General features: G+C 40.6%; 3 protein-coding genes across 6 annotated transcripts in view; 1 reads left to right on the top strand and 2 right to left on the bottom strand.

Moving 5' to 3' along the window:
• Positions 1–15,451, bottom strand: part of N4BP2 (NEDD4 binding protein 2) — an 87,269-nt gene extending 71,818 nt beyond the window's left edge. For both annotated transcript variants that reach the window (XM_075194810.1, XM_075194811.1), the window contains exons 1-6: positions 15,299–15,451; positions 12,052–12,330; positions 9,632–10,613; positions 7,225–7,349; positions 5,070–5,158; positions 993–1,069 (exon numbers count right to left, since the gene is read on the bottom strand). In XM_075194810.1, the coding sequence (XP_075050911.1) occupies positions 993–1,069; positions 5,070–5,158; positions 7,225–7,349; positions 9,632–10,613; positions 12,052–12,259 (1,481 nt within the window). In that variant the 5' untranslated portion in view covers positions 12,260–12,330; positions 15,299–15,451. The remainder of the gene's footprint in view (positions 1–992; positions 1,070–5,069; positions 5,159–7,224; positions 7,350–9,631; positions 10,614–12,051; positions 12,331–15,298) is intronic.
• Positions 15,452–32,105: 16,654 nt separating this feature from the next.
• On the top strand, positions 32,106–84,879 carry PDS5A (PDS5 cohesin associated factor A). Of its 3 annotated transcripts, none has more exons than XM_075194808.1 (34): positions 32,106–32,386; positions 32,762–32,910; positions 48,521–48,724; positions 50,102–50,188; positions 50,868–50,965; positions 51,655–51,781; positions 52,850–52,930; positions 56,522–56,662; positions 59,098–59,213; positions 64,681–64,775; positions 65,584–65,729; positions 66,543–66,694; positions 66,974–67,087; positions 67,505–67,586; positions 67,937–67,985; positions 68,354–68,493; positions 69,401–69,516; positions 69,880–69,985; positions 70,191–70,351; positions 71,703–71,826; positions 72,453–72,611; positions 72,714–72,782; positions 73,179–73,315; positions 73,470–73,593; positions 73,809–74,013; positions 75,113–75,227; positions 75,589–75,721; positions 76,730–76,849; positions 77,475–77,537; positions 77,665–77,810; positions 79,846–79,951; positions 80,113–80,465; positions 81,277–81,421; positions 83,684–84,879. In XM_075194808.1, the coding sequence occupies exons 2-34, from the start codon at positions 32,800–32,802 to the stop codon at positions 83,717–83,719; spliced, it is 4,161 nt and encodes a 1,386-aa protein (XP_075050909.1). In that variant the 5' UTR covers positions 32,106–32,386; positions 32,762–32,799; the 3' UTR covers positions 83,720–84,879. The 3 variants fall into 3 exon arrangements, with proteins under 3 accessions (XP_075050909.1, XP_075050908.1, XP_075050910.1); XM_075194807.1 differs by having other exon boundaries at positions 81,274–81,421; XM_075194809.1 differs by lacking the exon at positions 81,277–81,421 and having other exon boundaries at positions 32,107–32,386.
• A 24,408-nt stretch (positions 84,880–109,287) lies between these two features.
• On the bottom strand, positions 109,288–136,903 carry UBE2K (ubiquitin conjugating enzyme E2 K). Its single transcript, XM_075194806.1, has 7 exons — positions 136,612–136,903; positions 121,590–121,683; positions 115,839–115,897; positions 115,382–115,464; positions 114,428–114,527; positions 111,968–112,096; positions 109,288–111,413 (listed from the first exon to the last, which is right to left on the bottom strand). The coding sequence occupies exons 1-7, from the start codon at positions 136,672–136,674 to the stop codon at positions 111,339–111,341; spliced, it is 603 nt and encodes a 200-aa protein (XP_075050907.1). The 5' UTR covers positions 136,675–136,903; the 3' UTR covers positions 109,288–111,338.
• Between the last annotated feature and the right edge of the window lie 7,276 nt (positions 136,904–144,179).

The following is a 144,179-nucleotide window of genomic DNA, read 5'->3' as shown; positions in this document are numbered from 1 at the left end:
ACAGCGTGTAACGCTAGATTAAAATTCTTGCTATGTTATTACAGACAGGTGTCTTTCTTTGATTAAATGTATTGTCTTAACTTGTTACATTAAGGGTAACGTGTGGCCCTTTTGAAGCGTATCAGCTGCCTATCACCGAGCTACAGTATAAGACATTCCAGCTGTAATTATTCCTGCATTAGCCTGGGTACTCAGAAAAAATCAGCTGGACCTTCAGCTTCAAATTCATGCCGATACAAAGCAAAGTTACGAGTCAATCTGCACCAATTAAAACAAATAGATTTTACCTTGAGTTAAGTTAGAACATTGGGGTAATATCATAACATCACTTATCACTAACAATACAAAGTATGACAGATGCAGATATTAAGGGGATTTTATGAAATTATATTTTGCATAACTTTTCTCCACGTTAACCAAGGCACTTTCTGACGCTCAGCTTTGCTTACTTCAATAATGATTGCCTGGTAATTATTCCATTATTCATGATAACGCGGTCAATGGATGCACTATTACAATAGAGTCTACTAATGATATTTAAAGCTGCATTATCACCTACTAAAAGATTTTAGTAAAGCGCCCCTATCAGGAGCCCTGGGGGCTGCTCTGTGCAGCCGTTTCCTGGGTACTCCTTTATTGCACGCTAAGGAAAGGGACATCCTTATTAAAATCTTCTTATAAGAGGTACTGCAGCTTTATGGTTACCTTGACTAATAAAAGTTGTATAATCGGTTTCTGTGATATTTATAAATAGAAATATACAGACAAATATAGTTTCACCGAACATTTAAATAAGTGTAGACATTACTAATAATATGACCTACTTCTTACCAATATGCTATACATTGCTCCCTCCTTATAAAACTATAAATAGTGTTACTCACTTTTGTGCAGAGATAATATCTGGTGCTCAGCAAAGAGGGTGGTGGGGGTGTAGGGTATTAAGGTGGAACACTGAATTAAAGGTACAACAAATAAATTTTGAATAATACCTTTCAAGTTCTTTAGGTTTATATTTCCACCAAGTGTCGGGTTCACGAAATGTTACTTTGTATTTGTATTTCATAGCCTAGATATAAACACAAAATATTATTAGATATATTTTTTCTTTAACTGCAAACATGACATATACATAAAAGTCCTGTTCTAATTAACCCATCATTCACAACAGTTCTCTTAATTTGCAAGTTTTACTCCATGAAGCAAGATACTAACATTTAACCCTGTCACTGCCTAAAGTCTGTGCAATTTTTCATCAAATTGCTAGACCACGTCACTCACTTTAAAGTAATGTCAAATAGGTGTTCTGCATTGGATATTTGGTCTACATGGGTGGGCCAAAGCATATTATATATGCATTTTCTGTTTTATTTTTGTTTTGACTTTGGCAAGGAAAATTGTTAATTGAATGACATCAGTATTGCCATGTTGTAATGCTAAGGTGCTGTTAGAAAGCTGCTGTGAGCATTGTACGGTCTAGAGCCTTTCCCCCTTCAGACAATCTGGGAGGTGGTCTTTACAGTAAAGCACAGAGTAACCACTGTCAATGTGTGTGTCAATCCCAAGTATGTAACCCCCATGGCTCTATTAAACTGTAGGGCAATCCAGGCAGACAAACAAATTACATTCTCCTGCAGGCCCACTAAATGGGGCAACTGTGAATCATGGAGGAGAGTCGAATGATAGATAAGACGACAAAAACATTATATAGAATTTATTTTATTTTTTTACCTTCACTATCAACATTCAATTTCAAATATTTATTTCATCATAGTATGGGAACATTTATCTGTTTGTAAACATTCCAAAAACTTTTAAGGCCAACTTGTTTATTTGGGTCCCTGACCCGTCCCTGCAGTCGGACCAGTTTTTGTTATCTACTTTCGTTTTTACTTCCATTAAAAGATATGATAAATGACTTTGGGTTAAATGTATACATACGAGATGTACATATTGTGCAATAACTCTGGAAGTTGAAAATGTAAAACAAAATCAGATTAACACAATATTAATATTTCCCCGAGACTGCAAATCCTCACAGCAGGATGTTAAACACTTCACACTTACGCTGACAAGGCGCCATCACAGCTGCCAGTCAATATATTTCCTATTAAACTGTGCAGTTCCCTGGACAACCCTGGCCTCTCAACAGTGCAAAGTGGTAGCAGCAGACTGAGCCGTATAAGTCTGAAGTGGTGGGAAACAGAAAACCTGCCAAGAAATTGTAGATCTACGGTTGAAGTGAAACTAAAAGCCTGAAAGCTCAAGGTCAAGTGGGACGTTATAAGTAAACATATTTTGCTCCCTGGCTGCAATGTGCCTGTGCATATATACTATTGCTCTCACACCCCAATATAAAGTATGTGCATATTAATTAATTAATTTGGTAGTAAATATGTCAAAAATGATGGCATGAAAATTAATTTGCTCTGCAACACAAAGAGATAATTCTTAATGTTCACTGTAGAAAAAGGTTAATGTCAGACTCAGCAGAATCACTCTTGTGACTTGTGAAACAATGTTTATTATTGAAAGGTGTGAATAAGAGCAGCGGCTTCAAACAAAGAACCCATAAGCACCAGACTGACGGCAGCCAAGTGTGGAAAGGCATAATGCCTCCTGCCAAGGGTCTGGAAGCAAGCAGGGAACGTTAACATTGGACTAGTGGATAATATATGCTATCAAGGTGCCACATTGCATATGGTTTTTTAGCAGGCTCAGCGGGCCAGACCGTTATGCCAGGACTTTGAAACTTATCCATTTCCTGATCTGCACTCACACTGTTTTCTATGTGCATATGTATGCTTTAACCATATTCCGGCCGGAATGTGTTTTATACAGTTTGTTGCACAATACATTTTATGCATTTATACTCTACATTCATTAGCGCCGAGAACCTGTGTATATATATATATATATATATATATATATCCAGTCTCTATCTGGGAGGGTAGCGATTCCCTCCTATACATCTTCAGGTTCACCATTTGGCTGCTTTACATATTCAGAGGAAGCGCAACCTATTCCACCTTTGCCTATCTCTATAATGAACGGGTACATATATCTTTCCTCTCTGTTAAAATTGTTACCAGATTATAACAGGGGCTGATGGTGGAGCTTTAAAAACAGGAAAAGGTTCATTGCCAACAAAACAGTATAACAGCAGTGAAAAGCACACAACCAAACATATGTCGTTATACTGCAATTAACGACCTTCTCACGTTCCAAACTCTGCCCCCCATCGCTGTCTAAAGCAGGGGTAAGATTTAACACAGCATAAGTGTGTAAGTTACCTTTAAAAACTAAAAAAAAAATCTACCAAGAAATTTCCAGTAGGGGCTATGCACTTAAATGTCCGCCAGGATCTGATCAATGGTTAGATCAATGGGAATAAGAGAATTGTAAAATGCCAAACACCTCAAGTAGGAGCATATATTGTCCAAACGCAGAAGAAAACAATAAGGAGTACAAGTTACAGGAATCCATTGAATAAATCTGATTTAATCTTTTAACACCTCCTACTTCAAGCAGCCTTATGGAGTAGTGAAGAATTTAAACTATATGCTATAATGCTCTTTTCTCATCCGTTCTCTGCGGTCATCCCACATTTAGCTGCAAACTAGTTCAACTCTTCTTGCCTTAAGCAGAAAGGTGTAATTGCAGAACAATGGCTCAGAGTAAGACTTGCTCCTTATGATAGCAGGAGTGAAATTAATGCAATGGGAGGATTTAAAGCTGTTGCAAAGATGATGAAATTACCTAAATAGATTTTCACACATGTTCTGTACTTTTGTACACATTAAATAGATGAAATGAAAAGCAACATTATTTTTACACGCACAATTCTACATTTAGTGGACAAAAAAATGGAAACACCTTCGTAAATGAGCGACACAAAGTATACGGAAAGCAAGGACAAGGACACGTCTTAAGCAAATAACACTACAGCATGGTCAGAGGTATGTAAATAAATGCTGCATTGCCCTGGACGCCTGTCAATAGCCTAGTCTGGCTTTAGGGAGACCTCAGCGACTTTGAAAGAGAGATTATTGTTGGAGCATGTTTGGCAGGACCAAGACAGCTCAACTTGCCAATGTCTCACAGGCAACCATGTCTAAAGTGATGTTCGCACCAAACTCTGGGAAAGAGAAACCATCAAAGGACAATGGAGAGCAGAAGCGCATACTCCAGTTCCACAATAGATGTTCATTAATTTGAAGTGCAGGTCAGTAACTGCAGATTAATTAACAGGAAATTTCCACCTGTGTCACAAGCAGCCAGTTTCATCAGTAACAGTAAGACAGAGCAGAATTGTATAGTCTGGTTGCAGTACATAAGCAGCTCATCACACCTGGCAATGCATGTTTGTGAGCTCAGTGCTGTAAACAGCAAAGCCAATGGACTACCAAGCATTGGAGGTAGGTTAGATGGTCGGATCCAGTATCCTTCGCCACGTTCTCAACAAACTGATGCATGCTTGTGGGTCACTACTTAAAGAACTCAGAGTTCTTGTTTCCTACAGAGAAGGATTCTGATTACCTCAACGTTGTGGCTGCATTTTCCCACCATGGTTTAGGTGCAGTCATTCCCTTAAAAGTCAAGACTAAAGGCTTAATTGTGCTGAATGATAATTTCCATTGTCATCTTGAAAGACACCCCTCCTAACGGGATCAAGATGACAATGTCCTCATCAACAGAGCATGTGCAGTTGCCCCAATGATTAGATTAGCATGACACTGGTGTTGCCCATATACCACGACATTCTCAGTCACCAGATAGAACCAAGCATTTATGGGACACTCTACAATGACACCCCAAAACACATGTTGCACAATACTCCACCAGGATCCAGTTGAGTGGAATGGTGAAGGAGAGATGCACCACAAGAAGTCAGACATTTGTAGACTCAATGCCACAGCGCATACAGGAAGTAGTGACCACATGTGTGGTTCTATTAAATGACTGTATATTGGCATTTTCATTTCTTGTCCACTACCTATATATTACAAACACATTACATATAACACACATTATAAACAACTTGTACATGACTATTAAATAATTCTGACCATAGAGACATATGGCTTCATTTCCCATCCTTGCAAGTTGGTATTGTCTATTATGATAGGGGAGACAGTCTTTTCAAAGGCGCCTTTGGCTGAAATACAAGAGCATACATTATTGTAAATTTCTGCCTTCATATTAATGGTATTTTACATTTAATTCAGAATATGAGTAGAAATTACTCCCAATGAGCATAACAATTTGCCACTGATTAATATTTTCATTATTATAAGAACCTACTTAGATGGGAACAAAAAAAACAAAGAGATGGATTTAAAAACTAATCGAACTAAATTGATGGCTACACGAAACAGAAATGTAGACAAAACAATTTCAGAACAAATATGACTATGCAAACATTCCATCTTTTCCGTGTATTAATCTAGGCCACAGCCATATTTCAATACAGGACAGATTCACACGGTGAGGGTAAGCTCAGTCCAAGAAGTATTCATATAAAGTTTTTGTTTGCTATCATTTATTCTATTCTAAAAAATTAATAAGCAAGACACACTTCCCCAAAAGGTAAAGTGAGGGCACAAGTTTTACAAAGCTTGGTCCTGCTTCAGGTGACACAAACGGTTTTGTTCTAGCACTGAAATACATCATTATTACAATAATAAGAACACATCCTCACAAACTGATAATACCATCATAAACTGAAAGTATTAAAAGGAAAACAACCCAAAAAACAAAACCCACTTACATGCCCTCGCCTGATCTGGCGAGTCCCATGATGCCTCCAATGGTTTGAAAAAAAGAGATTATGTGTCCAGCACGGGGGAAGCTTCTCTCAAGCTCCTGCCATGGCTAGCAGCACTAGACAATGCAGAAGCAGTGTGAGAAAAGCCCACCCTGAGGAGAATCATGGGAGACATCGCAGGATGTGCCTGTTCTGGGCAACATAGGCAAGTGAGCTTTTGTTGTATTAGGTGGAGTCACCCTTTAATAGGAATCACTGTATTATTTATTTTTTAATAAAACTAAGTGAAATTATAAAAATGCATTGAGGAAAGGAATTAAAATCTTTTATTTGTATTCTATATTTATTATTAACACAGTAGTAGCCACCGCTGCTGTTATATGAATAATGGGGAAGCTTCATATAGCAAACCCTGTACTGTCTCTGTAGCATCTGCTAGAGGCAACTCTGTCAATCAGCTGATAGCAGTGCAGAGGTTATCCTTTACTACAATGAGAAACACCACTGAACAACAATTCTTCCTCATAGTAGCCCTGTATAGCGTTAAAAAACAAAAACAAAACCACAACCCAAGGCCTACGCCTGCCACAGCCAGCCCCATAAAAACAACTATGGGAACATGATGTCTCTTGCAGACTAACATAGATTCCTCCTCTGACCTCCAATCACACACTGTCAGTAAAGAAGTGATAAGGACTGCACAGGAGAGAATCAGAGGAGAGTTGTTGTCAGTGGGATCCTTTGTTAGCTGGAGAAGTCTTGCTGCTGGGTGTCTGAGAGGAGGGACAGAGACTGCATGCCATGTTTGTAAGACTGGCAACATTATACCCTGGTGACATTCAGGGTTTTAAAATTAGACATTAGAAGTCACAACGTGCAAGTTCTTTTCCTATCCACAGCATTTCTATTTTATTACGCGTAATTACCATGCTAAACACGTATATATATATATAAATGGAGTTGTATTCAACATAAGAAATTACTTGAATACAGGAATGACCGACATTAAACATAAAATCATGTAAACTGCCAGGAATATTCTTTGTACGAAAGAATACAATAAAAATAAAGAAACCCATCAAGAGAAAAGCAATGTTTTTCTATGGGTTGCAATTATTATTAGCATAACTGTGTATACTAATGCAGCATTACCATTGCTTCCACATTTACATCATAATGTAAAAGCCAATTGTTCCTGTTCCTCTGACGTGTAAGAAGAAATTATGTTTATCATGCCAGAGAAGTAATGCAGCAAACTGAACTCATTCATAAATGTGAATATGCAAAGAGGTAAGATACAGTGTGCAGAGCAATGCTCTGATGCTACACTCCTCACATAGGGAAAATAAAGTGAACATAAACCCTACTTAGCAGACAGTATATTCATGTCAATAAGTGACCCATGCTAAGCAGAGAAGGATTCTGTTGAAGCTACAGCCAAATGCAAATTTCCATACCTCGCTTATGATTCCATTCATGGGCGTCCCCTAGACAGGACACATCATACTGGTATTGGCCATTTTGGGAAAAGTAATCATCAGTACTTAGAATAACCCCTGCTGGGTTCTGCTCTAGTAACAACCTAAAACAGAAGGGCATGGTGTAATTAGTGAAAGGCATATTCTGTGCATACAATCATAACACATGGGACTAGTGTAGCAGAAAAAAACATCCATTGTGAATATATGTCAATTACTTTATTCAAATTTAAAGCCTGTGTAAAGGAAAGTTATAGCTCATTAAATAAGATCGAGGTTCCCTTTTCATTATATATACACACACAATGGGAGGTAAAAGCACATATGATTTTGCTGTAAAGCTGCACTAACACTTAAAGATACTTATGACACCTGTTCCCCCTAGTGACGCCTCAGGGGCTGCTCTGTGCAGCCGTTTTAACTAGGGTTCCCCCATTCCTCTAACAATCTGGCCAAAAACTGAGATCAAGAGATGGCGGCTAATAATTGGTCCTATGGCTTGCTCTCCTTCTACAGATGGGTGGCTTAATGGATAAGCCGGTTCGGTATTAGGGTCCTGAGAGAAGCGGCTACATGTCTACAGCTAGAGGGATGGGCAGCTTAGTCAAATATTTTGCTGGCTGCATACTTCCCTACAGTCCCAATTTGGGGACCTTTGAAGGGGCGAGACCGACATGAAAGTGAGGGGAGTTTTGCTCTAAAGTGGGTAATTCTGTATGGACCAAGGCAGGGTGTAGGTGGATAAGGGGAGAGGCTTATTTATATGTCATTGAGTTCCTAAGCCCCTCTGCTCACTACCATCATGTCATATAATTTATGGTAATCGCACGACACTTAGAAAATTAAATCACAGATAGCAGCTTGATTCAAACTCCGAAATAATTATCAACTCCCTGTGCCTTCTTATAGGAACCCAGAGTGATTATGTTACAGAGACACATTTTTACAAGGGATTGCATCACTAATTGTGCTACTTACAGTGTTATGCATATGCCAGACAGTGTTATGTTATTTCCCAGTTCAGGCCATGAGCAAACATAGGAGGTTGGGATTGTCTCCCTTTCACCTGCTCTCCAAAGTTTTCCCTGACACACATTCTCCTTTTCCATTGGGGAAAACATTTATTAAAATAACTCAACTAAAATTCAATTTTAGAATGAAGAATCAAGTTTTTCCTTGCTCATGCTTAATGGTCTTTACACATCTAACACAATAATACTGAAAAATGTGCTTACTTCTAATTCAGTGATGTAGGCTTATCTCATATTTTTGCAATGTGTTTAACAAAGAACTGCAGGTATCTATGTACATTTCTGGTCATGCCTTTAGGTGCCCTCTTGTTATAAGAGGGCACCTTGTTATAAGAGGGCATGTTATAAAGGAAAAATGAAAATGGTCAGAGAGTGGTGGAAATTCAATGTCATTTGAAGACTGCATTATTTGTGTTCAAAAACCATTAGCATATTTTAGCAAAAAATTAACCAAATCTCTAGACATCAGGTTTGAAAATACAAGTTTTGTACTTTGAATGACATTCTTTTTCTTCTACTTCATTAGGGGACATACGAATAGTGTAGTTATTGGCCCTGCAACCAGGAGGTTTAACAGTATCTAGGCTCCTCCCCCTGCGGGGCAGGACTCTAGCCGGCTCTCTCTCCCCCCCCCCCCCTCCCCCTGCGGGGCAGGACTCTAGCTGGCTCTCTCTCCCCCCCCCCCCTCCCCCTGCGGGGCAGGACTCTAGCTATCCAGGCAAAACGAGAAGATCACATATAATATCAACAGCAACCACAGGAGAACCGACCAAAGAAAAGTGGGTGGATCAACTTTTCCTTACTCAGGGTGTCCAACCTTCTTGAGACCGGACCTACCTCCACCATTCCTATGCCCTCCATTGGAACAAATGAGAAAGAGTTTTATGAAAAATAGACAAAATATTACTTACATATAATTAGTGATGCTTACTCTACATTTTTCAATGAAATCCCCCCCCCCCCCCTCACTCGCTACAGAGCCCACCTCATCAGCAAACTCACACTATGGAAGGACCACATGCTCACAAGTAGTTTTAGACAATGCTAGCTTTCCATTTGATGTGCCAATTAATGACCATTTATTTTGAAACAATTACTAATGAGAAATATCCTGCATGACAGATGATTTATAGGATAGCAGAAGCAGTATTCTCAGAGGTTAAATAGAACTGAATTGAGTTGAAAGTCAAATATAAACATAAGTTCTGTAGGGCCTCTTCTATATTTGGTATATGACGGGAAAAAAATTGACATTATTTTGAGGTTATACAGTACGTTGCAATTACACAATTCACAGTATTTAAATGACAAATCTTATATATTTTTTTTAATAAGTGAGAAAATACATTCCTTACCTTCCTAATGTAGATTTTCCAGATCCAGGGGCACCCCTCAGTAAAATGAGCACTTTTCCTACAAAATGTGTAACTTTTTTAGAGACCTGAGGACCAACCTGAATGCCAGGTTCACACCGACTTATAGGTTTTATTTTGTCAGGACTCAAATGGGTTTGAGGGAAGCGGTTAAAATTCCAGACCTGTGAAGGACGCACCTGTGGAGTATAATGGATTCCTCTAAAAGGTTCTCTTGCACCTGCAACATACATCCATGTTGCTGGAATAGCAGCTACCGGTGCACAGAATGAACTTTGTGGGTTAGATGCTGGATAAAAAGAGGATGCCATAGGATTCCACTTAGTCTGTAATGGCACACTAGAATGTGTTGTTTTTAATATTGACCCAGTGCCCTGCTGGTTGACTGGCTTTTCACTTGTCTCAAAATTGAAAATCATGTCAGGTGTTGTGCTAAAGTCAGTCTCTAATTTTGTCAACTTCGTTTTTTTAGGGGCATCAATTGATGAAGTAGAAAAGCTACCTGTATTATAGTCACAAGGTGTAACTTCCAAGTCCAAGGCATCTTGGCAGTCTTCTCTTTCCAGCTCTGTCTGTGATTGAGCAATTCTTTCCATATGGCCTGTTTGGAATGGTGTATTCTGAATGGAGGTAAACGGAGACAGCTCTGCCATCACTTTACTAGTAGACATGGTGGATGCTGACTCCTCACATTGATCTGTGCTTAAAAAGTTTTCTGCATTGTTTAAACCGTACTTATCAAGTGCCTCGTCTAACAATGTATCCAAGTCGTTGCACATAGTCCCATCCATATATAGGTCATCTTCTATCTGTTCAGAAACCAGATCCACATTCACTGAACTCTGTGTGTTAACGTGGAAGTCATCCAGACATGACGCTATCTTGTGAAAACCCGTGGACTCTGGCTGGGGCTCCCCTTTAGTGGCTGTTGAGAGCTCCAAGAGATAGTCCATCACAATCCCAACTAAAAACAAAAATAGAAGTATATAAGAACAACACAATAATATCATGCCCCCATAACCCTTCTTAGCCAGACAGGATTTACATGCTCACAATAAGAATTTTTACATAGGAAATGTGAGGATAAATCTACACCTGTGAAGAGCATTTTACTATTGACATTACATCTACTATGTCATTTATGTGCAGTAAATGTTGCTGGGTTATTTTCAAATCCACCATAAACTACTCTACTGTTCTATTCAGTAGTTAGAAATATAGCATCATTTCATTTTTAAAGAGGATTTCTAGAGAAGACAGCCTATCAATCCACTAAAAACATCAATGAGACAAGGGGCACTTTGTAGGAAACGAGTACATTTTAAATATATCTTCGTTTTATTAAAGATTACAGTGATTAAAAAGAAAGAAGAAGTATAGGGAAACATATTGTGGCAATAATCATTGTGATGAAATGCTGATTTAATGGTTTCTCTGTTCCCTTCCATCAGCTACAGGACATGATGAAAAGCACAAGTCCCTGCAAGATAAGGAGACCAACAATCACACAATTCAGGTGAATGTTTCTACAAGTACTGCCTAGACAATTAATGTGTGTCAATATCAACAGTTTAGGGTAGTGCTGACATACGACCGCTCGTTCAAAAGTCGGGTCAGTGTGTGCAGTGACACGATGGTCGAAAGTGTGCCCAAATGGACGATTGCTGCCTCATTTGGTTGGTCGTACCGTTTAATATTTTCATTCCAATCTCGTTTCCGTTGTGTAGTGTGTATAAACTTCCGACCGATCCACAACAGTGAGTACGAAATTCGAAAAGTCGCTAAAGGGACGTCCGCTCTTCCCTTTATCGTCCTAAACTAGGCTAGTGTGTATGCAGTCCATGGACCGAGCGATCGGAACATCGATCGCATGTAAAATCGATCGGCATAAAAAGTTGGTGGAAAATTCTGTATTGTGTACCCAGATTAATTACAGGTCCTCCCATTCAGACGTGAGTGGAGAAGTTTAAGTGGTATTTGGGAAGGGCTGAGTGGTATCTTGGGAGGTCTGAGGGGCATTTGCAAAAGTCTGGGTGGCATGTGGGGGGGGGGGGGGGCAAGTGGTGAGAGACATGTGGGGAGTTTTGAAATGCATGTAGGATCTGAGTACACGTGGGGACATTTTATGACAAGTGACGGTTTGAGTGCTTGCGGGGGCATCATGTGGCATGTGGTGAAAATTTGGAGCAGGCAAAGGGCATGTGGGGGTATTTTGGGATGAGTGATGGAGTGGCAAGGTTTATGTGCCACCCTTCTGAAAGTTGTAGGGCCACATATGCAGCCCTTGAGGCATGCCAGGTAGCCCATCACTGGTTTAGGGTCTATGGTGCAAAAGAAAACCGTTATCCAACAATTTATTTTAATTCACTTTAGTCTACATTCATATATCATATGATTTGTACCTTCTTTGTATTCAGAGAGCACCATCTCAACCAAGGAGGGATCCAGGTTGGGAAACATCTCACACATTCTGCAAAGCATTTCCTCCTTCTTGGTGCTCATTGCTGGTGGAAGGGGCAGTGAAGCAGAGAATGGTCGGGATAAAGAAGAGCTGGTGTTTGAACTGTTCCTTTGAGGACTGGCTGACAAACTCTTTCTTCTTCTGGGCATTTCAAATATAAATAATCTTCATAGTCCCTTCTTTGTATATAATTATTTCAATTCTTCATGTATAAGAGCACCTGGAATATAAAGTATTAGTAAAAAAATGGTGTTGTTGGAACCTTGGTGTACTATAAAAATATACAATCCAGGAAAATATTTGAAAAGTCAGATGTAAGATTTGAGAACAAAAACCATTTTCGGAACATCAGAAAAAAAAGAAAACATGAATATTCAACCTCCTACTCTGGAACATTTTTCTGCTGTCCGTAGAGGCATAAAATCCCCATTGTTTCATATCGCTCTTTTTAGGAAACGTTGACCTAGTCATGCCCAGAATCCTAGTAGCAAAGTATAAATAAAGTGTTCTAGAGGATCTACCTTTGTAAAAGCAGCTTAACTCTTCTTGATCTGTCTGCTGTCTTTCAGACAATAAAGCATAATCTTTATATCCAAATTCTGAGGGCCTTCGGTCTAATGGTCACTTTCTGATCTTGTATCTAAACGTACCACCTTTTAAACTGCTCTTTCATCATCTCCTTCAATTTATTTTCTGACACTGCACAAGGACCAGTGCTTTTCAATTACATTTTCTCATTTTATTTAAGTAATCAGCAGTTTTGGATATCGAACCACAACCATGCATCCTGAATGCACACATCTTCCATAAACGCTCACCCTCTCTCCTGACTACAACCACTAGTTTGATGGCTTCTCTCTGCTGAAACATTGGAACTAATTTCTATTAAGGCAAATGCATTTACATCTTCCATGGCTCTTGAATTCTAGGTTACTTTGTCCACTCCTGGGTTAAAAAAAACAACAAATACAACTGCAGTTTATTTACTTCTTAGGCCTCGTTCACACCAGTCTTTTACTTTTGTGTATGCCTTGTTCCAAGTCAGCCCATAGCACATACAGATCATACTTCAGTGTGCAACATCCCTGATTTCTATGTAATGAATTTTGGGATGTGGAATAATGTACCATTATTTTTTACATGGTCCATTTTTCCATATTTGTACATCCTAATGAGATAGGCTCTAAATGTTTCCCCTTTACAGTAATTCTATGACACATGTGTACACTGCATTACTTCCTAATTAACCGTGATTACCATGCAGCTTGTAAATAGCAGATAGTTTTATAAAGCTGAAGCAACATATCTATCCCCTTTATATAAGTATTCATATATTCTACTTTGCTGACCTAGAACAATGTGGCTCAGTTTTGCTTATTAATTAAATATAACCCTTGTTAGACGATGTGACAAAATAATATATTTCCATACAGTGCTTGCTAGACCAGTATTATACATGAACAAGCAAAAAAATACTAACCTTCCAATTTACACTGGATTCAAAACCAGCAATAATAGATCACTGTATTGTTAGGAAACCACATATAAGTGGTATATGAAGAATCCATTACTTCTCAGCTGCATACAGCTCTCTTGTAAACTGATATTTTCTTTCCTATCAGTCCACAGCAGCTAGCCAAGGTCTTCTGTGCAGATTATCAGTGAACTCCGCCCTACGCTGCTATTTAATGTGTTACAACTATGCAATTATGTTTTCAAACAAAACATTGCACACTTTATCATACTTACATGGTAGTCTATTGGATTGAATATATTTTTATTGTATATTTATATGTATTGTTTATTTGATAGGAGAAAAGAAATCCGCAGTTACTCTTAGCCCTGAAAGCTACCCATACATTTTATTGACTAGTTCTCCCCAGTATGTGGAAACGACATTTAAGAGTACTCTTTTCAAAGTTTGGGGTAGTTTTAGAGCGATGAACAAAAGTATGATTTTTCTTTTCTCCCCAATATATTTAGGTTATACTGCCAATGGCAGCAGAGGTCCAGGCTTACAGGCAGTCTCAGCAGTTTGTGACCAATATCTTGTAGTGTCATTCATAAAGAGTACCACATTTAAGGATAACTACCTGCCCTATACGTGTACAGGCGACTAGAATTATCCCTTGAAATTCAACCTTGTGCAAAAGTCTTTATTGTGGGAGTAATGGTAGACAGGGTGCCGAGTGGAATGGGAGTAGCTAATTTGTATCGGTTTTAGCAACATTTATTGTAGGACATGCACACATTTTTGTAGTTCTCTATACAGCACTGCGGAATTAGTGGTGGTATATAAATAGCTGATGATGATATCTGTGTGACACTCATACAAAAACACCCAAGAGTATGGGTTGTTAAAACCTTGAATTTTGTCTTGAAATTAGGTTAAAATTGCCTTCACTATATACTTTGTACTTAAATGTGTGTTCTATTTTACAAAGTATTTTCTGTAGACTTAAAACCCATTGACTTTGGGGGTAAGAAAGGTTTTGCTATAGTTTGGCTCTAGCAAAATAATGGGAACACTGTAGACTCCCCATGTTAATATGGCCAAACATAATGGCTGCCCAAGAGTGTTTGTGGTAGTTTGTTGTTAATGCCGGGCATAAGGCTCCTACAATGGTCAGGGTACTGCATGCAGTGCACATGTAACTATATATTATGCTGGGCAGATGGGTCTGCTGTGCATTAACTTTCTGCCATACTATGCACACAAAGGATTTAGTTTAACACACCAAGCAAAACCTTTGATGCCATAACATGTATTTACTAATTCACCTTACATGAATCATTTTTAATAAAAAAAATGTATCCTTATGTAACATACCTATGTGAACTGTGCTAGATTTGAACATAGGATTAAGCTGTTAAACAGGGTTCACGTTGTTGGCTCTAAGGTATTTTCATACCACCTAGGTTTGAAATGAACCATCATGGAAAGTCGTGAATAGAATAGAAACTTCTTCTACATTTCATTTCTGGTACTAAATACAATATTGACTCCTAAGTCTTCGAGTAAACGTGTCCACACAGCTGATACACAATGAGCACGTAAAGGCCCATAGGTGTTTACAAGGAAGTAACTCTTTCACTACCAGAACTACAAGTTCCAGAATCCTTTACAACCGCCGAGCTCCTGCCCGCACCCCTACAGCTCTCCGTACACTGCCCTGTGTCCCATTTACCTCGTGTAGCGACCTCTCCTCCCCCTCACACCCCGTGGCCTCCCGTTCCCGTGAATCCGTACACTCGCCCGACACTCTGGAACTTATACCACCGACAAATCAGCGCACCGACCTGAGCATCACGTGACCCTACCTCTAGGCACATAACAAGGTGAAAACGTGCCGTACAATAACAAATGCGTAAAATACGTAACCGCGGGCGCCCCCATATGGCTTGGAGGATTCCACACGCCTCAACCAATTCCCTGACTTTACAGCTCTCTACAGTACAGTTCTTGTACTTCAAAATAAAGGCAGTGAATGCATTCTTGCAAACTCTAACTTTTAATTTGACATTGTGTTACTACTAAAAATGTGATTTTTATTTTTTAATTTCATGCACTATCTTTCAGCATTGAAATGTTTTAAAATGACAAACATACTCATTTCTTTATTCAAGTCTATCAGTCCTCCTAACTTTCTTGTCCTGGCTCTCTCCCCTAGTTAGTACCACCCTTTATGTGTCTCCCCCTTCCCTTTAGGATGTTAGCTCTCATGAGCAGGGCCCTCTTTCTTTGTGTGCTACTTCTGTTCCTTCACCCTCTGTACCTCTTGGTCTGCTTCCCTAGCCCTGTTTTCCCTGTTTTATTAAGCTTCGGCCTTCTTCTTGCTGATTTCTACCATCCCTTTCACTATCTGTCAGATATAATCTGATTTGCTTTACCCTGTCACCTGTGTTTGTATATATTTGTGTATCATGTTGTGTCTTGGTTCTGTTTTCTGTATATGTAATGTACAGCGCTGCGGACCCTTTGTGGCGCCTTATAAGTCAATGATAATAATAAAATAATAATACTATGGGGCATATTCAATTAGCTGTGGAGCGCTTCTTGAACGGTCCTGAAGACACTCCGGGTCATATTCAATTGTCGGGAAATCCTGCCGCGGAAAAACTAATACAGATAATACGGTAATTTGTAGCGAGTAAATTACCGTATTAACTGTTTTTCCGCGCACGATTACCGTAACAATGGTAATCGTGCGCGGACCACGGGATTTTCGGCGATCCCGCCGACAATTGAATATGCCCCTCCAAGTTGAGGTTACCCCCATAGGGGTGCGAGGAGAAATCTGTGATATTGAGGTACCGTTGTACCTAAAAATATGCGCAGAAGCATTGTCCGGAGAAGCATCGTGATTGATGGAATATGTCCCATTGAGGTGGCTGCAGTACAATATACAGCACATTATAGCGACGGGACATTCTAGCTACTAGTATATAATACAAAGTGCATTTTAGTAATGTATAGAACATTGCAGTTAGTAGCATACAGTAATAAAATACAAAGGTAATTTTTTTGACAACTATATAGTTGTCAACTGTCCCTAATTTCCAGGGACAGTGCCAGGATTTAAGTATTTGCCCCTGATTATTAAGTGTGAAAAAGGGATTAATCTGAATACTTTTTCAGGCACCTTGCCCATTTACATACCAGGTGAAACACCTAGTAAGAAGCACAGTAGTAGCAATGCCCAGTATTATGTACAGCAGTTGTAATGCCCAATAATAGGTCAAGGATCAGAAATGTCCAATAATAAACCAATAGCCCAGTAATCTACCAACAGTAATTCCCAGTAATGCTAGTAGTAGTTTAGTACCCAATAAGAAAGCAACATTATTGACCAGAAACATTTCAGTAGTAGTTATGGTCAGTAATATGCTAACAGTAATGCCACTTGATGGGCAGCGTAATGCCCAATATTATACCAACATTCAAGTCTAGTAATCGGCCAACAATAGTGATGCCTTGTAATATGCCAGCAGCAGTAGTGCCCATTAAAAGATAAACAGGTATGCCTAGTAATATGCATAATAATAATCACAGCAGTACTAATGGTAAGTAATATGCCAACATTTATCCCTATTCATAAAGACATCAGTAATATGCCAGCAATAGAGAGGCCAGGTAAGTGGCTACCGGTAAAAATATTATTAGTTCAGGACATCCAATGGCAGAGAGACATTCAGTAATGTGGGCCCACACAGATAGTGAGAGATCCGGACAGGGTAGATAGATTTGGGTGTTATCCACATAGAGGTGATAATAACATACAAATAACCTAATTAGTTTTCTAGGAGCAGTTGTATAGATAGAGAATAGCAGAAGGCCTAGAAGTCAGAGCTGTGGTCCAACTGATAGAGAAAGTGAGCAGTGCATGCAGCAATGCAACAGTATTTTGAGGTGTGTGGTAGGGGTTGGCCTAGCACTTCAGATCCCCAGACACCCCCCATGGCATGCGTCCACGTGATGCAGCCATACACCCAATAAGACATGTCCATGTCCCCTTTTTGTGCCCTTGCTTTTAAGAGTCCAATATTCAAAATAGTAGTAACCATAGTTAAGGTTATGGTAGTGGAATAACCACTGCCTGCCAACATGACAGGACTCGGAACACATCACTTTAATCCCTGGTGAGAGGTATCTGCTTTCTATTAGGCTGAGCTGCATTATCTTGATTGGTTGCCTGCAGTATTTAAGGCCTGATCTGACACGCCATCTTTGCCAGTGACTTGCTGTAACATCCTGATTCCTGTGCTGTATTATCCTGAGTCTGCTTTCTGGTTCCGATCCACGGCCAAGTCTGACTACGATTCTGGTTCTGATCCCTGGCTATGCCTGACTATGATTCTGGTTCTGATCCCGGGCTATGCCTGACTACTATTCTGGTTCTGATCCCTGGCTATGCCTGACTATGATTCTGGTTCTGATCCCAGGCTATGCCTGACTACGATTCTGGTTCTGATCCTGGGCTACACCTATGATACTGGTTCTGATTAGTGGCTCTGTCTGACCGTTCATGTAGCGAGAGAATTTAGCTTTGTCAGCGATGCCAACTAAACCACTTTATTAGAGACTAGACTCAGGCACGCCCAACGTCTCCATGTAAAAGCTCCATCGTATAGAGATGGAAGTGTGAATGCCCTCTATGTTTGAGCTATGGAAGCTTGGGTGGCAAAAAGATGTGGCCAATCACATACTGGTCACAGAATGGATCAACATCTCAGTGTGGTTCAGGCAACGAGAGCTACGGTGGGCAGACAGAAATATGTACTCCCTTGAGTTATGGTAAATTCCTGACATAGATCACGTTCCCACTGGAGCTGAGAAGGGAATTTCAGGGGGTTGTCTATGAAAGCCAGGGCCTTGTGCCAAAAATTAAAGTACCTGCTCTGTTACCACCTGTCGTCAAATTAGCCAGTAGCATAGGGAAAGGGGTTGATGGAGATAGAGATGATGACGCAAGCCAATGCTTAACTTGGAGAAATGTATAAAAATCCCAGGCTGGAAAAAGGTACATATCCCTGACCTGTGCAAAAGACATAAGGCAGAGGGCATTATGTTTAAGAGTGGTGGCACTGTTAGTGGACCAGGAGGAGAGGTTGAGATCAGGGATAAGTGTGGCCAATGCTTACAGCGAGAGATTGGAGGTAGGGAGAGATACATCTCTACTAGTCACAGTAAATTTATCCCAAACAATTAGGAGTCTCTAGTATATTTGGGTAGAGCAGAGGAAAGGGGGCGCCAAGCCTTATGAATCCATAAGAGGTCCACAGTAAGGTAGGAAGGGTTAAGGGTCCTCTCTAAATCAGTGTTTCTGTCTAGTAGGAATAGACCAGTCTCTCAATTGAGATATAAGGCATGCTTCCTGGTATTTGGCTAAATCCAGGAGGGCAAGACCTCCCAACTTTTTCTCATGGGTCATACAAGTATAGGCCAAACGCAGGGGGTTGCTTTTCCAAACTTAGGAACACATGAGGATATAAAGCTTATCCAAATACAATTTAGGCAAAGAAAAAGAGTCCAAAATAAATACATAATTTTAAGGACACAGTCATTTTAAAATCGACTAACCTACCCAACCAGGAGACCTCGTAACCATTGCTTAGTAAGGTTGGAGAATTGCAACAGCATGGAGGAGTAGTTGGCATCTAGCATGGAGTCCAGGTCCTGGCATGTAGGAGAGATTCTAATTACTTCTACGAGGGGTTCGATAGCAGTGAGAAAAATAAGAGGAGAGAGAGGACACCCCTGACTAGTACCATTAGTAAGCAGAAACCTGTCAGACAAAAACCCGTTGCTTTAAACCCAGGCTGAAGGGCCAACATACAAATCTAGAATAGAGTCCAATATCTCTTTGTGAAAGCCAAAACGGACCAGGACATGACCCATATGCGAGCCTATCAAACACCATTTCGGCATCTAAAGAGAGCACCAGCAACTCCATATGATCTTTACTAATTTATTAATCATGCACCTTGTGTGTCGGACGTCTGGTAACCTAACACAAAGCCGGCTTGGTACAGATTAATGAGTTGCGAGATGATGGGGTAAAGCCTGCTTGCGATAAGCTTGGCATAGATCTTGATATCAGAGTTATTTTATAGACAATAAATACTAGGTATAATTCTGGCAAGATATATGGGGCCTGGTTCATTAAAGAAAGTAAAACAAAAAAAGAGTAACTTTGCACCTTGGCAAAACCATGCTGCATTGGAAGGGAAGGTAAATTTAAAATTTGGAGACAGGTATGTCCTAGATCAACTTTAAATTTCAGTGTAAAAATATAGCTATCAAGTGTTTGTGTGCTACATGAAAAACAGCCAGTATTTAGCTTATGTGCAAAGTAATAAAATCATTTGCACCCCTGGCATTGTAACATGGTATGTCCAGGAGAAAACTTGCTAATTTTTTTGCTTTGATCTCCTTATTGAACCAGGCCTAGGGTCTTTAATCACCTTTGGGGTAGTGACAAAACATGATTCTAACATTTACATCGGTAAGCTCCTCTTCTCCGTGCCGGCATTATACAACCATTCAAGGCTTGGATTAGTTCAACTTAGAAAGTGGAATGGAAATAATTAATATAGTTCTCGGGTCCAGGCCACTTATCTTTTGGAAGCAATTTGATGACATACTGGATCTCTAACTGTGTCCAAGGGGCGTTAAGGGCTCGATGGGTGGCTGGGTCCAAAGACGGCAGATGTAAGTCGTGCAGGAAAGCGTCAATGTCACTCGTCTGTGACATAATAAAATCTATACGTGAATACGAGTTATGCACCGAGGAGTAATACGTATAGTCTCACTCCTCAGGAGCATTGACCCTCTAGACATCATACAGACCATATTCTGCTAGAAGCTTCACAAATGCCGTGGAAGGGCCCACAAGACCTGAACTCAATCCGGAGCACGTGCGGAGGATCTATCCAATATGGTGTCCGCAACTATATTAAAATCACCCATGATGACGAGGCTATACTCCTTATGTTTTTAAATGTCCTGAAAGGTGCTCCTGAGGAACGGTATCTGCCGAGAATTTGAGGCATAAATGGAGAATATGGTGACTTAAAAGCCAGATAGGCAATAGTGGTGCTTCAGGAATGTAGCTATGTGCAAGAGTAATGCTTCACCCCCCCAAGTGGATGAGCTCTTAAAGTAGGCACATATCTTAAATAAAGCCAAATCAGCACTGCCTCACAATGGCATCACTGATGGAAATTCTTCCCTAAAAATTATTTCAAAGGATTTCCAATATTTATTCCCTCAATGGATCTCTCTGTTCATTTTTTCCAGGCTGACATTTGAAATACCAAGAAGTAAGCAGCTTAGTATGGATGCAAAGTTAAGTCTGCGGACAACCTGTGGTGCTTAAGCTGTTGTGGAACAAAATGTCATAGCATGCCTCACTAGCCTGTAACTGTTGGGGCATGCTGGGACATCTAGTTCCACATGGGCACTGGTTGCCTTTCTCTGATATGGGCGAGTAATTCCCAAACACTCTAATAAAACACTCCAGGTTTTGATATTCCCTCCCAGCTCTACATTATTAGAGCATACCCCTTGTGCTGAACGAACCCAGATCTGTACAGGCCAGTTAATCAAACTTCCCTCTGTTACTGACCCTGCCCATATAGCAGGGCCATCTTAACAGCATTATGGGCCCCCGGGCAGAGCAGTGCACTGGGGCCCCTACCTACACAACCAAAATCAGTGTTTAAACATTAAAAAACATGCTGTACAACTCTTACCTTGATGCTGTATCCAGTGGAGGAGGGTTCAAAGGGCTACATATAGTCTCTTCACAGTACTTCACAATTGCTGCGGAGAGAACTATTAAAGTCATAAATGGCCAACATACCCATAACACCATTCCACATGCCATAAAACCTAACTAAATGCCCCTTGCATGCCCATCAGATCTCTGCATATCCCCTTTACATCCACATCAGCAGCTTTTGTCCCCCTTGATGTCTCCCCTGTTTCAGACTCTGTGCCCTCCATTATACTGCTATTTGCCCCCCTTCACTTACTTTTCTATTGCCTTCTTCTCTTATTTTTCCTCTTTTCTGTTTTATTTCTTTATTCCTTTATGTCCGGCGCGACTCCTCTTGGTGCACTTCTCACTGAAAATGTCGAGCGTGATGACGTCCTGCCGACATTCAGTGCGAGCGCAGCAGGGAGTAGGGTAAGCTGGATGGAGCCGGATCACCGCAGCAAACAAATAAGATTTTTGTTTCTTAATTACTTCCGGGCTCTGCCTATGGGGCCCCTTTGCCTGTGAGGCCCCCGGGCAGTTGCCCAGCCTGCCCAATCGGAAAGATGGCCCTGCCATATAGTAGTAAGAGCCTATTGTAGTGCATAATGAAACTCACCCAAAGTGCAGAATCAGTTGTCCCATAGCAAAGCATGAAATCTGATTGGCTGGTAAATTTGATGACGTCATGTAATTATCTAAGAAGGTCTTGAAAAGCAGTTAGACATCATTTTTCATGGGTTCAACGTAATGTGTTGCTTTGAAACCAATAGGTATTTCACTGCACATTGCCCTAACAACAGAGCTGCTGACCGTTTATTTAATAACATCACATCCCATAGATTGTAAGCTTGCGAGCAGGGCCTTCTCACCTCTTTGTCTGTTTTACCCAGTTTGTTTATTAGTTTACTGTGTTTGTCCCCAATTGTAAAGCGCTATAATATATTGGCGCTATATAAATAAATGATGATGATGATGATTATGATGATCATATGCTGGTCCTGACTTATATTAGACTGTCATTTTGTGTATAGTATGATTGTGTAAACCTACAGCTGCAAAATTGTGGCACATACAAATGAAAGAAAAGTGTATATTCAAGGTTTGCAGTTGGACAAACATCCAATTCTAAATAAGGCTCTCTGGAAATAAGTGCAAGGAGAAGTGCGGTGATACCCCAAACACACCAAAGAACCGGTAATACTGGCTGTGTCGCTCTCTGTCCCGCGTAGGACAGTCTCATAGGCCCATCACACCCTGCACCCATTGTAGTGATAATAGTTGTTTGTATTATGATTTGTTTTGTCCTTCTGAAACACTGCGACTTCTGACTGATACTGACAGAGATCAGCTACTGACTATTTTCTGCACAGTGTCTTATTTGTTCCATGACTTTTTGCTGGATCTCTCAAGAGATGACGATTGTGTTGGGCTACTTACTCATACCATGCCAAGGGGATTATTATTATTATATTATTCATTTTGATTTGTAAGGCACCACAAGGTGTCAGCAGTGCCGTACAGGATAGGAGTTCTTATGCCAGTTTATATGCCAGGGGGTGAATTGATCCTAATGCTGAAAACAACTTTGCTAGAACCTCAGGCCAGAAAAAGATCCACTCCATATGCTAGGAATCCTGGGTGGAGATCTGGGGGTTAATTTATCAAGCTGCAGCTTTGAAAAGTGGAGATGTTGCCTATAGCAGCCTATATATCAGATTCTAGTTATAATTTATTTAGTACATTCTACAAAATGATTCTGATTGGTTGCTATAGACAATATCTCCACTTTTTCAAACCCGCAGCTTGATAAATTTACCTCTTGGTCATTGCTTATGGCAGTAATCTCTGAAATTAGGGTGTTCCTGATTATGAAATGTGTCATCAGAAGGGAGTCAAATACTTAAGTTAAATATTACAACCTGAGGTTTTTCTATTGTTCCAAAAATTGCAATAGCCATTTGCTCTGTCAAGCAGGCTATTTTTTTTTTAGATATTTACAGTTACGTCAGATGATTGCAACACAGGTTTGGCTGAGTATGATTACACTTCAGTATGACAGAGTAGAAGTGATACATTGGCAAAACAGTCTCAGCTCGCGATGCACTAACCCCACCTACAGATAGGACCTGTGCCAAAAGGGTGGGAGGTATTCCTGAACCAGATGATGACATATGGGATGGGATCACGCTGCCTTCAATTGAAAGAGCCAGTGGCAGGTTGACATAAGTAAAATGGATTCAAAGAATCTACTACACTTCAGTAAGACTAAGATGCTTTATTTGGTTTGGCTCATATTAGTTTAGTTCTCTCGACAGATCAATGTGAGCAATGTAAACTTGGCAACCCAAATATTGACTCTCCACTTGTGTGGTTATTAGAAAGTACCTGCTAAATATGAAGAACATTGCAGAGACTCCTGATGCCTGTAAAGGTGATAATGTTTACGTGGAAGAGTCACAAATCTCTACTCTGAATCAAAGGAATCAACCAAATGACTTGTTAGGTTTTTACAAGCTCACATAGATATACATACAAAGATGTCCTGAAAGGTTTCTTAAGATGTGGAGTATGTGGGTAAATATGCCAACAGCCACACATCAGCAACGCAAATATCTCTGCTGCCCCCTCCTTACATGTATTTTAGGGGTTGAACTCCTCACCAAGAGGAAGAATCAGTGAGGAGAGCGATGGCTGTCTTGGGTCTTCCTTTCTTACAATTACTGTCTCTGGTCGTATAAATATGTTTTATAGAAAATATGTACAATGCGAATTCATGTATATATTTCAGCCACACTACTTTTAAGATCAGTCTATTTCGGCAAGCAATACCTACTCTTCATCTTTCCAAGCCATCCAGTGTGTGTGTATATGTATATATATATAATCAACTAATTCCGCAGCGCTGTACAGAGAACTCATTCACATCAGTCCCTGCCCCATTGGAGTTTACAGTATAAATTCCCTAACATATACACACACACACATAAATTTTGATAGCAGCCAATTAACCTACTTGTGTGTATATATATATATATATATATATATAACGTCACCGCGCAGAGCGCTGCCAGCCTATCAGAGCCTGGGAGCGGAGCTGTCACCTTGAGAAGGGGTCTGGTCAGTCAGACTAAGGAGACAGGATAGTCCAGGGGGCCCGGACAGACCCCTTATAGCTTTACCGGCCCCACCCCCCATGATGGTGGTCCTGCGTGTTTGCTCCTCTAATGCAGGCAGACATTTCAAGTTTTTTTCTCCAAATATTTATAGCCACAATCCAATAACTCAAATAGTGATCAGATTTAATTTGGTTTTGCTCATATTGGTTTAGGCTGTTAATTATAGTTTTACAACAGGGTCTCTTTTGCTTGTATGCTTTTAAAATGACCACATATGGCCAGGTGATCATTTTTATTATCCTTTTCTTTATATAAACCGATTATGCAGCTCACTTCATTCAGACTGGATCATGTTACACACAAATTACATATAATTACTTAAAACAGAAGGCGCTTCCAGTGTAAGAGGTGTGGGTAACACCTGATACACAAGGTAGGAGAAATAACAGTGATAGTTGTGAGTGGGAGTGGCTAGTTTAATGAGATTATGGTGGAGAGGGATTCTACTGTACTTTTATACAATCATCCCATTGTAGAGCAGAACACATAACAAACCACTAAAGGTATATTCATACATTAACAGCTCATATATTTATGTAGCTATATAAGTGCAATGGGTAATCAGATGCATTGTATTATCCATGCCTCTATGGACAATGTAAAATTAAATACATTCTGAGCATGATTTACTTTGTATTTTCATTGAGAAGAGAAGTATTAAGCCTTTGGCAGGGTGCTATACTATAGAGCTGCAATTTGTGATTCCTTTTGGCCTAAATAATTATTAGTTTTATTTATTGTGTTCAACTTCAAAGCAGTCAGATATGGCTAAAGAAAATTGCTCTTAACATGGAAAAGGCTCATGCGTTCATTTTCCCAAATAGATTATATTTTTTTTTAACAAAGAAAACTTCTAAATTTGGGAAAAAATTGACTTTTCATTTCCAGTTCAGAATAAATCAAATTTAGAAGCAAATAGATGACAATGATCGTGCTATACAGAGGTTCTTGCCTTTGAATTTCCAGAAAGATGCAGTAGCCATTGTGGCATGAGACTGATGTTTTTTTTGGGAACATAATACTAATTTGACTCATCATCATCATCATCATCATCATCATTTATTTATATAGCGCCACTAATTCCGCAGCGCTGTACAGAGAACTCATTCACATCAGTCCCTGCCCCATTGGAGCTTACAGTCTAAATTCCCTAATATATACACACACTCACACAAAGACAGACAGAGAGGGAGACAGACAGAGACTAGGGTCAATTTTTTTTTTTTTGATTGCAGCCAATTAACCTACCAATATTGTCTGAGTTTCCTTTGTAATACACTTGACATAGATTTAGCTACTTCTTGGCACAACACCCTACACTTTCTTTCAATGCAAATGTAGGGTTGACTGTTGTGGATTAAAAGCAGCTTTTCTCTGGTCATCAGATTTCACAAACGACCCCACTGGTTTTAGTAAAGACTTGTAGAACCAAAATCAAAACATCATGACGACATTCCCTCAAGGAATAGAGTCAGTTTTATTTGAAGGCTGCTGTCCTCTTTCTTGACTCCTGAAGCAGTTGTTTCATCTTACTACCATAAGAGATGTGTTAAAGAAAGTTGTCATCAAAATACAGTGAGGGTCATTTTAAAATGTGAGTGAAATGAAGTAAATAAGCACAACATATGGTGTATACCAAATGCAACAAATTTCTACCTGAAAATGCAACTTGTTTTTGAATTTCGGTGGTAAAACACATTTATTTTAAAAAAATTGCACAAGTGAGGACAAGGCATTAGAGATTAGACAAAGGCTTCTTGTCCTCTGGTATTTTGTTTTTAATGCTGGCTTTGATGCATTTAATATAGATTTTGACAATTATAATGTGTAAAGTTAAATGTAATGCATTACATTACAAAATGTAGTTATTGGTACATATAGTGGGATTTTTTTCTGTTATTACTGCGTATTACTTGCTGTACAGTCATGGCCAAAAGTTTTGAGAGTGACACAAATATTATTTTTCACAAAGTCTGCTGCCTCAGTTTTTATTATGGCAATTTGCATATACTCCAGAATGTATTGAAGTGATCAGATGAATTGCAATTAATTTAAAAGTCCCTCTTTGCCATGACAATGAACTTTATCACAAAAGCAACATTTCCACTGCATTTCAGCCCTGCCACAAAAGGACCAGCAGACATCAGGGGGTAAATGTATCATACCCCGGTTTCTTAAACTCCCTCGAGTTCGCAGCTTAAATTTAAAGCGGCGCTGCCTTGTAAAGGGAAACTTCCCTTTACAAGGCAGCGCCGCTTTAAATTTAAGCTGCGAAGACGCCGAACTCGCGGGATTTGAAGAAACCGGGGTATGATACATTTACCCCCATGTCATCGATTCTCTCGTTAACACAGGTGAGAGTGTTGACGAGGACAAGGCTGGAGATCACTCTGTCATGCTAATTGAGTTAGAATAACAGACTGGAAGCTTTAAAAGGAGGGTGGTGATTGAAATCATTGTTTTTCCTCTGTTAACCATGGTTATTTGCAAGGAAACATGTGCAGTCATCATTGCTTTGCACAAAAAGGGCTTTACAGGCAAGTATATTGCTGCTAGTAAGATTGCACCTAAATTAACCATTTTTCGGATCATCAAGAACTTCAAGGAGAGAGAGGTTCAATAGTTGTGAATAAGGCTTCAGGGCGCCGAAGAATGTCCAGCAAGCACCAGGACCGTCGCCTAAAGTTAATTCAGCTGCGGGATCAGGGGCACCACCAGTGCAGAGCTTGTTCAGGAATGGCACTGTGCATCTGTATGCACAGTGTGGTGAAGAATTTTGGAGGATGGCCTGGTGTCAAGAATACCAGCAAAGAAGCCACTTCTCACCAGGAAAAACATCAAAGACAGACTTATAATCTGCAAAAGGTACAGGGTTTGGACTGTTGAGGACTGGGGTAAAGTTATTTTCTCTGATGAATCCCCTTTTAGATTGTTTGGGGCATCTAGAAAAACGCTTGTCCGGAGAAGGAAAGATGAACGCTACCATCAGTCCTGTGTCATGCCAACAGTAAAGCATCATGAAACCATTCATGTGTGGGGTTGCTTCTCAGGTCAGGGAGTGGGCTCACTCATAATTTTGCCTAAGAACACAGCCATGAATGAAGAATGGTACCAAAACATCCTACAAACGCAAATTCTCCCAACCATCTAAGAACAGTGCCTTATCCAGCATGATGGAGCACCTTGCCATAAGACAAAAGTGATAATTAAGTGGCTTGGAACCAAAATTTTGATGTTTTGATCCCCATGGCCAGGAAACTCCCCAGACCTTAATCCCATTAAGAACTTGTGGTCAATCCTCAAGAGGCGGGTGGACAAACAAAAACCCACAAATTCTGACAAACTCCAAGGGCTAGATTTACTAAGCTGCGGGTTTGAAAAAGTGGGGATGTTGCCTATAGCAACCATTCAGATTCTAGCTGTCATTTTGTAGAATGTACTAAATAAATGAAAGCTAGAATCTGATTGGTTGCTATAGGCAACATCCCCACTTTTTCAAACCCGCAGCTTGGTAAATCTAGCCCCAAGCATTGATTAGGCCCAGAAGTTGTGGGGTGAATTACAGACATCTTCAAAAAGAAGGGTCAACACTGGAAATATTGACTCTGCATAAACTTAATGTAATTGCCAATAAAAGCCTTTGACACTTATGAAATGCTTGTAAATTTACTTCAGTCTACTATAGCAACAACTGATAAACAGGTTTAAAAACACTGAAGCAGCAAACTGTGTGAAAACCAATATTTGTGTCATTCTCAAAACTTTTGGCCATGACTGTAGGAAGCTTTCAGCCAGAAGCTAAGTCTGTTCATTGACAGCAACATCAACTGTGACACCTCCAAGAATATACACAAAAATGTAAGCTCTTCCCTGCTTTATGCAACAGTGTATTATATACCCCCCCCCCCCCCACACACTTAAAAAACTTGGTAAAAGCATGAAAATAACGCAGAGAGTTGCTCTTATAATTGCGTGTCAGAGTATATTAGGCTTAGGTAACTTGTGGCGCTCCAGCTGTTGTGGGAACTACAAATCCTAGCATGCATTCCATGACAGCGAGATACCTACAGGTCGTTAATGCCTGGAGTAATGAATAATAACAATGTAGATGGGCATAAGGTGCTGTACAGTGTGTGAGAGGGACATTGTACAGTAAGTGACGGACATGGTGCAGTGTGTGAGAGGAACATAGTACAGTATGTGAATGGAACATTGTACAGTGTATGAGATGGACATAGTACAGAGTGTGAGAGGAACATTGTACAGTGTGTGAGAAGAACATTGTACAGTGTGTGAGAGGAACATTGTACAGTGTATGAGATGGACAAAGTACTTTGTGAGACGAACATTGTACAGTGTGTGAGCGGGACATAGTACTGTGTGTGAGAGGAACATTGTACAGTGTGTATTGTACAGTGTGTGAGAAGGACATAGGAACATTGTACAGTGTGTGAGAGAAACATTGTACAGTGTGTGAGCAGTATTGTCCAGTGTGTGAGAGGAACATTGTACAGTGTATGAGATGGACAAAGTACTGTGTGTGAGACGAACATTGTACAGTGTGTAAGAGGGACATAGTACTGTGTGAGTGTAGTATTGTCCAGTGTGTGAGGGACATAGTACTGTGTGTGTGAGGAACATAGTAGTGTGTGAGAGGAACATTGTACAGTGTATGAGATGGACATAGTACTGTGTGTGAGACGAACATTGTACAGTGTGTAAGAGGGACAGAGTACTGTGTGTAAGAGGGACATAGTACTGTGTGTGAGAGAAACATTGTACAGTGTGTGAGAGAGACATAGTACTGTGTGAGAGGATTGTACAGTGTGTGAGAGGGACATAGTACTGTGTGAGAGAGGATTGTACAGTGTGTGAGAGGGACAGAGTACTGTGTGAGAGTAGTATTGGCCAGTGTGTGAGGGACATAGTACTGTGTGTGAGAGGAACATTGTACAGTGTGTATTGTACAGTGTGTGAGAGGGACATAGTACTGTGTGTGAGAGGATTGTACAGTGTGTATTGTCCAGTGTGTGAGAGGGACATAGTAATGTGTGAGAGGAATATTGTACAGTGTGTATTGTCCAGTGTAGGAGAAGGACATAGTACTGTGTGTGAGAGGATTGTACAGTGTGTGAGAGGGATATTGTACAGTGTGTGAGAGGGACATAGTACTGTGTGTGAGAGGATTGTACAGTGTGTATTGTCCAGTGTGTGAGAGGAATATTGTACAGTGTGTATTGTCCAGTGTGTGAGAGGGACATAGTACTATGTGAGAGAGGATTGTCCAGTGTGTGAGAGGGACATAGTACTATGTGAGAGAGGATTGTCCAGTGTGTGAGAGGGACATAGTACTATGTGAGAGAGGATTGTCCAGTGTGTGAGAGGGACATAGTACTGTGTGAGAGAGGATTGTCCAGTGTGTGGGAGGGACATAGTACTATGTGAGAGAGGATTGTCCAGTGTGTGAGAGGGACATAGTACTGTGTGTGAGAGGATTGTCCAGTGTGTGCAAGGGACATAGTACTGTGTGTGCGAGGGACATAGTACTATGTGAGAGAGGATTGTCCAGTGTGTGAGAGGGACATAGTACTGTGTGAGAGAGGATTGTCCAGTGTGTGAGAGGGACATAGTACTATGTGAGAGAGGATTGTCCAGTGTGTGAGAGGGACATAGTACTATGTGAGAGAGGATTGTCCAGTGTGTGAGAGGGACATAGTACTATGTGAGAGAGGATTGTCCAGTGTGAGAGGGACATAGTACTGTGTGAGAGAGGATTGTCCAGTGTGTGAGAGGGACATAGTACTATGTGAGAGAGGATTGTCCAGTGTGTGAGAGGGACATAGTACTATGTGAGAGAGGATTGTCCAGTGTGTGAGAGGGACATAGTACTATGTGAGAGAGGATTGTCCAGTGTGTGAGAGGGACATAGTACTGTGTGTGAGAGGGACATAGTACTATGTGAGAGAGGATTGTCCAGTGTGTGAGAGGGACATAGTACTATGTGAGAGGGACATAGTATTGTGTGTGAGAGGATTGTCCAGTGTGTGAGAGGGACATAGTACTGTGTGTGAGAGGGACATAGTACTATGTGAGAGAGGATTGTCCAGTGTGTGAGAGGGACATAGTACTGTCTGAGAGAGGAGTGTACAGTGTGTGAGAGGGACATAGTACAGTGTGTGAGAGAGGAGTGTACAGTGTGTGAGAGGGACATAGTACAGTGTGTGAGAGAGGATTGTCCAGTGTGTGAGAGGGACATAGTACTGTCTGAGAGAGGAGTGTACAGTGTGTGAGAGGGACATAGTACAGTGTGTGAGAGAGAAGTGTACAGTGTGTGAGAGGGACATAGTACAGTGTGTGAGAGGGACATAGTACAGTGTGTGAGAGGGACATAGTAGTATGTGAGAGAGGATTGTCCAGTGTGTGCGAGGGACATAGTACTGTCTGAGAGGATTGTCCAGTGTGTGAGAGGGACATAGTACTGTCTGAGAGGATTGTCCAGTGTGTGAGAGGGACATAGTACTGTGTGAGAGAGGATTGTCCAGTGTGTGAGAGGGACATAGTACTGTCTGAGAGGATTGTCCAGTGTGTGAGAGGGACATAGTACTGTGTGAGAGAGGATTGTCCAGTGTGTGAGAGGGACATAGTACTGTCTGAGAGAGGAGTGTACAGTGTGTGAGAGGGACATAGTACAGTGTGTGACAGAGGAGTGTACAGTGTGTGAGAGGGACATAGTACAGTGTGTGAGAGGATTGTCCAGTGTGTGAGAGGGACATAGTAGTATGTGAGAGAGGAGTGTACAGTGTGTGAGAGGGACATAGTACAGTGTGTGAGAGAGGAGTGTACAGTGTGTGAGAGGGACATAGTACAGTGTGTGAGAGAGGATTGTCCAGTGTGTGAGAGGGACATAGTACTGTCTGAGAGAGGAGTGTACAGTGTGTGAGAGGGACATAGTACAGTGTGTGAGAGGAGTGTACAGTGTGTGAGAGGGACATAGTACAGTGTGTGAGAGAGGATTGTCCAGTGTGTGAGAGGGACATAGTACAGTGTGAGAGGGACATAGTACAGTGTGTGAGAGAGGATTGTCCAGTGTGTGCGAGGGACATAGTACTGTCTGAGAGGATTGTCCAATGTGTGAGAGGGACATAGTACTGTGTGAGAGAGGATTGTCCAGTGTGTGAGAGGGACATAGTACTGTCTGAGAGGATTGTCCAGTGTGTGAGAGGGACATAGTACTGTGTGAGAGAGGATTGTCCAGTGTGTGAGAGGGACATAGTACAGTGTGAGAGGAGTGTACAGTGTGTGTGAGGGACATAGTACTGTGTGAGAGAGGATTGACCAGTGTGTGAGAGGGACATAGTACAGTGTGAGAGGAGTGTACAGTGTGTGTGAGGGACATAGTACAGTGTGTGAATGGAACACTGTATAGTGTGTGAGAGGGACACTGGATAACACGTGACTACAGCCGGGAGGTGAGAGGTCTCAGCAGCGGTTTTGTTTTGCTTCCCGATTTCCAAGTACACGTCCAGCTTTTGGCGCCAACCGCCAGAGGTCGCTGTGCGCTCACTGGGACCCCGGTCTCGGCAGCAAACTCCAGGACAGGGACGCGTGAGGGAGCGTGGCGGCCGCGAGCCTGAGCGCGTGTCCGTAACAACACCCCCCCTTACCGAGCCCGGCGTCCCCGCAAGTGCCCAGAAACCCCGGTGTGGGGGTCACGTGTCCGGCGGCCATTGATCGGCGTCAGGCCGCACCGGCCGGGATAGCGAGGTGCACGCGGAGAGGCCTCAGACACTCCCCGACACACCGGATACATGCGGGGGGAGCTCGCCCTCCTCTGGAGGTAAGTGTGTATAACGTGCTGACAGGCCCCGGCCATGTCCCAGGTACAGCCTCCCGGCCCATGGCCTCTCCCAGCTCCGGAGTGTGAGGGCTGCACCCTAGGCCTCCTCTCCCCCGGAGCCTACCCTGCTGGCTGCCCCCTGTCCTCCCCCTGCTGGGGGCTGTGTTACAGTACGGAATACCCCCCACCCCGGTGCGGTTCTCACATCTCCGGCCGGGTCACAGCACCTCCGGCTTTATAGCTGTCCCCCTGCCGGCCGCACCCCGAGGCTCCCCCCGGACCCCGGGTCACTGGGTCCGTGCGGCCGATGAGGGGCTTTTACTGACTGTTTTTGTTCCATTCCCTGTATGTGACGTTTTGTTTTGTGACCGATAGAGGCCGCTAGAGGACTTGGGAAGGAAAGCTCGGGCAGAATGGAGTTCCCTACCCAGCAGAAGCCCGTGGACGGCAAAATTATCTACCCCCCCGGGGTGAAAGACATCACTGATAAAATAACTAACGATGAAGTGGTTAAGCGGCTTAAGGTGAGTAGTACCCCCATGTTATCCCTGTAGTTATTGTGCCCCGGAGGAGGGCTCCCACTCAGCTACCAGCTGCTGTCTTGTACTCAGCTATATGTCTGTGCACTTTGCATATAGCTGAGTAACAGGTGGGCAGCCCACAGCCCAAACAGTTGTGGAAGAAGCTGACAGACTATTGCTGGAACTTTTATTCTGCAAAAGCTGGAAAGCCACAGGTTGGGCAAGTTTTGTTCCAGCAATGTTGTGGTCTGCACAATAAGATATTTAGATGTGTGATTCCTAAGCTGCTGTGTGTACACAGGCATCATGATGGGCCTTGCCTTTGTGTTCCTTTTATGAAAGGTAAACGGGAAGACACATGTTCACGTAGACTGCGTTTATGTACACGGAGAGATGCTGGTGCATTGGGGCCACAGCTGATTTTTAGTAAAGTGGATGACAAGCAAAGTATAGCATGTCTTATTTCCCCCTCCCTTTCCATCCTCTCTGCTAAATTTGTTGTGTTCACTGTACCCACTTTGTCTCCATTATTCTGTCAAAAAACTGAGATAAGATGGTTTTGTGTACCCAAGGCTTTAAGGATTATGTAGGCTGTGGTTCAATAACTGCTGAATGCATGATTTCTAAACATGTACATCTATGTAAGATTTTTTGTCAAGTATCCATTGTGCTTTTGGAGTTTCACCTGTTGCTCTAAGTTTAAAAGATCAGTGTTTATTTTGTGTTCCTGTTTGAAATATTGGTTTTGTTTTTGGCATTGATGAAAATATTCTTGTGCCGTGCTATCAAGTGCTTGTGATTGTCTCAAATTATTGCATGAGTTTGCAACTTGACAAACTTCAGATTTCATGGCGAGCCAAAGACCAGTGGTTGGCATAGGATTATGTTTTTAGTTAGGTAATGGATGATTATAGTCATATGCATGTAATCGTAGAGGTATTTGGATAGAAACCTTTCATAAAGCGTTCGGAAATGATTTGCAGAAACTAGTACCAGTCTCTATCCAAGGGAATATTAAGCCTGTAACAATGTTATTAAATGCAATGGAACATCTAGTATTAAAGAATACTGGCAAAACATGGTAGTTTACTTGTCATAGATAAACAGGCCTGTTTGGATATATATAGACAATATAATTATATGGATAACTTATCAGTGATGCAAAAGAAAACTTGGAAAGGTTTTTGGAAAGCTTATTAACAGAGCAATAATATATGAATGTATTTTTGCAACTCTTGGTCAAAGATTTGGTCTTGCGTAAGAGGTTCAGCACATTTGTGACAATCTATTCAGGATCTAGTGTGGTAAGAAAATTATGTGAGTAACAATGGATGTGACATCTGTAGATTTTTCTTCATCACACCTTTTGGCGAATTACAGTAATTTAGGTATCACATTGATTTTATTATATAATGTATGTATTTTTTACTGAAACATAATTATTTTGCTAAATTATTTATTATTATTATTGTATATTTATAAGGCGCCACAAGATGTCCGCAGCGCTGTACACAATACAAGACAGTAGACCATATAGGGTAAAACAGAAGAGAACAATTAACGAGTATTACTAAGACTCCCGGGGCTCTAGGCATAGCACTTATAGTGAGGCTGGAGCAGAGGAATAGGTATGGAGACAGGAGGGAGAGGGCTCTGCTCGTAAGAGCTTACATCCTAAGGGGAGGGCAAACGGAGTCAAAAGGGATCAAGCGCTGGAGGAGGGAGAAGGGACAGGTAAGAGAGAGGTGGAAAGAATGAGTATGGTGAGAGGGTTAGGAGGATGGCTGGTAGGCTTTAAGGAAGAGGTGAGTTTTTAGTGCCTGTTTGAAGGAGCACAGATTAGGGAACAGTCAGATGGACCGTGGGAGGTCGTTCCAGTAAAAGGCGGCAGCTCGGGAAAAATCTTTGATTCGGGAATGTGAAGAAGTAATCGGTAGAGGAGAGGCAACGGTCTTTGGCCGAGCGCAGGGAGCGGGGGGCAGTGTGAATGGAGAGGAGGTTGGAGATGTATGGGGCAGTGAAGTGGGAGAGGGTCTTGTAGGGGAGGGTGAGGTGTTTGAACAGGATTCTGTAGGGGAAGGGGAGCCAGTGTAAGGAAAGGCAGAGATGGGAGGCAGAAGAAGAACGACTTGAAAGAACGATGAGTCTGGCAGTCATGTTAAGTAGAGAATGAAGGGGGGCAAGGTGAGAGTGTGGAAGGCCGGTGAGAAGGTTACAGTAATCATGATGAGAAATGATGAGTGCATGAATGATGGTTTTAGTGGCATCTTGAGATAGGAAGGGCCGGATGCAGGCGATGTTCCATAGTTGGAAGCGACAGGATTGGGTAAGGGATTGAATATGGGAGAAAAGAGGGAGGAGTCAAGGGTGACGCCCAGGCAGCAGAGTTGGGGGACAGAAGAGATGGTGGTGTTATTAACAGTGATGGAGAGATCGGGGGAGTCTAGAAGGAGGAAAGACCATGAGTTCTGGTTTAGCAATGTTACTTTTGAGGAAGTATGAGGACATCCAAGAGGAGATGGCGGAAAGGAAGTCAGAAACACGCTATGCTGTCCCTACAAGCTTGGGACAACAAAGGGGGTGAATCTTGCGCTCTCCTATGTGAATCTCTCTACGGGATGACGGGAATTGTGCCATGGTTTTGGGGATAGCAACTTTTACAGATAACATTGTCTCTTAGCTTAATTTTATAGACCACCACACATTTGTTTGAATAGGGTCACAAGAGGAATTCAGTATATTAGTGGATGGTTGAATAAATGGAAATAGATACATTTTACTTTGCTCACTATGTAATGTGAGGTATACAATGTGTACATACAATTATTGTAAGTCTGATAGTGGTAATAATTAAATTCCCATCCTGGGTCATTGATACATAATATGCCAGTTGGACAGTAGGGTTAGGAGGGGATATGACTCTGAGTACAGGAACTCTGACAGAGTTATGCTGAGAGGATATTTTGAACACATTTTTGGAACTGCATATGAGAGGGGGGAAAAAAATGGTGTCTGATCAGAATAGAACTAAACATAAGAGGGTTCAATCAATGAATAGTGTGTCCAGTTTATTACTGATTATTCTGTTGATTACAGTGATACCTGTAATATTGTGATAAAACATTACCCTGTGTTAAAAATGTATGCTATGTAAAGTATTTCCAGATAGATGATAATTTGTGCCATGAAAACCTGTATTGACAGACTATTCTAGAGCATGTAATGAATAAAGTAATTGATTAAATACTGGAGGAATGTATAAATGTCAAGTAAATAAATGTATTTGTCGCTTTTTTACCTACACAAATAAATTAGAGATAGGAGTAATATGGAGAAATAAAAGCCAAATAATTATATAAATTGTAAAACAATAATGTAACTTACCTTTTGAATTGCAATTGTGGTGTTCAATACATTATTAAGACTGCATGAAAATGAAAAGAACACATAAGTAATGAAAGGATCCTACATTCAGTTTCAAATTACTTTGCTAAAAACACATTGGATTTTTTTTCTGGTATTGATAAAACACTAAACCATTACAAATGGTAATCTAGAACATATATTAAATGAGTCGTGCTTTTGTTCATCAATTTTGAACTAGTAAATTGAAAGGTTTAAATAGTCATTGTGATAATGTGCAGTGTCTGTGTGGAACTATTTCAAGTTAGCATTTGCATTCTCATGCTTGGATTTAAGTTTAGTGATCTTTTTGTATACAGTGAGTAGAAGTTGTTGCTGATGTTTACTCGTGTATTACTACTAAATTGGCATAAAGATATATATACTCCAGTTTTCAGAAAAGATTGGCAGTTTACTATGTCTTATACTTGTATCTTGTTATAACAGTGGATCTGTAATGTTTTTGATTCACTCTTTTCAAGGAACACATTTTTTAATTAACACTGTTAAAATTTTAATGATTGTGGGTGGAGGGGGTGGATGTTCTAGAGGAAGCGCCAAGAGAGCAAAATATGTTGGACCGCCCCCTCCTGTTCTGTAAGTTGATCTGCTTGCTTTTTGTGGCAAGTATACAATCTATTTTTTTGTTTTTTGCACGTATCGTCTCTGGTGCTATAGCTTTTTTTTTTCTGGACAGTGTGAATTCAGTCGCTTAAGTACATATAATGTATTTTTGATCAGTCTTAAAGATTTCTCACTTGTGCTTTCTGATGATATTTGAATCTTATTGTGTCTATTTTTTTCATTTGCTGTTAGAGATGAAAGTACTGCAAAGTATTAATGTTTTGTTTTTTTATAACATAGTTTACTCAGGGAAATCATTAGTCCTTCTGATATTATCCTTTTTTATAAATCACCCATTATTATGCTGCACTGTACATGAAGGGGATCATAATATAAACAAATGACATTAAATGACATGAAACAGAAGGTAAAGTTTGCTCTGCCCAAAAGAGCTCACAATCAGATGTGTGGGGAACAATTGATACATAAGGCAGCGGAATAGCAAATGTAGCAGCTGCTGGAAAGTGCACGTGGCTACTGCAGGTAAGAAGCATTATTATTATTATTCATTATAAAGCGCCAACATATTATGCAGAACTAAGTTATCAGCAACCAATGTTACAGTAGCCTTTGGCATTTTTTATGTTGCTATTGAAGGTGTGGTACAGTTGGAATGTGACATCTTATGTCAGTGAAGCTGTTGGCAACTATGACTATACTTCACCATTTATATTATCTGAACCTCCTTCATGGTTCTTGCACCATTGTGGTTATCCACCAAGGAGACCACCAAAGGAGGAATGGCGATGGTAATCGTAATGACATTTGAACTAACTGGGTGAAGCAGCTGAACTGAGGTATTTCAGTAGACCTAGATACGTCCCTGTCCTTGGTGTGACGACTCCTCTGCACTAGTGTCATTTCCCGCTGCCTTCACAAATTTATAACTATTAATTTGTGAGACGATTATTATGTGGGAAGTGGGGTACAGAGCTGAGCGAAAATGCAGCCCCAGAATTGTTCACAATTCTATTTTGAAAGCTTCCATATTTGACATGTCCACCGTTCATCCCAATTTCATTGACAATGGTTGAAAATATAATAGGTTTGTAAATACTTCTAGCAAATGTCTAAACCACTGTCATACTTGTATCTACCGTTTAACAAAAGTGTGTATTTAACCCTCTCATTTCAGCTTGTCCATATCGGCACTGTTAGAAATCAGGGAGGCTAGCCAATTTAATGGGCAGTTGCTTTTACTTCCATTAAACAAGATCCAGTTAATAGCACTGACTAATGTTTTCTACCTCTGTTATATAACATGTACTGGTAGCAGCAGTGTATAACTTATATCACTATGTTTAACTAACATTTTTCAATTTCTTGAGGTCATGACAGCTCCTTCCTGGTGAAGAGATAGATTGCATAATTTAAATATTGCAACATATAAAAGAGTTATAACTGACTGTTATCACTGAATCTTCTATTTTGTTTGTCAGTAGTGGAAGATTTTTGTGTAAAATGTGTATTACTTTTTGTATTTGTCTGAAACTACTATATTTGTGCAGTTGTTTTTTTTTCCTAATCATGTTGTGATATAACTATCTTTAAAGGGGCATTATACTGTACACTAGTTGTTTAGGAAAAAACATTTTCAATGTCATGTATTGCTAAAAAAAAATAACAAAAAGCAACCTAGGGCATATCAGTAATTCAAAGATGCTCTGTTCAAATATTCTCCTTTTTATATCAAATTCTGTACGTTTTTCTCATAATATTGGCTCACTACTCCATTTTGGCATATGGCATGACTGGACAAAACCATTTCACCATGGCGACTACAAAATGCGCTTTTGTGCCCTGGCAACTGGATCATTCCTTGATGTCTACTGCCCGCAACTCCAGCTTCTCCACCACCATTTTAGTAGCGGGATGTCTGTCAGCTCATTGTTCATCGCATCAGCCGTTTGGCATTCAATCCCATGCCCAGTGTTTTAATGTGAACAGAGCCAGGCTTACTCTTTTGCTAGAAACCCCTGTAATCTTATGGTGTCCTGCGGAGAGGGCACATGCTGGATTATGATGTTGGGTCCTATAAAACATGATATGCTGTATAATTGAGGTGCTTTATATAGCCCCAACCCTGAAATTTAATTTTTTGCGTTTTGTCGCTCACATTTTACATTAAAAATGACTGTCCCTTAACATTTATCTAGTCTCAGGATATGAAGAATTAAAGAGTTGGCTACAGTCTCCGCTCCTTCGGTCTGACAAGTCCTGTGATGCCTCTAACAGTCTGAGCAAGAAATCCTCTCCCCTGTTAGGGGTGGCTTTTTGTATTTCATTTTCTTTTAAAGCTGTTAACAGGCTTCTCCACTATTTTAAGGCTTATTTAAATTACCAGATGCTTCTTGTTCTTTTGACAAAGAACAAGTTTAGTTATTTCCTAGGAGGGCATGGAAACCACTAATCATTGACAGGCTGCCTTGGTTTCCTGGGTGGAAGACAAGCAATTATAAATATATATCACAGGTGAGCATAGGGTAGTAAGACATTGGCAGGACAGGAAGTTGCACAACTGTTTGAGCAGCATTTGTGGTAAAAATGAACAAAGCCAGGGCTTTGTGTAATCAGCACCTGGGTCAGAAACAAACACATCCTCATGTACGTGTATTGATGTGAGGAGAGTATCTGGTGCACCAGAAGTGAACATATGTACTCCAGAATTACAAGTGCCCCTGGTATGGGACCTGAAAAGTTACGTGATAGATGCTAATAGGTAGAAATTAATTTATGATGATCATATCCTTTAAAATGTTTGACCGTGCAGCTCTGTGCAGGGTTCATAGCAGAAATGCTGCCATGCACAATAGGGAAGGCACCATCACATATCTATCCTAAATATCAGCTGTTATGATAAACTTCTGAACTAACTATATATAAATATTTATAAATGTTAGTTGGGCTTTTCACATATAAAGTTCTCTTAATTCTGGGCCTCTAATTAGTGACCACTGAAACAGCATGAAAACAGTTGTATCAAATTGTGTTTTCCTCATAGTAAAGTTTAGGGTCTTTATCTCATAAAAACATAATTGTTTGAGGCAGAGCTGGATAAATCCCTGACATCAGTTAGCCCAGTATGCCTTAAAAATCAAGTTGGCACCTAACATTTTGAGTGTAAATTCTATTGATGGCGTTGCATGTACCTCGCTCCCAGCTCCCTCCTAGATTAGACTTCTAAATAAGTTATATAAGTGAGATGATGATGATGATGATGGATTATATTCATGTCCCCCACTTGTGAATTATTACATTTCCAACACTCATATCACTGATTGTGACATTGGCAACGATAACAACTGTTCATTGGTATAACGAAATGCCAATAAAAACATTGATGGAGTTTCTGGTGAACATGGGAATGCTGCCTTGACGTAGTAATAGAACATCTATTACTCTGTGTCTGTGTGAGACCGTCACTGGGAGTTGGTACAAGTGGTTTCCGGCTGAGAATCTGTGTGTGTACAGAGGGATAGAGAGGATAGTTATATTGTGTGTGGGGGAGGGGAGCACAAGGTAGCGTACAGAGTGTGTGGCATCAGGCTGGCACCTTCAGTTTGTGTGTGGCGCTCATATACCAACCCCCCACCCCCATTGGTAACAGACTCACTTTTTTACATTGAAAATCTCCATTCATTATACTATTTTTGCCCACTAATGTGAATAAATCATCATAGTGTAATAGTGCACAATGAAGCCCATGTCGTCATCAGCTATTTACTTGTAAAACTACTATCAAATAATTTAAGTATTTTGTATTTGTTATCCTTCATAAATCTGTAATGTAATTGCCATTTGTGAGACATGTCATGAAGAGCGTGTACAAAAATGATAAATTCAGCTTTCAGGATTAACTCCTATATTTGCACTATTTTATAGCATGATGGTGTCATTTGGGGGATACATATATATACTATTGGTAAATGGATGGCAACTTGTCTAACATGGACACATTTTATAATAAGAATCATAAAGTTGGTATCAGAGTAAAGTGTATTGATTAACAGTTACTTTTCTGTTAAAAAATAGTTGAGAACAAATTTACAAAAGTTTTTGAACTAGTAAACATATGCTTGTAACAGTACAATAAAAATGATATTTAATAGAATAGAATGGATTTAGATAATTATATACAAAGTCCAAAGCAATAATACTCCGAAGCATACTCAAAAGAAAATCTGGAGTAATCAAGAAGGCTTAATTCATGAAATGTAGTTTTACTGAGCCTCTGTAATGGTAGGACAACAGTAATGTTTCATCCATCCAACATTTGTCCTCTTTGTGGAAAATAAACACAATTCCTCCAGTATTTGCCTTCTAAGGAATAAAACTTCAAGTTCTAACTCATTCACTGTATGCACCTGAGCTACAAATTTTCTCACAGATCGTTTGCTACATACTCAATCCAAACAGAATCACCTGGGCTCTTGTTATCAGATTTCCTTTCTTTCTGTTCTCCTCGTTTGTCCATAGTTCCACTATTTTTGTCCAGAAATGAGTGTATTTTCACAGCAAGTGATGAGTTCTGTATTCTAGTAAACCTTTTCCTACTCCTAGTTAGTGTGATGTTTGTGACAAGGAAGATATTCCTTCTCATCTCTCATCCAACATGGCATGGTTTTCATAAATCTGTTCCCTACGAACATAGTATTTTAACATGTTGAACTTTTTATATGGCATCTTGGTAGACTTCTTTGGCACTCTTATTTACTGTTCCTCCTAGGCATGACCTTCATACAGCTCTTTTGATTGTATCTTTCCATGACTTGTGTTACTGTTACCAGCATACAATGATTCCGTTACCACAAATTATTACAGTCTAGGAAAAAATCTTAATGCCATCTCCTTTTTAAAAATGAGTTTGCATTTAGAAATCTTATTATAAAACTTAATTTCAAGGCAATATCGCAAAATTCGAATAAGTAATAAAACTCTTGTATCTTTTTGGTAACTGAATCCATTTTATTGTTGTATGTTTATCTAACCACATCATGCAAAGCAAATTATTTATGGCTGCTAACTTGCCTCATTTTCATTATATTAATAACCCTTATATTGAAGTCTAAGGTGTTTAATTTAATCAATTGTCTATATTCTCATTGCTTTATATGCAAATAAGCAATGTGTATCTCTCTGTCTCTGCCCCTTCCTACCATACACAAATCAAAATGATTTTTCCTCCACTAGCAAAATATAGCACTTCATTTTTTTTTTATCAGGCCAAAATCTTTGTGCCTTTTTGTTTTATTAATTTATAGACTTTGCATGTTTTCATGGCATTTCCTTACTTTATATCTGGTATACCTGTGTAACTTTTGGTTTGTTTCCGCAACATCCTGTATCTAATTTTGTTACATTTTTAAGTTGATCACTGCCCTTTTTTTCATTTGCACAAAGTCCATGACAACCTGACCTACAGGGCCCTCCTCTCCAAGGTGCCTTTCACACCCAGTGAGCCTAACATGAGGAATGGTGGAGCGGTAGGAGAGGAAGTTCGCTTTTGCTGCAGCGTTTAAGATGGATTGAAGCAGAGAAAAGTGGGTGAGGGGAATGCCAGATAGAAGGAGGTTACAGTAGTCAAAGCTGGAGATGATCAGAGAATGGATTTTTTGTTGCATCTTAGGTTTGTAATAGAACTGTCACAGAGGCCAGTTGAGTGAAGGGTGTTCAGGACTGGAGAAGAGGGTGTCATAAGCATTAGGTAGGATTGAAGAGGTTCAGGTGGATGAGTATAGAGAAATGAGCCTTCGACTTTACTGTAAGTAGATCATTCATCACTTTTGTGATGGCAATCTCAGTTGGAAATTTGGGGGTGGGGGGCTGCGACGACCATTTGAAGACAGTTGAGATTGGAGTGAGGATAAAAAGTGACCAATGGGGTTGTGCACAAGTCGCTTATGTAGTTTGGGGGCAAAGGGTAGGAGATCAATAGGGCAGTAGTTGGAGAGAGGCTGTGTTAAGAGTGAGTTTGTTTTGGATTGGCAAGATGAGCGTGTTTAAAGGAGGATGGAAATCTGCCAGCAGGAGAGACCGGTTGAAGAGGTGGGCAGGCATTAGTGGTGAAGGAATGGTTAAGTTGGGAGAGAACTGGGTCAAGGTGACAGGTTGTAATATGAGAGGAGTGCAAATACTTCCTTCTCTGCTACTGGTGAGAGAGGACGGATAGTGAATTGGGGAGTATATGGGGATTAGCATGAGGAAATAATTTGTTGAATGGTGGTGATGTTGTCTTTGAAGTAGGTGGGAAAGTAGAATGTCGACTTTACCGTCTTGTCTGTTCCCCGATCTGGGAGTGTGGCTGAGGGAGACTGCCCCGTAAGAGAGAGCTTTAGAACATGAGCTAGTTTTCTGTAATAGCAGGGAAGTTGAGGGATTTTGAAATTAATAAATTGTGGATGGATGTGAGTTTGATACAAGTGCTGCAGGAAAACTGATAGTGTAATTTTTTTTCAACCACAGCAGAAGAAAACTTGTTACATTAACCATTACCTGCTCTCCTTATTATACTATAATAGATATGGAAGGGAGAGGCATGTAAGAGGTCAGGTACCTAAACTGGATGAGACTCTGTTCTTGTCCACTTTAGCTCCCATGTGTGGCCAAATTAAATGGTGCTTGTGTTGCTTATGTTAAGTGGCATGATTGGACTGTGTGATCAGCTTTAGTCTTAACAGGTGGATTGATACACACTTGTAGCTTACACAACATGTGTGCCTAGCTTAACCACAAAGTAAAATAGTGAGTATACTGAAAATGTTCACACAACATCACACTGTAAGCTCCTTGCTCAGTCATTTGTGTTTACTACAGTTACAGGGTTATAGTATGTTGCACCAAAATGCCCCATGTAAATGATTTCTATCTGTAGCTCAATCTATTTAAAGGGTAATTTCCCTAAAAATGATGTTGCCTAATTAAAATCTTTATGCTGGTAATTACAACTTGCTGTAATATTTTCTTTTACTTGAAATAGGTATTTTCTGTCTGAAAATACCTGCCTAACTCCAAGACATTGTTGCTGCTTTTTGACTGGTTCTTAAGTCACTTTGTAGAAACTTTTCCAATCGTGGAAAACAGCACTGTTTCTACTATCAAAATTTTCTATAGTAAATTGTGGTAATCATTACAATGATGTTAATTAAGTAAAAACATTTTTGAGTGCATTTAACTTTCATTTTTATTTTTTATTTTTATTTTATACAAAGTCAGACAATCGTCAAACCGTTAAAGTACAAAGAAACAGGATAAATAAGAAAGTCTTATGCAGAATGACAGCAACAAATGGAGAATCACAAAAGTTGTTGATTATGGGACTGTCGGTCAAGGTTTTTATATTCTTTTTTAAAGGGGGAAAGGAAGGAGGGTTTTTTTTAAAAAAAAAAATAATAATGTAAAATAGATTTGATGCAGAGTTCATTTAGTGTGTCTGAGGCAGATGGATATTGTTGTAGGTAGCCCAGGGTTCCCAAGTCTTGCAAAACAATTTTGCCAAGTTATATGCTATGAAGGTTATATATTCCGTATGTGTTTGACAACTGCAGCACAAGATGTGGAGGTTTGAGATTACCAGTCCAGCTGGTAGGTGACAGCAGAAATTAAGTGGCACAATGTGGTTTTAACTTTTTTTTAAACGACAATCCCAGTTAAAATTGTTTTCCCAACTCCCCTTGAGCCACCCACCAAAGTCTGTAAAAGAGAGCTCCAGTTCTGTCCGTATTTATTTATTTTTTCTTCTTTTTTTGATGGGTTCCCAACTAGTAGAGCTAAACAAGTGCAATTGTTTTGGGTTTGGTTTGTAGCCACTGTGATGCCACTAAGTAGTATTCTTGCCATGTAAAAATTAAAAGATGATCTAATTTTAGTTGTTTTAGTAGTTCAGTGAGACAAAGATGTGATATTAACTTGCTCTGTGGCTCCAAAAACCCTCGAGTCCTTTGTAAGCTGGCTTTCAGTTTTTAGAGGATTTCTAATAAGAATTAAACACCACAGGTGAAATATCTCTTTATCTTGGCTTGTTAACTCAGACTGAGAATTGAGTACAATTATTACCTTTTACTGTGGAACTGTCCAACTGGCTGCATGCTGAACAGATGTTGGCCATGAAAGGTTTACTGCGGCCCTCGGGTTGTTTGAGAACGTTAGTCACTTTTATTACATAAGCCTATATTGTGTAACACATTATGGTATTTGACCCAGCATAATTTTACTCTTATGAACTATGCAATCCCAACCTCTAAACAGCATTCTTAAAATGTATTCTTGTCATACAATTGAGTTGTCAATGAGTATGTTGACATCTAGTATCATAGTAGGCTGTACAAAAGAGAGCAAATAAGAGATCCAGATGGCAAAGTTTTCAAGGAATTGTAAACCTTGAAAACAGTCGTACAATCATCCCCTCCTTGGCATATCCTCTTGTAACTGTTTGAATCCCTACAAATTAAGGATTGAAAGTTTGTAAAATTTGCAACAAAATAGAGAAACAGCTGCAAGTGGCACATGTTTATTTTCAGGCATAGATTAACAAAAACAATAAGGTTTTAGGTCACTATATGCCTGACAATAAGCACGTGTCCCTAAGAAGCAATTTCTCAGATACAAATTATATTCTCAATATTTTTATGAAAAAATGGTAAAAGTAAAATTAGAGTGCCCATTATGCATTCTTGCATCTATATATTAATAGGTGCCATTATAGCCTGTTTTAATCATTTTATTTTGCTGCATATATACAGGAGTGGTCAAAATGAATGTAGAGTTCAAATTGAGATACTGGCTGAACTGTTTAAGGACATCTCTATATTCCTCATTGAAAATAGTAATAAATTAATACTTGATTGTTCATCAGTGTACTGAAACATTACTTTAAAAGCATATATAATATTTTAGAGTTTCTCATCCTGTAGTAAAGTCCTTGCATGGCATGTGAGGGTTTTCTCTGTATCAAACTCTGGTGAATACATGGCTTGCACGCCCAATAGCAGGTTTGTAGCCTCCACAGTGTTATAGTACATAGATCTCTGCTAGATCACTGTGGCAGCATAATGTAGGCAGAGCAGTCGAGGGAAACTTTAGGAGCTGGATAAAAATAACAAACTCTTTATTACAGAGATCAGTTACTTTCAGGGAAAGGGATTCTTGAAGTTGTCCAGTTGTTACATGTTGGGGAAAATAAAGTATTTTAGTACTACAGTTGACCAGTGTGATATTATTTAGAGGTAAAATAGCAATGTGGAGGCCTGTGTTTGAGTGCAAGCATGTTTCCTACTGTATGTGCTTGATGTAGTATTACAGACTAGTGCTTTACTCCATAGACAATTCAGCTAATAACCCACTTTTATTTTGCATGCAGATGTAGGAAGATATAGGACAGCATACGTTGTGTGACGGCCACCAAAATTATATTCTGGTGTAATAGATATTGCATTTTTGAGGGGTTAAGTAGAGATGAGCAATATTTTCAAAACTTTTCAACAAAATATTCACCTTATTTGGCCAAAGGTTATGCAGGTTTCTTTGGTGAAATTTGGCCTAAATTGTTCCCAGTCGTATTCCAACCACACCAAACCGTTGGGCGAATTCTCCCCCCCGCTCTATTGATGGACCATAAGTTCTACATACTGCAGATTTACAACTAATGCCATGTGGCAAAAATGTAACTATCATATTGCTGGAACTTCACAGATTTGTGAAACAATCTGTGCATAATGACAGTGTTTGCACTCTTTATGGTTATGGGCAGAATAAAACCTTAGATTTCTTAGTGCTGAAAAACATACTGGAGTCAAGCTCCGATCCATAAAACTGGTTGATATAAACATTGAGCCATAAGTAAATCATCCCCGTGGTGCAGAACGCAGAACCCATACATATTTACAAGTTGAACTTTTATTTTGACACCAAAATGGTCTATTTTGTAAATGTGGCCCCAATACATCTAGCAGTTGGTTAGATATTGCACTAGGGAGTGTATCTGAAGAAATCTTTTACTGATCAGATTCTTGATCACTGAGGGGCTGTGCAATTTGCAGTTCTCCATCCACTGGCATATCACAAATTGTGTCCTAGAATCAACTAGTATGAATATCCGAGTACATAAGGACACATTTACCATAGTGATTAGTCATCAGATAATGGGTGTTTACTTCGTCCACTACACGGTGGGTGCAGCAACAGTGCACTGCAAGTAAAGCACAGAGCCCACAAAGTACAGGATAAAGACAGAAACCATGACTTGTTGTAAAAGCTTCTGGAATGCCACCATATCTGTGTGACCTCTCCATCTGCGTGTCTACCTGCACCTATAAAGGGAAAGAAGTGACCCATCCTTTTCTCCCACCCGCACTCCTTTTATTGTTTTATAATCAGTCCACCCCAGTAGCATCGCACAACATAAGAGATGAGCAAGAAGTGGAACAAAACCAAAGAGCAAAGGAGAAAACAGTGTTTCTTTTCTCATTTGTAATATGGAGGGAGGCCAAGTGACCAGCACATTCTGCAATGTTGTTTTCATTGGAGAATCTCATTTCCCTAAAGCAGGTACACAGATGCACACAGCGCAGCCAATTAATCTGACAGTATGCCTCTGGACCACAGGAGGAAACCAGAGCACCTGGAAACCCTCATAATCACTTTGGAAAACATACATAATTCTTTATTTAATATGCACATTTAGAGATGTAAAATAAAAAAGCAACCTTGTATTTGTTCAAGTGAGCTGTTCCTAGAGAACTGGCTTTCTTATCTTCAGCATATATGTATGGAGCTGCACATGCAAGTCCTGGTTATAAGCTTACTCATTGCTATTCAGAGCACTCACTATACTTTGCTGAAATAGTCATCTGGAATTACCACACACACACACACCTCCTATTCCCCAGGGCTACCAGGTAGCAATACTAACCATTGTGCCACCCATGTATGCCCTTGTTGCTGAGGAGCAACAATGATTTGTTTTTATATATACTTTTTGGAATTTTTTAGATGCCGGCTGTTTGGATAAGTTTCCGTCCTTTCATACACAATTAAGTCTTAGAAGTTCTGTAGTTTTAAAAAGTGTGTGATCATGTTGGCATGGTAATTTACCTATTATGGCATTAATATGTGACTAATTTCATTTAGGATAATATTTGAGGTATTTCTCTGAAACGGTATAGTGGTAGGCAAAAGAGAGCTCCCAGAAGTTACAGCACCAGCTGTGATTTATTCAGAGGTGTGAGCTACCTGGCCCTGATTTTGTTCAGCCATGCGTATCACAAAAAAATATATATATTTGTGTGTGTGTGTGTGTGTGTGTGTGTGTGTGTGTGTGTGTGTATATATTATATGTGTATATATATATATTATATATATATCGGTGGTTAAATCAATTAAAAATAAAGTAAAATAAGTTGTTTTACGATTGTAGCACTGATTGCAGTATCCTTTAGTCTATAGAGCACACAACTTTTTTTGAAAGTCATTTTAAATCTGAGGAAAAGAGTAAAAATACATTGGTTCCCATAGTTCCCTGACTCTGTAATAAATGTTTCACAATAAATGATATGTTCATGTCTACAAAAATATTCTGTTTTCTCCTTTTTAGATGGTGGTTAAAACCTTTATGGATATGGACCAGGATTCTGAAGATGAAAAACAGCAATACCTCCCTTTAGCCTTGCACCTGTCATCTGAATTCTTCCTCAGGAATCCTAACAAAGATGTACGTCTCCTTGTGGCTTGCTGTTTGGCTGATATCTTCAGAATATATGCACCGGAGGCACCATACACATCCCATGACAAATTAAAGGTACAATCTAATCAAGCAACACTGTGACACCAGGCGCTCCTCTGTGAAAGTGAGGGGTAGGATGAGGCCTGGTAACATGTAAGGTTAACTAATATAAATAAATCCAAGTTTTGTGTTTTTTTTTTTTTTTTAGTCCACATCAATGTTAATATTAATGAAGTTTCCTGTGGGTTATATCAGAAGACTTATGGCACCTGTGTTAACAATGTATCTCTTAAGAAGAACTTTATAATTGACTCTAACTATTATTGCTGATTTTTGCTTTTATGGACTAAAAAAGATGGTTGGGCAGGTGGTGATGATAAGGGCGATAGTGATGAACGGGACATGTTGATGGGGGTATTATGATGAGAGGAGTGACTGGGAGCATAGAGAGGGCTTGAGGTCGTTATAGAGCAGGGTTTCCCATACCAAGTCCTCAGGTGCCCCCTAACAGTGCAGTTTTTTCCATATCTCTGCTGGAGCACAGGTGTACTCATTCCTGACTGACACACTGTAACACATCCACAGGTTGTACCAATAATTTCACCTGGAAAACCTGCACTGTTAGGGGTCCTGAGGACTGGGTTTGGGAAATACTTGTATAAAGGAATGAGATGAACAATACGCTTGAGGTAGGAGGCAATAGAGTAGGGTTATCATGTGGATTGAAGGGTGTATGATGTCTGTAAGAGGGGTGTGCTGTGTGTAAAGAGAGTGGGGGGTGTGTGTATTGCATACTTGTCAACTTTGGAGATCTTCCATCCGGGAAGTCCTGGGGGTGTGGCCACACGAATAGAGTCATTCTGGCCCCGCCCCTTCAGCAAACTATACCCATTTCGGCCTATTATTGCAAGGGGTGGGATCAATGTGGCTTGTTTAGCCACACATTCATCACTAACATAGTAGGCAAGATGCGGTCGTTTGCCCTGCTCTCCAAAAATTCAGGAGAGTTGGCAACTATGGTGAATTGTCTGCTATTTATTAGTGGATACCATACAAAAATATTTAAAAATTTGCTTGGCACATAATTTTTTAAGCTGCCTCCAAGATTATAAAATATTTGAGACCTACGCTAAAGAACCGCTTCCATAGTGAAATTTTTGCATGTTTGCCACATATGTACTGAACTGTGTGAGATCTTGTGGAGGCTGTTGGGAGGGATAAAGTTCCACGTTACATGTTACGGCAGGTCAACAGGTTTTTTTGGGGGCTTTTCACTCTGAATTTTACAACTAGAATTTGCCAGTAAGTTGTTTGCTGCAATTTCACAAGTCTTAAACCTAATACAGAACTCTGATATTTGTTATGTTTTTGCCTCTCCCCCTCCCGCCAATTGCATTATTGTCATTCTGTGTCTTTTCTGATTACTTTGTTTTTCGTTTCTCTCTTGCTTAGGATATTTTCTTATTTATAACAAGACAACTTAAAGGTCTGGAAGACACAAAGAGCCCACAATTCAACCGATATTTTTACCTGTTAGAGGTACAGTTTCATCCTTGTTTGCATCATTTGTTCTGGGAAAACTGATATATATGGGATTATATGTATAATCTGATTTTATATTTATTTTTTGTGAAATGTATTCTTACCATGACTGTTCTTGATTGGCTCTCAAATTAGGACGCATTGGGAGGTGTAGTCAAAATGACTGGTAGTTGTTACCAATCTAATGCTCCAAAATCTTTACAGAAAGTATCTCAGGATTACGTTACCTATTTCTGTCTTTTGTCTGTAGTTTTAGCATTATGAAAAAGCGATACAGAAGTCAATTTTGATTAGTTTATATTTCTTAAATACCAATGATTTGCACATCTTAAACAGCAACATGTTTTCAAGTATTACACTACTAATAATCATACAGTATCAGCTACTGTACAGATTTTAGGATCTTTTAAAGAATAAAAGAAGAAACGCTGTCATAGACAATGCTATGTTACATATTTATGTATATAAAGCATTTGTAGAACCGTTTAAAATAAGTCATTCTGGTGTGCTCAGGGACAGGACATTGTTTGCGATGGACAACTGTGAATGGAGATTGTAATAAGGGTGTGCGGTATTTTTTTTTAATTTTTTTTACTTCCCAACCTGTGATTGACTAATCTGAAGTCATTACATTGTGTTTCTGAATACACTTTCCTGTTTTGTCTTTTCTTTCCAGAATTTAGCATGGGTCAAATCTTACAACATTTGTTTTGAATTGGAAGACTGCAATGAAATATTTATTCAGCTCTTTAGGACTCTCTTTTCAGTTATTAAGTAAGTTTTTGTTTCTCCATTATTATTTTTTTCCCTTAATGTTCCATTCCTACCATCTTTAAATTGACAGTATCATGGATTCAGCATTTAATGTTCCACTTGTACATAATGCTCTGGTCTCCACTGACATATTTAATGACTGAAGAATTGGGGACATCGCCATCTAGTGGCTAAAAAGTTTCCTGTGTGCATGTAAAAAAAATATTTAATGAAAACCTTTTGGCCACTTATATAGATATCTTATCTGTTGCAACTCTTATGGTTTTAGTGTTAAATTCTAAAGGTGTCTGATGACTGTAGATTATATATCATCATCAGCACCATTTATTTATATAGCGCCACTGATTCCGCAACACTACACACACACACACACACACACACACACACACACACACACACACACACACACACACACACACGTCAATTTTGATACCAGCCAATTAACCGATCAGTATGATTTTGGAGTGTGGGAGGAAACCTGAGCATCCGGAGGAAACCCACGCTAGCACAGGGAGAACATACAAATTCCATACAGATAAGGCCATGGACGGGAATTGAACTGATGACCCAAGTGCTGTGAGGCAGAAGTGCTAACCACTAAGCCACCGTGCTGCCCCAATATTGTTTTTTTGGTTTTTTTTTATTTAGAAGTTGTAAGTAATTCACTAACATTGTTGTCTTTCATTTAGTAACAGCCACAACCAGAAGGTTCAGATGCATATGTTGGATTTAATGAGTTCAATTACTATGGAAGGGGATGGAGTTACACAGGAGTTGTTGGATTCTATTCTCATTAATCTCATCCCTGCTCATAAGGTCAGTCCTTCCTTTTAAAAAGTAAAGTATTTTAAAATGAAACATCTTTGTGATACTGTCACATTGCATTATTAGGTGGATATATGTTCAGTGCGATGTTCCATTCCATTAAATACTAGAAAAGTGTAGTGGCACTCAGTCAACCAACGTGAATACTGTGAAATACACATTTAGGCTTGTGTGGTTGGGGTTTAGAATGGATAAAGGAAACTCTCTAATGCAGCGCTTTACAGTCATTTGCATATATTTTATCTTAAGCCAAAAGCCATGCTATAAAGACAATAATTTCATGTTCAACATTTTTAGTTTCTGTTACTACCCCATGATACTTATAACTGTGCCGTATTTTTAGTACTATTATTGAAAGATGACAGGTGATGGCTGTCATCCTACCACATGCAAAAGAGAATAGAATAATGCTGGGGTGTATGAATAAAGGCCTAGGAGTTGTATATTGGAGGTCAGATGTTGTCCTGTGAAGGGATTTGAGGAATTGTCAGGAAATTGATATGTTTGTGGTGAAAGCTGTGAAACGTAGTTGCATAGTAATGTCTTGAGTTGTAGGAGAAAATACATTGTGAAAAGTTAAGTTTGGGATTTTGGTTATAGCAACAGTGTAACACTGTTAATAGAAATATAGCTTCATTATAATATGGATATATTTAAGTTGTTAAGACCATAATATGTGAATGAGAGGTCATTCTCTTTCCAGTGTGGGCGAGCCCACAGAACCTTAAGTGCTAATGCTGCTGCCAACCTCCCAGTTATATAGGCCTATCTTTTAGAATAGGGAAGGCACAAAATGGTAAGTTCACAGTAGGTACATTTGGCAATTGGACACTGTTAGATAGTGGAGTCGTGGAAGAACTGCATAAGAGTAGGTAGAACAGGAGCTCCAATCAGGACAACTAAACCCTGCCCTCAGGGTGTACCAGGAGTGATGATGGGACTGGGGGGCTTGTCATTACTATAGCTTTATTCAACCTTTTGGTCCTTGTGTGTGGTGTTGCTCCTTCACATTGTGAAATCTTTCCTTTTAAAGGCTGTTCTTTTGTTTTTGTTTTTCAGAACCTAAACAAGCAAGCATTTGATCTTGCCAAAGTGCTTTTAAAGAGGACAGTTCAAACAATTGAGCCATGCATCGCAAATGTAGGTATTTGTAGAGTAATGTTTGCAGTTTTTGTAACTGTTTAAATGTTTCTTGTAATTTTTTTATTCATAAGACATGATATACTGATGTTGCTGTAATAACTACTAAATTCCAATACCGTGTTGGACATCAGGTAGCCTATTGGTCAGATGTGGTTCTCATCGGGCTCCTATTCTTCTGTAACTTTTCTTGTTTCATTTACAGCTTCTGTAATGGTGTCACTCATTGGCCAATGTTACCAGTCAAGTGCTAACCCGCTGCTTAGGTTGTGGGAGCATATTGCTGTATTACTGTGATTTGATAATGGGCTGATACAGATAGAGATAGATAAATAAAGATATACACACATGCTCCATTAAAAAACATCATTACTGTACAGGGTGCATATTAAGTAAAAATATATACATATTTGTCAAGTAAACAAGCACAGACCAGCAAAAGTTTAGAAAAGAATATAATTTTTTTAATAAAGTATAAAATACGCTATGGTATCATGCCCAGTGATCACTTCAGCATGTAACACCCTGTCCCTAATGACAGTGTAATACGCAGAAATGATCGTTAGGCAGGATTTTTTTCTACAGTTGTACTGACCTTTTAATGTGGATAAACCGGCAGCTTTACACCCAACCCTTCTCGTGGCAGCAAGAGAGTGGGGCGATGTCTGCTCCTTTTCAGAGATCAGTGGACACAGTCCTTGGAGGACAGTTGGATTTGCGGGATTATGACGGGAGGTTACATAATCGACCTATCGGGCCCAGCCCCTTGTTGGTTTTTCGCAACCAGCTTGCCCCAAGACCTACAAAGAAAACAGGCAATGCCCCTCTGTGTGTTGCCTCTCTTCTTTCCACAGGGGTTATCCAGGAACCTCTTTTTGGTTCGAAAGCCGGATGGCTCCTTCTGCCCTATCTTGAATCTCAAACAGTTGAACCTACACCTGCAGGTGGTCAGATTTCGGATGGAATCCCTCACGTTGGTTATCAACGGACTGGAAGCAAACCAGTTCATGGCGTTGGTAGTCATCAAGAACGCCTACCTCCACGTTCCAATTTGTAAGTCACATCAGGCTCTTCTCAGATTCACAGTGGGACCTTCTCACTACCAGTTCACAGCTCTCCCATTCGGCCTTGCAACAGCACCAACGGTGTTTACAAAAATAATGGCGGTGATGGCGGCTTTTTTTTCATTCCAGAGGTGTGCAAATAGTACCCTACCTTGACGATCTGCTGATCAAGGCCGCCTCTGCTCGCCTGTTTGACCAGCATCTACAGCTCACCATCAGGATCCTGGAGATGCATGGGTGGCTCATAAATCAGTGCAAATCCCAGTTAACCCCTTGCCAGAGAATTACCTTTCTGGGACTTATATTGGATACCAGCAAACAAAAGGTATTCTTTCCAGGGGACAAATCGCGATCCTTGCGGGACTCTGCGATTCAAGTTTTGTCCTACCACAGACCGTAGGTCCTCTTATGCATGCGCTTACTAGGAAAGATGGGGTCGACCTTCAAGACTCTCCTTATGGTCTATTTCACTCTCATTGCTTCCAATAGGACCTCTTAAAAAAAAATAAAAAAAATGCTCAGGATTCCATCGGAAAATAAAACTCCAATTGATTCGCTTATCTCCCAGAGGCGAGACAATCCCTCAGATAGTGGATAGCCCAAGACAATTGGCAGGTCTTTTACCCCATGCTCTTGGATCTTGGTATTCAGACGCCAGCCATCGGGGATGTGGGTGGTTGTAGCCCATTATTTGAGACTTCAGGGGCTCTGGTCTTTATTCCAGGCATTCAGAACTGGGAAGCAGGCTATATAACTTGGCATGCAATTTTGCCGGGGAAATGGTCTCTTCATCAGGAGGTTTTTCAGCCTCTGGTCATTTGATGGGGGATCCGGGACGAGACCTGATGGCATCTCGTCGCAACCGAAAGGTCCTTCACTTTTGTTCAAGAGCAAGAGACCCCTTTGCAGTGGCTGTCGATGTAATGGCAATGACCTGGGACTTCAGGTTAGGATACCTGTTCCCTTCCATTTCCATGATTACCCGCGTCCTTCGGAGAGTCAAGGAGGGCGGACTCCCAGTTATACTGGTGGCTCCAGCTTGGCCTCAGAGGGCCTGGTAACCAGAAATTCTGCTGATGTCGGTAGGTCCAGGTCTTCGGTTACCTCTTCGAGAAGACCTTCTTCTACAGGGGCCATTCCAACATCAGGACTTACCTCGGCTGAATTTAACAGCATGGCTGTTGAAGCCTCCCTTTGGAGGTCCATAGGGTTCTCTTCATGAGTAGTCGACACACTCCTGATGGCTAGAAAACCAGTCTCTGCTCGTATTTACCACTGCATCTGGCTTTCTATACCTTAGATGGTATGAGAGTTGGACCTGCTACACGGCTTAGTTCCGCATATCAAGGTTTCTTGTTTTTCTCCAGGATGGGCTGGATGGGGGCCCTTGTCTGGGATCCTTAAAGGTGCTTCAAGAACCTCCCTTTGAACCATTACAGTCTGCGCAGTTACGGTTCTTAACATGGAAAGTTGTTTTACTACTAGCCATTGCGTCAGCTCGTAGAGTTTCCGAGCTGGGGGCTCTCATGTCACAAACCATATCTTGTGTTTCACGATGATAGGGTGGTTCTTAGAACTGTTCCTACCTTGGTAGCAGTGTCCCCCAGATGGAATCGGATAAACGGATTTATCCTTAGTATAAAAATCCTCTTTTCATATATAGTCCAGTTCTAAGTACTTAACCAGACCTAATAAGTGTATAATATGGTCTACTAGATCCCTGAGGTAGTGCGTTGTAAGTCCTGTTCTGTGTCTTGTCTGCTTCTTCCAATGGGCCCCCCAGCTCCTTCCTGCTCCATGGTCTGAATAAATAAATACATATATAATTTTTTACACTTGTTTAAAATGCTGCTGACATGTTATTACAGATAGGTGTTTTTTTATTAAAAGTACTGAGATGAAGAGTAATAAACAGCCCTTTTGAAGGTTAGAGGGGGCCACACCATGCAGCCTTTGAAAATATTAGGTTGCCCGTCACTGCCTTTGGTGTCTATAGCCCTGGTGGTGGTCTGTGCGGAGGGTAATCCTGGCCTTTATCTGACCTCGCTTCTGCACAACTTTCTGATTGATTACAATTCAGTAGGGAGGCTGAGAGATAACTGTTCATTCTGCAAGTGCCATTTCGGTGAATCTGTAGCACTTATTGCCAGTTTAAATTTCTTTGTAACATTTTGGTAGAAAAATAGTGAACAATTATCTTGGAAACAGTAAGTTCTTGATTAACATATGACCTGTGTTGTGAATGACCCCTAGACTATTGTTCAGAGCAGTCAAAATATGACTTGTGGGAAAGTAACAATATCATTGATAGGCTCTGAAAGGTGTGTGGTCATCTATCGGAGGGAACTGTGTGAACAAGTTCTTACAAATAAGCTCTAAGTTACTGCACTGAATGTAGTAATTTCCTGACCCCTGAAGGTTGTGGGTTTGCAGTAACATTGCACTGTTTGTTACCATTACAAATTTTGTGAGCATTTTGATAAATGGTTTTGTTTTTTTTCTTTTTTTTTCTTCTACCCTTCATTAGTTTTTCAACCAGGTATTGGTGCTTGGCAAATCATCGGTGAGCGACTTGTCAGAACATGTCTTTGATCTCATTCAAGAACTGTTTGCAATAGATCCTAATTTGTTGGTTTCTGTGATGCCACAGCTGGAATTTAAACTAAAGGTAAGAACATTGTATTGAGTCTCTTAATGCAATTACTAAAACATTTACTTCTAATAGGGCTGTAATAGTACAGTAAACATACATATTCCAGCTACAACAGTAATTTTAAGGTTAAATGACCACTTGACCCCAGTATAGATTTTTTTTTTTAAATACATGCCGTAATGATATTAAACATGTTTCTGTGTTAGTCTGACACACACCCCAGTGCTTTTTAAAAAATAGTGTTACCTCAAAACTCCATTAGTTCATCCACCATGTTTAGGACTGTCACTGATGAAGAAAAGCTGTGACTCTAGTAAAGTGCTCCTGTGATGTCCCTGGCCCAGTCCTTCTGTATTTTTTGCCAATCTATAGTGTATTTCTGCACAGCAAGTGTGTCACCTCCCTCCTGACATAGCAACCTGCTGCAGAGGGGTAAGGCAGCATACTGGATAATTAGTATAAACACTCCAGTTTTTTTCCTATATATGATTCAGCTCTGTAACCTTTTTAAATATATGAAAATACTGTCTTCAGCTGTTCAAGATACATTATACTGAATTTAGTAGGACAGCTGCTGATGAACTACTTTTTTATTTATTTATTTTTTAACTTGGGAATATCCTTACTTGATCTTTTTCTTCCTTGTATAATGTGCATGCCATGTTACAGGTTAGTGGCCTAGAGAATGACTACAGATAATTAAAGACAAGTGGCTAAATATGAAGAGTTTCAGCATGTAAAGCTGTGTATTATACATTGTGTGCTGTTGAATTGGCGTAATTAATGATCATAGGTCACAAAGTTCTGCCTAAAAACATTTATATTTTTTTCAGTTAGGAAAGTTCATTCAGTAACAATTAGATGTCATTTTCTATACTCTATTCTGATTTGTAAGTACTTGTTCTGTGTTCATTTAGTATTCATGCATAAGTGTACCATGATTTCCCTCAGCATGCAATATTTTCTCTGGTTATATTTTCCACATGAAGATGCAGCTACCAGAAGGCACACTTGCAGTACTCCATCCACCGATGTAATGCAGTGCGTGCAGGAAGTGTGGTCGCTTGCTGGCTGCATAAATAGTGTAATTATAATGGGAAATGACAACCAAAAATACACTTCATCAATGCAGCAACCGTACAAGACCTAAAATGATTACTTACATTTTGCAGTGCACGGCATACACTAGACATAACTTACCATCAACCATCATTTTCAGGCCAAGCATTTTCCAAGTTTAACGTTTTAAAGTTTGCAGATTCACTCACTATTAAGTCAGGGGTCCTAAAGTTAATTATAAATCCCTATAGGGCTTTACAAAATAATGTTGTAGAAGTCAGGAGAGCATCATATTTAGGAGACAGATTTTTGTATTTATTTAAGGCACCACTGAACATTTGCATCCAGTGCTATAAATAAAATTCACTTGCAGAAGTTAGGCTCCCACAGTAGGTTTTCTTTTTCTAACTGGCTCCGGAGAATCGTCCAGTCACTCTATGCCCAGGTGAATTTCACATTTTATTTTTAGGGACGGGGGGAGTAAATGAGCTGTATTTCATGACCTGCTCTATTCAAATTTACGGTTTCTCTGGAGCTCAAGTGTTTGAAACAGAGAGGCGTTCTGACTCTCCTCTTACACGTCGAATCTGACATTCATATGATCTACAAGCCAGTCATGCTTGTAAGCAAGTATCTGTGCTTCTCTGTGCTGGCTGCTGAAGGAACAGGTGACCATTCTGGTTTTCTTTTCTTTTCTTTTTTAAAGCTGACAAGGAGAGCATAGATTGTCATTGTTTATTTGTAAAGCAAACAAATCATGGGAATCGATTAAACATATTAACAGAAAACAAACAAACACAAAGAATGGAAGTTGCAGGTATTAGTAGAATTCATACAAGTTACAATGAAACCATAACCATCAAAATAACGGGTATATACGAATGAGATAAGGAGTGGACATGACACAGAGGTTAGAGAACTTGTGAGCTTACTTATAGAACAAGACAATGCTTCTTGCTGCTGTTGATTACTTTGTAATATTTTGCCTGCGAATCTTCCATCTTTGGCCTTCCTACCAGTAGGAAATCCCTGGTAACATCACATATAACGTATTCCATCAGTAAACATTGTTTAGATTTCAATGTGGTTTGCAATAACTTTGATGCAAAAAAACGAACAAAACAGTTGTGCCTTAATCCGTGCAAACCAAGGCTGCAATTGATAGATATCGGGGTGGGAGTTTGGGCAGAAGCACGATCACTCCATCTTTGTCATGATTATAAACCTCTATCTGCAGTGTGGCAAATAAGGTTTACAAGCAAGTTCAATCATTGCTTTTTTAAACAGGTGATCACATTTGTCCACTTTTACTTTAAAATGGCAGTATGTATTTACCTCCTCTTTGTTTGCTTTTCATCTCTGCAATTTTGTCTCATTTTCCCTATTCCCAGAGTAATGATGGAGAAGAGCGATTGGCTGTTGTGCGACTCCTTGCAAAACTGTTTGGTTCTAAAGATTCCGACCTCGCTAATCAAAACAGGCCACTGTGGCAGTGCTTCCTTGGGCGGTGAGTAGTTCTGCCAACTGTTTGTTTTGCTGGTCCTTTCTGCTTTCATTGTGTGGCGCTGGACACTGAGATATGTATCTCATATTCATGAGTTTCCTATATACATAGATACTTCCCTTATACCATCTGACCACAGGCATGTACAAGGAAGTATGTAATCTATTTGTCTTTATAAAATATCACTTGCAAAGGTATGTCTCATGGCCTCAGCAGCTAAATTAGTGGCTGAACCTTTCCTTCTCCTGGGAATAGGATGTAGGAGGTTATTTGTGGGATGGGTTGTAAGAGCATCTCTGGTTTCAATATATAATGCAAGAAACTAGTGGACCTGTCGCCATCCATTTAGCGTCTGGTGACGTCCACTCATTATTTTCTTTTTAAATTTTTGTGCTGTCTTCTTGGACTGTTAACCAAAGTGCAAAATAGTAATTAGTATGTTCTTAATGTAAAGCACCAAAAACACTTGTGAATATAATCTTTTATACATCACAACCTGCTCAAACTCAGTGGAGCAGATCAAATTTGTTCATTAACCTCTAAAACCATTTATGGACTGCTTAATATCACCTTTCTGTGATGAAAATGGCAAGATTAAATTTCTTAACCTTTTTAAACCTTTATCTTCAACTTCTCCCTTCTCATCCTCCTTGACCTCTCTGCAGCCTTTGACACCGTTGACCACCCCCTCCTCCTTCACACCCTCCAGTTTTTTGGCCTCTCTGGCCCAGTCCTGTCCTGGTTCACCTCTTACCTTACTCACCGATCCTTCTATGTCAGCAACTCTGGGTATCTCTCCCCCCCGTCCACCCTTCCAGTCGGGGTCCCTCAGGGCTCTGTTCTGGGACCCTTACTCTTCTCTCTATACACCTCCTCCCTGGGTGAACTCATCAGATCCTTCGGCTTCAGCTACCACCTTTACGCTGACGACACTCAACTATACCTCTCCTCTCCTGATCTCTCTCCCTCCCTCCTCTCTAGGGTGTCCACCTGCCTCTCTGCCATCTCTTCCTGGATGTCCTCTCGATTCCTCAAACTTAACCTTGCCAAAACTGAGCTCATAGTTTTTCCTCCCTCTCATACCTCATCCCCTTCTGACCTCTCCATCACTGTCGACAACACCTCTATCTCCCCTGTCCCCCAACTTCGCTGCCTTGGTGTCATATTCGACTCCCCTCTCTCCTTTGGCCCCCACATCCTCTCTCTTGCTAAATCCTGCCGCTTCCAGCTGCGTAACATTGCTCTCATCCGGCCCTTCCTCTCCCAAGATGCCACCAAATGCCTTATCCACTCTCTGATCATCTCCCGCCTGGACTACTGCAACCTCCTCCTCACTGGCCTCCCCCACTCTCATCTCGCTCCCCTTCGATCTGTTCTTAATGCTGTCGCTAGGCTTATTTTCCTTTCTCGCCGCTCCTCTTCTGTCTCCCCCCCTCTACCTAGCCCTTCACTGGCTCCCATTCCCCTTCAGAATCCTCTTTAAGCTCCTCACACTCACCTACAAGGCCCTCGCCAACTCCACTGCGCCCTATATCTCCACCCTCCTCTCTATTCATGCTCCATCCTGCTCTCTCCGTTCTGCCTCTGACCGTCGCCTCTCTCCCCCCCCCCCCCCCTTATAACCTCCCATGCGCGTATCCAAGACTTCGCCCGCGCTGCCCCCTCCACTGGAACAAGCTCCCACCCTCCATCAGAACTTCCCCTAATCTGTCCAGTTTCAAACGGACCCTAAAACCCACTTTTTTCTTAAAGCCTTTCTGTCTCCCACTTAACTTCCTACCTTATCTTCTGCCTCCGTCCCCCTACTCTCCCTCTCTCCCATGCGTCTCTCTGTCTGTCCACCCCTCCCCTTAGATTGTACGCTCCTCTGAGCAGGGCCATCTCTCCTCCTGTTTCCACCACTTCTAACTCTGCTCTCCAGCTACTTAGCCCTCCTCCTCGAGGGTCCTCCACCCCACGTCCACTCTCGCCCCCTTCTCCCCCCTGGGGGTCTCCCTGTTTTACGCGCCCTCCTTCTTGGGCCCCGTCATTTGCGGATCCTCCCTCCCCCTTCCCCGCCCTCTCTAGCTGCGCATTGAGCTTACTGAGTTGCTGTGCTTACTGTTTACTGTACTGTGTTGTCTCCCATTGTATTGTAATTTGTTTGTCTCTGTACGGCGCTGCGGACGCCTTGTGGCGCCTTATAAATAAAAATTAATAATAATAATCTTATTTACTTGTCACTTTTGCCACTTAAGTTTTTGGAACCTTTTAGTTTTATTTGCTTTTGATTATAAGTGTATTTTTTTGTATTATTATATTCTTTAGCAAGCTTGCACATGCTCCTCTCCTTAGCGTCACACCGTGTAACCCAATGCACCAACCCACTCCTTGCAAGGGTGTATTACATTGGGACTTAATGCAGTTTATGCAGTCATTCCTTTTACTTCAACAATTCTATTCCACTTGGTGTGTTTGATTCTCATCCTTTAAGTAGGTTGGGGAAAAAAAACCACAGCTGAATGCTGTAAAATACATTTTTCCTTTTTATCAGAGATTTTAAAGGTTTTTCACGAAAAAGGTTTAAAATGCTGCTTCTTTGTGGATAACGGTTTAGTGTATGACAGCAGCCATTGTGGCTGTCTGCCAAGTTCTGTTCTTGTGAATAGGAAGGGATGGCAATGTGGAGTTGTCAATTGGTGAATATTTGAAGGGTGTGTGGTGTTTACCTTAAATTATAGTGCTTTGTCTTCAGAGTATGTACATTATTATGCAAAACTACTTATTTTTGCACATCTGTACATTGTTTCATTTTGTCTACTTTGCAGCCTGACTATACAGAATGCTAGCTAATAGGACACATACAGCACTGTGCCCGTCTCTAATAAAAGGACTTTAAATGATTTTTCTCAGCCTGACTATGAGAATAATTTTCGTTGCTCACATATGTTGGAATTTCATAGCATGGTATAGAAATATAATTAGAAACTTCTGTCCTGATAGCACAATTGTCAGATATTGCTGTAAGTTGTACCAGTGTTGCACCAGATATAAACAGCACAGTCAAAGTTTTATGATGTGACCTGGTTGACCATATTTCATCTTTCCCAGTGACTGACCTCCAAGCATATGTTAGTCCTCTTCCCACACCTTCTCACAACTAATGTATAATTGTGGAAGCTACAGGTCATGCCATATACCTATAATAGAAGGGTTTTCCAAAATTGACCTAATTATGCTGATATAGGAGAGGATCTTTTCAGCAGAGATCATTTCATCAGTATAGAATAGACACATTGACTCTCTCCTTACTTTTGTTCTAAGACATTGAAGTGTATTGTGTTAGATTTTAGGCTGTCTCTGATGAAAACGTGTTTAATGGATTAGACTTTGAGGTCACACATGATTAATATGGTGCTCCCACTTTATAACCCAATCTTCAAATAACAGGCCAGAATTGGTGTTACATGTGCATGTTCTATTATATGATTTATTTAATGCACTTCTTTTATGTGTAAAATATACCTGGTGATAGCCTAGGGTGCCATTATAAAAAATAAGTTGTCCTTGGCTGAAATTCTTATCTGGTTATTGTCCAAATAATTCTAAAAGTCACTGTAAAGTGGGGTTATTCATTACCAATATGTGCATATACACTGGCATTTTAGGGGGGGTCTGGATTGCTGGTGCACATCACTTGAAAATTTAAAAAGATTTCCATGTCATGTCAAATAAATCAGCACAAAGTTTGTCATGAAACATTGGTACCTATGTTAATCCATTAATGTAAATATAGATGACTATGGCAGCTAGAATATGCTGGTTTTGGTTTATGGGGATCATAAACTGTTGGTCACTTATAGGATTTGCTTTTATCCCTTGTACCCATTGCATGTTTTTAAAACATTTTTCTTTTAAGTACTATCCCTATCAATTTAAAGTTAAACATTCACTGACCTGTCGCCTCCACCTTCAAAATATTGCTAGATTAAGCCCTTTATTTAGTCACGATGCAACCAAAACTCTTACCCATTCTCTCATTTACCAAGGTGTCTACTGCAGCCTCTGACATTCCCCTCAACCATCTATCTCTGCTTTAATACATCTTAAATGATGCACCAAGACTGATCTTCCTCTCTCGCTGCTCCACATCTGCTGCACCACTCTGCAAATCCCTACATTGGCTCCCTGTGTCCTCCAGAATCCAATTCAAATTACTCACCCTCCCCTACAAAGCCCTCAACAACACCACTCCTACGTACATCTCAAATCTCATATCAAAATACTCTCCCTTCCGCCCTCTTAGATCTACCTCTGACCTCCGTCTTGTCTCGTTTGTGGTAACCACCTCACTCCTGTTTACAAGATTTTTTCAGTGCTGCTACTGGAATATTATAAAACTCCTAATCAGACTGCCACAGCTTCAGATCTTTAAACACTCTTTGAAAACCCAACTCTTTATAGAGCTTTCCCTGCTCCCACCAATATTAACATCACTGGTACACACTTGCTCCTCTTATCAGCTGTGGCCTTTTACCATTAGATGCAAGCTGTCATGAGCAGGGTTCTCGCCACACTTTGTTTTCATGTCTGCATTTATTTTGCCTACCTTACAATCTATGGAGCACTGACAAATCACTGGCAAATAAACAATAATAATTTAATTTTACAATCCTTTGTTTAGTGAGCTGCTAGTAAAACGTGCATTTACACTGGCTTGTTGGGCAGTATCTCTGCTTAAGCAAAAATATTTGTGCAACCACTTTAAATTTTATTTCATTTAAATTGTATTAGGCCTATTTCTTTTTCATTATTTTATATTTTAAAATAAATATTACACGAGTATGTTAACACTTTGTCTAATAACTACCAGTGTATGGATCTTTTTTCTGCTAAATGACAGTGCTCACTGTGCAGGTGTGTTAAGTTCTTTGTTGTGTGTCTGAGGCAACATTAAAACTTAACCCTCGGTGACCAATACACCTAGTTTTATATATAAGCTGCTAGGGGCATAATTCCACTTATTTCTGTAGCCTGGGTAAAAGGTTTGTGTCGGCTACTGTTGATTAGCTGGTATATTGAATTTAGCTGGTCATCTGCTTGTTTCATTGTAAAGATCTGAAAAACAAAAAAAAAATACCCCCCCAAACAGTTATTTAGACACTTGATGCCTTAGTTTTTTTTGGGGGAAAGCTGTAATCAGAATAGTTGGTTACGTTGTACAATTCTCTGCTAAGCACAAAAGAATAACAAACTTTTACTTGGTAACTTTTTTTTTTATTATCCATTTTTGACACCTATATTCACAACATTGTTAGCCCATATTTTCAGTCCTAAATTTTATATGTGCCACGCTGGCTTAAACTTGTGTTATCCAATAAAATGTTATAAAATGTCTTTTAAATACAGTTGTTTGAAGTGCTGAATAGAAACAGACATGAGCACATGTTACATCATTGGTTTATTGATCGCAATGTGTTCCCCCTTTTAGATTTAATGATATCCATGTTCCTGTGAGATTAGAAAGTGTCAAGTTTGCCAGTCACTGTTTAATGAACCATCCAGATCTGGCCAGAGATCTCACTGGTAAGTTACTAATGGAATGACATGTCTTCTCAATTTTTTGTCCTTTAAATCACTGATCAGTTGAAGACTTCAGGTATTCCAGGTATGTTTGTTCTGGTTTCCACAACCTACAATAGGTTATAAAACCTTTAATTTACTTAAAATGTGTGCAGTAAAAATAGAAGTGAGAAAAAATTTATCAGAAAGGAAATGTATAGACCAGAAGTTTTCAAAACATGTTTGGTCTCCTGGCTATGTCTGCCTCCTAACATCCACACACGCTGCAAAAGAACTGCTCAACATGCCTATGTGTAGGATGCAAGTGCTGGACTGCAGACATAACAGAACAGACTGATTCGCCAAATTCCACTCAAATTCTGCGTTTTGATTGGCTGAACTGTGCGTTCGGAGTGTATACCTGTGGCACTATCACTGCTTCAGCAAAAATGTTTGAGCGACAGCTTTCAATATAATTTAATTTAAATTGTTTTAGGCCTATTTCTTTGATCATTTTTCATTGTTTTATTTTACTTTTATATTTTAAAATATTGAATATTCATTTTTAATTCTATTCTTGCTTCAAACTATTTATGCTATGCACTTCTCATTGGAAGAGCAGGAATATGTGTAGCATTCTATGTAATAGTGTGGGATACCGAATATCTGATATTTTTTCCAGTTTTATATCATTCAATCTGCTCACAGGTAGTGCTTATTTTGCATTTCAATGTTTTTACTCTCTATTTAAGTTATAGGCAAATTTTAATATGTGTTTAGAAAAAAAAGTGTTTATACATGTTTCTCTTCTAATTCTGTAATCTGTGTGCAGAGTTCCTGAAGGTGAGGTCACATGATCCCGAAGAAGCAATCCGGCATGACGTTATTGTAACAATAATCACTGCTGGGAGGAAGGATCTCTCCCTAGTAAATGATCAGCTGCTTGGCTTTGTACGCGAGAGGACATTAGACAAGAGGGTAAGAAACCGAGCAATAGCTGTGTATTCTGGAAAATGTCACTTATGAAGTGTTTGTCCTTTAGACTAAAGGTATTCACAAATTTGTATTAATCAATTTGAACACAAAGTCTAATTCTTTACCTGTTGACCATGCATAGAGATTGTTCCATTTGTCCACTCACATCTATTGTTTTCGATGGCTAAGTGATCAACTTTTTTAAACTTTGACAATCGCATTTCACAATCACAAGATCGATCCTTTTGAAGATCTTTTGTGTTCTACACCTGCAGTGACAATTGTAAGATCTCATTGAATATGACTGTACCCTGATAGAACATTTTGTGCAGATTCTTAGTCTGTCAGCTGCACTGATGAGCTTGGGTGAGATGTTTCTGTTGTTGAGTCAGTTTTGGATAGTTTGGTACAGACAAAGCGTACATGATTGTAAGGCTTAAACCGTCTTTGTGCTGACAGGTTGAGTTGTTTGCCGTTATAAAGATAGGATACAAGTCCATTCGTGTTACAGGGAAGTGGAGTAGTGCCTCTGGAGCTTTGGGTGATTTGCTCCTGTGTCCACTGCCGGTAATTACAGTAGAGGAAACACAGCTGAATTTTGCCCGCACCTCCGCAGTGATGTCTGGCCATAAATCTCCACTCAGTCCCATAACGAAACTCTCCCATGTGTCTTAAGTGATTTACCCACCACCTACTTCTACACTCCCCAATCTACACTGTGTTCATTCTGTATTGTATATTCTCTTTACAGTATATTTCAGACCATGCTGAAACATGAAAGTATATCTAAATGTATCCCTTTTCCTGTCCCTGTAGTGGAGAGTAAGGAAGGAAGCTATGATGGGTCTAGCTCAGCTCTACAAGAAATATTGTCTGCATGCTGAAGCTGGGAAGGAAGCTGCAGATAAAGTGAACTGGATAAAGGATAAGCTCCTACATATATATTACCAAAACAGCATTGATGACAAGTAAGCATCTTATGTTGTTTTACAGAGATATGTTTTGAACTGATCATGCTTGGTTGTGTAACACCTGATGATTGTGCGGTGTATGTAAAGACACAGAGTAAACCATGTGGATAAAAATACCAATTATTTAGGCAGATTATTTCGTTTTTATTTGATTGTTTATTTTCTTGTAAAAAACCTATTGTTTTATTTTTTTCGTGGAACTCATATACTCCTGCTTGACTTGACAACTTTGTGTATGTAAAAGCTCTGGTAACACTCTGCTTCTCCCTCTGATAGGTTACTTGTAGAGAAAATTTTTGCCCAGTACCTTGTTCCTCACAATCTAGAAACAGAAGAAAGAATGAAGTGTCTGTATTATTTGTATGCTAGTTTGGATCCCAATGCTGTAAAGTAAGTATTGCATTGTGTGCACCATTCTGGGAACTTATGGGATTACAGTGTCCTACAATTAAGATTCCAACTGTAGAAATGTTTTCCACCACCAAGTCCTGGTTGTCTTGTGTCTACTATGTGCCGAAACTTAGAGTACAGACCTAAAATAGTAATCTGACCACATTGTTAAAAAATAATTATTCAGTACTCACTTTTGAATGAAATAACTGGGGGAAATCTAGTCCATAAAATCAATGTGTACATGATTTTCCTGTTGTTTTTAAGGTCACATTTTTGAATTCTGTTATTTATAACTTTTGCTGCACATTGTTTTGTTGCACAGCTGCATTGAAATAAGTGTTTTCCAGTTTGCTACTATTTTATGATGTTTATGTCTGAACTTGTACTGACTACACCGGTGATGATTTTATGCAGAGCGCTAAATGAAATGTGGAAGTGTCAGAATATGCTGAGAAGTCATGTCCGGGAGCTGTTGGATTTACACAAACAACCAGCTGTAAGTTTATATTAACGTAGATATGATTACGAATTCACATTGCAATCTCTGTAAAACTCAAATTGTAACCCATTTTTAAGATTTTGAATGCCCAGGCTCATTAAATGCTGAATGCATGAATATTTAATACCTCAAGTGTTGCTCTTGCTGGAATTTTTTTTATTAACGAGGAAAATTCCTAAATATGTCGTGCAAAATACGTTTAGTACCTATTGTTGCAGAAGCATCTTCTTTATTTGTCTAGCCTTGCAATGTGCTACAAATGTCACTTATTAGTCCCGCCAGTAACCATAGACTGTATAAAGATCAAGTACTACGTCCCTAAAGGTTTATTTCTGTCCTTTCCACAGTCAGAAGCAAACAATGGAGCCATGTTTGGAAAGTTAATGACAATAGCAAGTAAGTATTTCTGACAGTTTGTCTTGTTAACGATTGAGAAAGTTGTGTTTTATGGAAGCCAGATAAAGCGCTATGGAATTTGCTGGCGCTATATAAATAAATGATGATAGACTACATTTACCTGTGTTTAGTATGTGTGTATTAGAAGGCTAATATTATACCAGTGTCTCACTGGTTTTATGCCAATTTGCCACATACAATGTACAAATGCAATCTACAAAAGTCCTTGGACACAGATACTTGTAGTGCTAGATTGAAATAATATTGAATGTCAATCTTTTTTTTTTTTTCTTTTTTTTAAAAGAACGTCATAAAGTCCAATTCTGTATTGTTTCTCCTCCCATATTTTTTTATTATTGTTTTAATAGAAAATTTACCTGATCCTGGGAAAGCACAAGATTTTGTCAAGAAGTTCAATCAGGTTTTGGGTGATGATGAAAAACTTCGGTCTCAACTTGAATTGCTCATAAGCCCAACATGCTCATGTAAACAGGCAGATGTCTGTGTGGTAAGACTAGTGTTTTACATTGTGGTAGCTTTTTGTTTTTGTTTAAATTGAGTTATTTATAAGCATAATTCCGTTCTATGATGACTGCAGACATATACCCCATGGAATACCACATCCAAAATGTATTTAAAAGGAGCTTTGTCAGACCATGTGTGTGACAGTTTGTCGCCTTCTCCATGCATAAAATATGTATTACACCTAGTTTCCGCTTTGGATGGTTTGATCCCATCTGAAGATATTGTATGCTTTCACTCATGAAAATATTCAGTTATTTCAAGAATGGGTTAATAGGACATGGGATTTTTTATACTATGAGGAAAGGTAAAGAAGAGTAGTAGGGGGGGGAGTAAACAAATCAAGTGCAAAATTGTGTTCCCTTAAATAACAGATTTGTAAAAGGACTCACCCCCACCCTTCCAACTGAATAGGTGAGGACCCCCTTCCCACAGAACACAGATCTTACCATTATCCAAAAAGGGCTAAGTAGTTTCACCATCTGAAGTACTCTGGCTGTTGTAGTATCTGCATGGGCTTCCCTGGAAGCTGGATATATTCCATTCAGAAAATCTGAGCCCTTGCTCTGGTCTGTAACCTATGGATCCCAGACTGCTAGGAATATAGTTAGTAAGTCAAAGAGAATAGGATTGAGTTTAGTTGGTAATTCAGCCTGCAGCCAGCAGGAGACACAGGACTATTTTGGTACCAACCTGAATGAAGAGTTTACAGATAAGTGGCCCACATGCCACATCCAAAAGTTTAGTATAGAAGATAAGCTAGCTGTAGCTGTTACATTATTATTACAGTACAAAAAAAGTTACACGTAACAAGCTTTCAATGTGTGTCTGTCTTAGGTTTTTTTTCATTGCAATTCTTGTACTATAATATTTAACCCATTTTTTGTTTTTAGAGAGAAATCGCCCGGAAACTCGCTAACCCCAAACAACCAACAAATCCATTTTTAGAAATGGTAAAATTTTTACTGGAAAGAATTGCCCCTGTGCATATTGATTCAGAGGCAATCAGGTGTGTAATAACATGTATTTGTTGAGTAGACCCTGAAAAACTGTATAATAATAACGCAGACACATTTTTCTCAGTGGCTGTCCTGTTAATAATTTTTGATTTGATGACTATTGGTGCCCCCCACCCCCCCCACCCATATCACTATTTGCTCACATTACAGAATATAGCACTAGCAGAGCCCTGGGAATACCTGGGGTTCATACTTGGGAAGGGGGCAGCTTCATAAAATATAGCACATACCAATACAGTTTTTACTTTTCATTTCCTTATAGTAGCTTTCAGTTTAAGTGAAGTAGAAGTCTGTATGTTATGCATAATTCATAGCACAGTGACCTGATTTGCTGCATGCTTTTTATATTTCAGTGCATTAGTAAAATTGATGAATAAATCTATTGAGGGCACAGTAGACGATGAAGAGGAAGGTGTGAGTCCTGATTCTGCTATAAGAGCAGGACTGGAGCTTCTAAAGGTAAACTATAACTTAAGCAGGGGGGAGGGGAACAGAGACCTGTGTGATTAATAGTAGCTTATTAAGTCTTAATGTTCTCCATGCTTTGGATCAGTGTTGTATGTATGGTTATTTCCTCTTTAAAATCTGAAACAATTGTTATTAGAAATGTTTGTTTTGTTTTCATGCTATTGGTATGACACACAGTTATTCATTTTCTGATTAGGTACTGTCCTTCACCCATCCAACTGCATTCCACTCTGCAGAGACGTACGAATCTTTCCTCCAGTGCCTTCGTATGGAAGATGACAAGGTGGCAGAGGCTGCTATCCAGATCTTTCGCAACACAGGGCACAAGATTGAAACCGATTTGCAACAGATACGATCGTAAGCGCCATGTTACCATTGCAAAAGTCTTTGTTGTAGTATGTTCAGCAGCTTCATACCCAACTAGCAATTATTTCTGGGATTTATAGTCAATGAGTAGTTCTTGAATAGAAGTTTCACATTTGCTTACAGTACTCTTTACTTATTTTGAAAATGACTGTTACTGTGACACCCTGTCTGGGGAAGGTTTATTTCACAGATTGTTTCCAGGTTTCTCTTCGTTCCAGTAGCCTGCAGTTACACACCACTCTTACTGGTGCTGCTTGACCTCTAGGCACTCAGCAAATGCAAATTTCACCTGCGAACCATTTGCTTCAGGGGGAAGAGTAGTAACTGCTATAACATCTCATTGCTGGTTACCGTGGCCGGATCACCCTGGCCACTCACTTTGGGTCAGGACTGCTGGGTAGCTGGCAGGGCACTGGCTCAGGACACTGGATTCAACAGGACAGCGGGTGTATGGGTTCAAGTGATAGCTCTTATATGTAGGTCACAGGGATACAGCAAGTATAGACGCTTTATAAAAGTACAAAATCTTTATTTGCCCAAATAGCAGTTACACACAGGATCGTAAATGTTATACACCTACACAGCGCCCTCTTGTTTCTTTAACAAAAAATGGCTGATTCCATTATCTATCGTGAATCAGCCCGGACCAAGCTTTTAATGTAACATTGCACTCAGTGGTAGTGCGGTGTGTGTGCATTCATTGCCAGGATGAGGGGCTCAGCTACGGCTTCATTATGTCTGGGCTGGCCTAAGCCATCTTCCGTAATCTTTGCTCCGAGGTCTAGCACCACCAAGCGGTTCCAGAGACCTGGTAGCCAGATCTTGGGGCAACAGTCCTCACTGGATCACAAGGGTAAGTGCTTGTTATAGTGAGGGAAGGAAAACCAGCCACACACTACAATATATAATATTACAAAGCCAGCTAGACATGCGGATGCCAATTTATCGGCTGTTGGAAAACCTTTATTTGCCGGTGACTTGTTTAGCCAACTCGCCAGTAGATTGTGAATGCTTGGTATTAATGACCTGATTTGCTAGGTGGGGACAACTTTAGGTACAGTAGCCCCCAAAACACTTCATGAAAAACACATGTATACTGAATTATCTCATGGAAGCTAATATTGGGGGCTAGTGAGTGTCATGATGGACCCACATGTAAACTTCCTGCACGCACACAATGAAGTGAAAGTGATTTCTGACAGTTGTTGGCAGTGCAGTAGTTTAAATCTTGGGTTAATCTTTAGATAAAGTGCTGTAGCATAACAGAAACTAGCCTAAAAATATGGTCGGTGGTTTTCCAATATGTAAATTAATACATTTTTCAAATCTATACCTCTAATAGGGCGCTTATTCCAGTTCTGCATCAGAAGGCCAAGAGGGGTACACCGCATCAAGCAAAACAGGCTGTGCACTGTATCCATGCTATATTCTCTAATAAAGAAGTGCAACTGGCTCAGATCTTCGAGGTGATTAAATATTATTTTCTAAGCAATTGTTTTTAAAGGATAGTTGTCATCAGTATAAAAAAACAACAAAAAACTATTACTCAGATAAAGCAGTGTTTGTTTTGGGATTGTTTTTCTAACCGTTCATTAAAAAATACATTTAATTATGCAATGGGAACCCCATTTCTCGACATATTAATTCAGCTACCCTATGACCAATCATTTATTGTAAAGTGAACCTGTTTCATAAACAAAATTGGGAATGTCCTTTTGTGGAATGATGGTCATGAGATTGTACTCTGTCCGTTCTCTATCAACTTCTATTCAAGAGAATACAGCCTTATTAATTCACCAGTGGTAATACGTCACTAGTTCTTGGTGAATTGATAGTTTGCATGCTAAAGAGTAGTGGTGTAAAATGGCTGCTCCTGTGTGTAGGTGTTTGGTGCTATTAGAAATCAGTACCTTGAACAAACCACCCATATATGCATGTCTTTATTGAGTATTTAAAGTTACCAGACACAAACCTTATAAACCATTAGTTGCATGAACAAATTCATCTCCATATGTGTAATATTTTGTAGTTGCTACCACCTGTGACTCGCATCCAGTAAATTACATCCTGTAAGTATCTGTTGTTGTTTCAGCCTCTCAGCCGGAGTCTTAACGCAGATGTACCAGAGCAGTTAGTGACGCCTCTAGTGTCGCTAGGGCACATTTCCATGTTAGCACCTGATCAGTTTGCCTCTCCCATGAAGTCAGTTGTGGCAAATTTCATTGTGAAAGACCTGCTAATGAATGACCGGGTGAGGCACCTTATACACTTTATTTCTTGTTTAATGTTTTCATAAATGCTGCCTATTTTCTTTATTTATTGTTTTCTCCCTCTTCCTTTCCCCCATGTGTAGACCAATGGGGATAAAAATGGAAAACTCTGGTCTTCAGATGAAGAGGTTTCACCAGAAGTTCTTGCAAAGGTATAGATACGTGCATTCCTTGTTATCCTCTTATTTAAATCCATTGTCCTGCAGCTCTGTACTCTAGAGTAGTACATGCAATATTTGTAGACCTATGTTTACGTACCAGTGTAAAGTATTACCAGAGTAGCTGTCATTTAGTCATACGTGTATAGTGATGTATAATATGTTCTGCTCACTTTTGTACTAAGCAAAACAATTCTGTTTGTAAGGATTATATTTGTACTTCATGAAGCACTGCTTGTGCTAGTTACTCTCTCGGCAATCACAACTGGAGGCAGTGTGAAAAGTATAGATGCCCAGTGTTTGAAAGTGTACATGAGCCAGTGTCTTTGTGTGTTCTTTTATAAGCTGTTTTCCTACACATGTGCATATTGAAAATATTTGACTCTTTAGGTCCAAGCCATAAAGTTACTGGTGCGTTGGCTGCTGGGTATGAAGAACAATCAGTCAAAGTCGGCAAACTCCACATTGCGATTGTTGTCTGCTATGTTGGTCAGCGAAGGAGACTTGACAGAACATAAAAGAATAAGGTGAGGTAGCAAAACTTATCCTCAGAGATCATGTCTACCTCCGTTTATTTAGGCAAAGATTAAACAGATATGTTGCAAAATACCAGACTGTTTCCTTTTCCACTTATGCTGATATCTGGTCAGGCTTCGCAATGTGACTTTGTTATTGTTTCAGTAAATCTGACATGTCGCGTCTGAGGTTGGCCGCTGGGGGGGCTATCATGAAGCTGGCACAGGAGCCTTGTTACCATGAAATAATCACCCCAGAGCAGTTCCAGCTGTGTGCACTGGTTATTAATGTAAGTACAATATTCATCTTGCAACTCTATTCTAACCTGAAATGTTTACACCTGTAGTGTTCTCTCCTAACACTAATCGGTTGAGGATTTAAAATTTGAATTGCCATTTGACTGCTTGTAAGAATATGTAATTGTAAAATAATGTTGCGTGACGTGTTGCATTGATTTATTGCTTGACTCTTATACCAATGTGTCTACCCTTGTCTCTTCCGTAGGATGAGTGCTACCAGGTACGACAGATCTTTGCACAGAAGCTGCACAAGGCACTGGTGAAGCTGCAGCTCCCGCTCGAGTACATGGCTATTTTTGCCCTGTGTGCGAAGGATCCAGTCAAAGAGCGACGAGCACATGCCAGACAGTGCTTACTTAAAAACATCAATATACGGAGGGAGTACATAAAACAAAACCCAATTGCAAATGGTGAGGGTTATGGGTTTGTTTGTTTTTTCTTTTCTTTTATTTTTTTGAAGAAATATTATAGCAGACCTGTTACCCCGGTGCTCTAGTGTTATTTTTTTGCATTGCGGAATAGTGCTTTTTGCATGATCTGTAGTAAGCTAAAAGAAGGTTCCCCAGAACCCTAATTACCCAGAGAGCTTTTCATCCAGCTCGCTATGCCAGCTGCTAGGTAGACTTTCTCCTACCTGCACAATAGTACAATTGTGGCATGTAGAGGGACCGTCCATAGTGCTAGCAGCCTTTGTCTGACAGACCTCTACTACTATGCATGCTAGAGGAAGCCTGCCCAGGAGAGAACATAGCATGCTGATGAGTAAAATACTTTTTCTCCTTTAGTGCACTATGCACAAAGTACTATGTAGTTAAGCAAAATAATACTAGAGGACCTGGTGATGGGTCCATTTTAAAGCTCATGCACAAGACTTTAGCTATAGCATGCTGCACCATCTCCTGGTTGGAAGAAGGTACTGCATCATGTAAAAAAATATCAGTTATACAAGTCTCGGGGGGGGGGGGATTCATTTTGCCGCGAAGTGTCTTGCGACCAATCTGGAGGCACTTCCCGACAGAGTTTTGACGTCTCCACTCATTTTTTCCTCATGCCCAATAGATGGGCAAGGAAAAATGAGCGGAGATTTCTACCATAGTATAGGAAAAAATGCGCCTAATTGAATTTCTCCCTCAATTTGTGTACTGCTCAGTGTGGTAGTTCTGTATGGCAAACTTTCCACAACCTCACTCCTATTGCAGCCTCACCCTGTTTACGTCACTGTGATCGACAGCCCAGTTCTGATGGTGGCTGTATCCTTTAGAGCAGTGTTGGCTAACCTGTGACACTCCAGGCGTTGTGAAACTACAAGTCCCAGCATACCCTTCCAGCAATAAGTTGCTATATATTGGCAAAGCATGCTGGAACTTGTAGTTTCACAACACCTGGACTGTCACAGGTTAGCCAACACTGTTTTATAGTGTCCTTGTTTATTTACTCGTATAACAAATAGTAAATATAATCTGACATTGAAACTTCTTGATCTTAGAATTTTATACAATGTTTCAATAGAAAAGCTGTTGTCCTTACTGCCGGAATATGTTGTCCCGTACATGATTCATCTCCTGGCTCACGATCCAGATTTTACAAAACCTCAGGATATTGACCAATTACGTGATATCAAAGAGTAAGTTTTTTGAAATGACTGTATTTGTATAGTGCTGACTGCTTTTATAATACTCAGAAATGACACCGGTATTAGGTTTGCTGTTGTAATTGATATCAGTGATTTGACAAATTGTCTCACTTACCATTTTCCCCAAAATGTTAAACATGCACCCACTGAAAAAATAAAAAAATAAAAATGTGTGTGTGCAAGACAAGATTAGGTTCTGTTATCTTTGCTATTTCTTGTAAATCAAATGTCATTTGAGCCTTTTTGGATAATGCAATGACCAGTATTTTGGAATCAGTATATTGCTTTTATGGTCTAAAACAGTATTTATTTTTGTGGTAGATATGTACTATAGTAATCTTTCCTAATGCAGGTGCCTTTGGTTCATGCTCGAAGTTTTAATGGCCAAAAATGAAAATAACAGTCATGTTTTCATGAAGAAAATGTGTGAGAGCATCAAACAGACCAGGGATGCTCAGTCTCCAGATGATCCTAAAGCAAATGAAGTAAGTTTTTAATATATTATGTAAAGTCTAACAACATGTGTTTAATCCAGGTGCAGTATAAAATAATGTAGAGTTTGGAAATGAGCAGTCAGGCGGATTGAATGTTTTTCACACACAAAAAAAGTTTTTCCAGCAGAGTGTGTTAATGAATACACAGAGTATGACACACTGCTACACTGGACCTCTCTAGCGCTGGTGCTTTAACTTTACTACTTTAGATCCACGTGCCAATGTGTTTGTAACACAATATTTCCTCTGCATAACATTTGCCTTTTTGACACTAATGCAAATTAACATGAGCAACATGATGTAAATTTTTCAGTATGTGTATATGGTCTGTCCTGAGTCCAGTTCACCAAAACTTTTTTTTTTTATTAAGTTTTATCAAGTAAATGGGGGGTACAGAAAGTAAAAAAAAAAAGGGGAGGGCGTGGTAGGATCACACCAATACTATACCAAAATTTTTGTTTTTTTGTACATTTTTTTATCTCCACGGATTGCGATCAAAAGTTCTCATGCATCACATTGGTCACAGAAATCTAAGACATGAATTACTGTTAATTCCTAAGCACATCTACCCTCAGGAAATATGCTGCAGCAGCTGAGGGTCAGCAAGAGTCCTCCGTGAGTGGGGCTTGTGATGGCTGGCTTCATGCAGTCAAATACCCCCCACCAGTTGCATATTGCTTGCAGAGTATAATGTTATGGCTCTGATATGTACTACGCTGTCACTTGCTGGCTACAACTGGGTCAACATGTTGTTGTTTTTTTGTTTTGTTTTTTACACGCTCTTGGAGTTCTCGGCCACTGTATGAACGTGAGAAAATACAGAGACCTGACCACTATAGATACACCTTTTGCACAATATTCAAGCATCTGCATATTAATGCTCACCGAATAAATGTTCTGCTCATGCATTTAAAAAGTTAGAGTAATCCCTGTATGGAGATCTATACAGTATGTTACATTTGATGAACAATACCAGCAGGTGTTCTCTATCTCCTTTAGAAATTGTACACAGTCTGCGATGTAGCGCTCTGCGTCATGTACAGCAAAATTGCAGTCACCCATGCTGAAGCTCCTAAGGAACCAATGTTGCCAAGTAGATTTTTTACTCAGCCTGATAAGGTAATATTTACTGACTCATGTTTTTCCACTGTTATGTAATAAAGCATATATGTAATTTGTGCCTTCAGCAGATGAGTGACATCAGTATGGTATTGGGAACACTTAACCACTTCTAGTTACTTGTAGGAAACTACAGCAAGAGCACAAGTAATACACACACTTGTATAGTTTGAATACCACATACTAGTGAGTGATTTAACTGCCCCCTGGTTTTACTTAATATAAGACTTGAATTACAGTGAGGTAGTTCACAGGATCACAGATCCGTCTTGCAGCTTTTTGATCTTGTGCTATTACTGTTCGTTTATCTCACTGTGAGCGCAGAGTGGTGCAGGGAAGCCGGCAGTAGTATTGATCACAGTAGTGTGAGGTTTAGTGGAAACACTGTTTCCTGGGAAGATTTTTGTACAGACTCCTTTTCTTTATCTGTGTCCATTGAAAATGGAGTGCGACCTTGGTGCATCACCAGCAGTGTATGGTTTGCACGAGAACATACTTCCTTTTTAGATGGTTTTTTTCTAAACATGTTAGCACTTCAAAGTTTATTGTATTTGATCGTTATTCACATTGCTTTTACATTGACAGTAGTTGAAGGTGAAAAATAATTGGCTTTTGTATGTCTCAGGACTTTTGCAATGACAAGAGCTACATATCTGAAGAGACGAGGGTTCATCTACTAACAGGAAAGGTAAAGTTGGGAACGGGATATAGTAATTAAACATTTTTGTACAAATAATCTGTTATTGTGGTATCTGCTTATTGTTCTATAATATACAAAAAAAATCTGGATTTACTAATCTAAACTATTTTCCTAGCCAAAGCCAACAACAGTGCTTGGTGCTCTAAACAAGCCACTTTCTGCTACGGGCAGACGGCCTTACCATAGAAGTGCTGGTTCAGACACCGTAAGCAATGCAAGCGTCATTTCAGAATCTGATACTTCTGTCCTTTTACGACAAAGGTAAACCCGATTGTTGCTTTTTGATGATTACCAATGTACATGTGCTTAGTAAAGATGCTTATAGATAGGATTGAGACTTACAATTATTTGTATGTCTCACTGTTCCAGATAATTTATCATTGCTGTCACTTCACAGTAGTAACATTGGTCCATACTTTAGTAACGTGTATATACATAAATTGCTTAAGTCTTAACCTTTTTTCAGCAGTGGCATGTCCCCCATATGTGACTCATGAACACCTGGGTATAGTGTCTGGTGACAAGAGCTTGGGCACTTTTAAAATAACACAAAACAAACAAGCTGCACCCTCTCTTTACCCCAAATGTCTGCCGGGAACTATTTTGTTGTTAGTAGTGGTTGGCCCTCTACACAGGGACCTGCACAGAAGGAGTGGGCCAGTGGGGCCATTGTACTTCTGACCCTTCCTCAAGTTTCTGAACATCTAGCTTCAGGTGGACAAGTTCAAGATGGTGTCTGAGGTCATCAGCAGCAAGGAGCAGGGCGAGTTGATGGTGACCATAAAAATCAAGGATGCCTTCTAGCGTTTTTCAATCTTGAAGGTTTCAATGTCTCCTCAGATTTGCTATAGAAACCCAGCATTCAGTTTCAGCCCTACTTTTTGGCCTGTCCGCAGCACCAAGGATCTTTCCCAAGATAATGAGTCATGGCTGCCATTCTGAGATCCTGGGAGGAAACTCATTTCCTACCTGGATGATATGGTGATCAAGGCGGGCTCTGAGACCTTGCTTCAGGCTTGTGTGCTGGGAGATAGCCCACACCTTGGAATTTCACGTTTGGATAATCAACTACAAGAAATCCAATCTGATTCCTCCCCTGCAGATGATCTTGGCGCTGCTATTTTACATCCAACAGTAGAGTGTTCATCCCAGAAAATATGATTCCTCTCTTTTGGTCTCTGCTTCTGCATGTAAATGAACGGCGGTTCCAAATCCAACTAATTTGAATTTGTTTTAATCTGGAAATCCCTCGAGTGTAACTTTGCAAACTGCACCCACTTGAAGGTGGTCTTCACTTCTGAAATGGTTGTGCCTCCCTGTCTTTAAGGGTGCACCAGTCGCTCCTTTGGCGATTGAGGGTTGTGACAACCTCTACAGGGGTCGTACATTCTCCATTTAAGACTGTACATTTGTGTCCATGGGCGCTAGCCTTTGAGGCTGGGTGGCAGTCTCCCTTCATTACCATTTTCAGAGTCTTATGACTTAGAAGTCAAAGCTCTCTTGTTCAATACTGGAACACAGAGCACTTTTCAAGCCCTGGTAAGTCCTAGTCTTTTCCTGCCTCTGTACATTCCCCCCAGTAGCTCTTAACCTGGTGATGACAGCCTTGCTGCACCATCCTTTCAAGTAAATCTGTGCAGTTTAAGTTACTTTCTTGGAAGACTACTTTCTTTTTGGCTATCACCACAGGTAGGAGATTTTCAGAACTGGAGGCTCTGTCTTGCAAGTCTCCTTTCCTCATCTTTAGTAAAGATAGGACTGTCCTTTGGATTAAGCCGCCTTTTCAATCTAAGGTGGATTTCCAAGTTCCATCTAAATCAGGTCATCGTGATTCCTTCCTTATATCAAGGTAGGTCTCCAGATGAAGAGTTCTCTTCACTGTGGTCAGGGCCTTAAGGACCTGTGTCCACTGGACCCAGGAAGTGCGTAGGATGGTTGACCTCTTGGTCCTCTGTGATGCCCATAAGAGAGGCTAGCCTGCATCTAAGCATACTATAGCCAGGTTAATTACTTTGATAATTTGCCGGGCATACATTGGCATAGGTAAGCTCTCCTCTTCAGTGGGGCTTGGTTAGTAAAATAACGGATTCCCAGTAGACTAAAGGATACAGAGGAGGCGGTGTTCAGACTGTGCCAGATTCTTAAAGTGTCCAACTCCTGACTCTCTATCCCCAAGGCTCAAGTGTCCCACAATGGGTTCAGAGAAAAGGATTTAACTTAAGTAGAAAAACCCTGTTATCAAATTTCTACATATTTCATAGTGTCAGTGTAACCTGTTGCTTCGTGTTTTTTATAGGGATCAAAGCTTGGAAGTGTCTGAAATTGGAGTCAGTGAAAATGATGAGCATCTGGTTAGGATGATCTCAGTCACTCCAGTTAAATCTGATGCTGTTAAAAACAAGGTACAGCAACCGCTCCAGTTGTTGGTTTTTCAGACCTTGTTCTTTTAAATTTCAAAACCAATTGGAAGCGTTTTATTTAACTTCTCTGTCAATGTTAGAGTTCCGATGTTGCATATTACTGAAACAATGGTTTAAAATAATGAACTTTACATTTCTATTAGGAGGTGAATTCTGATCAGACAGTGACACCTAATCTTGGTACAGAACGAGGAAAGAAGAGGTCCGCTGCATCGCAAGGGACAGAAAATATCCGCAAAGAGTCTGAAGAGAAGAAAATGGATGATGTTGGGCCGACGCCACCACCGAAGCCGAGAAGAGGACGGCCGCCAAAGTCGGAGTCTCAGGGCAGTGCTGCAAAAAATGATGACTCAAGCAAGCCATCGGGGCGAGGGCGTAAGCGGGCAGCAGCTAATCAAGAAAGCTCTGCAGGAGTGGAGGCAGGCAATGCCAAGGTACCAAAACAGCAAGACAATGCAGCCAAAAAAACAGCACAAAGGCAAATGGATTTACAAAGGTAAACGTCGGGGAATATGTAAGGTAGTTTTGTTTAGCAGAAATTATAATTAATACAGTGACAGATATATATTCACAATGCAGAACAAACTCTTTGCCACTGTGTCTGAGGAAACACACTCTATATGCCTTGCTAAAATATACATACACAATATAACAGATTTAAAATGGTCTGTTTGTGAAGATAATGATTACATTACTGCACATCTTACATGGTCTGGGTAATTTGCATTGGGAAACACACTTTATATTTCATCCAACTTTTTGAATACCAACTTGTGGAGGAATCCCACAAGTACATGCGGAAAACTAGGTAGAAGGTTTATCCTTTTACATGTGTAACCCGTGTCCAGCAGTGAATTCTGTCAGAACAAACGCCATCCATGTTTTGTATTTTACATGGAGTCATCCCAAAGACAGAAGTTCCAACCTAGCTTAAGAAATAAACCCTTCTAGTGAGTGTAACCGCTACCTTTCATATCTAAAGAGCCCTCTCTGATAAGGTGGGTATATTATACAGACATGCTCACCCCCACCATTACATCATCAGTCTTACGTTAGTGGGTTTAAATTATACAGTACAAATAGCTTTTGAATCAGATCTATGGTAGAGCGCATCTAACCACTAATATCTTCTATCTTCTGTTTACAACAATGACCCTATGGGTCTACTGCCTTGCTAAAATAAGTACAGCTCCGTGGAAACACCTTTACCTGATAAGACTGTATTCTTGTAACATTGTCTCACTGCTTGCATATTGTGTAAGCTATGTTTGCAGGCTGATAAATACAGGTTGCAATTCTTCCAGCAGCATGTGTCTGAGCAGTGAAGGAGACTCCTTGTGGGAAATAGATTCCAGTCCAGGATATACGTCTAATGATGCAGATATGTTTAGTGCATGTGAGAGCAGCCAGGATACAGAAGAGACACTGCTAGAAGAGAGAGATTACTTAAAGGTGCAGCTTCATAGATTGCTTACCGTATAATAGTGTTCAGGTTTTAATTTTATTATTGATGTTGATATCTGCAAAACATAGGCTCTGTTTGTAGTGTGCCTCATTTAAAAACCTAATTTCATCTTTGTCTGGCAACTTTGTTCAGGTCTTTTGTGTTGTAGTTCAAAGCAAAACATAGGCAGGTCTGCCTATAAAGCCCATTATAAACTAATAGCTCTCATTACACCCCCTCATCCTCATTAGTCGGTGTTTCCCAATTGCCATCAATCCCTAAAGCCGAGGGTGGAAGTTTTATCACCAGCTTGGCCCACTAGCAGGGGGTCAACCACCGGTTTACTAAATGAGGAGATCGGTAGTCACAGGGGAGAGTTGATGTGTAAGCCAGGTCTAGGGATGCGTGAAACAGGTCAATCTTAAAAATGTTTCCTTTGTTAAAACCTAAACAAATTTTGATTCAGGTTTTACCAATATTTTAACACTAGAATATTTTAGACTCTTTATAGCAGCTGCTTTTACATGCACTCAGTATAATTTGCCAACTGCAGTCCCTCTGCCCCAGCCTGACCAGTTCCTATACTCATTTAAAATGTAATTGGATTGCCGGTCATCCATTCTTCATACAATTTGGTGATGGCCTCATTGCACTCCAGCTTCCTTTTAATGGTTGTAATGACAATATATCAAATATTTTACAAAATTTTGGAGTTGACGACTAAGCTGTTTGTAGCTCCCTCTCCACTCCAGCAAGGGTCAGATGATTTCCTTGGCTGTCAGTAAATGCTTGGGGAGTATTTGCCTTTGAAAGCTGTGTGCAGGACAGACTCAAGGCATTTGTTCAAAACAAAAATGCAATAATTGTGATTTAATTTATTTTAGTTGAGTTCTGGCACTTTCCAGATCGAGGAAGACTTTAGTGCTAATGTGTTGAAATATATAGGACCAACATTCCATGTTAATAAAGAATGCATTTTAAAATAACTTTCTAGAATGTAAATATATTGCCACGGGTAAGAGCTCCTAATTTTTACGTCTATGATGGTTGTGAGCTCAGTATATCCTATTTTATGGTCAGAGGATCTACTTCGGTGCACATGTTGGAGCAAGTGTGCAAAGGTGACCTGATGGTCTGTACCCACAGATACTGTGTTCAAGGTGGTTTCTTAAGACTTTGCCAGCAGTTGATTGTATTGTTAAAAAGATATTTCACGCACTTGAGCTTGTAGTAGTTGTGGTCTATTACAGGTTGATTTTGTTCACAAGTTAATTGACATAACCCATTATTTCATCCCCTAAATACTCTTCAATCTATTAAAAAATCCTTCCCCCCCCCCCCCCCCCCCCCCTCCATTAATTGGAATAGGGAATGTAATTCAGTTAATGCTTTCAGCTTGTGATCGAGCATGTACTGACTGTCAGCCTCATTAAAAACAATAGGATTGATGGCAAAGCAAGGAAATACTACCGTGGAACTGTTCAAGGGTGCCTGGATTGACAGGGCTTGCTGGGACTTCTAGTTCTGTGAATGCTAGCAATTGCTGGTACTTGTAATTCCAGAAACACCAGCATTTTCCCATTCATTGCAAATGCCAATGCATTTCTATTGTCTGTCTGCACCCATTGTGAATTGTTTTGTGCATTGAAACATATGTAGTTTTCAAGCAATCTCTGTCTGAAACCAGTGAGATTATTTTTTTGACATTTCCATGGCGATTTTGCAAATCCCCCTTTACTAGATTCCTCTGCTCCATACTTCATAATGCAGAAGTCACTGATCCTGTGATTGTCAGCTTTATGGAGATTTTATTTTTCTGTAGTGCAGATTTACATGGCCTTTAGTAGATGAGATGAATTGCAAATCCCCATGTAATGGAAATCACTAAAATAAAACACTAAAAATTGGTCAAAATGTAACGAACATTAGATTGTCTATAACATTAGAATGTCTATAACATTAGAATTGTAAAGGAGCAGAAAGCCAATTTGACAATTGTAGTAAAGGCTGATGCGGAAGAATCAGATTTTTTTTTTACTAGTTCGCCAAGTTCAGTTAATATTATTCTAATGTATGCAATTACTTTATTGTAGCCAGAAGGTCATGAATCTGTTATCCCAATTCAGTGTGTGACTAACACACACAAATGTTTAAATGATCTTATTTTATAGTCTACGTATTGCACTCTGATTTGTTTGCATCTGTTAATACTACACTCAGTGTGTGCGATTACTAATTGGGGACTAATTGTCTGTCTTGTGTGTTAATAGGTAAGAAGAAAGGTCTTGCACAATAGAAGTAAATGAGTGGCTATAAGACCGGGCATGCTCCACACTTCAAGATTTTATTCCATTTTTTTTTTCTATTCGAGAGATGAACTTGCTCAAATATTAACTGCTTTCTACTTTTAACATAAACACAAAAATGAAAAAAAAAAATCCTAACGTGAAATTTCATGTGATCTCAATCTGTTCATATTCTTTGAGACACCGTTTTATTTCCATCTGCGCTATGGTTGTATGGAGCAAAGGATTTGGACTTCACTGCATTACACACCATGTTTATTGGATCTCCTTGTCAGCAAGATCGCATCTGTGCTGTATTCTGCTTTACAACAGAGGTAGAAAGTGTCCATTTCTGAGCTAACTCTGCAGCCAGTTTAGATCTAATGAATTTGACGTGCACATAGACTCATAAGCAGATCATAAAGTGTGTTCTGCTGGTGTATATAGAGGCACAGCTGTGACCAGGGAAAAGGGAAGCTCATTGGATTCATCTGTTGGTAACGGTCTTATGTAAAATTGTGCTGCAACTCTACTTTTTAAATAGAATGAATTGTACAGTTTTGTTTGTGTTTTTATTTCTCCCCAAATTCATACCATGAAATGTTATCAGTATCTTGTTTCCTTTTTTTTTTTTTTGACTCCACAAAACTGGGGGAGGGAACCACAGTTTATTTTAAAAGCCGACATTTCTCTAAACAATGTTCTCTCATCCATTGGGTTATTAGAATGTGATACATGTACATATTAATGTTTTGGGATTTTTAACCATATATCATGATCATAAAAGCCGTTTTATTGAAATACTGTACTGGATAGCAAGACAGTCCAGCATTTGATTTTATAATGTTGGTTGCCAGATTTTAATAACAATGTAAAAACATTTTTATTTTTTTTTGTTTTGTTTATAAGAGAGAAATAGTTGAGTTAGGCAGCTTTATAAAGAAAACTTGGAAATGCTGGCTCTACAATTTTTAGGTGTTTTGCTGTTCTAAAGTTCATGTTTCTTGTTCGTCTCTGAATAATTTTTACAAGGTTTTATTTTAGGACGATAGGTGTGCACACTGCGATTTGTCAATGAATTAGTGGACACTTTTGTGTATCCCCAATGCTGTCTGTGCACCTTGTATGTACACATGATCATATTTAAGTTTTGTTGCATACAATAAACGCTTCTAGGTGTCTCATTGTGTCCATTGTTTTTTTTTGTTTTGTTTTTTATTTTATTTTGGTTTTTTGTTTTTCAAACTTTTTTTTTTTTTTTCCATCCTCACCACAGTTCTGTCTATTTTCATTGCAAATAATTTTGTCAGATCATTTTCAACAGAATGTTCTCCATCAATACCAAGGGTAAATCCCACAGTCTATTCACTACAACTAATATATAAACAGTGGTGTTTCACTGGACTTAGAAAAACATCTCCTGCCCAGATCCTTCCCATAATTATATTTTGACCAGTTTAAATAAAAATAGTACTCCAAAAAGTTACAATATAAATATGTTCAGGCTTCTCCAATCACAGGCTTATCAAATGGACTCCTAATTACATTCAACTTAAATTTCAAACCACCTATGAAAACCAAGAGAATAATTTGTATACTGTTGACCTTTTACACCGAGCAGCCACAACATTAAAACCACTGACAAGTGAAGTGGATAACATTGATTATCTTGTTGCAAAGGCCTATATATCCCACCCGAATGGGTGGGATATGTAGGCAGCAAGTGAACAGTCAGTTCTTGAAGTTGATGTGTTGGAAGCAAGAAAATGAGCAAGCATAAGGATCTGAGCATCTGACGGGCCAAATTGTGATTGCTAGACAGCTGGGTCGGAGCATCTCCACAACAGGTTTTGTGGGTTGTTCACGGTATGCAGTAGTTATAACCTAACAAAAGTGTTTCAAAGAAGGACAACTGGGGACATGGTCATGGGCACCCAAGGCTCACGTGCGTGGGGAGTCTGTCTGCACTAATCCCACAGAAGAGCTACTGTAGCACAAATAGCTGAAAAAGTTAATGATTGTAAGGTGTCAGAACACACAGTGCATCACAGCTTGCTGAGTATAGGGTTGAGTAGCCACTAACCGGTCAGAGTGCCCATGCTTGACCCCCTGTCCACCGCTAAAAGCGCCTGCAATGGGCATCTGAGTGCTACAACTGGAACATGGAGCAGTGGAAGAAGGTGGCCTGATCTGATGAATTGCATTTTCTATTACATCATGTGGGCGGCCAAGTGCATGTGCATTGTTTACCTGGTATGGTACCCGGATGTACTATGGGAAGAGGCAGTGTGATGCTCTGGGCGATATATCCACATGAATGCCAGGACCCAAGATTTCCCAGCACTCTGTTACTTTGACATGTCACCTACCTAGTACAGCCCTTCATGGCAGTGGTATACGCTGATGGCCATGGCCTCTTTCAGCAGGATAATGTGCTACAGCGAAAAACTTGTTCAGGAATGCTTTGAGGAACTTGACAAGAGTTCAAGATGTTGACTTGACCTCCAAATTCCCCAGATCTCAGTCCTATCTGAGGGATGTGCTGGAAAAACAAGTCTAAGCCATAGAGGCCCCACCTCACAACTTACAGGACTTAAAGGATCTGCTGCTAACATCCGGGTGCCATATACCACAGGACACCTTCTGAGGTCTTGTGGAGTTAATGCTTCAATGTCTGAGAGCTGTTTTGGTGGCACGAGGGTGACCGACACCATGACGGGTAGTTTTAATGTTGTGGCTGATTGGTGTATATAGTTCTTACATATGACAAATTGCTTTTGCAGAGAATATATATTAATCCAATCGGTCCCTGTCCCATATACACTACCGATATTTTTGGTGTGGAAGGAAATCAATGCAAATATAAGGAAAACATACAAACTCCACACCGAGGCCTGGTCAGAATGAAACCCATGCTCCCAGCACTGAGGCAGCAATGCTAACCACTGTTACTCGTATAGACTGTGGCCTTTAATTCTGAAAAATAGCCAAAATCATACATTTAAACTGCACTATTTTAGAACTTTAATGTATTATGGGATGTCTATGAAAGCTGTTCATTCTAAAGGTAAGTGTAGAAAAGGAGAGATTGCCAATATAAACCAGATTGTCTAATGTTATAAACTGTATTAGAAAGTGGCAATGTCTGGTTGCTGTGGGCAACACCACATTTTCTACAGTTACCTATTTAAAAGACTTCACAAATGTCCCGCATTTCTTGCGATTGCACTATGAAACAAAGACCTAAGAATTGGTTATCCAATAAAAGACAACATTCTAGAAAAGCTGTTGACTTGTTTGAATTAAACTGGCTAAAACCATTATAAGCTTTATTCAATTGCAAGTAATACTCGTGTATGCAAACACTCCCTATTTTAAATTATTTTTGCAGCTACCATTAAACCATCAAAAGATGTTTCTATAACATTCATCTCCAGTATCCCGAAGAACCGCTAGTTTGTTTATAGGACAGAGCACACCATACTGTTTGTAAATATTAAATGCCATTGTATTAAATACTCCCTTTCAAACAGCATATGTGTTTATTTGGAGGTTTTGTTTTTTTTTGTTTTTTTTTTTAATGGAGATTCACATAGTGATTTGACTATAGTAGATTGGGGGAGTTGTAAATCACTAAAAAATAAGAGATTTGGCCAAAATTGACCTTTCATCTTTCCTATAATGTAAATAAAATTAGAATTGAAAGGGAACAGAGAGCCTATTTAACATTGGGAAAAAAAAACAGATCTGGTGCTTGTGTTTCTGTATGGTGAAATTGCACTACTTATTAGAAATGCATAATTTTATGCCGTCATGAATAAGAATGATTAAAGTGAGCAGTGTTGATCAGCAGACTATTTAACACAGACCCTGTTTCAAATCCAGCTACTTGGACCATTCTCCTGCCATTTTTGTGTTCTATACCACCTCGTTGATAGGCTTACAGATCTGTTTAGTATACTAAAATAACTTCTCAATGACAAAAATACTGCAAACAAGTTTTTACCTATAAGAAGTTTCAGCCTTTTCCTTGAAATTTTGCCTGCAGAACTGTCCAGTTTATTGTATATTCCCCCCTATCCTTGTGCCTTATTACATAAGTTGTAATGAATGTGTCCCTATGGTGGTGGGGAATGTATTCTAATCAATTCCAACCCTGGCTCTTTCCATTTCAGTAAATAGAAAAAGCACAACCAAAATATTGTAGGTTTTTTTTGTAATTACTACATGTTTACCCTTTTGTCCTTTCAGGCAAATTACTGTCTAATGCTTTAAAGCAACGTGTTCCAGACTAATTGGACCTTTGCATTGATATCTGGTGGTCTGAAACATGTATTTGGGAACAAGCTGGGGAAAAAAAAACTTAGAGGTGCCGCTGAAAGTAACAAATGTGAATTTGACTATTCATCAATATATAGTCCCATGTATTTTTTAGTTTTATTAATATGCCCTGTTTTCAAACAATTTCTTATATTTGTCTTCCTTCACATGAATAAGTTGTACTGCTTTGGTGAACACTATATAAATTGTTATTCTTTTGTATCTCTGAATATTCATGTCCCTTAAGACTTTCTGGCCATTATCCATATTTAATAATTAAACCAGGTTTCTAAAGGGAAAATAGCCATTTGTTTTTTCCCTCCAAATGTACATACAGCTATTTAATAAAGTCCAATCTCTTCTTAATGTTTGTTTTGGATTTTGATTGTAAGCTTTCTGAATTTTAATGATTTACAGGTGGACATTTCAATGCATGCTAACTTGAACTCCCATTAAGGACGTCCCATACTATTGTTTGAAGTAGTCATACTCTGTTTCTCTTTCCTGCCATTGGGCGACATTATGACAATGGGGTATAGTAGGTGGATCCAGATTAAAGGTACTTTAAAACTCAAACTATTTGAGTGGATAGCTCCTCTCCAACTGTGCCCCTCCCATCTGGAGCCATCCTCCATTTTGTATTTTTATTAGTGCTAATTTTCTTTATTTTTAGTGCAGGAACCCTTTCCCAGAGAGTGAATAGCTTGTGGGCTCCCTTCACTCTGGGTCCCAGCATTGGGATTTGCAGCCTGTCTGCTTCCCTCACCCTTGATGCTGTGCAGCCGCTGTCCTCACTACCAAGGGAAGGCTCTCTGTATATTACACTATCGGCAGTGGGAGAGATGTTGTAACTTAATATTGCAGCCATACCTCTCAGCCTGAATGGCCTGCTGACATCTCCCTAGCAACGAGCAGATTTTCTTATTTTTTGTGATAAAGAGTATGACGCGGAAGGACTCGTACAGAGTGAACGTCACTGTCTGTACAGCACTGCAGGACTTGCTGGGCAGAGAAACCTGTAAGTAAGCTGTCGGGGGGGAGCGCATAAAAGTCCATTATTTTGTGTGGGCTGTACGAGGGGGCAGTCTTCTTCTGGCACGGCTGGCGTGCTTTCCCTCACTGAAGCAGCCATTTTCTCAGCAGTAGCAGTGTCTGGCTGCAGCTCTGTTCTTAGTCTGTGCTCTCTTTTCTGGTACCATCCTCTACAATAGGCTCTGTCAGGTTATTTTGGGGGTTTTTCTGAGCCTATTTCACCAGTTCCTACAGTGTTGTAAGCACTAATTTATGTTTGTGGGCCAAATTTTACTGTAAATCTGTATAGTCTCTCTTATTCTGTTTCTTAGTACAGAGAATCTATTTTATTCCTGGATTTAAGTAGTCATTCTTTGGTGTGTGCTTGTTATTTACCATTGATATGTCCGAAAAAGGGACTTGCAAGACTAAAGGGTCCACTGGAAAGTCTACAACCATTATACCTGCGTCAAATGTCAAATTATCTTGTGGACAGTCTGACCTGGATGCCCTGTGTAAGGCAGAGATCCATGAGAAGTTTGCCTGTGACTGCACTGGCGGCCCTAGACGAATCTGCTTGGGCTAAGTCACTGGCGACATCCACAAACAAACTCGCTCGGGTAATGCAAAGAGGTAGGTGACTCTTCTCAGTCTGCTTCTAAAAAGAAGCAGACTATTTCCCACCTTTTCTTCAGCTCTTGGAGTTGGTATCTGAGGCCTGACAGAAAGTTCCAGATGCTGGGTAAATCTGTTATTTGGGAAAGTTCTCCCAAAGTAGATCCTCCTATTGCCTCCCTCACCAGAACTATTGCTATTCTGGTGTATGGTGCAGTTTCGCTCTGAGATGTTACAGGTAAAAAGTTTGACTTTCTTCTTCGTGCTACATATGTGGTGGCAGAAAGTTTGTTTAGCCCGCCATGTATACAGCCTGGGTCAACAAGGCCTTTCAAACATGAGCGGAACAGTTGGCTGCAGGCAAATAGGCCTAGAGCTGTTTTGTTGGTTTCTAGCTGATCTAGCATATTCAGGATGCCTCTGACTTTGGAGAAACTACCTAAAAATGCCTGACCTATGTTAGGAACCCCTCCAGCCGGCACAACACAACCCGGAGTCTACTCTGCAAATCAGGTGTTCACTAGAGCCCCTGATGGTGGGGACAGACTGGGCTGCAGACTGACAGAGGGTCGTGAAATGTGTACCGGCTGGGGGAGAACCCAGGCAAGCGGAGTGAGGTCCACGCAGAGGTCAAGGGCCGGCAGCAGGTAGCAAGTCCAGTTAACAGGCTGGAGTCAAGGGTCGCAGGCAAACAGGAGAAACGGTAAACAGGCCAAAGGTCAGGGTCACGGGATACACAAGCGAAGTCCAAATCCAAGCCAAGGGTCATACACGAGAGGTCAGCAGAATACAATACACAGGAACAAGCAGGTCAGCAGACTGTGAGACAGAAGCTATAACCGGCAGTGAGGCTGCAGACCTCACTGCCTTAAATACTAGTGGCCACCAATCAGAGCCTAGCTCTGAATCATACACAGCCCCCTGCATGATTAATGTACAAAGCATTAATCAGCCCACAGGCTTGTTAAATCAAGCCACAGTTTAACTTCTGCGCATGCGCGCCCGGCTTCCTCCGTTGCCGGGACGCATGGCACAAAGCTTCCGACCGTTGCCTTGGCAATGGTCGGGCAGGATCCGGAAGTGACGCCCTGGTCGTCAAGGTAACGGCCAGAGGGGGCCAGAAGCGAGCCGCGGCGGCTGTGAGTACCGCCGCGGCTCGTGACAACCTACAGACTTTCCACACTCGTTGCAGTCTGGCTTTCTTTGTGGTTATAATCTTGGTAGGCTGATGTGGACTCAAAGCGTACCCTGGAGTCTTTGCCATTCAGGTGGCCGCAGGCATCGGGATCTCTTTGCCTGTCGGCATTGCTAAACTGAAGCAACCCAGGTTTTGGTCCTTTTTGTTCCTTTGTTTGTTCGAGAACGGCTCCTGCCAGAGGGCAGTCGTCTTCCGCAAGGAGGGAGCTCCTATACGGCCAGGCAGGTGTGGGGCTCCCAAGCTGGCGGCAAGACCACTGCATGATGGGACATCCTGCCATAGTCTTGTGGTGTAAGCCCGTCTACTGCAATTTTAGGATCGGTGGCGAGCTTTGATTTCAGATGTCTAGGTTCAGGGATTGGGACTCGTAGCTATGTTATAGACCTGGTCCAATTCCCTCCACACGGGTTCTTCATCATAAGCCTGCCTTCCTGCAGACTCAGGAGATTGGCACTTCAGGAGGCTAGTCGGAAACTTCTGGTTTCCGGCGTGCTTATTCAGGTCATGCCCCAGAAATGAGGTTTGGTGGTTTACTCCAACCTCTTTGGTCCCAAAAACCGGATGGATCATTTAATCTGATCTTGAATCTCCAATCTCTCAACAAGAGGGTTTGGGTACTGGGATTCTTGATGGAGTTGTTGCGATCTGTGAATCGTGGGCATGGGACACAGGGAATTCCTGGCGTTGCTAGACATAAAACATGCCTGTCTACATGTCCCTGTATAGGAGGGGCATCAATGGCTCTCTTGTTTTGCAGTGCACGAAGAGCATTATCAGTTCATGTATTTTAACCCTTTGGTCTCGCTTCTGCCCCATGGGTTTCCATCATAATTCATGGCTGCTATGGCAGGTCTCCTGCATTCTCAGGGCATTACTATTTGTCTTATTTGGATGAACTTTTATTAAAGATGCCACCCAAATCGATCCTTCTAAGGTACATTCAGATGACTTTTTTTTTTTAGTTTCTTGAGACCCATGGTTGAATTCTAAATCTACCCAAGTCTTCCTGATTCCGGCACAATGGATGCGGTTTCTGGGTCTCAACTTCGACACTGGAGAACAAGGTTCTTTCACTTTTGCACAAGACCAGGTCCCTTTTGGCAAAACACAAAGCATCCCTTCTCCACTGCATGAAACTGCTGGGGACCATAGTATCTGTTTTTTAGGCTGTGACCTTTGCTCGGTTTCATTCCAGCCCATCCCAGTGAGAGCTTCTCAGGAAATGGTTCAAATCCACCCTTTATTTGGACAGGCAAATCATGCTGTCCTTGGCCACGTGTCACTCCCTCATGTGGTGGTTAACCAGTGCAAATCTGGTCAAGGGTAACATAGTTGATGAGGTTGAAAAAAGACACCAGTCCATCAAGTTCAACCTATTTTGGATCTCCTGCGATCCTGCACTTATATTTGAAATTAATCCAGAGTAGGCAACCGCCCATCTGTTTCAATTTTGAAAATCCCCCCAGACTCAATATTGCAATCCAATTTTACCCTATATCCACTACTATCCTTTATTTTAAATTAACGGTATCCCTGGATACACCTTTCCGCTAAAAATTTGTCTAACCCTTTCTTAAACATATCTATTGAATCTGCCATCACAACCTTCCCTGGCAATGAATTCCATATCTTGAATGCCCTTACTGTAAAGAACCCCTTCCTTTGCTGGTTGTGAAATTTCCTCTCCTCTAACCTTAGGGGATGACCACGTGTCCTGTGTATGGTCCTTGGGGTAAAAAGTTCCCATGAAAGCTCTCTGTATTGACCCCTAATGTATTTGTACATAGTAATCATATCTCCCCTTAGACGCCTCTTTTCTAAAGTAAACATGCCTAAACTGGCTAACCTTTCCTCATAACTTAATGACTCCATACCCTTTATCAATTTTGTCGCCCTTCTCTGAACCCTTTCTAGTTCCAAATTATCTTTTTTTATAGAGTGGTGCCCAGAACTGTACTGCATATTCAAGATGAGGTCTTACCAACGATTTATACAGTGGCAAAATTACACTGTCTTCCCTTGCATCTATGCCCCTTTTTATGCATGCCAATACTTTGTTTTCCCTTGCAGCTGCTGCTTGACATTGAGCACTATTGCTAAGTCTACTGTCTACGAGCACTCCCAAATCCTTTTCCATTATAGATTCTCCCAAATTAATTCCATTTAATTTATAGATTGCGTTCTTGTTTTTGATCCCTGAATGCATAACCTTACATTTATCTGTGTTAAACCTCATATTCCATTTAGCCGCCCAATCCTCCAGTTTATTTAAGTCCCTCTGTAGAGAAGCTACATCTTGCTCTGATTTTATTACCTTACAGAGTTTAGTGTCATCTGCAAAAATAGAAACTTTACTCTCTAAACCATCACCAAGGTCATTAATAAATATATTAAAAAGGAGTGGTCCCAGCACGGAACCTTGAGGTACTCCACTTAAGACCTTTGACCAATTAGAAAATGTTCCATTTAGCACAACTCTCTGTTCCCTATGCTCTAACCAGTTTTCGATCCAAGTACAAATTTTGATTTCTAGACCCAGTTCCCTTATTTTGTAAACCAACCTCTTGTGTGGCACTGTATCAAAGGCCTTTGCAAAATCTAAGTAGACCACATCTACTGTCCTGCCCTGGTCTAAGTTCCCACTAACTTCCTCGTAGAAACTAATTAGATTAGTTTGACATGACCTATCCCTCACAAATCCATGTTGATTCCCACTAATAATTTTATTGCGTACCAAGTAATCCTGAATACTGTCCCTTAAAATACCTTCCAGTAGTTTCCCCACTATTGATGTCAGGCTTACAGGTCTATAAATCTCTGGTTGTGATCTCGTCCCCTTTTTAAACAACGGCACCACATCTGCTATTCGCCAATCCCTTGGTACTGAGCCTGATGAGATTGAATCTCTGAAAATTAAGAATGGCGGTCTAGCTATTTCCGAGTTTAACTCCATAAGGACCCTTGGGTGTATGCCATCTGGACCTGGAGCTTTATTTATCTTAATATTCTTCAGTCGCCTTTGGACTTCTTCCTCTGACAACCAAGTATTAATTAATGGCATGGTTTCATTTCCATTTTTATGTATTACTCCTGCCATTTGTTCCTCTCTGGTAAATACTGAAGAAAAGAACGTGTTTAATATCCCTGCTTTTTCCTTAGTATCATTTATCAATTCACCCATCTCACTTCTTAGGGGTCCTATATTATCTTTTTTAATCCTTTTGCCATTTATATGCTTAAACAACTTTTTGGGGTTTGTCTTACTTTCTTTTGCAACGTGCCTTTCATTTTCTAATTTAGCCAATCTAATTTCCTTTTTGCATGTTTTATTACATTCCTTGTACCTATGGAAGGACTCCTCTGACCCTTCAGACTTAAACAATTTAAATGCACGCTTCTTCCTTTGCATTTCTTCCCTTACCTTTTTATTTAGCCACATTGGTTTAGACTTAATTCTTTTACATTTATTTCCCATAGGAATGAACTTATACGTGTATGTTTCCAACAACATTTTAAAGACAGCCCACAGCCCAGGGTCAGTCTGTCAAGTCATGGGACTGGACCTTGGTTAGCACAAATGCCAATCTGTCTGGTTGGGGTGCGGTTATCGATCATCTCTGGTCTTCCCCAGAATCTTTCTTGCCCATCAATATTCTGCAATGATAAACAGGCCATTCGTTCAGGGCCAGTGGTAGCCTACGCGACAGTGCCATAGCAATGCAGAAGACCACGCAGGTCGTGTCCTGGACGGCACGGTATGATAGTCATATAAGCCATATTCATTCTGTGGTAAACTAATAGGCTGATTACCTCAACCACAGCAGGATCCACCCAGGGGTCAATCTCATGGTATACCTTTTGAACTTCAATGTCCCTCTCTCCTGTGAAGGCCAGGGTCCGGTGGTGGGGTACACAGATGCCATGACGATCCTGTGGCCGGTTTCATCTCTTATACTGGTTTCCTCCAGTTCTCATGCTCCTGCAGATTCTCATGCAGCTAAAAAGGGAATGTTTACCCAACAATCAGGTGGTTCCAGATGGCGCAGGATGATAGGGCCACCTTTTTGGTTTCTTTTTTGTCCAGATCTCCTGTAAAACGCCCTTGTGAAGATACCGGGTTTATCTGACCCAGTACCTTCTAGGATTCGTATGGTCACTCAGGCAAAATGCAGTTATAAACATACAACAGTATATTTATTGTCATACAAACAACACTAGAATGTTATATACACACAGTAAATAAATGGCAGGCAGATTTACCACATTATCTGTCCCTTACCCCCAATAACTTAAGAAAATATAGTCACCTGCTGTCCAGACTTCATGACCCATGGATCCCTCTCAGCTGCCTATATAGACTCGAGTTAGAAAACGACAATTCAAAACTCCATCTTGCACCTTCCTGAATGAAATCCAAGCATCAACCCCCTCCCCCCTGGAGTTGTTCCTTACATATCACAGATCTAATTTCCACAGTCCTTCCCCTCCCTGGGCAAACCCCTGCGTCTATTCTAAACCATTGGTCAGTGCTGGACTGGGGGGGGGGGGGGGGGGGTTGGTTGGATGGATGGACAGGGGAGTGAAGATGAGCTGTCCTTTCAGAGAACCTCCCCTGTTAGATGGCCTGTCTGGACTAGCCTGGTGAGAACAATGGACACTAATTAGTTTTCCTACTCAGGAACATGGCAACCTGGTCCATACCCATAATCCCCCTGGCTTCACTTTAAAGACAATGAATAGCAACCTTACTTCAAGTTATCAATATACAATAAACAATATACATATGTACACTGAACTACAATGTCCCCTTAGCCACATGTTATTGGACAATGCAGTTGTAGTCTGGTGAGCTGGGGAACAAACAGCATGGGCTATAAAAAGTACTATAATCCACATTATGTGAGAAATGAGACATGCTCACAGGGTTATCAAACTCATTTCGTCACAGCCCCCTTTGCTGCCATTCTTTCGGCTGTCTGACTTTGACAGTGTGGCTACAGAAACCCTGATTCTTTGGTCCTAGGGTTTTTCGCAATAGGTCTTGGACTATAATAATAAATTACTATCTGGTGTAGAAAGCTTACATAAAATGGTCTGCAGGCAAGTGTGTTTATTTTGGGGTGGGGGGGGGTTTCAGTTTTTTTTTTTATACTTCCTGCTTAAGTCTCTCCCGCTTGATAAAGGTCTCAGTCTCTCTACTCTGAAACTGCAAGTTTCAGCACTCTGTTTTCTTTCAGCGTAAGTTGGCATTCATGAAGGATGTGCAGACTTTTTGACAAGGGGTTCTACATTTCTCAGTCCCTCTTTGTACAACTGGTAAAGCCTTGGGATCTTAATTTGGTGTTTAGGGCTCTAACTAAGGAGGCCTTTGAGCATTTGTATTCTGTTGCTCTCAGTTATGTTTACTTGGAAGGTGGTGTTTTTACTCAGCATTTCGTCTGCTCGTTGGGGGGTTGCTGTAACCTCCCCCTTTCACGTGTTTTATTCTGATAGGGCAGTGTCTCTCGCACTAAACCCTCTTTTGAGTGGAAGATGTTCTCCCATTTTTACTTGAACCAGGATTTTGATGTTTCAGCAGTTTGTCCTGGGTTTCAGACTTCTGCTGCGTCTTTGTATCTTCTGGATATGGTCTGAGTCCATACGGGGTTGTTTGTAAAACTAATGAGCGTTTCGTCCTTATGATGCCCACAAATGTGATTGGCTGGCATCTACGCAATCCACTGCCTATTGGATTACATTCACTTCGTTTGCCTTTATGTGGAGGCGGCTAGAGCAGTGCTCATGGGTGTGAAGGCTCATTCGACAACGGCCATTCGTGCTTTGTGGGTGGTGCTTTGGTCAAACAGTTGTGCCAGCCTGCTTACTGGTTGTCTTTCTACACCTTTTCCAAATTCTGAAACTTGCAGGACTTTTAATTTCAAGATGCTAGCTTTCATGGCAAGGTTTTACACACAGCTGTTTAAGAGCCATCCCTCCCTTAGGGGCAACTTTGATATGTTCCTTTTATTGTAGTGTCCCCCGATGGAAGGAAAAAAAAAAATATATATATTTTCTCAACCCACCGTAAAATCCATTTCTCTGACTCCATAGGGGGACACTGCGTTTCCTCACCTTGCTCTGGCTGTTTGGATGCCAATGTTTACCTTTTACATTGTTGTTATGTCTCATTAGGCCCTCTTTTGGGCTTTGTTATAGGAAAACTAGTATGTCTCCAGATGGTAGGGGCATAACAAAGTGCCTTTTATTCCTGATCAACTCTACTCCATTCTCGCAGTGTCCCCCAATGGAGTTGGTGAAATGAACTTTATGCTGAAAAAAAAAAAAAATCTTTTCTTCTTCCCCGCCTAATAAAAATATCCTCCTCCAGATGTAGTGTTTGCATTGTTTACGAGACATGTCTCACAATATACATTATCAAATGTCTTTCAACAGCCTTAATTTTTATGTGAGTCATACTCGCTTAAGGAAAATAAAGTAGAAGGCCATAGCACAACAATTTCCATTAAAGTTATGTACCAAGAAAACTATATGAGAGAATGTTGCTTTGCTGCTGACACAAAATAAGACTTCCATATTCTACACAAGTATAACTATTATATGATTATTACCCTTACAAATTAGGGAAAAGTTTTGTTAATTTATATTTTACAAATGGTGCAGCAGTGGCCTATCATAACCTAGTGTGAAGCTTGCTGAACCACTGCAGACTTAGTAATTATGATCATTAACTGGGGTGTGGCTGAGAGTGCAAATGTTGGTCTGGAGTTACCAAGTCCCCAACCACCTGCAGTTTTGTATCTGGAAAGCACAAATATTTTTTTTTTTATTTTTTTTTTACAGAGGATAACAGCATGTTCATTAATGGTGCCTTTTACATTTATAATTTGGGGGGGAGAGCTTGTTTGGTTCGGGAATTTAAAAAAAAATAAAAAAATAAATCTTTCCAGACAATGCTCCCTGGAGTTGGGGGTAGTGAGGGTCAGGAAGGAGTAATGGCACAAGCAGTTTCTAGTTGCTGAGAAAATTCATAAATAAATTTAGGTTGGAATGAGGGAAGCATGTGCAGGATTGCCTATTCTAATGAAAACAATAGCTAGGACAAGAGAAAAGAACAAAGGGGAGCACCTTGCAAGACTTTCAGAACCCGATTCAGGTCCCATGGAAATGAAGTGGAATGGAAGAGTGGCCAAACACCTAGAAGCAGTACCAGCTGGATCTGGAAAAAGCAACAACCAACAACTGAAGGCAGAATCATGTACATTGTCTCTAAATTATTTTAAAACCCTTTTTCAGGCCCTTAAGATACAAAGAAGAAAATGAGAGATACAAAGCACCTTAGGTGGAAAACTTGTTTGCTCCAGGCCAGGTTCCATTTTAAAAACCTGTGATGGACATAGGAAGAACATGGCTTTGTCATATGCCTTCATGAGCTGTACTATTAAGGCAAGTCTTATATGTGATGTGCCTAAGGGTCTTAAGATGGCAGATTCAGCCAAAGAGAGAGACGCAGAGGTTGATTGAGAGGTCTACGTGATCTGTATTCCAATTAAGGCCAATCAAGATGAACACCCACATCCTTTTTATATTCTGTAGGATCCGAGTAATCTGTGGAGTTGGGAGAAACAGATAGATAAACTGGTCAGGCAGGGCATGAGTGAGAGACACCCCATGGCACCCTAGGACCTGAATTTGGTTCTCAACATGCTCCAGAAACCCCCCTTTGAACCCTTACTGTCAGGCGACCTAAAATTTTTAATGTGGAAAGTTGCGTTTCTGCTGGCCATTGATTCGGCTTGTTGAGCATGGTTACTTAGGGCCCATTCAAGCAGAGAACCATTGCTTATATGCCATGATGATAGGGAGGTACTCCGTACTTTGCCCTCATTTTAACCGAAGGTGGTTTCAGGATTCCATATAAACCAAGAAATAGTGGCTCCGGTGTTCCAAGAGCTATCAACATCATCGAGGCCTAACCCTTTGGAGTACATTGATGTGGTCAGGGCCATACATATCTATGTACAGTGGACTTCATTTCGCCGTAGAGCCTCTCTCTTTGTCTTGTTTGAGCCCCATAAATGGGGCTGGCCTGGTTCCAAGCAAACCATTGTCAGATGGCTTACTTCTACAATTAAGCATGCTTATATCAGTGTGAACTGGCCTGTGCCCACTCACACTGCCAACCACTCAACCCGTTCGCCTCTTGGGCTGTGTGAAATGGGGCCTCTGCGGACCACCTCTGCAGGGTGGCCACCTGGTCCAAAATTTACCAATTCAATGTTTTTGGGTCTCCTGCCGCCAGCTTTGGCTGTAGTGTTTTACATGCTGAGCTATCAGAGCGGTCCCTCCTTTAGAGGGGCTGCTTTGATACTTCCCCATGCTAGCAGTGTCCCCCAGCTTGGATAAAATAGAAAATAAGTTTTTTTTTTTATACTGGTGATAAATTAGTTTCTCTGATTCCATCTGGGGAACACTGTGTTCCCTTCCTAATGCTCTTCAGCTGTTTGTTCTTTGATTGGTCCCCTTCCTTGTGGCTTTAAAATTTACAATGAGGAGTTACAGTGGGTTGGGTTGCAGATGTGAGGGGTCTGTCAGCAAGTTACATTAAACAAGTTCACTAGTTAAGTGCCAACTCCATGTTCCCCTCATACAACTCCAAGGTAGCAGTGTCCCCCAGATGGAATCAGAGAGATTGATTTATAGTAAGGAAAAAAATAAATCCTCTTATTTCTGGAGACCCCCAGATTTCAATAAGGTCCATGACATGTAACCAATTGTGCTAGTGCTGAGCCCTCCCTGCTTGGTATACTGCAGTAACTTAGATGGTATAATGGGTGTGGCTGCAGAGGTGTCCCTAGGGGTCCACTTGACCTACAACTGAGGCTGACTACAGAGGGTACAGGTCTCCCATGATGCAAATCACAGTGGTTAATATTGCTGTCTCATCGCACTGGGGTCATGGGTTTGACTTCAACCAGGACCATTTTTGTGTGCGGGTTGTCTGCTCTCCCTCTGTTTGGGTGAATTTCCTCCATATGTTCCAATTTCTTTTGTGTGGAAGGGAATATGGAAATATTGTAAGCACTGCAATCCATATTCCACTGCAGCAGGGGCTTATGTGAATTAGTAAGTAGTCTCTAGAAAGTGCTTTGTAATAGGTAGGTGCTCTATAAATAAGAGGAAGAAAATGAAAAAAATGAAAATAAACCTTACAGCTGAGTCTGTCACTCAAACAGCGTAAAATAAATAAATGGATCCACCGCCTCTTCACTTCATAAAGAACAGGGTTTTGTTGCCCCTCTAGCCTACTTCTGATCAACAAAATCATTACCATCCTCCGTTATAGAAATTACTTTCTTTTTAAGGCTCATTTAGATGCACCTGGTGCAAGAATTTACTGTTACATCATTTCAAATAGAACTCAACTTGATCAAACTGCTTTGAGAGAAAAAAAATCAAAAAAATCACACAACCCCAAAACAAAACATTGATGCTGGCGCCTGCACTCCTCTGCTGTTCAGATGATCAGCAACAACAGAACGTATGCATCACTGCAAACTGCCAGAAAATTGTAGTATATGAGGCTACCCCATGAATTACACTGCTGCTCATCTCAACACCTGGATTAGGTGGTAGTCATATTTCCAACTGTAGAAATGTCATCAGGCTAAATGCTGGTAAGTAAATGTTCTTGTCAGATAAAATACAGACATTGTGATTGCCAACAGTGAAAACGCTGGCATTAAAACAGCAATATCAGCAGGTCTGGCTGCAGTAAACAGGAATAATAAATAAATGAATGTTAAAAAACAAACAAAAAAAAACTCCCGCTCCTTGGTTCCCAGACAGGACAGTAAGAGCATTGTATCCTGATGGTCCTGAAGCTCACATTCCCCACTCTGGGGCAGCACAGGCCTCTTTCTCAGAACCCACTTGAGCATCGGCAATTTCTCAATAGCCTGGTACTGTAGCTCAGACTATAGGTAGGTTCACTTGGCATTACGCACACTGGTTGTATTCAAGCAGGTACAAAACTCAAACTGGCATGACAACATTTAGCCCATGATGTAAGTTACCAGGCTCCGGAGGAGTGAAGTATCTGGATTGGAGTGGTGTTTCGCAGGCATCTGAGTCACACTGTCTGAAGCACTCATGTTTCATAAACGCTCTCAAACACACACATCCCAAGGGGCGCAACATTCATTCACATAGACATCAGGGGGTGTTATTTAATGATATCCTGTCCACTATTGCAGTACAGGGTACCATTGCCTAACAACTTCATAACCATTTATAGCAGTCCACTAATTTCACCTGTCTCCACAAAAAAAAACCCTCACACATGCCCTTGTAATCCAATTACATGGATGGGTTGCAATAGTGTATCCTCTATAACACCCTGCTTGGTGTTGTCTGAAGTTTGATTACCCAGCTGTCTCTCCCAGGGTAGGGTAATGCACATTTAGGCGGGCAAATACAAGTGAAGTGAATAACATTGATTACCACCTTACACTGGCACCTGTCAAGAGATGAGATATATTAGGCAGCAAATGAACAGCCAATTCTTAAAGCCGATGTTTTGGAGCCAGGAAAAATGGGCAAGCGTAAGGATCTGAAGGCCAAATTGTGATGGCTAGACGACTGGGTCAGATCATCTCCAAAATGTCAGGTCTTGTGGGGTGTTCCCACTATGCAGTGGTTAGTACCTACCAAAAGTGGTCCAAGGAAGGACAAACCAGCAATAGAGTCATGGGCACTCAAGGCGCATTGATGCGCGTGGGGAGCGATGGTTAACCCGTCTGGTCCAATCCCACAGAAGAGCTACTGTAGCACAAATTTCTTAAAAGGTTAATGATGGCTATGATAGAAAACACAGTGCATTGCAGCTTGTTCCAAAGCCGCAGACTGGTCCGAGTGCCTATGTTGACCCCTGTTCACCTTCGAAAGAGGCTACAATGGATATGTGTGCGCTCAAACTGGGCCATAGAGCAATAGAAGAAGGTGGCGCGGTCTGATAAATCACGTTTTATTTTACATTATGTGGACGGCCAGGTATATGTGCATCGTTTACCTGGGAAACAGATGACACCAGGATGCACTATGGGAAGAATGGAAGACGGCGGAAGCAGTGTGATGCTCTGGGCAATGTTCTGCTGGAAAACCTTGGATCCAGGTATTCATGTGGTTGTTACTTTGACACATACCTAAACATTATTGCAGACCAAGTACACCCGTTCATGACAACGGTATTCCCTGATGGCTGTGGCCTCTTTCAGCAGGATGATGCGCTCTGCCATACTGCAAAAAATGTTCTGGAATGGTTTGAGGAACATGCGAAAGTTCATGGTGTTGACCTAAAAATTTACTGCACCTTTACCAATTCACCTCATAATATTAGAGTATTCTGCACACACAGCCCTTTTCATTAATTTGACATTTGCTTACACATGCTCATAACTAGATTCACTGAACCTCGTATGTAATATTCAAACAAACATAATTACACTGCAATCCAGACAGCATATTATTGCGCTTTAATTCTAATTTCCTCCTTAATAATTACTATTACCAGCCCATACACTGCTGCATATACTTAGCCCCCAGAGAACTTTCCTCTTAATTCGCTATCAGTTACCTGTGATGAATTAATTGACATGTTTTAAAATAGACTCATTTCACTCTGGTAAATGCGTTAGTGAAATTGGTCATGTTGGAGGGCCAGGTTTAACTCTACTTGTATACCGAAAAAATAAATAAAAAAGAGGATTTATGTACTTACGTTAAATCCGTTTCTCTGATTCGGTCTGGGGGACACTGCTTACCCTGGGGTTGTGGAGGGGAGCATGGGAGTTGGCACCTAGCTAGTTAATTTGTAGCACTGCTGACAGACCCCTCCCCTCTATAACTCCCCCCTGCCTCTTCCTCCTCAGTTAATTTAAAAAGCCCCAAGAAGAAAAGGTCAATCAAACAAGATCACACAGGAAAAGCAGAAGGAAGGGATCGCAGTGCTCCCCAGACGGAATCAGAGAAACGGATTTAACGTAAGTATATAAATCCTCTTTTCTCTTTCATCCAGTCTGGGGGACACTGCTTACCCTGGGGACGTTCTAAAGCAGCCCCCTAAGGGTGGGACCGCTCTGAAACCCCTGCTCGTAGAGCACTACAAGCGAAATCTGCATCTGCGGATGCAAATACATTAAATTGATAGAATTTGGTAAATGTGTGGACAGAAGACCAGGTGGCTGCCCTGCAAAGCTGGTCAGCAGAAGCCCCATTCCTTGCTACCCATGCCTAATAGTTGCCGTAATCCATCTTGCAATGGACTGATTAGAGGCTGGCCAGCCTCTTTTGTTAGAATAATATAGGACAAACAGAATCGGTTCGTCTAATTTGAGATGTTCTTTTGACATAAATACGGAGAGCCCTGACCACATCTAACTTTTTCATAGACTGCCGATCAGTGAGAAGTAGATGAAAAAACTGGAACTACAATTTCCTGGTTCAAATGGAAGGACGACACCACTTTTGGAACAAAAGAGGGGAGTGTTCTCAAAACCGCTCTGTCCTCATGAAAAACCAGATATGGTTCCCGGCAAGACAGAGCTCCCAATTCCGATACCCGACGTGCCGATGCAATCGCCAAAAGAAAAACAACCTTCCAGGTCAAACACCTAAAATCTGCCTCCGGTAAAGGTTCAAATGGAGGCCCTTTAAGCATGTCCAGTACCAGGTTAAGATCCCATGGTGCTGTAGGTGGAACATAGGGAGGTTGAATATGTAAGACTCCCTGAAGAAAAAAGTCTTGATATCTGGTAAATCCGCTAATTTCAGATGAAAAAAAGACTGACAGTGCAGATACCTGAACCTTTAGCGAGGGACACGAAAGGAAGACGTGTGATATGACCTATTTTCACACCATCTGATATAGGCTCTCCAAATCCGCCGATAGATGCGAGCCGAAACTGGTTTTCGAACATGCATCATAGTGTTAACTACACTGGAGGAAAAACCCCTAGCCCTCCAGAGGCTGGCTTCAACAGCCATGCCGTTAAACTGAGCTGAGGTGATGGAAGGGACCTTGAAGGAGGTCGACTCGTGACGGAAGATGAAATCCTTATCCTATCGCCATAGAGATTATGTCTGCGTACCACACACGGTGTGGCCATGAGGGAGCTATTGGTATTATCGGAAGACCCCCTTGCCTTACTCGTCTGAGCACGCGAGGAAGCAGGTATCCCAACCTGAGCTCCCATAACCTCGTCATTACGGCCACTGCCATCGCTAAGGGATCTCTTGCCCTTGCGCAAAACCTGTGAACCTTCTTGTTGTGTCTGGAGGCCGAGATCTATATCCGGAAGACCCCACCTCAGAACTAGAGACTGAAATACTTCCGGATGGAGTGACCACTCCACCGGCATCATTTGATTTCGACTTAGGTAGTCGGCCTCCCAATTCCTTATTTTTGGAATAAATACTGCCGAAATTGCCGGAACATACTGTTCTGTCCAACAAAAGATCTGAGCTAAAATTTTTATTGCGGCTGTACTCCTGGTTCCTCCCTGCCTGTTGACATATGCCACAGCCGTGGCATTGTCGGACTGAATTCTGACAGGGTGGCCCTAAAGGAGGGACTGGGCCCCCCGAAGGGCTAACATTTATTGGTAAGGCTGATTCCTGAACCGACCAAGGTTCCCGGAGCCGGATGTGCAAGATTACCGCCCCCCAACCTCTCTGGTAATGGGAGGACCCCACTGTGAATCTTAGGCTGCAGATGACTCTTTGTGAAAGAAGAGAGGCGACACAAACCTGTATTGCCTGACTTCTTGATCGCTTTCTGGGTAACGGTGTTACAAAGAAACAATGTGGTACCAGACCCAGCAGGCCTATCATGTACCCCCTTGCTATAATACCCCGAATCCAAGTGTCTTGGGATGACGCTGCCCACTGTTCCCGAACAGAGACACGTCTCCCCTCCCGCCACCTCTGGCAGAGAAGAGTGGTCGTTAGGATGCAGGCTTCTCCGGTGTCCTAGCCGCAAATGAGGATCTACCCCTGACAGAGGAGCCTCGAGCATTTGGTTGTCTACCTCTAAATGACTGTCCTCTAGGCCAGGCGTTCCCTCTAAAGGGCTAACGAAAGGAGCCGACCCGAGGATTCCTGCCCCTACCAGAGAATACCGGCAAAGAAGTGCTTTTGCCCCCTGTTGCCTGGGAAATCATAGTATCCAATTGCGGCCCGAACAAACCTGCTGCTGAAAAAGGAATGGATTCAACAGACTTTTTTGATTCCGAGTCCCCTTCCCAGGATTTCAGCCATAACGTTCTTCTTGCCGAAATAGATGCAGCCTGAATAGAGGACACAGATGCTGCATTCTGAGCCGCCTCATAAAAGGTACCCCGATGCCTCTTTCAGATGCAAAGCCAGGGGAAGTAAATCCGAGTCCTGTAAGGCCTCTGCCAGTTGGTCTGTTTCCATGGCTCTAGCAACCCAAGCTGAAGCAAATGTGGATCTAAAGGAAGAACCCGCAGCTACAAATATAGATTTTAGCTGGGATTCCACCCTGCGATCATTGACATCCTGCAGTTGCTGAACCTGGGACTGGTAGTAAAGTGTGTCTGGCCAAACGGGCTACTGGAATATCTACCTTAGGAATACTCTCCCAGCGGGCCACGTCTTCCTCCTGTAATGGATACATGGAAGGGAACTTTCTGGGAACCGAGAACCTTTTATCAGGTTGTTTCCAGGCTTCCTCTGCAATATCTCTGAGTTCTACAGAAGGGGGAAAACGGATAGCCTTCCTTTTGGCCTTCTTAAAGAGACTTCTGTCTCTAGGAGTAGGATCCTCCAGTTCAGGTAGGTCCAACACCTCTCTCACGGCTAAAACCAAATCTTTAATAAAATGGCTTTTAGGGTCTTCTTCCTGTTCCAAAGGTTGCACCTGGTCAGGATCAGAATATATTTCCCCCTCCTCCTCTGAAACCCCCTCCGGGTCTGAAAGGACCATAAGGGTATTAGTGGATCTAGGCCTCTTCCTTTTTTGCAGACGGGATGTTTGGGGATTCAAGTAACTGGTTTAGATTATCCAAACCCTTTATAAATGCTGCTGACCATGCCGGTTCTGTGGGAACAGGGACCTGGTCTGTAAGCAATGAGGAAGGTCCTGGCATAGACGCTTCAATAGAACCTGTGGCAGGGAGGCCCAAAGGCGTACTAGCATTATTAGCCACCGCGGCTGCCACAGTAGACATCAACTGATTGGATTGTGACACCATCTGTGCTAAAGAGGAAACCGACTGTGTCAGGGAGGCCACCCAGGCCGGTTCCTCCGTCAGTGGGGCTGTAACAAGCTGGGATTGCTTGGGGGGACCCCCTGCATCGCAGACAGAACATAGTGCCAACGGGTCCTTCTGCCCACTAGGTAATTTTGCATTACATTTTGAACATGTGAAATACTTTACTTTAGGGCCCTTTCCCTTATCTGTCATTTTACAAAGGAAGGCACACCAAACACACAGACTTAAATTAAGCTGTTAGAGAGCGAGAGACAGCAGAGAAAATATGAAAAAGAAACAAGTAATCAACTAATCTGACATAAAAGTTGTACTTGTAATTTGTTAATCCACAATAAAATAACTAGGCAAGTGGGAGAACTATAATATAACTCCCACTAGCCCACTTTGCTGTCAGCAATACAATAATATATGTTTAAATAAAACAGATACTTAGCCACAGGCCAAACAGGGGAGAGTTATAGAGGGGAGGGGTCTGTCAGCAGTGCTAGAAATTAACTAGCTAGGTGCCAACTCCCATGCTCCCCTCCACAACCCCAGGGTAAGCAGTGTTCCCCAGACTGGATGAAAGAGAAAAATGCCTTTTTTTCAAACTTTGTAAGGTAAAACATTTTCCAAAATTTGCAGCTGAACCTGTAGTATTTTTGTGCTCTTTTAAATACATTGTGGTCTTTGCTATATGGGAAACTAAGTTTTCTACTTCAATATATGCACACAAAAGTGTACCCATTCAGCCTATCATTTCAGAAAGATCCATTGACAACAACGAGGTACTAAGTATCTAATGGATTCTACGAATTCACCCAACAAAATAGTTGCTTTCACTATGTAGTCCACATGTATGCAAGAAGATATGTTAGGACCATCTACTATTAGATTTAATCTTGGCCATTTAAAAGGTTGACGTTGCAAATACATTAGAAAAGAAAATGCCAACACTACTTCATGCTAAAGAATCAAAATAGTTAGGGGACCCATGGATATAACTATTGATATTCTAAAGTATCAGGTGTGTGTCATACAGTGTTCCCGCTGTAGAACACCAACTTAAACTACAGGCAAATGGTAATGTTAGTGAGGATGGTACTATAAAGATGATGATATTTGGTGGAGCATTGTCCAACAGTGGTGGACTAGTGTGCTAATTAATTGCACCTGGAAAATGAGTACTGTACTACACTCTGCTTCATCTCCGCATATAATGTATCTATTAATGCCTGTGGAAAAGGAACAGCCATGTATAACCATTCAACCCTATTGCTTTTATGACTGAATGCAACACCCAAATCTCAACTACATTCAATTCCCTAACAAACAAAATATGCACAATATAAATCTGTTTCCCCCATTTGTAACCATGTGCTTGTGTGTTATACACATCATGAACAGAGGTTACCATAAAGAACCTTGATGTCTGAAGACAAAGCACTGAAAGAGGAGTGTGATACAGTTAAATGATGTCATGAGAATACAAGTGTGATCCCTCTACAGTGCCCATAGAAAGTCATCATACCCTGTCAAAATCATAACTTTTTGTCACATTACACCATGGAAATTGAAATAAATTAAATCAAACTTTTTGTATTTACACATAACAACACTCAACATCAAAGTGAAAATAACAAAATTCTAAACAATTCATATAATTTGATTACTAAAATACCTGGTTTGGATAAGTGATCATGCCCTTGGCGTAACCATTATTAACTTACACAATGATTCTCCAGATCACACAACAGACTAACTGGCCACCATCTGACATAACCTGTAGTGGTTTTGATTTCTTCAGATTAAAACCGACTGTTCCTTGACGATTCCACTACGAGTAGTGCATGGTAACGCAAGTAATTAAACATGGTTGGAAAAGTGCTTTCAAAGGGGCTCCGGGATAAAGTTGTGGAAAGGCACAAGTTAGGAGAACACAAAAAGATTTCAAAGGCTCTTACGCTTCCTTATTAAGAAGTGGAAAGCGTATGGCACCACCAACACCTTGCCTAGATCGGGCCAGGCCGGGCCGTCCCACCAAACTGAATGACAAAGCTGGGAGGATTTTCGTCAGGGAGGCTACCAAGAGGCCAATGACAACTTTGATAGACTTACAAGTCTTTATGCCTCAGTGTGGTTGTGCATGTGACAACCATCTCACAAGTTTTACACAAAGCTGCCCTGTATGGCAGGGTGGCAAAAAAAGAAGCCTCTTCTGAAAAAGTGCCAGTCTTTTTTGATTTGCAAAAAAACCCAAAAAACTTGAAAGATTCAGATACCATGAGGCAAAAGGTTGTACGGTCTAAGACCACAATAGAACTTTCTGGACTGAACTCCAAGCGCTGTTTGGCGCAAACAAGACGCAGCACATGACCCAAAACAGACCATACCTACTGTGAAGCATGATAGTGGCAACATAATGTTGTAGGGGTGTTTCTCTATAGCAGGGACTGGGTGATTTGGCAGGATTGAAGGGAAGATGGACGCTGCCAAGTACGCCTAATTAAATACTTGAGGAAAAACTGCGGACCTCTGCTAGACAGCTGAAGATGGGCAGGTGGTTCACCTTCCAGCACGACAACGACCCTAAACATACCACCAAGAAAACAACGTAGTGGTTTAAGGTTAAGAAGGTAAATGTCCTTGACTGACCAAGCCAGAGCCCTGACCTAAATAACATAGAATATCTGTGGATGAACTTGAAGAGCAGTTCATCGCTGTTCACCAAAACTTGACTAATTGAACAATTCTGCAAGGAAGAATGGGCAAATATTCCTCAATCTAGCCGCACAAAGCTGGTAGAGATCCATCCAAACAGACTGATGGATTTACAGCCACCTTTTGCTGTATTTACAAAGTATTAAATCAAGAGATTTACCAGTTTTGCAAACCTGTTATTCTAATTTTTTTTTTTTTAAAAATAAATAATTTTCATAACTGTTGTCTTTAATTCATTAGTTCCATGTTGTAAGGTGAAATGTGTAAATATAACTGGAAACAAGTTTGATTTTATTTATTTCAATTTCCATCGTGTAATGTGACAAAAGGTAATTATGACAGTGTGTGATGATTTTCTATAGGCAGTGTAATTTCCTATGGTTACCAGTGTTATCAATAATGCAAATTTTAGTTCTTTAGAGATCTTATGAAAATCACACACCAAATTTTAGAAGTTTTGTTTGTTTTTAACTTTATTTGTTGCACTATTCCAAACATTTCAAACATACCAAACCTTCGTCAGATGGTGGTCACATGGTGTGGCATGTGCCACAGTTATGCAAATGACTCCAATAGTACGATCATTTAACTCTTCCTTTAAAACAGACATTTGGGCTACTGCAAATGGCACAGACCTACAAAATATGACGGAAAGAAAAATATACATCTGGTACAATGTTTTCCGTTTTTTTTTTGTTTTTTTTTATTAATTTTTGGGAGCACTATGTGACATGTTCTAGAAAGGCCAAAGGATGAGTAAGCAACTGATTTTTTTTAAAGGCTTCACAGCAATTTTTGTATTAAAAATAAAATAAAAATAGGAAAAACAAAGAAACAGCAGGCTTAATGAATTTCAAGCAACTGTTTATTACAGAAGAGAAATTCTGGATTTAAATAACTTTTGAAGCCTTTTATTAAAAGTGCTAAGAAATTGCAGGAATTCACTCCTGAAGTGCAAGTGAAGCCTGGATCTTTATATAAACCGGAGTCTGTCTGCAGGATCAAGGCTAAACGGCACACTAAACAAAGTAAGTGTAGATTGCCAATGGGAGGGATTTAAAGCTGTAGTCTTATGCAAGCACTTGGTAATCTTTGCAAGATTCTGCAGAAAATGAATCCAAGTGTCATTTCCTACAAGAATAATCAGAACAGTCACCATTCTCCACCTTACCCAATAGGAAACACAACTGTCCTGATTATGCTTCTGCAAAGAGAACCATCAAATAGAACCTGGTAACCTTAAAGTGTGAGAACCACTGTTCCAGACATCCAATGCCAGAGCTTGTACACAGAGGGCTTAAATTGCACCCATGGTGTGATCACCGTGTTATGGGCCCACAGCATAAATGGTTGTGAAATAGAGAGCACTGACCTCAACAGCAAATGCAATGTCTGTACACATTAACAAATGCTTGACAGACTCAGAACACAAAATCTATGTTCACAGTATGTCCAGTATTTAGGAGATTGTTAGTGTGTACCAACATTGTGTTCATTATAAAGATCACAATGGCTTTATTTTAGCATCACGGATAGCAACAAAGGCTGACTGTCACAGGTACACAGTAAGCACAGTGTGTATCTACCCCTCAAGTGTCTATTACACTACATTAGGAAACCATTGCAAATAAACAGGTTTATTTCAGCCAGTATAAGCCACTCATTTTTTAGTGTACATTTGTGTTACGTAGCTACAGGAAAGATTAATGGATATGCTTGCTCATTGATTGGCTCCTTCCATTAAAAGTTGTGTGCAGTTTTCTGTAAACGATTTTTGTGGACCATTAGAATATCTGTGGCAGAAAAGCATCCAGCTGTTGCTGAACTACAAGTTCCAGCATTCCATGCTTGATAGTAACTGGGACCTGACTCAAGTAACAGCTGGGGATGTTGATGAAAAGCTAATCACTTTATCATATTCACAACTCCAGCACTCCAAAAATAATGACCAATCTAAACGCAAAGTACCAAACATATTACAAACGAATTGTTCGTATGATCCAATGTAACCCATTGGTGTGCATGCATGCTTGCCCACAGACATAAAAGATGGTTGATACTAGCGGTAAGGTAGACAATGACCGGCAGTTGTTGTCTAGGACTCCAGAGAATGAGGTTGCTTATACATCTCCTCCAATAAAGGAGATTGCACCAGAAAAACTAAAACCAAAGCAAATAACCATAAGGGCCTTCTGCCGCTTTTGGTCAAATGGTAAAACACAAATGCTTATTTTCCCATTGGTTGAGCTCCAAGATTTTCTTTTTACAGTAATAACAAAAAAAAATTATACTTATACCCCTCCCTTTGTGTATGGTGGTTGCTTAATTTACATTTTTTAATTAGCTTTATTTACAGAGCAGTTTCTTTTCCATCAGTCTCCGGTATGGTCTAAAGAGCATTGTCACGCAGGAGTGCTGTTTTTGTTTTGTGTTTTTCCTTTATGAAGAATCCTAAAAATAACAGATGACGTGCTGTTTGGGAAGGGGGGAGCGGGGACGCCTTATCTCAGTTACTCAGGAGTAGTTCTGTCGCAGTTTCTACGTCCCACGCTTTTGATGACAAAGCTGCTATTACTGCATTCTGCAGGAGGGAAATAAAGGAAGAGAGTATGAGACTAATGCAGCAGGTCCTACAACACAATCAAAGGCACCAGCAGCATAAAAGGACAAACAGTGTTACAATTCACAGGGTAAGTAACTTTGGGAATGTATAAAGTATCACATGTTCTAAAAGATGTCTGATTAGCAAGTATAAGGGCTGAAAGAAAATGAAGGTTTAGGAGGAGTTTGTACTGAAGTTGGTTGCTTGGTTATAGAAAACAAAACAAAAAACATAAAAGTAAAAAAGAGCCACCTCAGAGATGTGAGTAAAAATGAGTTTACATGACCATAATTGTGTGTGCAAGCACAGCAGACGAGTCTATCTGGGAGTAATGATGAGGATAATCATTTCTTATTTTATTAAACCCTTTTGTTTTTTTCAATTGCATCTTAAATATATACTAATGTGGCTTAGAGCAGTCCTTTTCGCCGGCATAATACATTTTGTACTTTCTAACAATGAGCCTGGTGTGAAATGGCCAAACGGGCAGTATCTGCTGCAATGCTATTGTAGAAAACGCACACAATACTTACTCTATCAAAGCCCATAGCACAAAGGTTTTCTATTTTTCTTGTGTATTCTGGACTAGTGACAGGTGCTCCTGCGTATACGTGTGCCCACAGCCGAGCTGTCTGTTTAAACATTTCTGGATTTTGCTTGTACTAGCAACAACAACAAAAGGGAGAGAAAAAAAACCCAAAAACAGCTGTCAGCATAAACACAGAATAAAAAAAAATGTCACAGCATTTCAAGCATTTTGCATGTTTCACTTTTATCCTAGGGTGGACCTGTCTTTCACACAGGAGGATACTAGGTATAGCTGGCATGGTGTGTGAGTAGCTGGCAATGTAATAAAAAAAATGGTAGTTCTTTGGGACAGGCTTCATCATGAATCCTGAAATGTTATGCATCTTAAATAAGTAATAGGTCCTGTGGCTCAGCAAGTAGCGGGCCACATGCGACTTTAGTCATCCATTAAGGAAAATCAATCTGACTGAAAAGATGTAAAAACTTCATGCAGGTGGTGATGTGGCAGTCAGCTAGTCATAGGGAGCCAGGCATGTTTAATAAACAAAAAACGAAATAATTTGCAAATAAATTTTCAGTAAATAACTCACCAGGACCTTACCACTTTTATTTCTAGAGCGGTTGTAGTGCAAGTGGGAAGACGTGAAAATTCCATTAAAAATCACCCACTTGCTCAAAACGAACAACAGATGCGAAAAGACTGTAAATGGCAATACAGGTACTCCTCACTTAACGACCGAGTTCCGTTCCTACGACTAGGTCGTTAAGCGAATTGGTCGCTAAGTGAGTACAGTACTGTTATATGCACCTACATGTATTGTAATCATTTTTATTGATTCTGAATGAAGAAATAGACTAAAGAAAACTGTATTTTGTTAGTTTGCTTTACATTACATAACACTGCATAACAGAAACACGTGTACAGTAAAGCTCTACAAACAGCAGCAATTATAACAATGAAGACCCAGGGAGAACCTGGTCGTAACTCAGAGTGGTCATTAAATGGGTAGGTTGTTAAGTGAGGAGTACCTGTAACAGAAACTCCCTGCCAGCCAATCAAAAGCAACCAATGTGGGAAACACATGTAATTTGCTGGTGGTAAATGGTAGCCAAAGGGAATCCAGGTATTGACTATTTAAAAGCTGTCCACCCTAGTGTGTAGCTCGATCTTTTATTAATTGGGGATTTTCCTCGTCTGCCCCGGACCAGGACAGAAATGAAAACCTATTTTTTTTTTATAAAAATGGTGAATAAGGGGACTGGGGCGTTGCTTGTTAAAATTTGAAAATTGTGTGCGTTGGCTTTTTTCTTCTTCACTGGTATAATGGCCAAAGATTTTAGGGACCATGGGCATGGCAAAGTTTCCACTCCAGGGTGTCCCAATTTTATATTTATATGTTCCTCTCCCATGGGAAAAAGCTTTGCAATGGTCAGCCTGGGGCTTGTTTTCCTTATAGCAAGGGAACCTCCATACTTGTGGTCTACCCTTTATAGCTGGGGCTAAAAGAAGGTACACTTTTTTTTCTTTTCTTTTTTAAATCATTAATACACCATGCCCAGTGGTGAGATTCAGCCGGTTCTCACTGCTTCGCCAGAACAGATACCTCATTTTAGGCTTCGTTCACCGTTACGGTGACTATAGGCTGAGTTCACCATCTTCATTGGTGAGGGGAGCAGGCGGTCCTTTAAAAAAAAATTTCAAAAATACTCACCTGTCCACGTCGGCACTCCTCTCTGCTCCGTCCACACGTTGGTCGTGACGTCATCACTCCCGACATTCAGTGAGGAGCGGAGCAGGGAGGGGTTTGCAATAAAGATGCAAGAGGAGAAGAAAAGAGAAGAAAGAAGCCAGGAAGCAAGGGGGGGGGGGGGGGCGGGGGGGCGCAGCACAGGCAGCATGGCAGAGTGTGATGAAGAGGGACATTACTGTGGCATAAATTGAAATAGGGGCACTACTGTGTGGCATAACTATTATTTCTTAATATTAGCAGCATAAAATATAATAATCAAATAATAAATAATTTAATACTCAAAAAATATGCATTAAATGCATATTCATTTGAGTATTAAATGCATGAAATATTAAACTACCTTTCGGTATATCTTTTTGTATACTTAAAACGGTCATTAGGGCAGAGAACCGGTTGTTACTATATTTGAATCCCACCACTCACCGTGCCCCTTGCATGGAAAAAAAAAACGATGTCCCAGTGGGAGAAAATCAAAGGGAATTCCACTCAAACTACTATGTCTTGTGGCCAAATACGGAACAGGAAACAGTTTTGAAGTTCACTCATCTCTAATTAAAACCAGAGAGTAATGAAACGTGAAACGAGCAAGACAACACAGCTTTGGCAAGGAAGAGTTTCGAGGCAGGTAGTAGCTAAGCGATGTAACTCCAAACTAGTTAACAATATCTGAAAAGTATAGTTACACAGTACAAACATGTAACATTACGGTCTCACCTGATTAGCCACCACTGCGTCCTGTGGGTCATCTGGTTCTGCTGCAGCCAATAGAGCTTGCAATGATAACAACACTGTTCTTAATGTCATGGCTGCTGCCCTGAGAGGAGACAAGAACACCTTCTATTCACTCCCCGCATATAAAGAGAAGTTTTATACTGAACATACACTTTGTTGTGTTGCCCGGTATACATGGGGTAGATTTACTAAAACGTCTACAAAGGAAAGCCCATAGCAACCAATTAGATTCTAGCGATATTTTTCTAGAACAGCGATGGGCCACCGGATACATTTTGATGGCCGCATGGAGTGGCCATCTACCCTTCAAAAGGGAAGCACGATACCCTTAATCTCAGTAATAAGGTAAAACAATACATTTAATCAAAGAAAGAGACACCTACCTGTAGTAACATATCTGCAGCACTTTAAACAAGTTTTACTATCTATAACAAACAAAACACAAGATAGAGCTGTGGGACGCAGGTGAAGACAGAGGCCTAGGGCTGCCGTTGTCCATCACTGCTCTAGAACGTACTAGATAAATGATAGCTAGTAAATCTACCGCACAAACTCTAAATATCGGCAATAGTTTGTGCTCGCTGACTGCTTCTGGCTGAACCCAGGGTTTCAAAATTAGTCTGCACCATATCGCTATCTCAACGTTACTGATACCCCTCTTCTAGGCAAGAGATACAAATTCTGTAACTTGGATTCAGCCTATCACAATTCAATGGAAATATGTAATTGAATATGCTGCATCTAAATATTGGTTCAGGCCAGTGAATAGCTGTCTGCAGTGTGCGGAGGTGGCGGGTACAAAGCATTTATACAATGACATCATTTGACATATAGACATAGGGCTGAGGATATTTTATGCACAGTCACATTTTCATGCTTATAAAGGGGGTGAATCTGCGTAAGTGAAGTCAGCAGCCTTTGTGAATCACATCTTACCATTGGTCTTTCAATATGTCCAAACATATGGCTCCTGTAACCGAACTAATATTTGGATGCCAGATTTTAGTAATAAACCGCACCTAAAATACAATAGAGATACATAATTACAGCGCTATAACCAAAAGATAGTACACGTTCCACTTAAAGAAATGTCTTTGCTCTTCAATTACCCCCCTACTATAGAATTTTTCCTGGTGATATGAATATATTGGAATTAACATAACAAACAATATATTGGTATCACAATTGCTATTAGACACAGAGCAAGTATCATTTTTCCCACTGATGTAAGTAGATATTTAGTAGTGTCATATAATCAGGTCGATGCATGCATCATATAGTTTAGAGCACTACTAACCACATTTACACCCAACACTAAGTCTCAGATATAGCATGATTTTATTAGGAAGATGAAAAAAGAAAACACAAGTTAAAAAGATACACATCTACTAACCTTAGGAGGATTAAAAGGGTACGTTTCTGGTATTTTAATTTCTAACTGATATCGCCCACCTGTAACAAAATAAAATCAGTTTATTACATAACTCCTTGTAGCATCCATAAAGACTTCTAAGATTTAACAGCACCTCACAGCAATTATTCTGATCGTTACAATACTAATTTGTCCCCTTTTTGGCCTTACACATCAGCAAAATAACACAAGGAGAATGATTCTAGGTTTGACAGAAATAATAAAAACACAAAATTGAGAAACAAAAGCCGATACTATATCATCAGTATAGAGAAATAACCAACACTTTGGGCACAGATTTCTTTTTTTCAAGCTGTGATAGTAGGGGGGATTCTGCTACTACTGGAATGCAGTCACTAATTCTGAGCAAGCTGCAATCTCTCCAAATGCATTCACTGTTACCAGTATATTCCAATATACGGTTTTTCTTTAGCCTCGGAACTCATTTACACAAGCATTTTAGGTTTGTAATAAGCGATTTGAACATACAAAGATAGAACTGGATCTCTATGGGATCATACTACACATATTGGGCACCTACAGCTGCATTTCTGTGACTGCAGCCTGCACTTGCCTCCTCAGATCCATACTAAAATTGAACAATACAAATCCATTTAGGTGCATTCTATTTGAATGCCCATGTGTGCCTACTCTTATTTCAGTCTTAAAGCCCAAAGTATTGACCAGTCATTGACATAGTGGCTGCCCATCTCGTCATTTCATTATAATGATTTGTTTGTTAGACAATAAGAGTGAATGCATTTTGATATAATGCCTTTGGCTCTAGTCTAGGAGGAAAACAAGGTGTACCTGAAGGACAGAAGTCACTGTGATGGGTGTCAGGAGAGGAGGCATCAGTCGGTAAAAGAAAATAAACCATCTTAAGTATACTACTGAAGAAGAGCTGTAGAACAGGCATTTCATACATGCGTTCCAAAAACAGACCATTAGAAAAGCCCAGCAATAGCTCTGGGTAAAGATAGAAGGGCCATTGAACATGAGGCTAAAGCTGTGATTTAGGCTCACTATGGTGCAGGCCAGAAACATCAAATTCATGAGGACACGGCACCCAGTTATACCATTTCTACAGTGGTGCTTGCATTGGATAGACCACAACAGATGTAACAAAATGCACTTTCTATGTACAAGTGCATTGGTGTTAAGTGTGGGGAAATAATGTAGATTTAAGTTTGTAGAGTCGTGAGATATCAGTTATAGGCTCTGTGGGGCAGCAGGCTGTAAAAGATGGGGTACATACATTATAATAGGAAAGGATAGACATGATCCAGTTGAGAAAAAACACCTTTATGTGACTGTTTCCTCACTTTATATATGTTTCTTTTAAGTTCCAGCGGTACAACTATAATATAAACGGGGGTCCTCACAATTGTGTACATCAGTGGTTCCCAAACTGTGCCTCTAGGCTCCCTGGGGTGCCTGTGGAGATCTCACAGGGGTGCCAGGGCCAGTGGTAAGCAAGGTGGGGGACTACTTGGTAATTATTTTGGCTTAGGGGTGCCTTGAACTGAAAAAGTTTGGAATCCACTGGTGTACATTTAAGTTAAGAGCTTATTAAACAGCTACTAAATATGTTCATAGGCTCACATAGAATGTAGCATGTTAACTTTGTACTAAAATCTATTTCCTGTGCTACATAGATGGCCCCGCTTCCATTGATCAGGAATTGTACAGTGGTCCAGGAATCAGCAAGTATTTCCTGTTTGATGCTTGGATAAGGCCTGAGGGATCTTTCATCCTAATCAGAAAATATATTGCAATGTGTATACTATCTTTTATCTATAAATATATAAATAAACCCTTTCATGTGCAGTAACATAGGACTAGATGACAGTACTACATATTACATAAAGTATGACTTTGTAAAGATGGACTACTGGTTTGCACAGAGCAGAGGCAGCCTGGGACTCTGAAGTTACATGTTGAACACAGTAGTAATTTAAGAAATCACTACTTCAGTAAAGGGGTGCTGTACCTGTGGTGTAGTTACATTACTCTTCACCTGAGACCTGGACAGCTTTTCCTTGTTAATGACCCCTACATTATCTAGGACAGTCATTTGTGTGTCGGTTAATATACTCTCACAAAAATAAAGTCTACATTCATGGGCACAACTTACTGAAACAGAATGTACATAAGGTGTTATGCCCAAATTATTTCTATCCTCACCATAGCAAGGAATATTTTCGAGTTTCAGTTTTCATTGCAGAATATGGAAGAAATGTAATAATCACATCTCTCCACAAAGAGATAATTGCTAAGATGAATCATACAGTTATCCAGCAATAATGATAACGTGACAAAGGTCAAGACTGAGGCAATCGTGTTTATCCTCTTAGCTGCCATAAACTGTAATTCATTTCACCAAGGGGAAACGCACCCAAAGAATGATACTGTAAATGCACCTTTGTAAAGTGAAATGGTTTCTTGTTCCTTCCAAACAGCAGTAGCAACAAAGTCCTCCTCAGGGTGGAAGCACAATTCCAGATACTATATGCTCTGCTAACATATGGACAGCACATTACGAATATAGGCCATTCTTGTATCAGTATTCCGCCTACAAGTAAATTTCTATATACAGGTTTTCCCATTTGTAGTTTAAGTACTTGCAAACTAGGTTTGATTGAGAATTAGTACGGCTAGGTACACACTACAGGTTTTTCAGCCAATTTTCGGGCCAAACCCCCGATAAACAACCGTTTGGCCCAATATCGCATTAGTGTGATTACTTGCACGATGAACGACAGTCGTTCCAAAGTACCCACCGTCATTTCATTTGATTGGTCGGCAGAACTAAAAATCTTGTTCCAACCGCCTTCCTATCCTGCAATGTGTATGCACTCTCACCACTGTCTGCCCAGAGAGAGTAGGAACCTGTCATTGTGTCTGGATTGTTAAATGTAGGAGGATTAATTCGTCCATTCGTTCCCAGACTGAATATTTGGTTTCAGAGTCACAGAAGCAAAAATTTATAATGACATTTTGGAAAAGTCAAAGTTTATTTTTTGTGTTATAATCAGCATGACAAGATATGACCAAATACACTGCTCTTGGACCAAATGAAGATCTGAAGGTAAATAGTGTATAGTGTGTACACATGAATTGGCAGACTGATTGGAACTTCAGTCATTTGTAAAATCATTCGTGATAGCAAAGTTTTGCAGTGTGTACTCAGCCTAACACCTCTGAACTGTAACACCTTCCATTCCCTACTACCCAAAGTTCTCCTAAGTGAGAAGGCAACCAAGAGGAGGAGTGTGCTGCTGATGTGTAAGGGGTGAGATTAAATATTGGGCAATGTGGTTGAACATAGAAAACCACAGATAAGCCAGCTAGGTTAATGCTAGCCAAATTAAACAATACCTATCTCCCCTCCTATTATTGTAGATTTGTAGAGTGCCACAGTGCTCCGCAGCACCGTACAGTAGGGAAAACAGGACATACATAAAACAGGGACATACAAGGCAGACAAAATAAATGCAGACATGAAAACAAAGAGTATGAAGGACCCTGCTCATTAGAGAGCTTACATTCTAAGTGGGAGAAGGCACAGCTGAAACAAGGAGTAAATGAGTATCAGAGTGGAGATTGAGATAGGTGTGAGGGTGCATTAGTGTGAATAGCGTTGTTGAGGATAAGGTCACCTCTAAAAAAAGAGATCGGTTTTCAAAGAGCATCTAAAGATTTGAAGGCTGTGGGAAAGTCTGATTGAGCATGGTAGGGAATTCCTATAAGTGGAGAGCAGAGATGAGACAAGGCGCAGGTCAGAGGTAGATCTAAGAGGGCGGGAGGGAGAGTATTTTGATATGAGATTTAAGATGTATGCAGGGGTAGTGTTGTTGAGTGCTTTGTAGGTAAGGGTGAGTAATTCGAATTTGATTCTGGAGGACACAGGGAGCCAGTGTAGGAATTTGCAAAGTGGTGCAGCAGATGTGGAACTGCGTGAGGAAGATCAGTCTTGCAGCAGCATTTAGGAAGAATTGAAGTGTGGCTATATGGGTGTCAATAATGCCAGATAGCAGGAGATTGCAATAGTCAAGATGAGAGAATGGATAAGAGTCTTGGTAGCATGTTGAGTAAGAACAGTGCGTATTATGGCAATGGTTTTAAGGTGGAGTCGACAGGACTGGGAGAGAGTCTGGATGTGAGAAATAAAGCAGAGGGTGGAGTGAAGTGCGACACCAAGGCAGCGGGCTTGGGAGACTGAGGAAATTGTGGTGTAATTGACAGTGAGGGAGATTTGAAGGCAGGTGGTGACTCTGGCAGGAGGGAAGATAATAAGCTGTTTTGGACATGTTGAGCTTCAGGTAGCGCTGGGACATCCATGTGGAGATAGCAGAAAGACAGTTGGTTACACGAGACAGTACAAAAGGAGAGAGTTCCGTGGAAGAGATATAGATTTGGGTGTCATCAGAGTAGAGGTGGTATTGGAGGCCGAATGAGCAAATTATTGGCAACAAGAGAAGAGGTGTACAATAAAAAAAGTAAAGGGTTAAGAACAGAGCCTTGTGGGAGTGGAGAGGAGGATGTGTCAGATGTAGAAACACCAAAGGAGCAGTTCGATAGGTAGGAAGTGAACCAGCAAAGAACTGTGTCACAAAGGCCAATGGAGTGAAGGGTGTGCAAGAGAGAAGGGTGATCAACAGTATCAAAAGCAGCAGAGAGGTCCAGGAGAATCAGTAGGAAGAAATTACCATTAGATTTTGCAATAAGTAGATCATTGATCACTTTTGTGAGAGCAGTTTCAGTGGAATGTTGGGGGCAGAAGCCTGATTGCAGAGAGTCGAGAATAAAGTGAAAGCAGAAAGTGAGACAAGCATTTATACACTAATCGCTCATGTAGTTTGGAAGCAAAGGGGAGGAGAGAAATATGGCGGTAGTTGGAGAGAGGCTGGATCGAGAGATGGTTTCTTCAGAATAGGCGAGATGAGCGCATGGTTAAAGGAGGATGGAAATGTGCCAGTGTGGAGAGACAGGTTGAAGAGGTGAGTTAGAGGTGAGCATGCAGTGGAGGAGAGGAAGCGGAGTAGTTGGTCAAGTGGGGAGGTTGTAGGATGACATAAGATGAGTGCAGAGACTTCGTCTTCAGTTACTAGAGAGAATGAATTAAGGGTGGATTGGGGAGTGTAGGTAAAGGTGGGTAGAGTGAGTAATCTGGCAGGAGGAAATATCTTGGCAAATGGTGTCAATTTTGTCTTTGAAATAGGTGGCAAAATCATGGGCAGTGAGGGAGGAAGAAGTAGGAGGTGCAGGTGGGCAGAGAAGGGAGTTAAAAGTGGCAAAGAGGTGACGTGGGTTAGGATCCCTACTGTAAATACAAAAACCCAACAACGACTATAAAGCTGTATCACAATTCCAAGGAACAGGTTTTTCATTTTTTACAGAGCTCCCTCTTTATACAACCAATCACATAGCCACCTTCCCTTGCCACATATTTACACAGCCCAAATTTATAGGACCACACTCACTATAACCCATGTTTGCGGTTAAGCTGATATTCTAAAGAAAATGCGACTTTAAAAATGTGGACGCCTGGTACCCTACATGGGCCTGTGAAGAGTATGCTTATAATGCCAGCTGCTGCAAATTAGCCATTTCCTCAGTAATCTGTTTCCTACACAGGAATGTTAGTGGACGATTTCCAAGGCCGCCATGAGAGTGTGCAGTCACCCAGCATGAATACAAACAAACTTCCATCCAATCAGCAATTCTTACCTTCATATGGTGTGTCTGGGGGACCAGCGATTTCACCTCTCAGTTCAGAGAAATTTTCATCTACTAGGTCTACTTTGATTTGGTTTTTGCTAGTCTTTAAAGAGAGAAAACAAAACAAAAGTAGATTTAGACTTTAATTAATCTGCTTTTTGCCACAGAAAGTGTAAAAGAAACGTTCTGATGTTCCCATGTTTTACAGACATTGGGAACCAAGACAAATACGGACACTATCACCATGGAGAGAAAAGATATGATTGGTCCTTCAAAGGAAATACAGAGATTCACTAATGCAGACAGAGCATCCTCCTTTTCATGCAAACTGTTACACTTATACCCCATCTTCAGGACCATGGGACGCATCCATTTCGTCAGAAATTATTATTTTATCTACAATAAATGTGTTGTTTTAGAACCCAGAAAGGCAGTGCCTTGTTTTGGAAGCATACTGCAATTATGTATTTTATTTTTAATTAGTCATACAGATAAAAATAAACTGTGGGAAGAACAAGTTCCTTAAATAATGTTATTACATAGGTGTACTTTATTTTATATTTGAAGGATTGATATGATTGTAAATATGTACTTTTTTCCCTTTTTGTAATTTTATAACTAGTAATGCATTTTTGGGCTTCTTGTTTTAGTCTTGAAAGGTTAACTGCACCTATAAAGGAGATATTTTGCTAAAGTTAGCCCCTCCAAGCCCTTTACAGAAATTATGGTGGGGGTCAGTCCTCCAGGATCCCTTCTCTGCACAGTTCTGGTATCCAACCTACATCGATTCCATCCCCTGATCTTGTCATTGTGCCACTACAGAATGATGATGCTTCAGGTCCCTGCATAATACTAGTGGCAACGTTATTTGTCTGAAATGAGAGGGGGCGCGGGGGATGAGGTGCTTTGGAAGCTAGTAAGTATGTTTGCAGAATGTTTTTTATGTTTTTTTTGTTTTTATATATATATATATATATGCTTTTGTATGACAGAGCAGTGTTCTCCCCAGATAATTTTGCCAGCCAGGTGCCAGTAAGAAGTAGTCAAGTGGGGGCAGTTGTAATACTTTGCAATAATAATTAAAAATGTTGAAGGTTATTGCCCACACCTGCCAGGACTGGTTAGACTGGTGGTCAGTGGTATAATACACACTGGTGGCTGTAGTGTGTTCTAATAGGAGAAAAAAAATGGTGTATTCCATTATAATAGGACTCTGTAGCGTTCTAAGAGCCGTGTGGCAAGTAAAAACAGCCGTGTGGAACACCTGTGCAATAGGTGCTGGGGAGAACACTGCAAAAGTTCTTATAGTATTTGGGGACACAAGAGAATCAGAACCGTTTACAGGTCACTTTTTACAAGAAAAAGCATTAGTTACTGACAAGCCTAAAGGCAGTAAAGAGTCTGTTAGACATCACCTGCACATTGTGACTAAGCAAATCTACAGCCATTACAGTGCACAATGGCATTATCCAATAGTTCACTTAAGGCAATATTCTGACACACAAATTATTCTGACACACAATATTCTGACACACAAATCCCAAAATAACTGTTCTTCTAATATACTTCATTTTTTACCAAAGGCAATAGGCAAAACAAGTTATCTGCATTAAAATATAAATCAGATGGGGGGGCGTGGCTTGGAAGCCATTCGAGTCGGATGCGTGGAGAGCGAGCTCCGGCTCCAGAGCTTTTACTGACTGCCCCATCGGACCACCCGGGCACTGTATTAGGGTCCCCCTGTCCCCTGGCAGCACACCGAGCCCTCTGACGCCTGTGGCCCTTGTGTTTAACCGGGTCCATACACGTGGCCTACCTCTCCGCGGCAAGTCGCAGTTCCCGGGCCCCCAGCCTGCTCACCTCTGGTTGCCAGCCCGCCGGGTGAAGTCGCGAGGTTCCGCGAGTGCAACCTCCTGCTGCTACCGTGAAGAGAAGAGAAGATCACCCATCTGCCCTGCTGACCATAACCTCGGGGCCTCCGCTGGACGTCATAAATCTCCCGGTGAGCATCTTAAGTGGCAGGGAGACAGCGCTTCCTGCGCTCCATCGCGGGGAACCTCTGTTTAAAGGGATAGAACTTTGCCTACATTCCCCACAGACAAGAAGGTCCTCACTGCTTATAAAGCAGAATATACTAGTGGGCCCCCTCCCTGTAAGTGTCCTGCCAAGCCCCACAAAGCAGGGTCTGCAAACTCCCCCACTTCAAAGGCTATACTGACTTTGCTCCCTAGGCCACTTAGGGGTGAACACAGCCTCTGTTGTTGCAGTTGTTTTTTGCCTGCTCTGAAGTTCCTGCAACTGCCATCTAGTGGTAGCTCTGAAAACTACTACTATTTCTCTCTCAAGCTCATCCTGGTCTGGTGTCACAGCTCCACCTGGTGCTTGTTCCCAATACTACATTGCCCTGTAGTGATCATTCAATACAGCTCTGACCAGCTTTCAGACAACCATATGTAAGCAGTTTCCAGTTCCTCTCAACCTGTAATGGCCACCTAGCCCACCTGGGTTGGCCCCCCGTTCATCTGTTAAATTTTCAATATTGACGAGCGGTTCGCCAAGGAACCTGCATTCTACAGAGGTTGCAGAGGTGCAACAAGTGAGATCACACAACATTTTTCACGTCAGGACAAAGCATCTCCTCCTCGTTCGTCACAAGGGGCTCATAGCGCTCATGATTCTTCTAATACTACTACTCCTTCCACTAAGGCGGACTTTGCTGAATTACGTAATTTAATAGTGGATCGTACCAACGACCTTCTCCACTGATCTCCAAAAAGCCATTGGAGATCTTAAAGCAGAGATGGTTATAATCTCCAAAAGGACCTCGGTCCTCGAAAACAAGATGGAGTCATCTGTCAAATTTCAAAATGACGCATCTCATGACCTAGATTTCCTTTTAAAAGAAAACGACTTCTTCAGAGACAAGCTGGAGGACATGGAGAACAGGGAACGCCACAACAATCTGAGATTACGCAACATCCCCGAGTCAGTCGAGCCTAAAGACCTAGAAGAGTACGTGAGCAAATTCTTCGCCTCTTTGGATCCCACAGTTTCCAATCACCCAATGCAGATAGAGCGGGTGCATAGAGCCTTGAGACCTCGTCCGAAGGACACTGAGCCCCCCCAGGGATGTGATTCTACGTCTTCTTTCCTTCAAGACCAAGGAACTTATATCTAACGCAGTTAGGAATTCTTCCTACACTGTCTTTGAGGGATGCCGTATCCAAGTGTTCCAGGATTTGGCCCCATCAACGATAGCCAAAAGGCGAGACCACACGAGAGACCTCAGAGAGACCACACGAATCCTAAGAGAAAACGGATACAAATATCGCTGGGGATTTCCTTTCCGCCTGATAATTGAAGTTGAAGGCCGTCAAGAGTAAATTCGTACTCCAAAAGAAGGGAAGGATTTGATCCATAGGCTTAACCTCTTTTGTCTTGACAGGATGGCGGAGGGTGATTCTCAGAGTTCATCAGGACGACAACCCCCATGATCTGTGTAACTGTATATTCCATTCAGGAGGTTCTAAATGTCCATAATTTTTTCGTTGCCTTTTTCCTTTTTTTTTCTCTAATGTTTACATTTCACCTTGCTCTGTTTACAAAGTGTTTAAATGTTGATTTTCTCGACATCATCATTTTCAGACGCAACTGTTCCTGGTTGCCAGTTTCAGTGATATTTGCATTGTTTTATATACGGATGGACGGGGTACGTACTCTGTGTCCTCCTAGCCGCGCACCCGCACTCATTGGGATTTATATATTTATATATTAAGGTTCAAAAGTATTTAGCATTCCCACACTCTGTGCCACGACAAACTATTGTATAGGCGTATCTCGCCTGATTGTTTTTTTTCCTTTGGTTCTTAGGCACTGACCCAGTAGGTCTCCCCACTTCCAGTGAGGTCTGAACCTACGCCTTTTCCCCTTTACACTACATCCTCTCATTCTCCCCTTCTTTATCTTTCCTATCTTTTCTAACTTTTTTTCCCCCTCACTTTTATCTTCTCTGCATCACCGGCCGATAGCTTGCATACCTGTACCTGATGTTTTTCCTCAGAACATTAGACATGTCTCTGACAACTCTCTCTCTTAATGTGAAAGGGCTGAATACCCCACAAAAACGGTCTATGTTATTTCATACAGCACATAAACTTAAAGGAGATGTAATTTTTTTTGCAGGAAACTCATTTTAAAGCTGGTGGCCATCCCTCCTTGTCCTCAAGAAGATACTCCACGGCCTACTACTCCTCTCATCCCACAAAGAAAAATGGAGTCACCATTCTTCTCCGTAATTCGGTTCCCTTTGTTACGTCAACAGTCAAGGATGATCCCGAAGGCCGGTTTCTCATTCTGACGGCAAAGATTGGGCATCTCGATATAACCTTTGCCAACATATACGCTCCTAACACAGGTCAGACTGCCTTTTTCAAACACTTTCTCGGAATTACACCACTCTCGTAAGGGTCTGCTCTTATTAGGAGGGGACTTCAACACTGTTATGTCCCCTCTTTTGGACAGATCAGTTGCTAGACACTCCTCCCCACCATCACACAAAAAATTTGCAACAACTTGTGACTGAGGCCGGTCTCTTCGATATTTGGCGGGCGCAGTTTCCCACTTCTAGGGACTTTACGTTCTACTCATTTCCCCACCAATCCTATTCTCGGATAGACATGTTTATGGGGTGTTCAAATATATTCCAGCACATAAAAAAGGCTGATATTGTCCCTAACACCTGGTCTGACCACTCCATAATATCACTTTCGGTAGACCTTCTTCAGAACCCCCGGGGGCAGAACTTCTTGGAAATTAAATGAGACCCTCCTCAAACTCCCTGGGTTTAAAAACATCATAGCCGACTCCATCACAAATTATTTTGAGAATAATTGTAGTTCGGAGGTCCCAACCCCCACAATCTGGGAGGCCCATAAAGCAGTTATTCGAGGTGACATTATACAATTTGCTTCTCATAGAAAAAAAGAACGCAACGAGACACTTAAACTATCTCTTCAACTTAACGAGTTAGAATCGGCACATAAGGAGTCTAACTCCCCCACATTATTACAAAAGATACAAAAGATTAGAGGAGAAATTCACTCGATTCTCATAGCAAAAAACTGAACGTCAGCTTAGATGGCTTAACCAAACCTTTTATGAGAAGGGAAACAAGGCCGATACACTCTTAGCCAAAAGATTAAGGGTTAAGCGAGCTTCCCAAATGATCACGTCAATTAGAAATAAAAGCGGAATCTTGTCCTACGACCCTAGGGTCATTAATGACACTTTTCACAGCTACTATGAAAAGTTGTATAACCTTCATAAGGACTAGACTACCACGAGGCTCCCTCTCAAGAGATTAACTCATATTTAGACAAATGCTACCTGCCCACACTTACGCCCCATCAGGCGTCATCCCTTAACGAAGTCATTACAGTGGAGGAGGTGACTTATGCGTTGAAAACTCAGAAAAAATCTAAAGCCGGGTGCGCCGTAGCCCTGCCATGACCTTGGAAACCCACAAGGAGCAATGTCCAGAATGAAAAGGCAGGACCCCGAGTCAGAACTGAAATTTGCACTGTAACTCTGCAAAAGTGAGAAGCTCCTTTCTTGGAACGTTCTCCAGAATACCTCTGGCTAACTGCTCTGGCCAAGGATGAATGCAAACAAACTGAGAGCAGTCACTTAAGTTGAGTGAAGGCCAGGTTACACTTCCTGTCAGAGAAAACCTTTCATGAGTGCCTGCCCTACGTAGGGATAGCAGAGTAAGTGAATGGACGAGTAACAGGGTTGTCAACCCCAGGGTTTCCATCCCATCTATTTTTTCTGCCAGGAGAAGAAAAAGAGATTAAAATCTGCCCAGTCTAATAAATGTTTATTTGGCTTTTTGCCAAAGGTCAGACACCCTGTCCAGCATCTGAGGAGGTGCGGACGGGGTTGCAGACTCAAGTTCCGCAAAGGTTAAAGTGTGTGTGATGCTTAAGCCAAGACTATCCATCCTGAGAGTGGATGTGGAATTTTCAGAGTTAACAATAATTTTGTCTAAAACTCAAGATTCAACTAGCCATCCTCTGCCAAGGAATGGACCATAACCTGATCCCGATTGTGAACAACTCTGAAAAACAAAATTATGCTTATCCCTGTGAGATGGTGAGCAAATGTGTCTGTCTGGGGGGACTCAGACCGGGACAGAGACATAGCTGCTTCTCTCTGGGAAGAAGTGACTGCGACAGACCTCATCTGTGTGGGCTGACTGTGTATAGAAGCATGAGAAAAGGGGGATTCACATACCTTTTGAGACCCTATCACCCCCTCAGTGAGTCTGGCCATTGATGCTGCCAGCGATTTAGTTTAGACTGGCTTCTCCAGAGCTGCCGACACCAAAGTGGAAGCACCTCGTTTGCAGACTTTAGCATCGTAAGCTGCACAGAGGGCATCCGGGCTATGCTGTTCAAAAGATGATATAAAAGTATATTTGGCACAGATATAATGCAGCTCAGATATATCAGCAAGTCTGTATGAAACATAAGACAATGCTGAGCAAAGTGTCACAGAATAAAACTGAATCTCGTCATTTTAGTATATATATAATGCAGTGCAGACATACCAGCGGGTCTCTTACCCCTGAAAGTCCCATTTTCAGAATTATTTTGAACTGTACATGAAATACACAATCTCAATAGAAAAATACGGGTCCCTATTCAGACCTATTGCAATGTAAGAAAAGTTACACAGGATAAATATAGAAAATAAATCTTTTTTTTTTTTTTTTAACCTGTGTATCCGGAAATTTACTCAGCTGGTATACTGGTAATTTCCTAATATGTACACCAGATCGCCACTCTCTGCAATAAGTTCTGTCTGCTATGAAAAACAATATAAATATAAATATATGTATATCTACTGAACACATCTATCCTATATGTGTGTGAATGAAACAAAGTCTGTAAACGTTATGTATGCAGAATTAACAGAAAGGATAAAGGCCGCGTTAGGAGGAAAATGTATACTGCCCCAGACTCATGTAGGAATGGCTGCATTACAAAAAGCCTGCCACACATTGTAGAAGGAGGGGGGAGATCCACCTCTACGCTTCCTGTCATGCCTCCTTGTATAGCCAAACAGCCCTATAATATGGCTACAATGGCTTTCAAGAATACAAAAAAGTAAGTAAGTTGAAAGGGGCGTGCACCCCGACACTATATTGTATGAAAGTCTTTCACGTGGTATTCATAAAGATCTTTTTCGAACTTTAGCCAATTGCACTCTAAGAGTTCCATAATTTGGGTATACCATTATGTCCTGAGAGTTACTACATATATTTTTCTTTTCCTTTTTTTTTTTTTAGATTTATCATCTATTTTAAGGATACAAGAGACTCAAGACATTTTATTTTTATTATTACTTCAACATTATTGTATTTATAATTCTGGACACTGTTCGACCATTTTATAATTTAGAGTCTAATATATGTTGAAGATTGTATAAGCAGAGATTTACTCTATTTGTGCCTGAAATATACACATTCCTATAATATGGCTGTTGGCTGTGTGCAGAGCGCTTGGCAGGATATTACTGTGCCCAGGCTGCCGCGCTTCTCCTATCAGCACAATACCTCCTATGGCGTGCGAGTCCCCCTTAGACCTGCTGATGGCTGCCGCATCCATGGCAGTGCATTCTGCTCATTGTCTAGGGGGAGCAATGCCGGCTAGTGTGGTAGGACGGAGGGAGAGGCTGTAATAGGTTTTCACTTTTTTATTTTAATTCCCTCTGTTGGTGTGGTGCAGGGATCGAACAAAGACCCAGAAGAGTGTAAAGCCCGAGGCTCTCTTCACTCTGGTCCCTGCGGAGGAGGCAGCAGCTTCTGAGCTGACTCACCCCTCGCACAGCTTGTAGGCAAATCTCTACCTAGATAGAGGAGCAGCTGCAGGGTCATTATGTAATTAGTCTGCTGATAAGGAGGCAGACAAAGCAGCTGTATGAATGTCGGGCGGGAGTGAAGCTATAACTGTGACAGTATAGGCAGGAGCCTATACTAAAGTGACCTATGTCCTAGGCCAGTGGCTCCCAAACTGTGTGACGTGGTTCCCTGGGGTGCCGCGGCCAGAGCCGGTGGTAAGCAGAGTGGGGGACTACTTGGTAATTATTCTGGATTAGGAGTCCATTGAAAAAATTATGGAGACCCTAAGGGTGCCTTGAACCCAGAAAGTTTGGGATCCACTGTCATAGGTACTTAGAAAAAACTGAGGTTTAAGCTGGAGAGGAGGGGAGAGTGTGAGGAACAAACAAGTTGATAAGTGCCTAAACTCCTAGTACCCCAGTGTCTTGCAGTGTCCCCCAATGGTAGGAAAGAGAAATAAGACTTAATATCACCTTTTCACCCACCACAAAAAATATATGTACATCACACACATTCATACCAAAAGGTCAGAGGGTGCGGTGCAGAATAAATATAAAAACAACACAAAAACCATTGGCAGCAAAAAGACTAATTTAGTTTAATTTTCTCCATCAACACATATTTTACCTCCAGGCAACTCCATAGGATGGATGTCTTGCCTTTCGTGATGTCAACCCCTCCCCCCCATTTTACATTGTGAGGTGATGTCTGTGCCAATGGAAACCTCAGTTATCCATTTTAAAAGCACACACTCCTGTCTACTGAGCTTACTGAGGGGGTCTATGCAACAAGCTAATTTCCGATTAAAAAATGCAGAAACAGCTGTTACCTCATCTTTTAAATCTATTTGCTATGCATTAACTGCCTACCGTAGGAGATTTTACAGAAATCTCCTCCGTTTACCGTGCAGCATTGCAGTCCCAATAGATTAATATGGGGACCGCGATGTTCTGCAATGCATCTAGCTTTGCATTGCTCGGACAATTAATGCCATCTCAGGATGGCGTTACCTGTCATTTCCTATGGGATTCTGCTGAAGCCTCTCTGGCTTTGCAGAATCCGATACATGCTTAGTGCTGTGGCACAGCACTTCCTCCTGTCACCGGTAGCGCTAAGCTGCCGGTAAGCAGGAAAATGAGATTGCAAGAGAGGGGTCACTTCGCTGGGGCAGACCCCTGAGAAACATTGTGCCAAAACCCTCTACATCTGTTACTTCACCTGCTTCTGTCTAACATTAGAGATGTCGGCTAATGAGGCCCTACCAAACCACTGCTAGAGGCTGCCCCCAGAAGTCAAAGTTGGTTTGCCAGCCATGGCTCAATTCTCTAGACATATTCGGTGTCAGGGTTTCATTTGTATATTTCTGTTAAATCTTTTTATACTAAGGGAGCAAAGGTGAATGGAGGTGAATGAGGCATAAGAATGTGATGTGTATGTAACTTTGGGGTTGCTGTTCTGTTGGTTTTGCAACTATGCAGGTTAGTAATATGTTGGTCAGGTTATCACAGTATTCTTTTAAATGTGGTTTTTTTTTTAATCATTTTTTTATGGGAAGGGATTAAAATTTCCATTTCATTTATAGTCATTGGGGTAAAGAGCTTTTAATGTCCAGTAGCACTACTAAATTAAAACTGAGAAAAGGTGTACAATTATACTACACACGCTACTAAAACATTACCACAATAGTGTAAACAGCAGAGTAGATTTTGTTCACATCAAACTCAGAATAATATTAAGTTAACAAATGCTGGTAGTAAATTGTTCTTTGGATACAAAATCTTATTCGGATTCTTCTGTAATGTTCTGGATATTTTTTCCATCAAACAATTTGCTGTTTTAGGATTCAATAAAATTCAAGCGCTAGTAGACAGTCAAAATATGTATAAATCCAAGGTGTCCCACAGGTTGTGTGAATCCCTGCACATCTTAGTAGGCAATCATTTAAAAAGTACCCTTAGCTTACAGGAGAGGCTGTAACAACATGCATCCTATATATTTATTACAACTAGTGACTCCACAACATGCCAAGAGCCTCAGTGATGTCCTAGTGAACGAATAGACTGCATTCTAAAGAACATTGGTTCAGCCTACAAAATGGCTATTTCCACTGTAAATGGGTGGCGAGAACATGTTCTGTTACAACTGGAAAGTGGTAAACGCATCTTCTTGTTCCATCAATGAGAAAAATGGTTACCTCAAAGCGCTTGGAGATGAAAGATGGATCTTGGAAAGCCCTTTTTAGAACTTCGAAACACCATGAAAAACAATGTTTATATTATGTTCTGTAATTTGTAAAAGCAGCATCCAAACAACTACAGGAAAACGGTTTTACTGTAAGAGCTGGAGAATTTCCTGCAGGTCCCTCAAAGTGAAGTTATGCAGGGTGCTCCAATTGGAGAAATTCAGCATTTCCACAAAAAGGCACTGCAGCACAATGTAACTGGTGAGACCAACAGATTACTAAAGTGCTGCAGGAAGAATTTGGCAATCCATTCCACGTTATAACAGGTGTATGGCATCCCCAATTCTAGACAGATTTAAATATATAACAGTCTGGGACAGCTTGGCCATATATATTTATCACACAGAACACACCCCAAATTAAACCAGCAATCCAGTAAAGTCCCTGCTTGTGTTACTTTCACTTTATAATTGCTTGTATAAAGTTAGAGAGTTGAGAAGGAAACAGTAAACAGCATAAACTGGAAAAAAATTGGGTGGGTGGGGGAAATAAATGTAAGGGAATTTTGTATTTCAATACTGATTTTTTTCACGCTTCCTGGGTAAACTATGGGCACTCCCAGGCCACAGATGTCTTATAAAGAATATGGCTACAGTAGTGCTCCCTCTCCATTGCCCTTCTTAAATGGCATCATTCTCCTATGGCCCTATTAATCACTTCTTAGAGCTCTATCTTTGTTGACGATGCAAGATGTTACCCTTCAATTTTTATTTTATTTTTTGGAAAACCTATCTACCCCCTTCCTCCACCCACTCCCTTTCTCTCCCTTGTCTGTCTTCTGTCTGTTCCCCAATAATTGTTTATGCTCTTATACACACTGAAAACTTTCTTATATTGCTGCCTCGTTATGTATGTTCTTTGTGAACTATTATTATTGATTGCCATTGAGAATACGTTTAAAAAAAAAAGTATGGCTACAATTTGGGGGGCAACGGTCACTTGAATGTATTGATATTTAATTTTACCCAAGCAGTCATACTTACAAATATTTAACCCTTACATGAACTTAGTCTGAGTACAGGACCAGATATATCGGGTACATAAACCTCATGGAGTGTCTTGCAATCACTGTCAGACTGACCTGCAACTGTTGCAGGGATAAATTACATCTCCAACTCTAACTACAGTTATATTTATATTTAATTTTTTGATAAACTGTATTTCAGTTTCATGAGCAGCAATAACACCAGACCATAGGAGGGATCCCAGGGGAAGACGAGGGGCTTCCTTAAGCAGACTTCCCTCTGCTTCAAGTCTCATTATGAAACACCTGAAGCTGATGAATGTCTCTCACATAAGGGCCACACATTTCATGTCAGAGTCAGAGGCGGCAGGATATATCAGGGAGAGACCAGTAGTAGATCTGATGGTCTGGGGCCACATGCACATTATGATTTGCACTACGCATAGCAGGAGTGTACCATGCCACATTACATAAGTTTGATATGAAGTTATGACTTGTGTGGTGCCACCGCACACACCTCACTCCTGTCCATGTCACATATGACTTCTACAGTCTCCACTTGTTACATATGCTCCCATGCCACTCTCCCCTAGACCCTTCCTATGGGTAAATCAGGAGTCTACCTTGTTACCATACAACCACCCTGCAAATGTTTCAACACTTAGGGAGAGGGATTCAAGTCCTCACAAGGTCCCATAGGAGCCCTGCATGATATGCAGCTGCACACATTGCCATGTATTACATACAGTACACAAAACACTGCTGATTTTGCAAGGGAAAATCAGCAATATCTTAGGTACAGAACGTCCAGTGGAGCCACAGCGCACAAGGCTCTGACCTCATTGTATTTTTCTGATTTCCCCCGGTTGGTAGTTTTTGTGAATATTCTGCATATAAGCCCTGTTGAGCTTGGAGGTCTGCAGTGGTCATACATTATGGAAACTATACATATGATATTACAGTACATGTGAGAGTAGCCTGTCAGAGTTTAAGCTGGGTATAACCAGTTGACTGAATCTGTTGCGCATATTCAACAAGAAAAAGTTTTCTTCTGTATATATTTCATCACTTTGGATCAGGTATGAAATTGAGTTCAAGCAAAATACAAATTTAAAGCTGAACTTGTCCTGAAATTAAAATGTATTTACTTATAGGGGGAATTCAATTGGCCGTGTTACAGTTAAAAGTAAATGGGCCTGCGCATTATTACCGTTATTACGGCAATAGTGGGAATAATTACCGTTATTACTGTAGTTTAAACGTCTGCTTTCTGCTCGCAGCTTCTGAGCTTTTAACAGTAACGCGACCAATTGAATTCCCCCGTTAGTGTGTAACAGTCAAATTAATTGGACACATCTATTTTCATTAATTAGATTGAACCAATAGGTCATGTGTTTATAACATGCTACAAAGAGCAGAAAGTATTGCCATGCTAGTTCTTCAGTTCAGGGGAAGAAAGAAGAGGAAGAAAAAAAAAGATAATATTAGGGACCACCTAATTTAAAGCCAGAACAGAGTTAGGCCTCAAACCCACTGGAGTTAATTTGCTTTATTTGACGATTTTGAAGACTCAGTTCATCACTTGTGGCTTTGCCCCCCAATGGTTTGAAAGCTGAAAAGTGAAATAGCCAAAACCACAAGAGGTTTAGCCCAAAGAGTATATGGTTGAGGGGAAACTGACATTAGCTAGGTGTAAAAAGGAAAAAAAATAATTCACTTCAGTAACAGCATCTGGCCTCTCCTGGCATCCCTAGGCCTTTTTTTCAGCCAACTTTGCTCCAAATAATCCTTGGATATGTAATATTTCAAAAACAAAAACATGTATATAGTGAAGTTCTGAATAAAATTTAAAAATGTGAATAAATCATATAGTATCAAATAACTATAACGCTGGAATTCACATCATCTAGAGACTTTGTTTTGCATATTTGCCACCTTGGTCCGATATGCAATGATGGTAATAGGAGACTAAGAATCTACGAGAATCCACACATTGTTTGTGAGAGACTGGCATTCTATTCACATCACATGAGTGTGATACTATATGGTTTATTTTGATTATTTTTTTTATCCATATGGATTTCATCAGATCAAAAACAGAAAAGGATTAGGTAAGTATATTAACACTACTCCAGAAAAATGTAGGGAACAAATATTTACTTATGTATGGAGGCAAGATTATTTATAAATTTATTACTTTTACAGGGCCCATATTAATTAATTTATTTTTACAGGACCATCATTTATCTACTTAATAAACATTGGCACTATTAAATATTTATATAATAAACATATGCACTATGAATTATTACAGTTTTAAAGAGGGGTACAATTAGATACTTATTTGGGAATGAGGAACCTGGCTTTATTTATTAATTAGGACACATTTTTTACTCTTTCCCTTTGGTACACCACATACAGGAGTACAAAAAGGGGTCCAGTGCTACCTAACATTAGGCCAGGCATCTCTAGGTACGGGGGCCCAAACATTGTTAGGTCGCCCCCCCATAGAGGATTGGGCCCAGTGCTGACTGTCCAGGCTGTTACTGAATTGGAAGGGTTTGTTATTTATTTTTACTATGGAGATACAAGACAGCTCAAACAACATGTGGATTGAACTCTCTCACAAGCACCTCTTCTTCCAGGGGGTATGACAAAATGCATGTTGCTCTTTGTATTCTTTTAACGGGAAAAATCAGGAAGGCGATTTTTTTTTTTGATGTGGCGCCTTATTAAACAGCTCTTTTTCTGCAGTTTTGGCTTTAGTAAATCTGGCGATTTGACAGCCCCCAGAAAAAACACCAACAATGGCAGTTTCACTAAACCTAAATTTACCCCATGGTGCTAGTGTGTCTTTAAACTTAGCAGTTGTGTAGTGTCCCAACTAATAAGTAAGCTAATATACCATGGTATAATATATTCAAATATAATGGACAAAATGTAATGTGTAGGCATAAAATGCAATGAACAAAGAAGTACACTTCCTGAACATGGGGATATGGCAATCATGCCTAGTCATAGTTTCTATCTGGTCAATCTGATATACCTAACGCACTAGAAAGCATGATAGTTTGTACGTTTACGTGTTGCACAACAGAGTAGAAAACCCCCCCAAGATTATCTTATGACTTATTTACATAGCACTAACATATTACTGAGCTCTTTACAGAAAAGGTTTAATCATTCACATCAGCCACTGCCCAAGCAGAGATTGCAGTCTACATTTTCCACCACACACCAGGATCAATTTAGTTTTTTGGACTGTGGTAAAAGCCAGCACAAACTCATGCAGAACATACAAACTCTACAGAGACAGTGCCCAGGTGGGAACCATACACTTGGATACACAGCTGTCAGGCAGCAATGCTAACCACAGTGCCACCCAAGATGCTAGATTTCAGTCAGAATCAGCATCAATCTAATGCCACACAGTGACACAAAGTAAATAATTTATTACTAAATGAGGGTCTGATTTGTTAATTACACCACATGAAGCTATGCAACATATCAGTGAGATTAGTGTGTTGCAGAAAAAAGTTGTCCTGGTAAATGAACAAGAGTAACAGATGCACACATACTGCATGTACAGTTTTAGAAGACATTATTTTAGCTATTTTAAAAGGAACAACGTAAATAGTTTATATTTTAGACATTTTGAACTTCCATTTTAGGTCCCATTAGAGTCATTTGTATTGCACAACCCTGGCCATATAATTGGGTTTTCATTTAATAATTCTATACTGCTGGTGACCTATGACTTTTGCTGCTGTGGAACTACAAGTCCCATGCTGCACCTCATGTGACTGCCTGTACAGCCAGAGTAATAACCCCATTATGCTGTATGTGACTCATCTACCCCCATACACATCCCCCTGGTTAGCCCTCAGGACAGGGGGCAGGATAGGACCCCAGGACCCCCTCTCACCTCCTCGCTCTTCAGCACCTCTTTGAACTCCCTCTTGATCCTCTGTGCTGCGATATTGGCCATGTCTGCTCCGGTGTCCTTGCGCTCGGCCCTCTCAATGGATGTGACCCCGGGATGACTACCGTGACGCTCCCGCCTCCCTGTAGTGTTCCGTCCTGCTGTCTCCCGGGCCCTGGTTCCTCAGCCTCCCCCGCCCCGGAGAACGAGCCCCGACACAACGCTCAACGGCAAAATGGTGGTTCGGGGCATGCGCAGTGCACTGGCGGCTGCAGGAACCACTTCCTGACAGGGCCCCGGGTAACGTCACTACAGCCAAGCCCCGTGTCGTCACACAACGTCAGGCTCTCACCGGCCGTGGGGCTCACGCTGCCCGCGTCACGTGGTGTGCCCGGCTCTGGCAGAGCCATTGCTGAACTACAAGTCCCAGCATACAGTAGTATGTATGGTTACCAAGCGTCAGTGAGGGAAACATATAGATCAGAATCTCCTGACAGTAATACAATTAGAGAGCAGTGACTACATCAGTAGTTTTATAATGTAATACAAGTCCTCCCTAATATAGGCTGGCTGGGCATGGGGGCATCTGCCCTCCTGGCTGGACCCATAGTGGGCTATCTTGGGCTGGGTCATTGGGCTACCTGCATTTTTTGTTTTATTTCAAATGTTCCTAATAGGATGCAGAGCTGAGCCCCCAACCAGTCTAAAATTTTCCAGTCAGCCCCTGCACCCAATATCCTCTTGGTACTTTTTTTTATTTGATTTTAGAATGACCTACATAATGACAGGGGCGGATCTAGACTTTTCTTTTAGGGTGGGCAGTGTATACATTAATCCTGACCAGGGTTGTCACCTCTGAAATGAAAAACAAGCCCAAACAATCCTAAAAAGAGCCCAAAAAAGCAAAAAATTATTTTTTTTTTGATTTATGATACAACTACCAAGATAATAGTAATGGGATCTGCAGCAGTTTCTGCAGTTATATTAACTAAAGATGAAGACTCAGAAGTTATAGCTGCACTTTAGGGGTTTGTTTTCTCTGTACACTACAATATACCCCTAGCTTTACACCAGGCCTGTCCAACCTGCGGCCCTCCAGGTGTTGTCAAACTACAAGCCCCAGCATGCTTTGCTGGTAGACAACCAGTTGATAGCTGGAAGGGAATGCTGGGACTTGTAGTTTCACAACATCTGGAGGGCCGCAGGTTGGACAGTCCTGCTTTACACTATAATTACACACATCATGTTCTGTCTGGTCGCATATATACTCTCCATATCTACTGCATACAACACAGACAGGGTCCCCCAAGAGGAGGCAACGCTTAAATTTACCTACCAACACCTGATGTCACGCCCACATAAGAGACCAGCAGCGTCCTTACACTGACTAAAGCGTTATTATACACAAGGCAATAAAGTTTTTGGAAGAAAAAAAAAATGTTGTGAAGCCTAAAAACCCGCAACCCGCGACCACCAGAAAAACCCTGCAACTCTGAAAAAAACCAAGCCCAATTCCGCTTGTTATAAGCGTAATTGGCAACTATGATCCTGACCCCCTCCTTCTCTAATCATGGCTCCTCCCCTCTGCAGTCTCCTCCTCTCCAGACCAGACTCCTCCCCCTCTCCAGGGGCGGTATGTATTTTAGGATACAAATTGGTCAAGTTTGTTCTTTGCTTTATTTTTAGTAAAACACTATATAGCTATAAAATCACAACAATGAAAGCAACAAATAACAAATGTCTGCCTCATCATAACACTGCACCCCCTTCATCACACTGCTCCTCCTTCATCACAGTGTGCCATCTTCATCACACTGCTCCCCCCTTAACACACTGGGACCCTATTATTACACCGCTCCCCCTTCAACACAATGCACCCCTTTCAAGACACTGGACACTTTTCATCACAATGGGCCCGCTTATGACACTGCGCCTCTCTTCACACTGAGCCCCTTTCATCACACTGGGCCCTCTTATCACACTGGGCCCTCTTATCACACTGGGTCAGAGTGAATGGAGAGTTGTCAACATTTTAAGATAGTTGCAGGGACATTTTGCTGCAGCTTATCTTGTTACTATATGATCTGGGTGGACAGTAGAAGACTAGAAGCCCATTGTATGATATGTCATGTGATAAGTGCTGACCTTGATTATAATGCACTTTTTTTATTCTAGCATAATGCTTATAATTTACAATGTTTGTTCAGAACCATTGTGACTAAAGGACAACCATTTGGCTCATCATGGTGTGACTGTGGAGGCACAGTCATGAAAAAGTAGTTTTAATCACGCAAATAAAGATGTGCTTGCTACACTATTCTTTATCTTCTTCACAAATGTCTGTTACATTGTTTATTACTGTATAATGTCATGTGTATATTACTTATACTACAAATGATTGATTTTTTTTAAATTATATATCTGCCACTATAATTAGATTTTCTGATGGCTCTTTTCATCAATGAGAAATTAATAGAATTTATCGGGCCACACAGCAATATTTAGAGGTGGTCCTTCCCCTACATACTGCTCTGCTACTTTCTCCAATACCAAAATTACACTCAACAAAACCTACTCAAAACCCGTCTCATTTTTACCAATCTTATATATTTACTCCTTTTATCTTTAGTAACTGTCAAATCAAAATTTTAAGGGGCATATTCAATTAGGTCCGTGATCGCGATAACAGCAGAGTGCACATTACCGAAGGTAATACGGTACCGCTATAACACAGACTTTCCTTCGCAAAGCTATGGGGTGCTAAGGAAAAATCAGCCTTATTGCGATGCCACGGATTACCTCCGTGCCCCGTTCTGGCGCGTTACAGCGATCCTGGGACCTAATTGAATATGCTCCTTACTGAGTAAATAAAAGTTTCAATATAAGGGGGTCTTAGTGGCATATGGATTTCTTTGTGTCTGTGAGTTGTTATTCTACTTCTCATATAGTAGCAGTCGCATAAACTGCTGTGACTATACCTAATCATCACAGTGTTGTAAACTTCCCTTACATTAAATAAAAAAACTGAATTAAACTTGCTTGTTTATGTTAACACAATAATATAAATTATTTTAAACTAGGCTAAGTTATCACTATCATTACTTAAAATATCTTTTCTAAGGCATAGTTATGCAAAATGAGAGTTCACCACAGTAAGGGCTGTATTTATAATGGATCCTGTCCTAGGCATTGTAAATAAATACACCTTAAATTAATGAAAGAGAACCTGTCACCAATGTTTACATTGGCTTTTTATTTATATGTAATATGGGAAAAAATTGCATCATGCAATTGTTTCCCACCACAGACCAGAAATTTGCACAGGTGGAGGACAGGAGTTGGGCGGAGTGAGGATATTTCTTGAGAAGTACAGAGAACGTGTACTAGTGTCCCTAGTTTTGTGACCAGTGCGAAAATGAGATTTAATTTTGATGAGTGTGAATATGGAAATAAGATAAAGAGTGGAGAAGGCACAATATAAGAGCAGTGCTTGCGGTGCAAAGGAGCTCACAGCCATTTCTACTCTGCAAAAGGCTCTAAACTGGTGAAGATTGGGGGGTAAATGTATGAAAGTCCGTTTTTTCAACTCGCCGGAAATCGGCGAGTTTCCAGCTAAAATAGAAAGCGGCGCTGGCTTGTAAAGGCAAGTTTACCTTTACAAGCCAGCGCCGCTTTAAATTTTAGCTGGAAACTCGCCGATTTCCGGCGCGTTGAAAAAAACAGACTTTCATACATTTACCCCTGGGTCTTGGACTATACTTTTAATGGGACATATCTTGCACCTTACAGTTGCACTTTAGTGGAAAAGCATATTTAATTAGGCTATTTTATGACAATCTCTGATAAGTGTAATTTAATGAACATTTAAATTTAATCAGACATTACTCTGATGAAACTGGGACCCACAAAGCAACGCATCAGAAAAGATACTTTACCTTTTTTTTTTTTTCCAATCGTGACTTTTTTTTTTACTGAAATCTTTGTGACAAATACAACCTACAACAAGAGCCCATCCTAAAAGCTATAAAACAGGTCCCGTTTTGTAAAATATGATGGCAAATAGAAAGTTGACAGTACAGATAAACTAGCAATAATGCACCAAGTATTAGATTTAGAGGACTTAACAGCAATAATAAAAGTTCTCAAACGTAGGTGACCTCATTGCATGGAACGATAAACCAAAATATAATATCTCTTATACATTTCTAAATATTGGACCTGCTAGGTAATTTGTAGCATCATTAAGGTCACCACAGCGTCAGACACCTATGGGAACAAACTGTCGCTGTCATCCTCAGTAGGACGCAGGCTCTGATTATGGGTTCAGGCTGCACCAGGCTAATACGCTTTGATACAAACTCATCCTTAATTGAAAATCTGGATTTCTTAACCCCCTCACCCCCACCAATGTTTATGTTCCTGTGTTTTCGAAACTCAACTCCACTTGGCTTTTTAAATGTCACAGCAATTTTTGTCACTCATTTAGTTTTCATTAAAATTCAAACAACAGAGGCACGAACGAGCGCTACTGAGGGTGAGAAGGTGGAGGGGGATGTCACCCATAAGCTTGTTGCCATCCATGTCTCTCCTAGTCTTTTATCCTGAAGGATGATTTAAACCTTACTACTTGTTTCTTTCATGTTTTCTTTTTCTTTTGTTAATTTCAGTTTAAGATACAAAAAGTGGAGACAGCGCTGGGATAATCTCAGACCATGACATACATCACGGTGCGATGTCAGTAAATACAATAATCTCCAAGTCAAACAGCCAAAAAAGAATCTGGAGATTATATACCAATAATTTAATCACATATATAAAAAAAGAGGTAAATGCACATCTCTGTTAACTCTAATTACAATATAAAAATTCCATAATGAGATAACATAACAAGAAATATAAAGTGATAATAAAAACGAGGGAAATACAAATACGGTGTATAATCCTCGGTAAACCTACGAGCTCAATAATTGTAGTTACAATTGCACAAGGTGGATCATCAACACAAAACCAATTATATGGAAAATAAATCATAGGTATCTGCAGATAGGAGACTCCATAGATGTTAAGGGTATGTAAACCACAATCTTACTGTTTTTACAAGAAGTCCTCCGGTATTTATGAGTGAAATGGAATGAGTCCAAGTTGATCTTCACTCTGAAGTTGAGTCTGGGAACTTGTTGTTTTCTCAATCCAAACTTGCCTTAGATGTTGAAAAGGTTGCAGCTTTTTATAAATGTTGGTCGCGGCATGCCCGTTAACTGGCTCCGCTGTAGAGGAATTAATAGAAACAGGTGCGCACCTGAAGTTTGTCCATAGAGATCAGGATAGACGCCGGAGTGTTCTTAATATGTCCTTAGTTAGCGTACTCGCATGAATAGATAGGACTGGGTCACTCCTCGGCTGTTCGGGAATGTAAAATCAGAACAAATGCCTGACAGCATGTGCTGGTAGAATATCAAATGACTATCAGTCAGTGTAAAACAAAAATAGACGCCAGAGTGTTCCTAGTGCGTCCTTAAGTCAGCGTACTCGCATCAACGAATAGGACTGGGTCACTTCTCGGCTAGTCAAATTGTAAACAAGCACAGATAGCTTACAGCATGTGCTGGTGTAATAACAAATGGCAACGCGTTTCGTCCACCGTGCTGTGGACTTTCTCAAGCCTTAATGTCAATTGTCTAAAACAGTGATCCTTAAATAGCCCTTGTAAAGTGGGCTTAATTGGTGGAATCACACCTTGTGCATAATGATCATATTAACATTACCTTTAAGATGATGGTATAATAATGAAACAGATATATATACTTAAACTGTTGTATGGATAGCTTCCTATAATAGTAAAAATAAATATAAAAATGAAAATAAAAATAAACATAAAAATAAATGTGAAAATATAAATAAAAATGAAAACAAAAAGAAAAAATAAACATAAAAATAAAAATAAAAATAAAAATAAAAATAAAAATAAAATAAAGAATGAAAAATATATAATAAAAAATAATAAATACAAAATAAATAATAATCCAAAAAATAAAAATAAAATAATAATATTAAGTCATAGTTTAGTGGCACTAATCGTTAAACTCAATGGTCTCGTTCAAGCCTTCTGGGAATAAAGTTTGTAACTTAAAGATCCACATTGCTTCACCCCTACATAGTTTTGAAAATCTATCACCCCCCCTAGGTGTAGCCTCAAATTTCTCCACCCCTATCAATAGTAAACCTAAGGTTTCCTTGTTGTGTTTCTCTGCAAAGTGTCTTGAGACTCCATGTGTAAGGAGTCCTTTCATGATATTAGTTCGATGTTCTCTAAATCTAGATTTTAAAGGGCGGGTTGTTCTGCCCACGTATTGAAGGCCACACGGGCACTTCAACACGTACACAACAAAAGGCGTTTCGCAATTAATAAATTGTGGAATCTTAAATGTTACTCCATTGGAAGTAGATTTAACCTCTTTAGCCCCATTGCAAATATATTTGCACGTCAAGCAAGTGTTTTTGTTGCATCTAAAGCAACCATTTATTGGTGAAGGAATCCAAGTTTGTTTTGGGCAGGGTCCAGTCGTTTGTGATTTAAAAAAACTAGGGGCCAGAAAATTTTTTAGATTAAAATTCTTCCTAAACACCATTTTCGGTTTATCACCTATAAAGTTACGTAGAATGTTATCTTGTTGCAAAACTTTAAAATTATCATTAATAATCTTTTTGATCCTATTGGATTTATTATTATATTTAGAAACAAATAATGGAACATTATCTTCCTTCCATGCCCCCACGTTGTCTCTTGATCTCGTTCGGGGAACTAACAAACCTTCCCTTTCTGTGTTGGTAGCACACTCTTTTGTTAATTTCAGTTTAAACATCACAACTTTGCACCCCCTCAAAAGCTTTGCGCCCTAGTCTGCAGCCTAGTAAGCCCATTGGATAATCAGGCCCTGGTAGGATGTATTGCAAGCCTGAAGCAGGACTCATGACCAACTTTTGTGAAATTTCAGTTTTGCTCCCCTACATTTGAATGTGCAGCGTTTATGTTGCACAGTATTATTTAACAAAAGCATTCAGTCCTTTAAATATGGGGGGTGCTCTGCCCTCCATAATCTAGCTATGACCTCTTTAGGCAGAGAGGTTAGTTTACATACATATTTAAATTGATTGCTTTCCTGCTTCTGCTCCAGATCCAAACCAAACAGGCATACTTTAGCACTAAGCGGAGGGACCACTACACCCAAACTGCAGACTGATTCCCAAACAGAAGTCCAAAGGATAGGTATTGCGGACATTCCCAAAGCACATGTAGAAAGAAACCATAGGGATACCACACCTAGGGCACGCCACCAATGCTTGTCTGCCCATCTGAACCGCCAGAGTGGAGTATGGTAAACAATATGCCGGACATACAGGTGGATTTGTTGAAATCTGATACATAGGGTAGTCTCTTTAGTGTTGCCTAACATTTGGTCCCATTACTCATCTGAGAAACATCCCACATCATCTTCCAGCCTACATCATAGGGCTGCCAAGCCATCTGAGAGAACTAATGGGGAAAAATGCATAAATGGCTAAGATCTCTT

The sequence above is a fragment of the Mixophyes fleayi genome, chromosome 1 (assembly GCF_038048845.1).
Source record: "Mixophyes fleayi isolate aMixFle1 chromosome 1, aMixFle1.hap1, whole genome shotgun sequence".
NCBI lineage: Eukaryota > Metazoa > Chordata > Amphibia > Anura > Limnodynastidae > Mixophyes > Mixophyes fleayi.
Note: the sequence above shows the minus strand (reverse complement) of the source record. Positions and strands in the feature narration are given on the sequence as shown.

Coding starts and splice junctions, on each gene's coding strand:
- PDS5A (XM_075194807.1), top strand. CDS start 32,800: ATGGAGTTCCCTACCCAGCAGAAGCCCGTGGACGGCAAAATTATCTAC. Junction 66,695..66,973: donor CAAAACAGCATTGATGACAA/GTAAGCATCTTA, acceptor TCCCTCTGATAG/GTTACTTGTAGAGAAAATTT. Junction 81,422..83,683: donor AAGAGAGAGATTACTTAAAG/GTGCAGCTTCAT, acceptor GTGTGTTAATAG/GTAAGAAGAAAGGTCTTGCA.
- UBE2K (XM_075194806.1), bottom strand. CDS start 136,674: ATGGCCAATATCGCAGCACAGAGGATCAAGAGGGAGTTCAAAGAGGTG. Junction 121,684..136,611: donor AGGTGCTGAAGAGCGAGGAG/GTGAGAGGGGGT, acceptor CTCTCTTTAAAG/ACTAGCAAAAACCAAATCAA. Junction 115,898..121,589: donor CCCAGACACACCATATGAAG/GTAAGAATTGCT, acceptor ATTTTGTTACAG/GTGGGCGATATCAGTTAGAA.